The sequence below is a fragment of the Kogia breviceps genome, chromosome 3 (genome assembly GCF_026419965.1).
Source record: "Kogia breviceps isolate mKogBre1 chromosome 3, mKogBre1 haplotype 1, whole genome shotgun sequence".
NCBI lineage: Eukaryota > Metazoa > Chordata > Mammalia > Artiodactyla > Physeteridae > Kogia > Kogia breviceps.
The window spans coordinates 106,737,298-106,881,476 of NC_081312.1; the positions used below are offsets into that span (position 1 = coordinate 106,737,298).

Sequence of the window (144,179 nt, forward strand, 5' to 3'; positions counted from 1 at the left end):
CCTGGGATGGCCAAGCTGCCTGTGGGCAGTAGCAGCCACAGCCCTGTTGGTTAGTGAGGCTTCCAAGCTCACCCTGGGACAACACTTAGATGTTAACCCCTCATCAGGTACAATCTGTGCTGGAAGTCAAGGGACATCATTGGTTGACTGGAGGAAGGTTAACAAGATATCAGGCCCTCCTAATGGGTACCCCTGACATTCCCTTAAAGGTATGCCAAACCCTGAACCCGGCAACTCTGTTTCCAGTGGTCGAGAGTGGAGACTCAGTGCATCCGTGTATTGAGACCATAGAACAAACTTACTCCAGCAGGTCTTATCTTCTAGATGAGCCTCTTGACAGCCCTGAGGTCGAATGGTTTACTGATGGGAGAAGCTTGGTAGAAATGGGAACCCAAAAGGCGGGGTATGCCATAGTCAGTCTAGATGAAGTTATAGAAGCCAAGGCCCTGCCACCCCAGATGTCAGCCCAGAAGGATGAACTAATTGCATAAATGAGAGCTTTGCAATTAGGGAAGGATAAGAAATTAAATATTTTTACTGACTCTAAATATGGGTTCCACGTGCTACAGGCTCATGCTGCCATTTGCAAAGAAAGAGGCATGTTAACCACTAGAAATTCGCCCATAAAACAAAGATTTGATTCTGGCTCTTTTAGAAGCAGTGCAGCTTTCAACCCAGGTAGCAGTAATATACTGTAGAAGCCATCAGAGGGATAGATCTTTTGTGAGTGAGCCAAGGGAACAGCAAAGCTGATCAAATTGCAAAACAGGTAGCATGATTGCAGGAACATGAACAAGTTATGGCTCTAGTGATTGGCCCCCCTGAACTCTCTAGCCTTCCCCAGTATTCCCCACAGGAACAAGAAAATGCAAAAAATGGGGTATGAGAAGGGAAGCACAGGTTGTATAAAAAGGAGGATGCAGTTCTAATCCTACTGGCCCGACAGTGGAAACTCACTAAGAGTTTACATGATGCCACCCACTATGGGAGGATATGCTATGGGACTTGATGCAAAGGCTTTTTCAGGGAAGGGGCTTAAAAGAACAGTAAAAACAAGTAACACTTGCCTGTGATTTGTGTGGCTGTAATAACCCACAGACCCATCCAATCCCTCCTTCATTACTCAGGGCAATTCAACGCCAAGGGACATATCCCAGGGGAAGACTGGCAGTTAGATTTCACCCAAATGCCCCCATGATCAGGATATAAATATCTTATGGTGTTTGTCAATACTTTCATAGGATGAGTTGAAGCCTTCCACACCTGATCTAAAAAGGCTATGGAAGTCTGTAAGTCCCTTTTTAAAGAAATAATTATTCAGTGTGGACTTCCAAAGTCCCTCCAAAGAGATAACGGGCGCTTTATAGCCAAAATCACACAGCAGCTCACAACAGCCCTAGGGATAGACTACAAGCTACACACCTCTTGACACCCCCAGTCTTCAGGGAACGGGGAGAAAATGAACCATACTTTAGAGAAAACCTTAGCAAAGCTCTGACAAAAAACTCATGAACCCTGGACCAACTTGCACTCCTCAGGGTCTGTGTAGCCCCCAGGAATGGTCTGAGACTTAGCCCATTTGAAATGATATGGGAGGCCTTTTCTTACTACTACATTGTACTGGATGGAGGTGAACCAGGCCCTGAGATATATTATTAATCTAGGACAAGTTCAGAAGGCAATCAGGACTATGCCCACAAAGCACTGCCAGCTCCCACTAAAAATACAGAGGAAGGAGCAGTCCCTTCACAAATAAACCCCAGGGACCAAGTTCTTAAAACCTGGAAAGTTGGATCCCCGAAGACCAACTATTGCCAAAATGGAAGGTCCCCTATAAAGTAATTTTAACCACCCCCACTGCTGTCAAACTCAAGGGATATCTAGTTGGGTACATTTGTCCACACTAAAGCTTTTACCTCCAGAAGCCCTGCAGGTCACAACAGAAGAACAATACACCTGTGAGCCAGTGGAAGATCTGAGATATCTATTCAAAAGACTGACACCATCAACAAATAAGTAAAATGATGTAGTGGGTTGGCTCCTATTTGAAGCCTTAATGGGACTTGGGACCTCTCTTGTTTCCTTGGCTGATGTGGTTCTTGACAACTGTCTGGCTGTTGATTACCTTCCGGCAGAACAAGGTAGAGTTTGTGTGACAAGTAATACTTCCTGCTTCACTTGGATCAATGCAACAGGACATGTAAAATTAACGTTAAGGAAACATACACCCAGGCAGAGTGGCTTCATAATTTTGGCAGGGGCGATGTCACTCCCCTTGTCTGGTCAACAGTTAAGGAAGCCCAAAGTTAACATTGTTCCTTCCCTTTCCAGGCCCTTTAGTGGCTACTGTTCTTCTCATTTGTAGCCCTTGTTTGTTTACATGTTTTTAAAAACATTTATTTATTTTTTGGCTGTGTTGGGTCTTTGCTGCTGCACGCGGGCTTTCTCTAGTTGCGGTGAGCAGTGACTACTCTTCGTTGCAGTAGGCATGCTTCTCATTGTGGTGGCTTCTCTTATTGCAGAGCATGGGCTCTAGGCCCCTGGGCTTCAGTAGTTGTGGTGTGTGGGCTCAGTAGTTGTGGCTCGCAGGCTCTAGAATGCAGGCTCAGTAGTTGTGGCGCATGGGCTTAGTTGCTCCGCGGCATGTGGGGTCTTCCTGGACCAGGGCTTGAACCCATGTCCCCTGCATTGGCAGGCGGATTCTTAACCACTGCACCATCAAAGAAGTCCCTGCCCTTGTTGTTTAACCTTTTGGTTAAGTTTGTGTCTTTAGGCTCCAACAGTTTGAAGTAAGGCTTATGATGACTCAAGGAATTCAGCCCATTCCAGCAGAAAGTGGCCCAGGTCCCTATAGGTCCTTGGAACAGTCATAGAGGGACTTCTACACCTCTAGGGTAGGCTAGGGTCTGCAACCCCTGTCCAGCAGGAAGAAGTTTCAGAAGAAGAGAGCTTCAGCCCCTTATCCCTTAAGAATAGGGCATCTAGTCTCTCAGGGGGGAATGAGACAGGCTGCGACCTGGGACCCTTTGCTGCAGTGCTGCAATGCTTGCACCTGGATACACCTCTCCTCAAGCAACAAAATACAAGGAAACTATATGGGACTAAAAATTACTGCATGCATCTGCAGTTAAGGCAAATTCTAGACAAAAGATACAAAGAGACCAAAAAACCCAATTGCCACTTTTGAAGAGCCTGGAGCAAAAACAGGGGGTCAGGACAACAGCAGGGTACTGGGCATGCCCCCTGCACACACCACCATCAAGGGGTGGGCACACCACCTGAGCCACCCCTCTGGCAGGACCGCTGGTCACACCCCTACCTTCACTTCATATAAGGAGCCAGCTCACACTCCCTCAGGGAGGGAGCAAGCAAGGAAATCTGTTGTTTGTTCTCTCTCCTCCCTGCTGTAGCAGGGGCCCCAGTAAAGCCTTGCCTGAATTTCTTGTCTGGCCTCTGATCAGTTTCTGTTGATTAAGGAGCCCAAGAACCCTGGTCAGTAACACCTCCAGCTGTATAACATTGGCAACGAGACCCAGGTGCCACTTCTATATGGTGGGCAGGTCCAGCCAACACCTTTCTCCACAGGGGTTGCCTAGAATACATGGATAAACTAAATTTCTGCCCAAAATAATATTACAGAAGTACTGACACCCAAGAGGTGATAGACCCTTGGGATAAACCTCTGCCAAACACAGGCTGCAACTAGAAATATACCATATAACTGAGCACAACCTTATGAGGCCTTCTGGGTGTGGACGGCCCCCACCTGCCTCTTGTTTGTAGAAAAGCTTTAGTCTTCCAGGCCTCCCTTGAGTCATAAAAACCTGTCTCAAGATTTAATGACTGGAAGCATGTGAACATGTTGTAACAAAAGATAGCAGTTGGATTGGGAGAACTGGTAACAATTTAAACAATAGATCACCGACATAGCAGAGTCACAGAAACTTTAGTTCCTCCCCGAAGGACATGGATAACAGTGTCTGATGCACAGTCCTTAGTTGTTTTGCAGATACTAAAACCTGCACCAGAAGGAAGAAGCTAACTTCATCGTGACCATGAGCATGTAGCCCCCAGACCAGTTGGAGCCTGAGGATTGATGATGTTAACCCCTGTGACACCACACTTTTACCTCACCATCAGACAGTCAGAGAATTGTGCATGAGCTGATCACAGACCCTGCAGCTCTCTCCCTCACTCTATCTTTAAAAACCCTCCCCTGAAACTCATCAGGGAGTTTGGGTCTTTTAAGCATGAGCCACCCACACTCCTTCCTTGGCTCCTGCAATAAACCCTGCACTTTCCTTTACCACAACCTGATGTCAGTAGGTTGGCATTGCTGTGCACTGGTGAGTTGACCCAAGTTTGGTTTGGTAACAACCAGAATGCCCAGACATAGAAAGTTCAGCTAAGTGGCCTGTCACTCAGATTGCCCTAAGGTGAGCCCCTACCTGAGCTGCATATGGCACCCAGAGTTTAGCCAATCAGCAGTGTTCACTCTGAATATTCTGACACCCAGAAAATTTAGGAAAGGAGAGATGCAGCTACTACCAGCAGACAGAGCATCAAGGCTAAAGCTCACCAACAAGTGGAAGTTTTGTCCCAAGCCATTTTTTCAGTGGTCTGGAACCCATCATAATCCAAGAGCACATCCTCCTATAGAGCTGCCCATATATCAGCCATAATGGTCTAGACATGCTGTCTGTAATGCCAATTGTTTGATAAGTTTTAAGATTATTTTAATGCTGGGACACAACACAATGACTCTAGGATAGATAAAAGAAAGAACTTTTTAATAACTTGCAGTCCCAAACAAGAGAAGGCTTCCAGGCAGGGTTAAATGAGAGGTTGCACCTGGGACAGGGTAACAGCAAGCTGAAGCTCTAGGGGGCAGCTTGTACATGGCAAGTGGGCTGTCCTTAGCTAGGTGTTGTGGGCTCCCTGTGGTTTGGCTAATTTAAATAAGTTATCAGACATAAAGGCATAAGAGTGTCCCTAGTTGTCTGATACCTGACCCTGGGGCAATTTTAGTTGCTGCATAGTGCTTTGAGTGTGAGATACCAGGGGAAGTAATTGATGTGTGGACATAATAAGCTGTTCAGGAAGGGGAACTACCAGCCTCCAGCCAGGACCTCAAATTTTAGTCCACAGCATTTTAAAAAATGATATGAGAGCAACATTCTGTTGTAGCCAACTTGAAGACAGAGGAGGAACTTTCACTCAAAATTTTGTTTGGATGTCCAGACTGATAATGACACACACATTCAAAGAGGGTACAAACATGTTTATTACTCACATAATGGAGGCTTTCTGGGGAGGGCAGAGCAGCTCCCAGGCAGGTCCAACACAGCTTGAAGAAAAAGGGAAGGAGACTGGTTTGGGGTTTGTATGATGGTTAGGGGTGGGGCTGAGATGAGGATTTCCATGCATGGATTGAACTTTCCACTTGCTCCAAAGTAAGGAGTACCTAGGCTTTCTTACCATCTTGCCTAGTTGTGGGGCAGAAATAGAAGAAGAAGTTGGATTAAAAGCTGTCAAAAGCCAAATACCAAAAAAATAGTGTTTTATAGACACATAGCTTGAACCACAGAATTTGGCTAGAGTATGCTGGAGTATAAACATCTACTTTTAGTCCAAAATTAAATAATATCTCTCTTTTAAGGTATTTCAGACCTATAGCAACTACAGCTAAGTATCATAGCCTTCTACCAATTTTTCACTTGTTTCCCTCACCCCCCCAAAAAAATAGTTGAGAGATTGTGAAGACATACGGATTGTACAATGGGAAGCAGGGCTTTCAGGAGGATAAGTTTTTAAAGGCTTAATGCACTTTTGAAATTGCATTTGTCACTACACTTAGGCAAACTTAATGTTGTCCAGAATAAATATTATATTTTTACAGCTGTGATTATTACTGGTTTGTCCTTGTCAAGAGTTTAGGTTGTAAAAAATTAATAAAGACATCTGCATTAAATAGAGCCAGGAGACCAGCAGGGGGCGCTCTCACACCCTCCAACAGTAGCAGAGCCCTACAGGAGGAAGAAAGATCCTCTTCCTGGCGAGGATCCAGCCAATAAGAAGCCATGGCCTCTTTGTTTACAACAGTTCCTCCCAACATCCTTCTCCCCTCGTAAAGGAGTTCTACTTCCCTTGCTATGCAGGAGCTTGCAGGTGGCTCCCCAAGGTTGCAGACCTCAAATTGCAATTCTCTGCTGATCCTGAATAATCCCATCTTTGCTGGAGAAATATCTGCAGTCTCTTCGTCTTAGGTCAACACACTTCACAGTATTGCTGCCTTGAATCCATTTTGTTTGGCAAACTGACCTGCAGGGACCTTAGCTGACATTAGCCCCTCATGCAAGCACATGCCCTAGACAGCAGCCCACAGAGTCACAAGTGAATAAATTCCTAATATGACTCCCCCAACAGCCCTTCTGATCAACAACCCCTGTGGCCTCCCAGGGCCTTCCCTTTACGTTCCCCTTAGATAAGACCCCAAAGAAACTCACCAGACCCCACTCTTCTGGCTTGAATTGACCAATCCAGCCTTGGCCCAGGAACCCCAAAGCACTGCACCCATGACCCTAATAAAGGCATGTGCTCCAGGTCCTGTCTCTCTCTCTCTGCATTCACCTTGATGTCCCCAGTGGGCCCTCCAGGTGTACTGTGTCCTTCCTCCAGAGCCTGAGTAATTACTTCACTATTTCAATTTCTCTTGTGGTCTGTTGTTGAACTGCAACTCACCAGCTGTCTGGCACCCTGCCCCACTTAACAAATGTTATTTTAACAAAGTCATAACAACAGGCATCATGAGCAGGAAGATGGAGTTGCCCCTTAGCTCTCGTGGGTAATTCTCCCTGGGGGAGGCCCACCACTTGCTGGCATTTGTGCTGCAGTGTACCACCTACAAAGATGCTTCCTATCCTATAGTGCTAACTCTGAAGGGGTCAACCAGAGTTTTCACAAACCTCGGAGCAATGCTCATCAGAGCTGATTTGAGTTTCTGTGGACATGTCTTCTACCCATCAGTGCCCCACAGATGGTGAATTCCCCCAGAGGGTGTTAGATTTCAGGTATAACTGTTAGGAAAACTGGCTAAGATTTTCATTAGTTAAAGGCTGGGACATACAAGTGACAACCCCTGCCCAAGCATGCACTACCAGATAAAGGAGGAGACTCCCTTAGAAAAAGGAGACTCCCCTTCCTCTGTATTTTCAGGACTCCAGTCCTAACGAGTACAATTGGGGCACCCTGGCTCAGGAAAGCATGGAGCCTCAGGAAGGCAGGTACACCCAAGGCCTCTGGTCCTTCTGTTGCTACAAACATTGCTGCTCTTGCACCTCCTCCCCCAACCCTGTGCAATATTGTGGGCCATGGCAACACATGGTGGCAAAAGATATAATGGTCCTACATAAACAGCCTGAACACCTTAGTGCCTTCCCTGCCTAAAACAACCCAGGAAGTTAGCAAGCTCCTCACTAACTATAAAATGCCCATAGAAGCAGGCTGGATATAGCTCAGTGCCCTGGTGAACTAGTATGCCAAAGCATTGTTTCCACGCTCTCAGAGTGTAGGGTCCAGTCTCAGTGATCCTGCCACCATCATACATGAGGGCATGAGGGCCAACCCTATCCCTGTGAGGCGATTGTGACACCCTGGAGAGGAAAGCAGATACCTATGAATCCAGCTTCTGAGGACATCCATCTTTCCCATAATAACCCATAAGGTCAAATCAGTGGGGGATTTGAAATTGAAAATTGAAATTTCATGCATCTTGGGATTCAAAATATTTTTAAAGATTTTGTACATCAGGAGGAATAAAAAAGGACCAACTGACTGTTGAGAGTATTTAATATTTCTGTGACCTATTACTTACCATCACAGAAATGAGACAACTAGCTGGTATTACCAAAGACCTGAAAATGCATAACCTTTTAAAAGAACCCTAGGATCTAGCAGCCAAAACCTGCAGAGAAAAGCTTGGCTCCTGCCCAACCTGAGATGGAGAAGTAAAGACCACGTGCTCCGAAGCAAGGACACTCTGCCTTGGTCAGTATCCAGATTGCTCACCTTAAATAAAGCCCTGCAACCTCAAAAGCAAATATTCTCCATTAATGTGGTTATTGATCTTTATGTGTGTAACGTGGATGATAGGATTGCAAATAGACTCCACAGGTCTAACCCGGCCCCAGCAGGAAAAGAAATCAGCCATATCCAGTACTGTACTGCAGAATGGCTGAGTGCCAGGTGCTGGTCCTATTACAAAAGTTTTGATTGACGTGTCAATAGGCATGATTTCTGATCTAGAGCTTACCTCCCTCTACTTTAAATGGTGCCAATGGAAGTGACACTTAAGCCAGTCACTCCCTTTTTATACCATGCCTGAAATTATATCCCAAGCAGAATGGCCCTCCCAATGCAGCCAAATCAGATGCATCTGGCTGGCAGACTTGTGCTTTAATGATCTTACTGTAGGTCTAATGGGATGATCCCTGAGTGTAAAGCTGCCTACAATTAGCCTATCAATGTGCCCAGATCTACATGCATTGTGGCTGGAGTCCTCACAAAGCTTGGACATGGACATCATGTGGTCCTTTCAAGGTGCATCCTAATGATCTGATGAAGATCATGGAGATCTGCCTAACTAGCAGTAGATCCCATATTGTAATTCCATCCTGAGCCAGGCACTATCACATATACTCAGATTTACCAGCCTATCCTATCCTTCCCTGCTCTGACCTCTCCCACCACCGAACAGATCAACTACTCAAATGACATCACTTCAGACTGATGCGGCCCAGGGTAGGCCACCCCAATAGATGCCTCAATGCCATATTGATTATTTTGAATTAAAGTTACTTAAGAAACAGTCAATGTAAGAAGGACACTCTGACCCTCCTTTAATGTCACCCTGAAATCAGGAGATACACGTCTCACGTGAAAGGTGCTCTCCTTGCATATGGAGGTGAAAGGACAGACAGCCTTAGAGCCACAGATGAGGAATTCAGGACAAGAGGCCTATATAAACAAACCTTGTTACTTCTTTAATTTACTACTCCAAGCCCAAACTTTGTTTAGATATCTTACTAATTGAGCACCCTAAACCTAAGTTTCTTTGTCCTGTCAGTTCCTAACAAATTTATTGTTTTTTGTCTAAAAAGTATAAAAGCTGCCTGCTTTGGCCACTTCTTAGGTTTCCATTTCTATGGGACCTCCATGTGCATGAATTTAAATTTGTTTCTTTTTCTCCTGTTAATCTGTCTTGTGTCAATTTGATTAGTCCAGCCACAAGAACTCAAGCGGGAAATTTTCCCCCTCCCCAGTGGTTGGTGAGTCAGCCAGGGGGCTGGCTGGACCTGCTTCCCACTCTGAGGCTGCTGCAGCTGAGAGATCCTGGGACATGTGACAAAGGCCAGCAGAAGGTAAGATTTCTTACATGTCAGCCTCCTGATCTCTGACCCTAAGGTCTTTTGCAAAGGGAAGTGGTGAGAGTACCTTTTTTCTCTCTCTCTCACTCAGTTTAGATTGGCAGGAGAAAATACTTGTGGAACTAAGTTCCTTGGACTTAGCAACACTTGGAGATTCTTCTCTCAGTGACAGATGGTCACTGTTGCATGTGTGTGTGTGTGTCTGTCTGTCTGTCTGTTTGCCTGTCTATTTGCCTGTCTATTGTGTTGTTTGTCATAAGGAGGAAGAAATAGGGCAGAATGCAGGCAGAGTCCCTATCAGCCTGCTCTCTGAGCCAGCCTCACAGGCTGGTGAGTTAACCATTCTCACCAGACCAGTGTTTCTTCAGTCAAACTCAGCTGTGGGTCCTCTATGTAAAATGGGATGAGGTTTTTGTCTTCCATATTTTTCTGTGTCCCTAGAGCTTGGCCTTGTGTCCAGTGAGAATATTCTCTGTGGTCTCTGATGTCTGGAAGATACATCTGGTGGCCAGTTGAATAGACCGGGATTCTGAGACACAAAGTCACAAGCAGCACTCTCTGTCTGGCTGTGCCAGCTCCCAGGGGAGTTTGTCCTAAGGGGTCCCAGTCCACAAGGGGCCTTTTTCATATCAACCTCTGTTTCTTGTTAATGCTGGAAAAATTCCATTCCAGTAGCATCTGCCCAGTGCATTGATTAGCATATTTACCGCAGGAGGTGCCCCACATTTTTTGTGGGACACTGGAGACACCATTTTCACTACACCATCCTTATTGCCAGTAGCAAGGGCTTTTACCTTCTTAGACTACATCTGGGAGTTAAATTTCCTGATCTTGTGAGGGCTATATACTCTCTTGTGAGATGCCTCTTACATCTTTGGTTAAACCAAAAAATGCTTATTGCTGGCTTCCCTGGTGGCACAGTGGTTGAGAATCTGCCTGCCGATACAGGGGACACGGGTTCGTGCCCTGGTCTGGGAAGATCCCACATGCCGCGGAGCGGCTGGGCCCGTGAGCCATGGCCGCTGACCCTGCGCGTCCCGAGCCTGTGCTTCACAACGGGAGAGGCCACAACAGTGAGAGGCCCGCATATCACACACACACACAAAAAAATGCTTATTGCTTTGAGTCACCTTTTTAAATTAATATAAGATCCTACTTATCAATGGCCGGACAATTGATACTTAAAATTGGCTGTATTTAAAAGGGAAAAAAAATTGAGAGCTCTCATCATAAGAGCTGTCATACTGGTACCTATGGGAGGATCAAATTGAAAAGAAAACAATTATAATGACTAGCCTTAAGGCACTCCTTATGAAGATGAAAGAATATAAATTAGTCTTAAAGCAAAATCCAACATAAATTCTCCTTTATAAAAATTGTTCTTTCTTCTCAGCAATTACCCAGGTCCTCTTACAAATAATCAGGAAATAAATCAGTTGAAGTACAATATTTAAGGGCTTAAAGGAACAATTCTCTTTGTCTTACAAATTCCTACAAAACCACAAGTACAACTCTAGAAACAAGTCAAGGCCCACCTATCTTTACCATCCTAAGACCTCACCTATTCTTCTCAAAATTTCTTGTAGATAGTATAAAAGATCAGGATATTGGAGCAAAGTTGCCCTGTGCTTCAAAACTATTTTACTAATAATTATCCTAAGACTTAGACAAATATACTCCAAAACTCCCAGGAGAAAACTTACATTTTTATTTATTGTCCTTTAAGATATAAATCTTATCATGTCTCAAAGAGGACTCAGGTGACAGACTAGGAGGATATGGAACTCACCTCCCCCCACAAACACATCAACATTCATCTATGTATGGAATAACTCTCACAGAAAACCAACGGGAAACTGGGAGAAGGTCTCTTATACAAACAAAGGTGCAAGAAAGATCCCCACGTGACCAGGTAGGATGGGGAAAAAAAGCATCAGGATGGGTCTGGTGCCCCTGGGAGGGATCTGTGAAGGAAGGAAGGTCCACAGGTACAGGTCTTCACCCTGAGGAGCCCACTTGCCTGCTGGGAGATCCACTGGGACAGATAGAGGGGCTGGAGGGGCCTGGACTCTGCTGTCAAGGAGAGCACATGTGCAGGCTTGCTAGCAATCAGGGCAGAAGGAGACCTATGCTGATGGCTGCCACCTCACCACACTTCCCAGCCCCAAACCCACACCCAGTGGGGCTGCTAGTATGAGCAGCAGCTAGGAGCTGAATCTTGAACAGATAGGCCCTGGAGAAGACTTGGTCTAGCTCCACAGAGCCAGCCCAGAGGGCCTTGGGTGTGGTCTTGGCTGAAACTTAGAGCCCACTGTCGGTATGTGCATGGTGGGAGTGGGTCCAGCAGGGGTGGACTTTGTTGGCGTGCACACCAGGTGGCACCACAGAAATGCATGCCTTGGGAAGACAGCCCCTGGAGAGGAGTATGCAGTGGTTCATTTCCCAGTGGGAGCTCTCCCATTCCACCCAACCCACACCACAGCTTGAAGCTAGACCTAGGATGGACAGGTCCTGGGAAAGTCCTACAACATAGGCAGCCCTGGCCCCAGGCTGTAGCAGCACAGCCACCTCAATTTCTGCAGCCACAGTACCACAGCCCCAAGCACCAGCCTAGCACCAGGTCTGGGACAAACACAACAGAGAAAGGGACATGATCTTGGCCTTTTTCTAGGCAGAACCATGGATGCCTGCACAGGTGGCACACAGGTCCTCTTGACCACTTGGTCCTCACTTGCTTCAGCAATCACCTCCTTGGGGACAGAGCACACACTTAAGGGCAATAGAGCCTTATCGAACCTGACCCTCAGGGCATCTACTCTAACAACTGGGGAACAGAACCTCCCCTCAACAGGGCTGTGACAGCCATGGAGCAAAGAGGAGGCCCTGCTCAATATCCAGTGCAGGCTCCGGGAAGCACAACACTAACCCCATATCAAGGAGATAATGGACAGAACACTGAGAAAAGATGTGGCTGGCATCCATACTAAAAACAGCTCTCACACCAAAAATACTGGATGCACAGGGATGCTCCCACATAAAAACACCTCTTCAAGACCACAGTAGATAACTGTTTCTCCTAAATTCATAGAGACAGAAAAAGTTAAGTAAAATGAAAAAGGAAAGGAAGTGTTCCCAATTAAAAGAGCAAGAGAAATCCCCTGAAAGAACAAATAATGAAATACACCTCACCAGTCTACTAGACACTAAGTTGAAAAAGGAAGTAATAAAAATGCTAAAGGAATGAAAAAAGATTATCAATAGAAATACAGAGCCTTGTAACAAGGAACTAGAAACTATGAAATGGAACCAATCAAAATTAGACAACTTAATTGCCAAGATACAAAACCTGCAACCTAGGATACTCTACCCAGCAAGATTGTCATTTAAAATAGAAAAACAGATAAAGAATTTCTCAGACAAGCACAAACAAAGAGTATAGAAATATTAAACCTAAACTAAAGGAAATACTGAAAGGTCTTCTCTAAACAGAAAAATAGCAAGAACCTATAGGAAAGGAAATTTCACAATAGAAAAGACAAATATATAAAAGGATTGAAGAACACTTAAAAAGCCAGTGCAGGGCTTCACTGGTGGTGCAATGGTTGAGAGTCTGCCTCCCGATGCAGGGGACACAGGTTCGTGCCCTGGTCCGGGAAGATCCCACATGCCGTGGGGCGGCTGGGCCCATGAGCCATGGCCGCTAAGCCTGCATGTCCGGAGCCTGTGCACTGCAATGGCAGAGGCCACAATAGTGGGAGGCCTGCGTACCACACACATACACACACAAAAAGCCAGTGCATAAGTTAAAAAAGATCAAAGAAATTTTGTAAAAGTGATTATAACTGCAATTAACAGTGAAAGGATAAACATGAAGATGTAAAACAGGATATAAAAATTGAAAAAAATGTGTGGGAGGGGACTAAAAAAATCTTTTACAATGTGTTTGAACTTATATGGCTATCAGTCTAAAGGAAGTATATATAGTTCTGGGTTAACATACTTGAAAACAAGGGTAACCACAAATCAAAAATATACAATAGCTTCACAAAAAACAGAAACAAAAAAGGAACTCAGTTATAATACAACAGAAAACCATCAAATGACAAGAGGAAAAAATGAACAAAGAAGTACAAAATCAACTGGAAAACAAGGTTTGAAATGGCAATAAGTATCTACCTATCAACTACTTTAAATGTCAATGAACTAAACGCTGTTATAAGACACAGAGTGGCAGATTAGATAAAAACCAATGCACTGCCTACAAGAACTCACTTCAGGGTGAAAGGCACAAACAAATAGACAGTGAGGAGATGGAAAAAGATATTTCATGCAAATTAAACGACAAGAAAGCAGGGGAAGCAATACTCACATCAGACAAAATAGACTTTAAAACAAAGTGCATAAAGAAAGACAATGAAGGACATTATATAATAAGTGAGGGATGAATAAAGGGGATATTACACTTGTTAACATACATGCACCCAATATATAAAAGAGATACTAACAGACATAAAAAGAGAAACTGACAGGAATACAACAATAGTAGATTTTAACAACCCACTGATATTGGACAGATCTTCCACACAGAAAATCAATACGACAACAGAGATCCTAAATGACACAACTGACAGTTGGACTTAATTGATATCTATAGGACACTACTTCAGAAAAACAAACAAAAAAACAGAATACACATTCTTTTCAAGTACACATGCAACATTCTCTAGGACTGACCACATACTAGGTCACAAAAGAAGCCTCAACAAATTTAAGAGGATAGACATTATTTCAAGTGTCTTTTTTGGCCACAATGGTATGAAAGTAGAAATTAAGCACAAAAGGAAAACTTGGAGAAAATGTGAACACATGGAGATGAAAAAACATGCTACTAAAAATAAGTGGATCAATGATGAAATCAAAGAGGAAACTGGAAAATACCTCGAGACAAATGACAATGAAAACACAACCTTGCAAAATCTATGCAATGCAGTTCTAAGAGGGAAGTTCATTGTGATACAGGCCTTCCTCAAGAAACAAGAAAAATCTCAAATAAACAACCTAAACTACTATCTTAAAGAATTAGAAAAAGAACAAATAAAATCCAAAGTCAGCAGAAGGAAATAATAAAGATTACAGAGGAAATAAATAGAGATTTAAAAAACAATAGAAAAGATCAATGAAACCAAGAGCTGGTTTTTTTAAAAGATAAACAAAGTTGACAGACCTCTAGCCAGGCTCACCAAGAAGAAAAGAGAGAGGACCCAAATAAACAAAATAAGAAAGAAAGAAGAGAAGTAACAACTGATACCACAGAAATGCAAAAAAATTGTAAGAGAATACTAAGAACAGTTATATGCCAACAAATTGGGCAACTTAGAAGAAATGGACAAGTTTCTAGAAACTTACAGCCTGCCACAGTTGAGTCAAGAGAAAACAGATAATTTGAATAGACATCACTAGAAGTGAAATAAAATCTGTAATTAAAAACAACAACAGAGGGTTGTTGACAGAAAACAGAGGGCAGATGACAGAAAGCAAGAAGAACTACAATACTGCAGCCTGCAGAATGAAAACCACAGTCACAGAAAGAGAGACAAAATGAAAAGGCAGAGGACTATGTCCCAGATGAAAGAACAATATAAAACCCCAGAAAAACAATTAAATGAAGTGGAGATAGGCAATCTTCCAGAAAAAGAATTCAGAATAATGATAGTGAAGATAATCCAGGACCTCGGAAAAAGAATGGAGGCATAGAGACCTTCAAGATGGCGAAGGAGTAAGATGTGGAGATCACCGTCCTCCCCACATATACATCAAACATACATCTACATGTGGAACAACTCCTACAGAACACCTACTGAATGCTGACAGAAGACCTCAGACTTCCCAAAAGGCAGGAAACTCCCCATGTACCTGGGTAGGGCAAAAGAAAAAAGAGACAAAGGAATAGGGATAGGGCTTGCACCTCTGGGAGGGACCTGTGAAGGATGAAAAGTTTTCACACACTAGTGAGTCCCTTCACTGGTGGGGATGGGGGTGGGGGGGAAACTTTGGAGCCATGGAGGAGAGCACAGCAACAGGGGTGCAGAGGGCAAAGCGGGGAGATTCCTGCACAGAGGATAGGTGCTGACCAGCACTCACCAACCTGAGAGGGTTGTCTGCTCACTCATCGGGGCAGGTGGAGGCTGGGAGATGAGGCTTGGGCTTCAGAGGTGAGACCACAGGGAGAGGACTGGGGTTGGCTGTATGAAGACAGCCTGAAGGGGGCTAGTGCACCACAGCTAGCCAGGAGGGAGTCCAGAAAAAAGACTGGACCTGCTGGAGAGGCAAGAGACCATTGTTTTGGGGTGCATGAGGAGAGGTGATTCCCACTCCATGTGCCCACAGAAGGCAAAGCACCAACTAAGTGAGCTCCAGAGATGGGCATGAGCCAAGGATATCAGCTCAGACCCCAGAGACAGGCATGAACTGCTACTGCTGCTGCTGCTGACACCAAGAATCCTGTGTGCAAGCACAGGTCACTACCAACACCCACCCACTCCCCCATGCAGCATGCCACTGCCAGGGTCCCATGATCCAGGGACAACTTCCCAGGGAGAACACACAGCATGCCTCAGGCTGTTGTAATGTCATGCTGGCCTCTGCCACAAGAGGCTTGCCCTACATGCCAATTATGATTACTATACCCCTCCCTCTCCCTGGCCTGAGTGAGAAAGAGAGACCTAATCAGCTGTTGCTTTAACCCCCTCCTGTCTGGGTGGGGAACAGAGGCCTGAGGGTGGCCTACATGCAGAGGCAGGGCCAAAACCAAAGCTGAACCCCAGGAGCTATGCGAACAAAGAAGACAAAGGGAAATTTCTCAGTGCAGCCTCAAGAGCAGCAGATAAAATCCCCAAAATCAACTTAATAAACAGAGCATCTGTGTAACAGAATAGAAAACGAATGTTCCCAAAATTGAGGTGGTGGACTTTAGGGTCAACTGTAGACTTGGGGTTTGCTTTCTGGTTGATTTGGTTTTGGTTTTATGTTTATCTTAGTTTAGTTTTTAGTGCTTGTTATCATTGGTGGATTTGTTTATTGCTTTGGTTGCTCTCTATCTTCTTTTAAATTTATTTTTATTTATTAAATTTTATTATTTCTAATTTTTTTCCTTTTTTTCTCTTTTTGTGAGTGTGTATGTGTATGTTTCTTTTGTGATTTTGTCAGTTTAAGTTTGCTTTTACCATCTGTCCTATGGTTTGGTCTGTTGTATGTGTTGTTGTTTGTTTGTTTGTTTTTTCTCTTTTTATGAGTGTGTGTGTGTGTATGTTCCTTTGTGTCATTTTTTTCTGTTTAGTTTTGCTTTTACCATTTGGGTCTGGTGTTCTATTGATTCATTGTTCTATTTTTTTTTTCTTCCTTTTCTTCCAAGCCAAGTGGCTGGCAGTGTCTTGGTGATCCAGCCATGTGAGGGGCCTCAGCCTCCAAGGTGGGAGAGCTAAGTACAGGACATTGGACCATGAGAGACCTCCCAGCCCCATGAAATATCAATCAGCAAGAGCTCTCTCAGATATCTCTGTCTCAACATGAAGACCCAGCTCCACCCAACAGCCAGCAAGCTCCAGTGCTGGCAGCCTCATGCCAAACAACTAGCAAGATATGAACACAACCCTGTCCAGTACCATGAGGTTGCCTAAAGTCATACAACGTTGACAGACACCCCAAAACACACCACTGGTCACGGCCTTGCTCACTAGAAGGACAAGATCCAGACCCACCCACCAGAACACAGGCACCAGTCCCCTCCGCCAGGAAGCCTACACAAGCCACTGAACCAATCTCAGCCACTGGAGGCAGACACCAAAATTAACGGGAACTACGAACCTGCAGCCTGTGAAAAAGAGAATGCAAACACAGTAAGTTAAACAAAATGAGAAGACAGAGAAATATGCAGCAGATGAAGAAGCAAGGTTAAAACCCACCAGACCAAACAAATGAAGAGGAAATAGGCAGTCAGTGTGAAAAAGAATTCAGAGTAATGATACTAAAGATGATCCAAAATCTTGGAAATAGAATGGTGAAAATACAAGAAATGTTTAACAAGGACATAGAAGAACTAAAGACCAAACAAACAATGGTGAACAACACAATAAATGAAATTAAAAATACTCTTAAAGGAATCAATAGCCTAATAACTGAGGCAGAAGAACAGATAAGTGACCTGGAAGATAAAAGAGTGGAAATAACTGCCATAGAGCAGAATAAAGAAAAAAGAATGAAAAGAATTGAGGACAGTCTCAGCGACCACTGTGACATTAAATGCACTAACATTAGAATTATAGTGGTTCCACAGGAAGAGAAAAAGAAAGGGTCTGAGAAAATATTTAAAGAGATTAATAATGAAAACAACCCTAATATGGGAAAGGAAATGGTCAATCAAGTCCAGGAAGCGCAGCGAGTCCCATACAGGATAAATCTGAGGAGAAACACGCCAAGACACATATTAATCAAACTATCAAAAGTTAAATACAAAGAAAAAATATTCAAAGCAGCGAGGGAAAAGCAACAAATAATATACAAGGGAATTCCCATAAGTTTAACAGCTGATCTTTCAGCATAAGCTCTGCAAGCCAGAAGGCAGTGGCAGGACATATTTAAAGTGATGAAAGGGAAAAACCTACAACCAAGATTACTCTTCTCTGCATGGATCTCATTCAGATTCAATGGAGAAATTAAAACCTTTACAGACAAGCAAAAGCTAAGAGAATTCAGCACCACCAAACTAGCTTTACAACAAATGATAAAGGAACTTCTCTGGGGAGGAAACACAAGAGAAGGAAAAGACCTACAATAAGAAACCCAAACACTTATGAAAATGGTAACAGGAACAAACATATCAATAATTACTTTACATGTAAATGGATTAAATGCTCCAACCAAAAGACACAGACTGGTTGAATGGATACAAAAACCAGACTCGTATATATGCCCTCTACAAGAGATCCACTACAGACCTAGAGACACATACATACTGAAAGTGAGGGATGGAAAAAGATATTCCATGCAAATGGAAATCAGTAGAAAGCTGGAGTAGCAATTCTCATATCAGACAAAATAGACTTTAAAATAAAGACTATTACAAGACACAAAGAAGGACACTACATAATTATCAAGGGATCAATCCAAGAAGAAGATATAACAACTGTAAATATTTATGCACCCAACATAGGAGCACCTCAGCACATAAGGCAAATGCTAACAGCCATAAGAGGGGAAATTGGCAGTAACACAATCATATTAGGGGACTTTAACAACCCACTTTCACCAACGGACAGATCAACCAAAATGAAAATAAATACGGAAACACAAGCTTTAAATTACACATTAGATCAGATGGGCTTAACTGATATTTATAGGATATTCCATCCAAAAACAACAGAACACATTTTCTTCTCAAGTGCTCATGGAACATTCTCCAAGATACATCATATCTTGGGTCACAAATAAAGACTTGGTAAATTTAAGAATATTGAAATCATTTCAATTATCTTTTCTGACCACAATACTATGAAAAAAAGATATCAATTACAGGAAAGAAACTGTAAAAAATATAAAAAACATGGAGGCTAAACACTATGATAGCAAATAACCAAGACATCACGGAAGAAATCAAAGAGGAAATCAAAAAATACCTAGAAACAAATAACAGTTAAAACACGACAACCCAAAACCTATGGGATGCAGCAAAAGCAGTCTTAAGAGTGAAGTTTATAGCAATACAATCCTACGTCAAGAAACAAGAAAAATCTCATATAAACAAACAAAACTTACCCCTAAAGCAATTAGAGAGAGAAGGACAAAAAAACCCCAAAGTTAGCAGAAGGAAAGAAATCATAAAGGTCAGATCAGAAATAAATAAAAAAGAAATGAAGTAAACAAAAGCAAAAATCAATACAAGTAAAAGCTGGTTCTTTGAGAAGATAGACAAAATTGATGAACCATTAGCCAGACTCACCAAGAAAAAAAGGGTGAAGACTCAAATCAACAGAATTAGAAATGAAAAAGGAGAACTTACAATGGACACCACAGAAATACAAAGGATCATAAGAGACTACTACAAGCAACTATATGCTAATAAAATGGACAAACTGGAAGAAATGGACAAATTCTTAGAAAAATACAACCTTCCAAACTGAACCAGGAAGAAATAGAAAATATGAACAGACCAATCACAAGCACTAAAATTGAAACTGTGTATAAAAATCTTCCAACAGGGCTTCTCTGGTGGCGCAGTGGTTGGGAGTCCACCTGCCAATGCAGGAGACACGGGTTCGTGCCCTGGTCTGGGAGGATCACACATGCCATGGAGCGGCTGGGCCCGTGAGCCATGGCTGCTGAGCCTGCACGTCTGGAGCCTGTGCTCCTCAACGGGAGAGGCCACAACAGTGAGAGGCCCGCGTACCGCAAAAATAAATAAATAAATAAATAAAACTTCCAACAAAGAAAAGCCCAGGACCAGATGGCTTCACAGTTGAATTCTATGAAACATTTAGAGAAGAGCTAATACCCATCCTTATCAAACTCTTCCAAAGTATAGCGGAGGAAGGACCACTCCCAAACTCATTCTGCGAGGCAACCATCACCCTGATATCAAAATCAGACAAGGATATCACAAAGAAAACTACAGGCCAACATCACTGATGAACATAGATGCAAAAATACTCAATAAAATACTAGCAAACAGAATCCAACAGCACATTAAAAGGATCACACACAATCATCAAGTAGGGTTTATCCTAGGAATGCAAGGATTCTTCAATATATGCAAATCAATCTGTGTGATAATCCATATTTTTTTTTCTTTTTCTTTTTTTTTTTTTTTATCTGGTACGCGGGCCTCTCACTGTTGTGGCCTCTCCCATTGCAGAGCAAGCTCCGGATGCGCAGGCTCAGCGGCCATGGCTCACGGACCCAACCGCTCCGCGGCATGTGGGATCTTCCCGGACCAGGGCACGAACCTGTGTCCCCTGCATCGGCAGGCGGATTCTCAACCACTGCGCCACCAGGGAAGCCCGATAATCCATATTAACAAATTGAAGGATAAAACCATATGATAATCTCAATAGATGCAGAAAGAGGTTTTGACAACATTCAACACTCATTTATGAGAAAAACTCTCCAGAAAGTAGGCATGGGGGAAACTACCTCAACATAATAAAGGCCAATTATGACAAACCCACAGGCAACACCGTTCTCAATGTTGACAAACTGAAACCATCAGTTTGCAATCAGGAACAAGACAAGGTTGCCCACTCTTCAACGCTATTATTCAACATAGATTTGGAAGTCCTAGCCATGGCAATCAGGGGAGAAAAAGAAATAAAAGAAATCCAAATAAGAAAAGAAGTAAAACTGTCACTTTGCAGATGACATAATACTATACATAGAGAATCCTAAAGATGCTACCAGAAAACTACTAGTTAATGAATGAATTTGGTAAAGTAGCAGTATACAAAATGTATGCACAGAAATCTCTTGCATTCCTATACACTAATGACAAAATATCTAAAAGAGAAATTAAGGAAACTCTCCCATTTACCATTGCAACAAAAAGAATAAAATACCTAGGAATAAACCTACCTAAGGAGACAAAGACCTCTATGCAGAAAACTATAAGACATGGATGAAAGAAATCAAAGACTATACAAACATATGGAAAGATATACCATGTTCTTGGATTGGAGGAATCAACATTGTGAAAATGACTATACTACCCAAAGCAATGTACAGATTCAATGCAATCCTTATCAAACTACCAATGGCATTTTCACACAACTAGAACAAAAACTTTCAAAATTTGAATGGAAACACAAAAGACCCTGAATAGCCAACACAATACTGAGTAAGAAAAACGGACCTGGAGGAATCAGGCTCTCTGACTTCAGACTATACTGCAAATCTACAGTAATCAAGACAAATATGGTACTGGCACAACAACAGAAATATAGATCAATGGAACAGGATAGGAAGCCCAGAGATAAACCCATGCACATATGGTCACCTTATCTTTGATAAAGGAGGCAAGAATATACAATGGAGAAAAGACAGCCTCTTCAATAACTGGTGCTGGGAAGACTCTACAGATACATGTAAAAGAATGAAATTAGAACACTTGTTAACACCATAAACAAAAATAAACTCAAAATGGATTAAAGACCTAAACGTAAGGCCAGACAGTATAAAACTCTTAGAGGAAAACATGCAAAACACTCTGACATAAATCACAAGATCCTTTTTGACCCACCTCTTAGAGAAATGGGAATAAAAACAAAAATAAACAAATGGAACCTAATGAAACTTAAAACCTTTTGCACAGCAAATGAAACCACAAACAAGATGAAAAGACAACCCTCAGAATGAGATAAAATATTTGCAATTGAAGCAACTGACAAAGGACTAATATCCAAAATACATTAGCAGCTCATGCAGCTCAATATCAAAAAAAACAAACAACCCAGTCCAAAAATGGGTAGAAAATCTAAATAGACATTTCTCCAAAGAAGATACACAGATTGACAACAAACACATGAAAGGATGTTTAACATCACTAATCATTAGATAAATGCAAATCAAAACCACAATGAGGTATCACCTCACACCAGTCAGAATGGCCATCATGAAAAAGTCTACAAACAAAAAATGCTGGAGAGGGTGTGGAGAAAAGGGAACTCTCTTGCACTGTTGGTGGGAATGTAAATTGATACAGCCACTATGGAGAACAGTATGACGGTTCCTTAAAAAAGTAAAAATAGAACTACCATACGGCCCAGAAATCCCACTACTGGGCATATACCCTGTGAAAACCATAATTCAAAAAGACACATGTACCCCAATGTTCATTGCAGCACTATTTACAATAGCCAGGATATGGAAGCAACCAAAGTTTCCATTGAGATGAATGGATAAGGAATATGTGGCACATATGCAATGGAATATTACTGAGGCATAAAATGAAACGAAATTGAGTTGTTTGTAGTGAGGTGGATGGACCTAGAGTCTGTCATACAGAGTGAAGTAAATCAGAAAGAGAAAAACAAATACCATATATAGCACACATATATGGACTCTAAAAAAAGCAAGTTTCTGAAGAAGCTAGGGGCAGGACAGTAATAAAGATGCAGATGTAGAAAGTGGTCTTGAGGACACAGGGAGGGAGAAGGGTAAGCTGGGATGAAGTGAGAGAGTATAATTGACATATATGCACTAGCAAATGTAAAATAGCTAGTGGGAAGCAGCTGCACAGCACAGGTAGATCAGCTCAGTGCTTTGTGAACACCTAGAGGGGTGGGATAGCAGGTGTGGAATGGAGGCACAAGAGAGAGGGCATCTGGGGATATATTTATACATATAGCTGATTGACTTTGTGATACAGCAGAAACTAACACAACATTGTAAAACAATTATACTCCAATAAAGATATTTTTTTAAATGGTGGCAAGGATCAAGAAGATGTAAGAAATGTTTAACAAAGAAGTATAAGAATTAAAGAAGAAACAAACGGAGATGAACAATACAATAACTGAAATGAAAAATACACTAGAAGGAATCAATATCAGAATAACTGAGGCAGAAGAACGGATAAGTGACCAGGAAGACAGAATGGTGGAAATCACTGCCACAGAACAGAGTAAAGAAAAAAAATGAAAAAAAAATAAAGACAGCCTAAGAGACCTCTGGTGCAACATTAAATGCACCAACACTCGCATTATAGGGGTCCCAAAAGGAGGAGAGAGAGAGAAAGGAACAGAGAAAATATTTGAAGAGACTATGGTCAAAAACTTTCCAAATATGGGAAAGGAAATAGCCATCCACGTCCAGGAAGCACAGAGAGTCCCAGGCAGGATAAACCCAAGGAAGAACATGCCAATACACATAGTAACCAAATTGAAAAAAATTAAAGACAAAGAAAAATTATTAAAAGCAACAAGGGAAAAATGAGAAATACCATACAAGGGAACTCCCATAAAATGAACAGCTGATTTCTCAGCAGAAAATCTGCAAGACAGAAGTGAGTGGTACCATATATTTAAAGTGGTGAAATGGAAGAATCTACAACAATAAATTCTCGACCAGCAAGGATCTCATTCAGATGCAACAGAGAAGATGAAAGTTTTACAGACAAGCAAAAGCTAAGAGAATTCAGCACCACCAAACCAGCTCTACAACAATTGCTAAAGGAACTTCTTTAAGTGTGAAACACAAGAGAAGAAAAGGACCTACAAAATCACACCCAAAACAATTAAGAAAATGGTAATAGTAACATACGTATTGATAATTACATTAAATGGCAATGGATTATATGCTCCAACCAAAAGACACAGACTGGCTGAATGGATACAAAAAAAAAGATCTGTATATATGCTATCTACAAGAGACCCACTTCAGACCTAGAGACACATACAGACTGAAAGTGAGGGGATGGAAAAAGATATTCCATGCAAATGGAAATCAAAAGAAAGCTGGAGTAGCAATACTCATATCAGGTAAAATAGACTTTAAAATAAAGGATGTTACAAGAGACAAGGAAGGACACTGCATAATGATCAAGGGATCAGTCTAAGAAGAAGATTCAACAACTATAGATATATATGCATCCAATGTAGGAGCATCTCAATACATAAGGCAAATGCTAACAGCTATAAAAGGGGAAATTGACAGTAACACAACAATAATGGGGGACTTTAAAACCTCACTGACACCAATGCACAGATCATACAGGCAGAAAATTATTAAGAAAACACAAGCTTTCAATGATACAATAGACCAGATAGATTTAATTGATATTTATAGAACATTCCATCCAAAAACAGCAGATTACACTTTCTTCTCAAGTGCACATGGAATATTCTCCAGGATAGATCACATCTGGGTCACAAATCAAGCCTCAGTAAATTTAAGAAACTGAAATTGTATCAAGCATCTTTTCTGACCACAACACTATGAGATTGGAATAAATTACAGGAAGAAAACATCAAACACATGGAGGCTAAATAACACGCTACTAAATAACCAAGAGATCCATGAAGAAATCAACTAGGAAATCAAAAAACACCTAGCGACAAATGACTATGAAAGCACAACGACCCAAAACCCATGGGATGCAGGAAAAGCAGTTCTAAGAGGGAAGTTTATAGAAATAAAATCCTACCTCAAGAAACAAGAAAAATTTCAAATAAACAAACTAACCTTACACCAAAAGGAATCAGAGAAAGAAGAACCAAAAAAAAAATAAAAACAAAAACCCAAAGTTAGGAAAAAAATTATAAAGATCAGAGCAGAAGTAAATAAAATAGATATTAAGAAAACAATAGCAAAGATCAATAAAAGTAAAAGCTAGTTCTTTGAGAAGATAAACAAAATTGATAAACCTTTAGCCAGCTTCATCCAGAAAAAGAGGGAGAGGAATCAAATCAATAAAATTAGAAGTGAAAAAGGAGAAATTATAATGGATACCACAGAAATACAAAGCATCATAAGAGACTACTACAAGCAACTATATGCTAATAAGATGGACAAACTGGAAGAAATGCACAAATTCTTAGAAAGGCATAACCTCCCAAGATGGAACCAGGAGGAAATAGAAAATATGAACAGACCAATCACAAGTAGTGAAATTGAAATTGTGATTAAAAATTTCCAACAAACAAAAGTCCAGGACCAGATGGCTTCACAGGTGAATTCCATCAAATATTTAGAGATGAGCTAACAAGTTAACACCCATCCTTCTCAAACTCTTCCAAAAAACTGCAGAGGAAAGAACACTCCCAAACTCATTTTACAAGGCCACCATCACCCTGATACCAAAATGAGACAAAGATACTACAAACAAAGGAAATTACAGACCAATATCACTGATAAATATGGATGCAAAAAGCCTCAACAATATACTAGCAAACAAAATTCAACAGTACATTAAAAGGATCATACACCATGATCAAGTGGGATTTATCCCAGCTATGCAAGGCTTCTTCATTAAATGCAAATCAATCAATGTGATACACCATGTTAACAAACTGAAGAATAAAAACCATATGATATTCTCAGTAGATCCAGAAAAAGCTTTTGGCAAAATTCAAGACCAATTTATTATGTAAACTCTCCAGATAGTGGGCATTGAGGGAACCTACCCCAACATAATAAAGGCCATGTACGAGAAACACACATCAAACATCATTCTCAGTGGTCAGAACTGAAAGCAGTTCCTCTAAGATCAGGAAGAAGACAAGGATGTCTGTTCTTGCCACTATTTTTCAACATAGTTTTGGAAGTCCTAGCCATGGCAGTTAGAGAAGACAAACAAATAAAAGGAATACAAATTAGAAAAGAAGAAGTAAAACTGTCACTGTTTGCAGATGACATGATACTATACATAGAGAATCCTAAAGATGCCACCAGAAAACTACTAGAGCTAATCAATGAATTTGGTAAAGTAGCAGGATACAAAATAAATGCACAGAAATCTCTTGCATTCCTATACACTAACAACGAAAAATCTGAAAGAAAAATTAAGGAAACGCTCTGATTTACCATTGCAACAAAAAGAATAAAATACCTAGGAATAAACCTACCTAAGGAGGCAAAAGACCTGTATATAGAAAATTATAAGACACCGATGAAAGAAATCAAAGATGACACAAACAGGGAGAGATATACCTTGTTTTTGGACTGGAAGAGTCAATATTATGAAAATGACGATACTACCCAAAGCAATTTACAGATTCATTGCAATCCCTATCAAATTACCAATGGCATTTTTCACAGAATTAGAACAAAAAAATTTACAATTTGTATGGAAATAGATAAGACCCCAAATACCCAAAGCAATCTTGAGAAATTAAAATTGAGCTGGAGGAATCAGGCTACCTGACTTCATACTATACTACACAGCTAGAGTAATCAAGACAATATGGTACTGGCAAAAAACCCAGAAATATAGATCAGTGGGACAGGATAGAAAGCCCAGAGATAAACCCACATACGTATGTTCAACTAATCTATGACAAAGGAGACAAGGCTATACAATGGAGAAAAGACAGCCTCTTCAATAAGTGGGGCTGGTAAAACTGGACAGCTACATTTAAATGAATGAAATTAGAGCACTCCCTAACACCATACAGAAAAATAAACTCAAAATGGATTAAAGACCGGACAGTATAAAACTCTTAGAAGAAAACATAGGCAAAACACTCTTTTACATAAATCACAGCAAGATCCTTTTTGACTCACCTCCTAGAGTAATGGAAATAAAAACAAAAATAAACAAATGGGACTTAATGAAACTTAAAAGCTTTCTCACAACAAAGGAAGGAAACTATAAACAGGACAAAAAGATGACACTCAGAATGGGAGAAAATATTTGGAAACAAAGTAATTGACAAAGAATTAATCTCCAAAATATATAAACAGTTCATACAGCTCAATATCAAAAACAAAAACAGCCCAATCCAAAAATGGGTGGAAGGCCTAACTAGACATTTCTCCAAATAAGTCATACAGATGGCTAAGAGGCAGATGAAAAGATGCTCAAAATCACTAATCATTAGCGAAATGCTAATCAAAACTACCATGACTTATCACCTCACACCAGTTAGAATGGGCATCATTAGAAAATCTACAAACAATAAATTCTGGAGAGGGTGTGGAGAAAAGGGAACCAGCTTGCACTGTTGGTGGGAATATAAATTGTACAGCCACTATGGAGAACAGTATGGGTCCTGAAAAAACTAAAAACAGAACTACCATATGACCCAGCAATCCCACTACTGGGCATATACCCAGAGAAAACAATAATTCAAAAAGACACATGCAGAGAGGAAGAAAGAATAAACTTTTTCTTTAGAAAAAAAAAAAAGACACATGCCCACCAATGTTCTTTGCAGCACTATTTACAATAGCCAGGTCATGGAAGCAACCTAAATGCCCATCGACAGACAAATGGATAAAGAAGATGTGGTACATATATACAATGGAATATTACTCAGCCATAAAAAGGAACGAAATTGGGTCATTTGTAGAGACATGGATGGACCTAGAGACTGTCACACAGATTGAAGTAAGTCAGAAAGAGAAAAACAAATATTGTATATTAACGCATATATGTGGAGTCTAGAAAAATGGTACAGATGAACCAGTTTGCAAGGCAGAAATAGAGACACAGATGTAGAGAACAAACGTATGGACACCAAGGGGGGAAAGTGGTGGAGGTGTGTGTGATGAATGGGGAGATTGGAATAGACATATATACGCTAATATGTATAAAGTGGATAACTAATAAGATCCTGCTGTATAGCACAAGGAGCTCCACTTCTCTGTACAGTAGAAACTAACACATCATTGTAAAGCAACTATACCCCAATAAAAAATTAAAAAAAAACTTTATTAAAGTCATTACAGAAGATCTGCCTTATCTCTATGTTTCTGATGACCTGAGTGCTGGCTCATATTTGAGGCTAAATTAAACCTCTGGTAATTCTGAGGGAAATGGATAAAGGACAATGAATCTGGAATAAATTTTTATTTGTATCTTCCAGGCACCAAAGGACAATACCAACCTTTAGTCACAGTAATTTTGGGGGCTGGGATTTTTTTCTTCCAAGAAAATAAACCAGCAAAATCAGCAAGAATAATCAGTCCAATGATTATAAATTCTCAGAGGATTCTATCATTGTTTTCAATGAGCAGGTAAAGAAACAGATTTCCTCATTTGAGACCTTTGCAGGAAGGCAGATTTTCCCACACATAATCCCTCAATGAGAGTACCCTTGAGTGTCTCATATATAAGAAAGTGCTTCTTTACAGCCCAAACCTGCTTAGATGTAAAGCTGATATTCCAATTCCCAGTAGTTATTCTTTTCACAAAGGGTGATTTAGCATGTCTCTCTGTTCTCTGATTGACTTTTTTTTCTTTTTTTTTCCCCTTTTTTGGTACACGGGCCTCTCACTGCTGTGGCCTCTCCCATTGCGGAGCACAGGCTCCGGACGCACAGGCTCCATGGCCATGGCTCACGGGCCCAGCCACTCCGCGGCATTTGGGATCTTCCCGGACCTGGGCACGACCCCGTGTCCCCTGCATCGGCAGGCGGACTCCCAACCACTGCGCCACCAGGGAATCCCTCTGATTGACTTTTGATTGATGCTTTTGATTGATGCTGTCCTTGCATCAATGTTAAAAATAAATGTTTATTGAACTCTGACTATGTATAGACTATACCAGGTAAACTGGAATGAAACACAGATACCAACTATACTATAGTTCATTATCTATTAAGTGTTATGCATTACTCATGTCTAAAGAAATACTATAAAGTCATATATCAAAAGATGCATATTGAAAATAAATGTATCTAACAGCTTATGCAAACACCGCAGGAAAAAACAACAACAACAATCTCCCTGCGAACAAAAGTCCAGAACCCTATGGCTTGACTGGGGATTTCTACAAAACATACAAAAAGAGCTTATATCTATCCTTCTCAAACTACTCCAAAATATTGAAGAGAAGGGAGTATTCCCAAAGTCACTCTATGAAGCCACCATCACCCTGATACCAAAACCAGACAAAGATACTACCAAAAATAAGAAAATTACAGGATAAGATCTTTAATGAGTATAGATGCAATGTAACTATATTTGAAGATAGGATCTGTAAGGAGGTAATTAAGGTTTAATGAAGTCATAGGGTGGGTCCTGATCCAATAGGATTACTGTCCTTTAAGAGAAGACACCAGACAGCTCACTGTCTCTCTCTTTGCCATGTGAAGACAGCACCAAAACAGCTGTCTGCAAGCCAGCATGAGGGTTTCACCAGAAACCAAAGCAATCAGCATCTTGATCTTGCATTTCCCAGCTTCCAGAACTGTGAGACAATGTCTGCTGTTTAAGCAAAATCTGCAGTATTTTACTACAGCAGCCCAAGCAGAATAATACAGTAGAAAAATAATAGCTCATCTCTACCTAGTATGTGAGGATATATTAATAATACTACAGTAGTTCAACCCTGCATATGAGAATCTCATGTTCATGTTCAAAACCAGAAATCAAGATTCTTGTTGTTATTTTTTGGGATAATGTTAGTTTTCTCCTAAAATCTTTATTGTTTTATATTTCAGTTTCATATATATATTTCTCTTGAGATAACATTGTATGCATATTATGAGATAGGGATCAAGTTTCTTTTTTTAAAGTTATTTATTCAATTGACTCAATACCATTTATGGAAAAAAACTGTCTTTAATACTCTGAAGTTCCACACTTGTTAAGAATTAAACGTCCTTGTGTGGGGGTCTATTTCTGAACTCTGTTTTATTCAGTTTTCTCTCTATGATTGTACCAGTATCCACTGTTTTAATTACTGTTAGCCTTGAAATGCATTTTGATGTCTGGTAAAAGTAATTCTTTTTTTTCCTCCTTCAAGGTTGCCTAATTATATTTGGTTATTAGCATTTGTATATGCATTTACTCTGACCCTTTCAAGTTATACACACAGACTCATTTTGATTGAGCTTCTAATTAATCCATAGATCAAATTTCCATATATTAACTTCCTTAAAATACTACATCTTCTACTCCTTTATCACAGAATAATTCTCAATTTATTTAGGACTTCCTAAATTTCTCTCAATGATATTTTATAGATTTCTATGTACATATCTTTAGATTTATTCCTAAAATATTAAAAATGTCCCCATGCATCTTTAGTTCTGTGAGTTCTTGAATTTCATTTCTAACTGTTCATTATAGAAATGTAAATAGACAACTGGTTTTTATATACTGATTTCTTCTCAATGGCTTTGCTAAATTTATTACTTCAGATAGTTCAATTGTAGATTCTTCTGGATTTTCAACTGTCCTGTTAATAACTCATTTCCAATTATAATACATTGTATTTCTTTACTTGCCTTATTACAGTAGCTAAGACCTTAAGTAAAAATTTAAATATAAATGTTGGTTGATGGCATTGTGGCCTCATTCTTGGTGTCAGAGGGAAATCTTTGTACATTTCAACATTTATATAAATCAATATGACTTTTATCTAGAGTTCTTAAAGAGGATCTCTTTAATCAGTCAGGGAAATTCTTTCCTATTCCTAGTGTCCCAAGAGCTTTATCATAAATGCATATTGTTTAAACATAAAAATCTGGGTTTTTGAGAGTTTATTATTTTATTTTTCTCCTTTAATATTTTAATGTTGTTATTTACACTGATTGATTCTGTTTTCATCATTCCTAGAAACATCTTTATTTCAAGTGCTCTTAAACACTTCTTTGCATGCATTACAGATGGATATAACTTCCACTCACTGGTATGGCGCTGTTCTCAACGCAGCTCACAAGTGGCATCATAGAAATGTCTTAACTATAAGTATTCTCAAACACTTCTCTGAATGAATTTCAGAATGGTTGAAACTTCCATTCACTGATATAACACTGTTCTCAATGCAGCTTGCAAGCAGCATCTTAGAAACATCTTTATTACAAGTGTTCTTAAAAACTTCTCTATATGCTTAACAGAATGGGTATAAATTTATTTCACTCATAAAACACTTTTAAATGCAGCTTGCAATTAGTTTTCTGAGAAACACCCATGTGTGTGTGTGTGTGTGTGTGTTGTGTGTATAAATCAGCTCTTTTGTTCTATTTATTTTTATTGATATATGCATCACTTAAACCATTATATTAGCTACAGGTGTACAATCAAATGATTTGATATTTGTATATGTTGTGAAATGATCACCACTATGAGTCTAGTTACAAAATCCATCACCACACAGTTACAATGTTTTTGCTTGTGATGAGAACTTTTAAGATCTCTCTAAGTGACTCTCAATACACAATACAGTATTATTAGCTATAGTCACCACGCTGTACATTACATCCCCAGGACTTATTTATTTTAGAACTGGAAGTTTGTACCTTTTGGCCACTTTCACCCATTTCACCCAGCCCCATCCCTGCCTCTGGCAACCACTTATTTGTTTTCTACATGCATAAGTTTGTTATTTTTCAATTGATTTTCAAATATTGACATGACCTTACATCATGAGAACTAACCCTTTTTTGTTTTGTTATCTATTACCCTTTTATAGATCATTGGACTTCATTTTTCAATTTTCCTGAAATTTGCATCAACATTTATGAGCACCATGTGTCTGTCATGATCCTTCTTACATACTTAATAGAATTTATTGTGAATCTATCTGGTCCTGGAGTTTTCTTTTTAAGAAGGTTTTTAATTATAATTTATTTCTTTTAAAAGCTAGAAGGCTATTTATATTTCCCATTTACTTCCATTTTATTTATGATAATTTGTATTTTCTAGGAAGTTAAACATTTCAACTACATTTTTATACTGAATGGCCTAATGCTGTTCATGGTACATTCTTATGATCTCCTTAAAATGTATATGAACAATGGGGATATCACTGTTTTTCATTCTTGATATTGGTTAGTTGAGAAATCTCCATTTTATTTTTTCAGTGAAACATATTAGAGGTTTATCTGAATTATTAATCCTATTAAAGAACGAGCCTCTGGCTATTCTACTTGTTATATGTTTGCTTTCTTTTATTAATTTCTGTTCTTGCTTTTGTTATTTCCTTCCACATATATTCTTCTGGTTAAATTTGTTGTCCATTTTGTAATGTAATGTACATTTGTAATTACCCAAATTTAGTGATTGTATCAGAAATATGACTTTCTCACTTTCTAATATATTCATTTCAAGCTATAACATTTTCTGCAAGCATTGCTTTCCACCCAGCACACAAACTTTTATATAAGCAATCTCATTATTAATCAAATCATATTTTCTGATTGCTTTTGTGATTTTTTTCATTGACCTGTGGGTGATTTAGAAATATACTTATTAATATCCCGACCTATAAATTATTTTTCTAATTTTTTTTTTTTTTTTTTTTTTTTTTTTTTTTTTTTGCGGTATGCGGGCCTCTCACTGCTGTGGCCTCTCCCGCTGCGGAGCACAGGCTCTGGACGCGCAGGCTCAGCGGCCACGGCTCACGGGCTTAGCCGCTCCGCGGCATGTGGGATCCTCCCAAACCAGGGCACGAACCCGTGCCCCCTGCATCGGCAGGCGGACCCCCAACCACTGCGCCACCAGGGAAGCCCTATTTTTCTAATTTTTAAAAATTGATTTCTGGCTCAATTTCAGTCTGGGGTCGGAGAATATACTCTGAATTATTTCAATACTTTGAAATTATTAGACATCTTTTAGGCCCAATATGTACATTGTAATAAGTGTCTGGTGTGCAATTTTCACCGAATAGATTTGGTGAATGTAGTGTTTTGATACACATCAATTAGATCAGCAGTATTAATAGCATATCACAATCTATCACCTTGCTGGGTTTTTTCCCCCCTTCGCTTATTCAATCAATTACATCCATGCCCTCTAGCGACCAGAAATATTAATGCACCTTATAACTTGTGGTATGAATATATTAAGGCTATACATTGTGCCTCTGTGCATGGCTGTAGGTGCATCCTAAGTGTTTTCATAAGTCATATTTTCGTTGTCAGTTGAAATATTTTTCACTTTCTTTTTGATTTCTTCTATAACTCATAGGTGATTTAGGTTATTTAATGCCCCTTGAACTCCCACCATATTAGCTATTTTCTAAGTCTTTCAAGCATTTACTTTTCATTTTTATCCAGTTTCTATCATGGTTCTGCATGGAACTATCAGCCTTATAAAAACTATTTAATCTGGGTTATGGCTAGAAATTAAAAGTTAAGTATGTTTTAGATATGTAAAATAAATGAATATGAATAAATTCTGTTAACCACACTACAGTATACACATAGCTGAATTCTTGGCACTTATAGAAAAGCTTTCAGAATATTTCTTGAAATTTTCTGTTTGATTACAATATAGATAGCTCAGTGTAATTTTCATAATCAGAGAAGTTTTTGTGATACTATATATTTGAATGGCTTTAAGATAATTTATACCTTTTAATATCCATATTAAAATATGGAATTAGAAAGACATCTTTGAGTAACTTTCTTTTTATCAAGTTGTTCACTCATGGTGACTAGATTCTTCAAAACAGCCTATCCTCTCCTAGAATGAGCCTAGAGGACTCCTGTCTCATGCAGACACCCATGTAATTACAGGTGATGTGGGAACAAAAAGTGCTGCACAAAGGTACCTAAAACTGAACTTATCTTTGTGATAATATATTTAATTGTGCCTGGTTTTAAAGCCCAACTTGTTTACAGCTTTCTTGAAGTATAATTGATATACAAAAAATGCACATAATTAATGTATGGAATTTGGCGAGTTTGGACTTCTGGAGTTGGAGAAAACTGCCTCTGTAAATTTCAAAATAAAAATCAGTTTGTCCATCAGTTTAAGAAAATAAGTACTTATTCCCTACCTCTTATGTGCCAGGAACTTGCAGGGATCCTATAGACATATTACTGCTGTATCCAGACAGCAGAAAATGGAGATTGACACGGTCACTCTAGTCACAGTGATTCTAAAATACAAAAGAATTTTATCTCAAAGATTGTCCTTGTAACAGGCACTGTTCCAATAATTTTATGATAATTATTTCATTTATTGCAACAAACCTGTGAGCTGATCGCTCTTATTATTGGTGGTGGCTCTTGTTGTTTGCCAGATGAGATAAAAAAGTGATTAATTTGCCCAAGATGAATTCCTCAGAGAGCAGTCATCCCAGATTTGAACCCCTGATGCCTTATTCTAGACAATTGCTTTTAATTCCCCCCCACACCCCACAGTAATGCCTAAATGTCAGACCTGAAGTAGGTGTGTGTGCTGGAGGAAACTGCTTGGAGACAAATGTGTATCCTTTAAATATGGACACATGAGCCACGGGGGGCTGGGCCCAGCAGGCCTGAGATGTTTAGAATAAAAGACTGTGGGGGTTTCTGGTTTTTTTCCACCCATGGCCATAGTCCACCTCAGAACTAGTCTCCTGCCTGTCAGGCTTATGTTACACTGCCTGGACTGTGTCTCAGCTCTGTCTGCCACCTCCCCCTTGTCATCTGTTCCCTGGTGAAAAGGTGCTCAGCCCAGCCTGCTCAGGTGGAACACTACTTCCCTTTGTTCCACTTGGACACCCCAATGCTGACCATCCAGGAGATTTCCTGCTGCCCTGCACATCCCTGTGTACACAAATTGGTCTCAGCCGGGTCCCAGACCTGGAGGCCCTCAGTAGTTTTTTGGGAAAAGAGGGCTCAGCTGAGCCAAATAACTGGAGACAGGATCAGATGTGTATTCTCAGAGACTATGTGAAAGCAACATCAGTGTTCACATTTAAAAAAAAATCAGGATAAGATTTTGAAGTATGATGGTCAGAGAAAATTCTCTTAGGATAGAGATTTGACTGGGATGGAAATATTTGATTATTTCTCTCAAGACGCATTGCCTAATATTTCTAGTTATTCAATCTCAGATGATATTTAAAATCATGGGGTACAATTTTAGTTTCTAATAGTTAACATGGAATATGTCATTGTAAAACAAGATGTGGTTCACTGTGAGATGGCAGGACACAAACATGATTGGGAGCGACACACGTGGGGATCTGAAAGCAAATCTGTCCCACGCCAGCTGCATAGCTGGGTAGTTTAGAAAATATTATTTTTCTCCATTTCTTCATGTTTGAGGAGAAGGATGGTCAGATACTATCTGGAATTTTGCTGTCCAACAGTAGCTACTACTCAGCCACATTTCAAGTGCTCAAGAGCCATGTGAGTTAATGACTACTGTGCAGGACAACACATAAAAAATCATCATGTAACACCCTATCTGGTGGTGCTGGTCCATAAAAAGTCAATCAAATTAATTTAGAGATGGTGCTGAGAACATACTACCATTAAACAAATAATAGATTTATAGTCAGGATTTTTATGTTTGTGAATTTGTGGAGAGCCTGGTACATAAGCCCAATATCTGTTTCAAGCCTTTTTCTGTAAAAATTTGGGGGGCTGTCAAAGGAATATTCATTAACCAATGAATTTAGAGGAGAAAAAAGAATGCAAGTGAGCCAAACTTTGAAAGAGCTGGCATCCTAAATACAAAACTCAATATTGAGGAGGAAAATATAAAATCACCAAGATTTCCTAGATTCGCAGTGGAAAACAGCAACATTCTCACATGATTTATCAAATGAGGAAAAGTTTACCTTCTGAAAATACTGAGCCTTCTACTGCATGATTAGAATAAACCTCAATTTCTTTAGGTTTTCAGAAATAAAATGATTTTAATTTTTTATAACTTTATTTTAATTCCCAGGATAGTTAACTTTTAATGTTATAAATGTTATGAATTATAAATGTCTATGTATCATTGATTGTATACATGTATATATAAATATAAATATAAATACAAATGTTTTTGTGTATTGCACTACCATTCATTGTCCTTGCTAAATGTGTTTAAGTCTAATAGTTTATCAGTAAATTATTCTTACTTTTCTGCTGTCTTCCATTAATAATTCCTTTGCGATTCTAACATCTTTTATTTCTTTGTTTGCCTTATTGTACTGGCTAGGACTTGCAATAACACATATAGACCTTTTTGCCTTTCTATTTATTTCAGATGGAAAACCTTAAAAGCTTTCATTTATGGAATTATTTTTAATTACAGATTTAATTTATCTAACAGATCAATACTTATGTTCTTTATTTCTGGTCCTGTCATTTTTATTAATAAATATGTTTCTAGAAATATGACCATTTCACACAAATTTTCAAATTTAATTGCCTAACCGTGTATCTGATATCCTCACATGATTTTTAATATCTTTTATTAATGTAGTGATACCACTTTTAAAATTTCTGATCTTGGTTATTTGAGCCTTCTTCATTTTTTCTTGATAAATTTCACGAGAAATTTATCAGGTTCAATAACCCTTTCAAAGGATTTTGATTAATTCCCCCTACTTCATGTTTGTTTTTCTTTAATTTCTTATGTCTATTATTTACTTCAATGTAATTTCTCTGCTATATTCATACTTTTTTACATTTTAAAATATAAATTTGGACCATAAAATTCCCTCTAAGAAACTTAAGCAAACAAAATCCAATAATGTATAAAATGATAATAAATCATACCAGAAAGCTTTATTCTTGGAAAAAAAACGGTAAGTTAAACATTTGAAAAATCTGTCAGTGCAAATAACCGCAATAACACAATAAAGAGAAAATAACGTGATCAGCTCTTAAGAAATGCAGAAAACTACATGATAAAATTTAGTATACATCCATAAGTACTCTTTATATTTAGGAAAAATTTTTTTACTAATCTATTAAAATATATCTGCAAAATGACAGCTCAGGCGTGGAAATTAAAAAGCACCACTCATGGGCAGAAGGGTAGAGAATATACTATGAAAGGCTGGCCCAGCACAATACCATACAAAACTGGGTGAAAGAAAGAATGGGAAACAAAGAGCCACTGTGAGTTAACCAGCAAGAGAAAATAAAAGCCAAAGGGGACACAAAGGGGACAGTGGCTTATTAGGCCAGCATCAGGATCAATGAAGTCTGCAGCTTCTGCACAGTGGGAGGGGAGCGCTGCTATCCATAATAACCTAAGACAGCTGAAAGGCGCTAAAGTGGCCTCCGATCAGAACCCGGCTCATGTCTCACTGGCGAAAAGCCTTTCCAACCTAAGCCCGTAAGAATTTCCAGAAAACAAAGAGCAGAAGAAATCGGGTCTTGTCAACACAACTAAATAAATAAGGCTTGCAGCAGTGACAGTCCAGAAACCCGGAAATAAAAATAATTTTAAAAATAAGACCCACAGACATAAAACGGAGCGAACAGACAAAGCATTTATAAAATTCATGTGTGAGATGGTTCAGAAATAAGATGAACTTTACACGGGCGCAATAAAAAACACGAGGATTATGATGCTTTCAATAGACATGTATGAAAAAGCTACGAAATCAATGCGCGTGAAAGAACACTGAAACAGATTGCATTAAAAACCTCAAAGGGCTGTGATTCCTTCGCTCAGAAGAGCCGCGGAGAGCGAAGAGCCGAGCGCGGCAGACCAGGAGAAGCGCCGGAGCGGAGGGCGGGCAGCGATGTCGGCAGCGAACACAGGAGGAAGCCGGTCACCATTCCCGCCGGACCAACCGTGCACCGACCCGGTAGAGGACTGACGTTGCTCCCACAGGAAGTGTCCGCCGCGCCTGCCCAGAGAAGGAAGTAGGAACACAGGCACAGGAAGCAGGGAGCGGGGGAGAGGGAAAAAAGATGCACATCTTCTAGGGAGGAGCCCAGGAGCTGGCTCACGGCCTCCGGGCCTCAAGCCCGAAAGGAAGAGATACCAGGGAAGTTCCGGCACCATTTCAGGGAGAAGAAGCTGCCATGGAAGAGCCTGCAGCTCCCTCAGAACCCCACGAGGCAGCTGGGGCCCCTGGGGGTGCCGAGGCAGCGGGGGAGGGCGTCTCCCGGCCCAGCGTCCCGGTGCGCCCAATCTCTCGGTGGTCTTCGGCTCCAGGCCCGGCCCCCTTCCGCCCGTCACGTCTGAGGCCCGCCCAGGCCTCATGGGGAGGGGCTAGGCCCAGATGGCTGCAAGGACGGAGCTGCGGCAGCTGGACAAAGCAAGTCGTCTGCAGGTATTATCTGCATGGGCTGTGCAAGGAGGGGGAGAACTGCCGATACTCCCACGACCTCTCAGGCCGGCAGGTGGCCAGTGAAGGCCACGGTTTGTTGCCCCAGGCCTCTGCAGACAGCGGCCCCAGCACGGCTGCGCACTTGGAGCCCCTGCCTCAGGAAGTGGCGGAAGCCCCCCCTGCTGCGTCCTCACGCTCCTTGCCTCTGATTGGCTCGGCTGCTGAAAGGGGTTTCTTTGAAGCTAAGACAGACAATGCAGGCCTTGAAGCTGCCGGAGGAGCAGGTGCAGAAGGATGGGAGGGTGCCGTTGAGTTTGTTCCCGGGCAACCCTACCGGGGCCGCATGGCCCCTTCTGTCTCCGAGGCTCCTCTGCAGAGCTCGGTGACTGAGAGGGAGCAGATTGCCTTGGGCATGGGGAAGCAGCTTTGCCGCGATGCTATCATGGGGCAGTGCTTTCGTGGGCAGAATTGTATCTATCTCCACGGAGATATATGTGATATGTGTGGGCTGCAGGTCTTGCACCCTGTGGACGGTGCCCAGAGGGCAGACCATGTAAAAGCCTGCATTGAAGCACACGAGAAGAATATGGAGCTCTCGTTTGCTGTGCAGCGCAGTGCGGACAAAGTGTGTGGCATCTGCATGGAGGTTGTCTATGAGAAAGCCAACCTGAATGATTGCCGCTTTGGCATTCTCTCCAGCTGCAACCACACCTACTGTCTTAAGTGTATCCGCAGGTGGAGGAGTGCCAGACAGTTTGGGAGCAGGGTCGTCAAGTCCTGCCCGCAGTGCAGGGTCATCTCCACCTTTGTCATTCCCAGTGAATTCTGGGTGGAGGAGGAGGAAGAGAAGCAGAAACTTATTCAGCAGTACTTGGAGGCAATGAGCCACAAGACCTGCAGGTATTTTGCTCGAGGCAGGGTCTGCCCATTTGGAGAGAACTGTTTTTACAGACATGCGTTCCCTGAGGGCCAGGGAGAGGAGCCTCAGAGGCAGGGTGCTGAGGCGTCCAGTACTTGCCGTGGTCAACGTTTGGAGCCTCTGCAGGTGGGAGAGGGCAGCATGCCCTTTAAAAGCAGTAAAAAAGAGCTTGTCATGCTTTGGCTGGCCAATCTGTTGTGTAAGTGTTTTCTTTCACTGGGAGCTAGTGAGCTCCCCTTCACAGAGGCCCGATGGGACTTGCGTCATTGTGAGCTGGAAGAATATTTCAATTTGAATCTGTGGCGTTATGCTGTGGCATGTTGTCTGGTGTGCTGAAGCTCTGTCATTTGCTCTTGCCTGTGTTTTGTTTATAGACACATCTGTCACTTACAGGGGCTGCGGAAACCATTTGTATAGAGCATCCATCACTGTTTTCTTGCCCATTCCCATTTCTTGCTCCCCAGGATTATGGTGTTTCACTGTGTTAAAAAGTAACAAAACATCCTTAAAGTTACTGTTTGGAGAAATTAATATGACTGTCAGTTTATGGTTTATTTTGTCATCTCTGTTTTCAACAGGATTGACTCAGTTCTAGTCTAGTGTTTACAGAATTTCCACACTCATTTTGAAGCCCCTCAAGAATAAATGTGACAGGGTGAAAGGAGAAGTCTTAACTGAACAAGGAGCTTTTTGCTACTTCAGTCTTAAGAAATGGACCCTCGTGGGGCTTTGTGGTGCAGCTTCAGCATCTCTGTTGTTTACACGTCTGTTCCTTCCCCTGTTCCCCTTCAAGTGCACTCTTTAACTTGTGGTTACCTTGTGGTTTTGTGTTTTACTTGACCAGAACCAGGTGCATATGTTTACATGTTTTTATCCTGTTTAGCTTGATGTGAAATTATTTATATTTGAAAGTATATATTTATGAATTCTATATATACATACATATGCATATTAATGTGTATGAAAGTTATGTATTTGAAAATATATTTAAAAGGTGTATACCATAATATAATGTTTATTTAATAAAATAAATACAGAGCTGGAAGCTGAAGGTCAAAGGCTGATAGGATTTGGTGTTGTGTGAGTGTGAGGTACATGAATAATCTTTCTGTCCCTTTCATGGCTTCAGTGATTAGCATCTAATGAAAACAGTTATTTGAGTGGCTCTATCCGAATGTGGTAGACATTTACAAAATACGACATTGGTAATTCCTGTGATGGCATTAATAGCTCATTGCTGTTATCAGTACAGAAATGTGAATTCCCATGCAGTTCAGCCACCATCTTATTGATCTTTATAACAGCACAGTTCTGGACTCAGATACACAGTTCTTTGAGTTCAGTATTTTTTGTCATCTCTAGATATTCCAAAGAAAGGGCTTTTGACAAAAGTTTTCAACATAAAAATGACAAGATTTTAAAAGATAAAGAACAATAAACATTTTGAAATCAGTCAGAATGCAAGAATGGAAAGATAATAAATGAAATATAGAAAGTGACAAAAGCTAAATACAATAGTAATTTGGAAAATTTATAACACAAATACACTGTAATTATATTAAATGGAATTGGTTTAAAAATTAAAACTCAAAGATTAGCAGACTTGATTAAAATTAAAATGAAACTATATGCTGTTTAAAATACACACCTACAATAGAAGAATACAGAAACATTATAAGTAAAGGATGAAAAATTAATCAGAGGTGCTGTGACTTTTGAGCACAGATAGAGTTCACTTTAAGGATAAATACATGGCTGGAGATAAATAAAGACGATATGTAAACATGAAATTATAATTTACCAGGAAGGTAAAACTATTCCAGTTTTATGTTTGGTACCATAAGATTAGATATACAAATAAATAATTGATAAGAAAACTACAGAATCTTGGTAGACAATTTGAATACCTCTTCTCAGTAACTGAACAAGCAAAGAAAGAAAGAATGTGAGTTGAATAGCACAATTTTAATAGTTTACCTAATTGACCTGTATAAAATGCTGTATCAACTGTAGAAAGCTCTCCTCCTGGCTAAGATAGCTGAAAGTATCCTGGGGGCCTAAGTCACAGGAGATACAGACTTCCCTGACTGTGCAACAAAGACAGGGTGCATTTACAGAGTTTATACTCTTCAAAGCACTGATTTAATTCTCAGGACCACCTTATGAAGTACTTGCTATAAGTTTTAGCACTGTCATGATGAGATAAATAAGATAGAGGGGTTAAATGACTTGCCCATATAGCCTTGACCTGTAGGCATGAATTAGTGGAACAGCAAATGGACCTCAGGTAGTATATTTCCAGAGCACAGGCACCATGCTGCCCCTTGCCCCACATGCATATCTGAGAGCAGGTGGACCAACTGAATATAGCTACTGGAAACACATGTGCAATATTTACATATGGAGGTTCAGCCAGGTGGGACAGAGATGGGCATAAATGAGCTACAGAATGTGGGAGCCCTGGCGCTTTATCTGTGGGCTGCCAGACTCAGTATTTCTTAGTCCACTGCTCAGAATGTGCCTCAGCTGCTTATATTTGTACACTGCCTCTCCCTTCTTACATGATTCTTTATTCTGTGGGTAACTATCAGCCTGTTTCACTGGGGTCCTTCCCCTCTAGATTCTTGTTATCCAAATAATTCATCAGTCAAGAGGCCCTGGATGCCTGGCTATTGCTGGCATGTAGGGTGAGTGATTCCAAATGAAATCCGAACATACTTCTATCCCCAGGCTGCCCTAGTCATGCAGGGGAAAGGGGGCTTAGATAACCAAACCACCAAAGAATAGGACCAGATGGGGCACTCTCAAAGACCACAGTGACACCAGAGGCTCAAAACATGAGCTCTGAGTGGTGGCAATGCTGTGAAGGAGGGCATTTTATTTATTTATTTTTATTTATTTTATTTTTTGGGCGGTGCGCGGGCCTCTCACTGTTGTGGCCTCTCCCTTTGTGGAGCACAGGCTCCGGACGCGCAGGCTCAACCGCCATGGCTCACGGGCCCAGCCGCTCCGCGGCATGTGACGTCTTCCCGGACCGGGGCATGAACCCGCGTCCCCTGCATCGCCAGGTGGACCCTCAACCACTGCACCACCAGGGAAGCCCAAGGAGGGCATTTTTTTGTGTGTGTGTGGTACGCGGGCCTCTCACTGTTGTGGCCTCTCCCTTTGCGGAGCACAGGCTCTGGACGCGCAGGCTCAGCGGCCATGGCTCACGGGCCCAGCCGCTCCGCGGCACGTGGGATCTTCCCGGACCGGGGCACGAGCCCGTGTCCCCTGCATCGGCAGGCGGACTCTCAACCACTGCGCCACCAGGGAAGCCCAAGGAGGGCATTTTAAACCAAGCACAGAAAGCTTTGAAAAGTTTGTCCTAATATGCACTACCTAATGTGAACTATCACATTTCGATTCAAATAGTATCTTGAACCAAACAATCATAATAAAGATCAGGAGGTAGCATGTGACAAGGGTGTATAGAAGATAAAATGGTTTGGGAGACAGACAAAGGATGACTAGAATCCCGACTCTGCTTCTTACCAGCCCTGCAGTCAGGAGCAAGTTATTTAAGTTTCCTATACCTCAGTTTGTTTATATGAGAAATGGGTATAACACCACCTATTTTGCAGGGTTGTTGTGAGGACCAAATGTAACCTGGACAAAGCTTGAAACATAGGTGGTATTTTTAAAACAGCATGTATAAAAGTGGTATTTATGTGTGTTTGTAAACCTGAAAAAAACTTGCACAAGAATTAAAACTCCACCAAGTTTTTCTCTTTGGGAAACTTTGGAACTTGTGTTAAGGTAACATTATTATTTTATGATTATTTTCTTAGGAAGTAGGAACATTACCTTTATGTTCTTAATTTCAAAAAGACCAAGTAATTTTTTTAGCAAAACTCAGTTAAAACTAAAAATGTGCTATTCAATTCCTGAAAATATAGCAAACAAGAAAAAAAAATCATATTATTTGTGACAGATGCCTACATGAGAAAAATAAGAAGTAAGATGATATTTTTTAAAAATGGGATTCCCTTTTCCCTCATCGGCTCATTCAGAAAGAGATCGAATAACAGGGATGTCAGCACATCCAAAGCTGCGTGAAGTGTCCGAAGGGCCTGCCCATAAGGACAGCTGAGCCACCCCTGCTGCAGTCAGGAACAAAGGAGCCCTTGCCATACAGAGTTTTGCTCTGTGAGTGATTCAGAATGTATGCTGCCCCTCCTCCAGGAGACTCATGGATTCAGCCCCTGGGGCTCGTGCCATATAGAAGAGTGTCATTCTAACCAGACAAAGAATGCCTGGGTGAAGCAAATCTTATTTTCTTATTCTTCATGTATCTAAATTCAGTGGATGTAAAGACTTACAAATATGCTAAAATTTTACCTAGTACTCCTTCACTAAATCCATTTACTGAATATCAGTGACTTAAAGGGAAAGATTTGCAGTTCATAATTGATGCCTATATGGTGTTCCATTTTTCACTTTTGTGAACATCACGGGGGTGTGGTTTCTGTTTCCACAGCACATGCTAAACTACAACCTAAGTGTGGAATGAAGTTTGGGTGGGGATGGAAAAAGGGATGTTTGGAAAATAACCCAACACTAGTGCAAATAAATAAATTAATACATGTCAGAATTTTGCCATTAAAATATAGCATATCACATTTTCCAGTGTTGATCACTAACAAAAAATAATTGCCTATGTGTTAGATCACAGTGAAACTGTCAAATTGAGAAATTAGTAGTACAGGCAACATTCTCTGATGTCAATACAAGAAAATAAACCACTACCACATGAAAATTCTTTTAAATATCTCTCTCAAAAATAATTTGATGAAAGAGTGAATTCAAAATTTTCTAGAAGGATAGAATAAGGTAATGAAAGTTTATATATACCATAATCTATAGGATAGTGCTGAATCTGTGCTCAGAGTAAAACTAATCTTCAGTACTAATATACAGTATCTAGAAAGACAAATTACATAATTAAATAGATATCCAAATCTGTAAATTTTAAAGAAACTACAACATTCAGACACACACACACACACACACACACACACACACACACACACGTAAGCAGACAGAATTAAGAAAGATGAAAGCAAAAATTAGTGGATCATAAAATGCAGATGTAAAAGCTGCTTTTTAAAAAAAAATCTATATACAGATAAACCACTAATGTAATCACAAATAAAGGTAGAAGTGCAATTCAAAAAAATAGGAAACAATGAGTAGGAAGTAATCAGAGAAAAGAAGACACCAAAGAAATGGGAGATAAACCCTTGTTACATTGAGGCAAGTGCACTTGGAAATGTGATAGGAATTTAAAATTTTCAACGTAATTTTCCAAACAATCTAAAAGACAAAGTAAATCAAACCAATTGCTAATGAAAAATTAAAGAAAGTTATCAGGAATGTACTTATGCCACTGGCTGCCCAAAAAAGAGAAGAGCAGAAGACATTTGTCCCAGAAATTTACTAAAAGCTTTAAATAGATTGCAATGCTATATAAACCATTCCAGAGAAGGGGACACTTATGAAAGGTATTAATGACACCTAACATTGGTATCAGAATGTTTCCAATACAGTATAATATAAAGATAACTAGAGCCCAATCTCATTTGTGAATATTGATGCCAAAAAATCGCAAATGAAAAATTAACAAAAAAATAGCACAGTAGAAGAGTACATCAGGAAAGAGTAGGTTATATTCCAGGTAACAGGATGGTAGAACATGAGAAAATATTTTTGTCTTAATACACCGAAAGAAATAATGATTTGAGCATCTTCGTATATCTGAAAAAACACTAAATTCATGATGAATATAATTTTATGTACCATACAGATGTATGAGGTATGTTAACTATATATGTATATGTGTACATGTATGTAGTATACATCTATAATTTTTTAAATGCACAGTCACAAAAGCACATAACTAAAGAAAGCAAAGGAGATGAAAACAATAATAGAGAAATATTAAATATTAAGACTGATATGATTTTTTTTTAAATATAAAATAGTTAAATCATTATCCAACTTAAGAAAATGAGGAAAAAAGAGAAACAAAGTGCCCATACACAGTAGCACACACATTCACCTAATAGGGGTTCACCAGAAAGAGAGATTCTATTAAAGAAACATAAGAAAGAACAATACTCAATCAGATGCCAATTACTTGCAAAACTTGAAAGAAATTGATAATTTTCTAGGCACATGTAATTAATTAAACAGTAGCTTCACAAAATATAACCTACCATTTAACATGAATAAATTATTTCACAGGATGCAGTTTTCCCTAAAAACAGGGATTTTCATAAAACCTTTAAAGAACAAATAATTTCAGTGCTATTTTCACAATTTGAAAATTATTACCAAATGGAAAATGGAAAGTAGGACAACTTATGTGGTTTTGTTTTGTTATTTTTTTCAGCTTTACTGAGATATAATTGACATAAAATTGTGTAAGTTTAAGTTGTAAAATGTATGATTTGATATATGTATATATTGCAAAATGATTGCCACGATAAGTTTAGTTAACATCCATCACCTCACAAAGTTACAATTTTGTGTGTGTGTGTGTGGTGAGAACTTTTAAAATCAACTGTTTTAGTCACTTTAAAATATACAATACAGTAGTATTAACTATAGTCACCATGCTGTACATTACATTCCTGGAACCTATTTATCTTATAAGTGGATATTTGTACCCTTTGACCACCGTCATCCATTTCCCCCACCTTCCACTCCCTTATCCTGGCAGCCACCAATCTCCTCCCTGTTTCTATGAGTTTTTTGTTGTTTTTTTTTTTTTTTTTTAGATTCCACCTATGAATGAGATCATATAGCATTTGTCTTTCTCTATCTAATTTATTTCACATAGCATAATGCCTCAGGGATCATCCATGTTGTTGCAAATGGCAGGATTTCCTTCCTGTTTATGGCTGTGTGATATTCCATTGTATGATGCATAATTTATACCGAATTATTGTTTCATGGTACTGTGTAGTACACATACACATTTACACACAAATGATTAAGTGATTTATTGAAATATGGTTTATTTATGAATATCATTTAATAATATGAAATATGATTTATCGTGAAAAAGATGCAAAACTTAAAATTAGTAAAAACCAGAATAAAAAAGTATTTCAGCATTTTTATTCTCTTAATAATGCAAAGGAATATAATCATAAAATTATCTCCTGTGATCAGGCAAAAACAAGTAGACCCCACCCCTGCACTGCCAGTTAGTGTTATTTTGATAACCAATGCAATTGCATGCAAAATAAAACAAATGAGGCATACAAAACTTTCAAAGGAGGATGTAAATTTATCTCTCTGAGATAATATTTTATGTTGAAAATCCAAAACTATCTGGAAAACTTCAAAAAAAATTCAGTAAGATGCTAACAAAAATTAATATGTTTCACATATAGAAAATTTAATGGACACATTTTTTATGGAAACAGTACTTTAAAGTGTATAGAAATAAGTAACAATAAATCTGAAAAAGCTACAAAAGAAACACTTTAACAAGATAAGCAATTATTTTTAAAGAATACTTGAAGTGAAAATGTATACCATGGACTTTGATAGGAAAAATCAACATATTAATGTGTCAGTTCTTTAAGTTAATTTATGTACTTGACAAAATCCTAATAAATTACTCCTTTGGACTGAATGTTTGTGCCCCCCCATTCATATGTTGAACCCCTAATCCCCAATGTGGTGGTATTTGGAGGTAATTTGGTCAATTACCATGAGGTAATTTGGTCATCCCTCGAGAATGGGATTAGTGCCTAATAAGAAGAGACATAAGAGAGATGGTTACACTCTCACCACAACATGAAGATACAGCTAGAACGTGGCCGTCTGCAAACCAGGAAAAGAGCCTCACCAAGAACCCAACCATGCTGGTACCTCGACTTCAACCTCCAGAAATGTAAGAAATAAAGGCTTGTTGTTTAAGCCACCCAGTCCATGGTATTCTGCTATAGTAGCCTCTACTGAGAAAGACAGAAATGGGGGGAGGTAGTGAGAGGTGGGTGCTTCTATAACAAATACCTAAAAATGTGGAAGTGGTTTTGGAACTGGTAATAGATAGAGGTTGGAAGAGTCTTGAGGTGCCTGCTAGAAAAATTGATATTGCTGTGGAGGCTTTTAAAAGTAACTGGTGAAGGCTTATAAAGGAAGGCAAAGATACACAGGGAGTACACACAACAAATCATGTACAGAATATTCGTAGAGATAAAGATGGTAATAGCCATTCTGATTAGATCTCAGGCAGAAATAAGGAATATGTTACTGGACAACAGAAAATGTAGCCCTTGTTATAAAGTGGCAAATAAGACTTGTGAGCAGTGAAATGGACATTTAGCCAAAGATATTTGTTACCAAAGTGTTGAAGCAGTAGCTTGGTTTCCCCTGACTGTTTATAGTAAAACATGAGCAGAGAGAAATGAAGACAGCATTGATAGGGAAAAGGAAAACAATATACAGATTTTGGAAATTCTCAGCCTGTTCATATTACAAAAAACAAGGAAGCACCTTCAGAAGAGCAAACTTGGGGTGTGGCAAACCAACCAGTTGATGAGATTAGTGTGGGTGTGAACTGCCGACCTAACGTGCCGCCCCAGCAGGAACAATGCCAGTTTGAACCTAAGCGGGCAGAGATGAGACAGAATGAAGGCTGTCAGACCTCCTGGATTTGACAGGCAGGACCATAAGAGCTGTTTGGCTCTGAACATGCTCTGTTCTTCAAGACAGGGGAAGATGACTCCAAAGCCTATTCAGAAATCAGGGCCACCTCCTCAATTTCAACAGTCTCAAACAGACTAAGACAAGTAAAAATAGATCATAGATAGCTTAAATAAATAGGCACATACATGCATACATACGTAGGTAAGTCTGTGAAAGTTCATATGAAGGAAAAAAAAAAACAGTACAACTTGAATATTTTAGAACTGAAATATAAGTAACCATTGAACCCCACCAGATCCTAAAACATAGTATCATATGCCAGCAAGTTGGCACTTCAATTGTGAGATCAAAGGTGTATATAAAAAAGGTCCAGAAATGGACACAGACACATATAGGAATTTATGAAAAAATATTAAAAACAAAAATAATTTGAATTATTAAATAAAAATTGTTGGGTAAGCTCTGGAGTCACCTTGTAAACTAATGCATCGGCTCCAAATATCGTACTTTACATACACTGTAAATTCTACTTACATCAAAGTTTCAAATGTAAATATGAAACCAAAAATGTACAGAAATGACATAGGATTTTTTTTTCTTTTAAAATCCTAGAGTCAATAGTGCCTTTGTATGACATGACTGACAGAAGTCTTAAAGGAAATTTTGACAATAACTGTAGCAACTGTGCAGAGCTTACTATGTTCCAGTTTCTTTTCTAAGATACATTATCTCATTTAATCCAGCCATCCTAAGATAAGTCATAGTGTTATCCCCTTGTAGGGAGGTTAAGAGATATGCCCATGGTGAAGTGATTCCAAGGCCCATCCTCTCACCACTGCACTGCCTCACAAATGTGACCACCTTGAAATTAGCCTAACAAATTTCACATGAGCTAGACCAGAAGAAAGTATTAACCTACCAAAAAAAGGAAATCATAAAACAGGGCAGATGCTTATTTCCATACATTATAAAGTGATCCAATAAAGCAAAAGACAAACAATATAATGAAGAAGTTAATAAATGTATGATGAGACCTTGCACAGAAAAGAAACTGCACATAGATTTAAAAATAGGAAAAGTTGTCAAACATCACCAATAATAATGTTTATTAGAACTTCATGGAGTTTCAGTTTTCTCCTTTCAATTTATCAAATACCCAAACATTTGAAAGCACACTCTGGTAACAGTTGGGGAAATAGTTACCTTCATATATTGATTACTTGTAGGAGTGTAATTGGTATACTTTCCATAGAGGAAAACTTGATACTATCAAATCATAAATTTACATATGCATACTTCTTGACCAGTCATTCTATTTATTTAAATGTGACTTACATGTATATTCTACATGTATGAAATAATTCAAATACCAGGATGTTAATTGCAGCCTTTGTTATAACAGTATAAGATTGGAACTGCCTAAAAAATCCAACAGTAGGCAACTGGTTAAAAACTAGGAGACAAACAGTGGAATATTATGAAGTCACATTTAAAAAGTGAACAAACAAAAAAGCAGAAGGAAATTTGCATGGGCTGACCTGTAAATATATAGTGGTAAGCAGGAATTAAATGTGCAGAAGTTTACGAAATTGTATCACTTGTATGTAAAGGCAGCAATAATTATATATAGTGTCTTTGCTTATATATATATATATATATATATATATATATATATAGTTATATTTGGTGTCTTTGCTTACATGTACGTAAAAGTCTCCTGAGAAATCATTTGTTTGTGAAAGAATATGTTTTTTTTAAAAAAAGAATGTATATATAGATATACATACATATATATACATGTGTGTAAAATATATATAATAAGTAAATATGAACACAGGAGAAAATGTATACATATTTAGGTATGTATGTAAAATAAAATAAATGAAGACCTGAAAATTGAATGTCAGTAGTTAGTACATTTGGTTCCTTTATGAGTGTGGGTTGTGTGGAGAAAAGATGCAAAGATATGATTGATTAGACTCCACGAGAAAAATTGTTTAAACGGTTTCAGCCAAATACAGCACACTCTCATTGTAAGGACCCAGCAATGACTATTGTCACTAGTCACTATGGCAACAGAGCTGACTCTCAGGGATCCCACAGATGTAGACACACATTCACTAGTAAGGCTTGGTACTGTCTACTATTGCCATGTGATAATTCAGTCCGTGACTCATGCACAGGTCTTTATATTCAATATTCTGTATTCTCCTGATTCTCTCTCAATAAGATGTTTTTTTTTTAATTATTGAAATAGCTAAAAGGTGGAAAAAGGAGAATACAAATAATAAATTTATAAAAAGGTAAGAAAGGAGAAAATTGGCATAGAACAAGCAAGAAAAATAGAAAGTAAGCTGTAATATTGGAAATTAAACACAAGTAATGCAAAGGAAAGATTTCCTAGATTTAAATCAAAGTTAATTTTAAGTCAAAGGTGTTAGTAGAAAAGGTGAGAAAAGTTCAATGCTTCGGGAAGTTAAAAGCAAATTAAATTTGTATTCATGTGATTACATAGCTTCAGAAAATACAAAGACAAAAGAACCAATAGGGGAAATACAGGAATCCACAAGCTTAGTAGATATTTTTAACACATCTTAATCGGTCACTTATTTAAAAAGAAATAAGGATAAACTAGATTTAAATAACAATGAACACTATGGACTTAATTGTCACATTTAGGATCCTACAGTCATAAAATTTAAAAATTCATTTCTCGTGGTATGGGTAGCAGATAAAAAAGGAAGATGCCTGGCCAGAAGCCTTGACCCAGAAGCCTTTGCATGACCTGTCTTTCTTATGAAAGTATATACCACGAATAAGTTGGGGGTTTTTTTGCTGTACGCGGGCCTCTCACTGTTGTGGTCTCTCCCTTTGCGGAGCACAGGCTCCGGACGCGCAGGCTCAGCGGCCATGGCTCACGGGCCCAGCCGCTCCGCGGCATATGGGATCTTCCTGGACCGGGGCACGAACCCGCGTCCCCTGCATTGACAGGCGGACTGTCAACCACTGCACCACCAGGGAAGCCCACCACGAATAAGTTTTTACCATGTAGTAGGCAAAGTGAAAACGGAGTCTATAAGCATGATCTAATTTTCATAACACCCAGCGTACTAGTACTCTTCCTGATATCTACGGAATATAATGCTAATGACGGGGAAGTTAAGTAATTTGCCCACCTCAGGACCACATCCAGAAAGTTGTGGAGCCAGGATTTGAACCTGGCTTGTCTGATTCCAAAACACTTGAGTTAACTGGCCCCTCCCATTCTGCCTACCCTTTGATCTGGAGTGAGTGTACCAGTGTGGAGATGGGGGTGTCTCCTACAAAAATGCTGCTTGGGGAAAAGCACACACGTTCACTGTAGATGGGCAAGCCACAAAGGTAAGAACAAGTATCACCGAACTGCTGGGAATAAAAGACACTCCAGATCTTATCTTTCCATCTCATCTGCCTTTGAACAAGGGGTTAGTTGTTCTGCTGCCAGGACTCTGCCCAGTTCCTCAGATTTTGTGTTCTTTGCTATGCTTCTTTGCTTCCTGGTGCAATGGTTCAGACTCCGTAATTGTGGCTTTACTTATTTCTTCCAACATCAACCCTTACAAAAAGATACCACCCAAATGATTAACAGGGGGTGGTAGTCTGGGTCCTCTGAGAAGCAGGCACCAAAACTGAATTAAGTGTGCACGGATGTTATTTGGGGAAGTTCCCATGAGAGAAGTTCGGGAGAGGTCCAGGAAGGCAGGGAGATACTTCAGACCAAGTCTGACTGAAGGTGACAGAGAGAGAGGAGGAAGGTAAGATAGAAGCATTCTGGCCTGCTGTGTAGTCTCAGCAAGGCCATCCAGGAGCCCTCAAGCCACAGCTGGCCATCACTGGAGTCCCCTATCTCTCAGAAATAGACCTTGTCACATTCAGTCACTAGCTGGGAGCAGCCCATGAGAAGCATGGCTTTGACATAAACACAATCATGGATTTCAGACCACAGCAGTTGGGGCCCTTGGTCAATTAAACTCCTCGTAGTTGGAAGATTTCCAATATCTGTTGAAGGAGCCAGAAGGTCTTAACTGTCCCACCTGTGCTGCAATACCTGGCGGTGGGCATACAATGAGATCTTGTCATGACCCTTCCTTTGGGACACTCATTCGTTTTTGTTGTTGTTATATTGACATTTTTAAAAATTGAAGTGTAGTTGATTTACAATGTTGTGTCAGTTTCAGTTATACAGCAAAGTGATTCAGTTATATATGTTTTTCATATTCTTTTCAATTATAAGTTATAAGATATTGAGTGTGGTTCCCTGTGCTGTACAGTAGGTCCTAGTTTTTTATTTTATATATAATAGTGTGTATATGTTAATCCCAAACTCCTAATTTATCTCCCCGCTGCCCCCACTATCCCCTTTGGTAACCATAAGTTTGTTTTCTATGTCTGTGAGAGACGCTTATTCTTAATAGTTTCTTTTTTATGGCTTCGGTCAGCCAAAGAACCAAACAACGAGAGAATCTGGCCAGATATCATGTTCTCTGAGACTCTGTAATAATGAAAGCAGATACTATAAAAAATAAAGGCAGGGCTTCCCTGGTGGCGCAGTGGTTGAGAATCCGCCTGCCGATGCAGGCGATACGGGTTCGTGCCCCGGTCCGGGAGGATCCCGCGTGCCGCGGAGCGGCTGGGCCCGTGAGCCATGGCCGCTGGGCCTGCGCGTCCGGAGCCTGTGCCCCGCAACGGGAGAGGCCGCGGCGGTGAGAGGCCCGCATACCACAAAAAAATAAATAAATAAATAAAGGCACAGTAGCAGGCTAGGGCAATTGGGGCAGACCTAACGAAGAGGCCTTGAGGCTGGTCCTGGGCAGTTTGCAAATTTTCTTCTAAGCTACATTCCTCATCACTGGAATTGTCATATTTTCTTTTACTAACTCTCTGTCCAGATAGATAGATAGATATTTTTACATATATATTTTATATAATGGTACCATTTATCCAGACTGTTATACAAGAGGCAGAAGAAACATTAGACTATGCTTAGAGAAAGGGAAGTTATTTGGGGACAGGATACGTGGAGGATTGGAAGCTAACACCATCTATGTGTCTTAGTAACCTGGGCAAATTACTGATGTGTCCTACAGCTCAGTTTACTCATCTGAGAGAAAATGGGAATAACAGCACCTCATTTTCGGTGTTGTTTATATGAAATCTGTATGAAGGGAATCAAATGGAATCTAGATACAGTATAAATGAGGAATTCATGAGTGTCTGTAGACCAAAGATGAGCATGATGTTTGCACTCAAGGATCTGGACTCCACCAATGTTTTTTCTTTTTTTCTTTTTCTTTTTTTTTTTTTTTTTTTTTGCTACGCGGGCCTCTCACTGTTGTGGCCTCTCCCGTTGCGGAGCACAGGCTCCGGACGCACAGGCTCAGCGGCCATGGCTCACGGGCCCAGCCGCTCTGTGGCATGTGGGATCTTCCCGGACCGGGGCACGAACCTGTGTCCCCTGCATCGGCAGGCGGACTCTCAACCACTGCGCCACCAGGGAAGCCCTCCACCAGTGTTTTTGAGGCAAGATCTATGGAGTTTATTATTCCCACATGCATAATGATTTAGACAGGAGGCATATTAATCCAGTGCCCCCCCCGAAATTTTAATGATAGGGGATTATTATGTAATGTATTTAAACTAAGAGCATAAATGTTAAAACTGTGATATTGAAAGTCTTATAAAAATTACTTTTCATTTTCTAAAAAACAGAAAAAAACCTAAGTATAGTTTTGGGGGCACATAACTATTTAAGAAAATAGCAAAATTAAGAGATGACAAAGTAATATTTTTGACAAAAACATCCAGATAGTTAAGGGAACATACCGTATGAATTTATTTATAAAAAGTTAAAGAAAAGGAAAACCTAATTTTTTGTGATGGAAATCAGAACCTTGGTGATCTATGGAGATAGAGATTATCTTGAAGGGGCCATAAGGGAACATGCTTAACTGATGGAAATGTTCTGTATCTCGTGTGGGCGTTGGTTGCACACGTCCAGTCACATGCTGGAGTTGGACTAATGGCTAAAAAGAGCCAAGTGCACATCCCCTCCCAACTTCATACTCAGCAATATGACATTGGTGGCTCAAAGCTGGACGTGGTGAGAGTATTTACACCATAGACATTGACAAACAGCACATTAGTGATTGTTCAGAGAGCTAGCTCACCACCACATCACTGCACAGAATTATATATTTGCCAAAAGTAATTACATTTATATGGTCTTAAAAGTCTGGACACTTCAATTTTCATGAATTTTAACTTAATAAAAATAATAATGGAAAGTTGTCTTCCACTTAAAGTACAGTCTTTTAGGACCTATTAGACACTGGGGCCCAAGTCACTGTCATTGCAGACAGTGCCTCTGAATTCACCAAAGGGGAGCCCACGAAAGGTCATGCCAGTAAAACAAAGGTGTACAGACCCATTTGGATGTAACCAATGAGACACTTACCTCAAATTGCTTCCTCTCCTGATGGACCCTGGGCTTATTCTTTCCCCATAACAGGCATGGATGCGTTAACATGGTCCCATGCCACATGGAACAAGTTCTTAGCCTTCCTAGTAAACACCAGTGACTCTTCCTCCTCAATCAAGGTGGCAAACGCCCCCAGTACCGACTTAAATAAGGCACTGAAGGTCTACACCCTGTCATTATCAATGTGCTTGAGACTGGGGACATTAAGCCACAATCTTCCCTTTCAATAGCCCCTTTTGGCTAAAACCTAAGCCAACCACTAATGTATGGCACCTGGACATTGACTATCGAAACTTCAATACTCCAGTTCCCCTGATTAAGACTCCAGTTCCTGATACTGCAGAATTGATTGAGGACGTAACACTGGTGCAAGGAGTGACCTTGACCGAGCTAACATGTTCTGTTCTGTTCCCATCACAGGGAAATTCCAGGCCTACTTTACTTTCACTTTTGACAGGGTTCGATACACATTTACACAGCTCCTGGCGGGATATTTAAACAGCTCTGCAATTGCACATAACCTCTGCTGCCAGGATTTTAATACCTTACAATTGGGAAAGTGTCATTTTTGGCATCATGTTGATGCTGAGGGTCCCTATGAGGAAGTTGGAAGGGCAAAGGTGCACAGCCTCACACACCACCTACACCAATACACCTGGGCAATCGTCCCTCACAAGATCCAAGGCCCAGCCTCATCTGTCAAGATGTGATTTCACTGGTCACTGTCCTACTGGGGCTTCTACATATGCTGTTACAATCACTGATATGGGGCTGCTCTTGGTGACCCCCACCTGGCATTCTTCTTCTTCAAAAAATGTAATCTCCTTCCTTACCAAATTTATTCTTGTTCCTTTTGGATCACCAGACATTAACTCTGACCTAGGTACCCACTTTACCTCTTGGGAGACCCAATAGTGAGCTCTCCAACATAGCAGTTTTGGAAAGTCCATCTAGGCTACTTCCCCCAGGCAGCTGGCCTCACTGAGCATCTAAAGGGCCTCCTTAAAGAGACACTCCTTAAATTACTTCCAGGCATGTGGTCCTTGAAATGGGTTGAATTCTTGTCACGGGCCCTCATATTACTTAACGCTCACCCCTGGGCCTTTATATCCAACATATCAATTATTATCCATTCCTCCCCCCGTCAAATGCCACTTTTGCTCTTCTCTGGCAAGCCTCAAGCTTTTGCCCTCCAAGACAACAATATCCTTTTCATTTTTTCCTCTGACTCCACTTCCCTCTTTCAATAATTTTGCAGTCATCTCACCATCTGCTTCACTCGGTTGACCTGATCAAGGGCAGATCATCCAATTGACCCCCTCCTCACTGAATGCCATCCTGTCTCAAAACCCACCAAGTTGGTGCAAAATTGTTTCTTTGGAAACCCTGACAATGGTGAGGACCCTTCGAAAAGAGCCTCTACGTACTGGCTGCTCTTCCCAAATATAGAAGATACAAAGGCTGGCTAATTTAAACTTAATTCCCTAGTAATTTAAGGGAGTGGAAATCATTGCTACAGGACCAACCAGGGGCACAAATTTGGGTGTCTGAAAGAGGGAAAGAAACTCTGCTTGGTAGGTGCAAGCCATATTTGGAGATGAAAGCTACAAGTCACGGCCGTACTTCACACCTGAGGAAGTAACCCATGACTTTCTCACAAAGAGCAATTACACTGAGCTGTTAATTAATACATAAATAGTTCAGCCAGAAGCAACCTGACAATTGCTCATGAAATGCCAGTGCTCTGTATGACTATGGCTATACTTATTGCTTTGTATTGCCTGGGTGACACAGCTACTGGTGGGCCCCTCAGGGCTAACCATCACACAGATACAATGCTGGACCAGTCCTGCTCCAGCCTGCAATTGCACCACAGGGTGGAAAAGTGGAGAGTGTTGGAGAGTCCTCTTGGAAGGGCTGAGGCCAGCAGGTCACCAGGTCTCCTGGCAAAGAGATTGAATTCCTTTACAGACAATGAATCCTCTGGAAGTGATGTGTAAATGATGTTCTTCTCCCTATTTCTGTACATCAATTATTGTTACAAGCTAACCGGACCTATGTTGATCATACGTAAAACCCATCTGGTTACAGGATGTAATAACGGAATGTTGGAGAGCCCCATTGGAAGGGCTCAGGCCAGCATGTCACCAAGTCTGGGCAGTGAAGGGATTGAGTCCTTTGCAGAGATTGGCCTTCTGGAAATGATGTCTAAATGACATTTGCCCTTCCTCCTGATTTCTGTACATCAAATACTGCTTCAAGCTAGCTGGACTTTTAAGTTCCCATACATAAAACCCACCTGGGTTTGGGAACTGTGGTCCCATGATTTGCCAACTGCCCTCACAGGCCAGTCCAAGGAATGCCTAAATAGCATCCATAAGATCCTCCTTAGCAGGGATATAAATGTGTCCAAAATCTTTACGTACTGTGGATGAGCTCATCAGGGAATAAAAGGGTAGCCACCCATTCCTGTTCTAATTGTGCCCTTGATGTCCCCAGGGAATCTCTTAAGAATGTGTTGCACTCGCAGCAAGCCCAGATATGTTAGCTCAGTCCTCAGGGAAGCCTCCAAGGTATATCAGGCTACACTACTCCCAGCCCATGACCGTGACCCCAAATGCATAGCCCATGGGAGGGTCACCCACACCCTCACCGGCCACCACTCCAGAGTACCTCACCCAGCCCGAGTTCACCATTGGAGGAGCCTATACCTCCTCCAGCAGAGATGACTCCACAGGGACACAGCACCATGCCACAGACCTCACTCCTTGCCCAGTTTATAGTGAACTCAGTGAATCCCCACACTGGGGACTGAGACTTTCTGGGAACAAGGGACTAAATGTACTGCCCTGATGGAATTGTGGGATTCAGTGAAATAGTATTTTGCTGAATTTTCCCATTGTTTGCCTGCTGACCCTACTCTGTACCAAGAGTCCTGTCAGACTATGAGTATTTCCCCTGCTGACCACAGGGCAGCACTGTATCCTATTTCCCCACCGAGTCAGGCCAAATTGTGCATTCTGAACCAGATAGCTCCCCAGCCTGCAAACACTGCCCATTTGGACTTGATCAACTTGACCTTCTGTGTCTGTATGTTGTGTGCTGACTTGGGAATTCCCAACCCCTGCTGGCCACCGAGAGCCCCCACCATGGTTACCCCTGACGCTATTAGGATATCTTCCACCACATTTCCCCCATGCTTTCCCCAGGCCACATGTCAGGTGCTTCACAAATACCACCCACATTTTTACCCCATGAACTAAGAAGGCTACCCACTCAGTGGGAATCAGAAATTACAAGTCTGTCACCTGGCCCCCAGTTGCCTGCACTCCACCTTAAGTGCTTTACTCTGCTGATCTTTCCACTTCAGCCAACTCTAACTAACAACATTTTTGCCCCGGCTTCCCTTTCATAAGATGACTCTCCCCCCCACATTTCCCACCCCAACTGCTCCTCACAGAGCCATGTGGGAGCAGTCGTGCAGGCCACTTTGGTGGTTCTGTGCCTAGGCACAAGCAGCTCTTGGACCACAGATGTTTAACCACTCCACCAGGGCTCACGTAGCCTGGATAACCAATGAATGGTGTGATTTCCCAAGTTTCAGACTGGACGCTTCAATGAACTCTTTACACTGGGAACTCCTGCCTTCAGATTGCATTGTGGGCCCACTTTGCAAGCTCTCACCTCGTGCACCATTCTCTCCCCCAGCCCTCTGATCCTCCTCCCTGAGCCACACACTACAATGCACCATTGTCTCCTTGACCTGCCACTGGAAGTTTATTGCTCGGTCACAAACCTCTGTGTATCCTACTCTGGCTGACTACCACCAACCCAAAAGAGCCATTTTCATTCCCTTAGTCCTGGACATTGCAGTCCTACTAGGGTTGATCAGATTGACATTGATGCAAGGGCCCCTGCCACCACAATCAGGTCATTGAGATCAATCAGCAATTATCAGCCATCTTATCCTAATATGTACAATGACCTGATGAAACCCCGTGCCTTGTGCAAGGGTTTTAGACAAGTCCAAATGGTCTTAGACAATCCCCTGGCCAAGGAAGGAGGGGCTGGTGCCCTCCCCAGGACCACTTACTGCCTATACCTCAACGACTTGGGACAGGTTCAAATCTTCTTATACCAGATGATCCCAGCTATAAAAATATTCCACAGTATTACTCAAAGCTTTGAACAGATTCCCAGGGCCCTACAATCACTGATATATTTTGATGGCTGCACCCTTCAAGTTTGGGACAATGGCTATGAACTAGATTTCAGACCATCACCTGTGTAATTATTTTGAGATTTGTTACTATAACCCTAATTAGATGTGTACTCTCTTAGTTATAATGTGCCCTGCCCTCAACTGTTAACATGCCTGCTACCTGGGCTGGTAATGTCCTCACCATTGACGCTGATGCCTGGGCATCACCGGGTGGATTGTGGTGTATCTGCCTGACAATTAAATTTTGGGATTGTAATATAAGTGCCTGACATTAAGATTTTGATTGTCAAGGCATCCATTTCAAAGACATTCATCTTGAATAAATTTATTGCCAGCTACACAACCAGATAAAGAGCCAGTCCACCCCACTCATGAAGTTCCCCTTTTTGGAAAGCTCTGGTTGACCTACATAACTGCTTGATGACCCTGTTTTTCCCTTCCCATGCTTCAATTCCTGCTCTTATGTTTTGCATGCACCAATAGTGAACCCACAAAACCCTAGGTACCCCACCCTTGACCACAATAAATGCAGAGCCCCAGGCTGCACTCTGTCTCTCTGTGGCCTTGCTGGGTGACCACAACTGTGCTGTGTAACCTCCAGGATCTGTGAGTAATATATCTTGTTTTTTTCCAAGTCCCCTGATAGTTGTTGCTGAGATACACCTTGCAATCATAAGAACCACAGGCGCTGGTCCAGCCACATTGGCTCAGGAAGGGGAGATGCCTGTGAGGGCTGCTATAAGCAGGATGGGCCCAGGTGAACACCCCAGTCATTCCTAGATGATAGCATCACTATAGAATGAGACCAACACAAAACAGGGTGTAAGGTAATCTAGGTGCAAAACAAGCCCATAAAAATGAAGAATAAGGATAATCCTCATAATGGGTGTCTCCTAGTGAAATGAAGCCTTTGCAAGAGACAGACTAAGGATTAAATATAAATATATGTTTAATGTAGAGACAGAACAAATAAGAGAACTGAAAGGGATCCCATAGCTCAATAAATAACTTTCAGGAAATTTATACAGGATTATTTATAACTAAATAATCAACAAGCTGGTTAGAAGAAAGGGTTCATGGACTTCAGGGGTCCCAGAACACAGTAGAAAATTAATAAATTTTTATTGAATAAAGAGTTCAGTGAATGAGTTGCTTGGTGCTTCACTTTGAAGAGAATCAAGGAGAATAAAGTATTTTTGTGTGGAGTCTAACCCTTTTTTTCCTGAAAATTTTGTTCAGTGATTTAAAAGAATCTACAAAGTCTGACCCAGAAATGGCAGGTAATCCCTAATTTTAACAGGTGTGGAAGAATCCAGGAGGCTGCATGATTTGAAAAATCTAGGCTAAAACTATTAAGATCAACATAGTAAGCTAACTATTATCATATTAATTTTTTTTTTTTTTTTTTTTTTTTTTTTTTTTTGTGGTATGCGGGCCTCTCACTGCTGTGGCCTCTCCCGTTGCGGAGCACAGGCTCCGGACGCGCAGGCCTAGCGGCCATGGCTCACGGGCTTAGTTGCTCCGCGGCATGTGGGATCTTCCCGGACCAGGGCACGAACCCGTGACCCCTGCATCGGCAGGCGGATTCTCAACCACTGCGCCACCAGGGAAGCCCCATATTAATTTTATTTATGACAATGCTGCAAATAAGAGATTTTAAGTGAAATTACTAATGCTATGATGTCACTGAGGAGTGTCAAGACAAGGTTCTGTTATATGACCTCTTTACATTTATTTATTTATGCATGCGTGCATGCACACGCACACACACACACACAGATTTACTTCCCCTTGCCCTCCATCTACTTCCAGATATTTTCTTCTACCATTACTTCCATTTAGAATTCATTTCTAGAACCTCACTCCTTCTACTTATTCATTTTTTCTTATTCTTAAACCATTGTTATCAGAGTTCCCCTTCCTATTACCTTATTACTGCTAAACCCAATGAATGATTTTCTATCACCATCTAAATCTGTGAGCAGTGCCTGATTCTCTCCTCTCTTGGCTCACTTAACATCACATTTTCCTAGTGCCTCTGTCAATCTTTTGGATCATTATTTTTCTTATTTTTCTGTTGTGGACACTTCTTCCATTGCTTGCATATTCCATATCTGCTTTCTGAACTTCCCATCCCTGACTCTCTACTCATTTTGTATAATCAGTCACCATCTCATTTCCTTCCAGGGTTTAAACCACTGTCTCTATGCTGACTCCCATATTTTTATCTCCAATCACATATGGAACTAAACCCACAATCAAATATATGAACGCCTTCTAGATCACCCCAAATGCTTTCCAGAATAAAGCAATAAATAAGCAAACAAATGAATGCATCTGCCTATGTGACATTATTTCCTAGATATGTGATACAAATATCAGAAACTGAATACCCACATCAATAGCTACCTTTCTGTGTTCCTTTTCCCAAATGAGCACACCTGTATACATCCAGTCACTCAAGCCAGTAAACTTAGAGCTGTATTTAACTCGATAACTTTCCATATCTCTCTTGTCTTTGAGTGCAAGGTAGTTGGCAAGGGATGGCTCCTCTTAATCTCCAAATCTATTGCTTCTCTCCATCTCACTGCCACTATTTTACCTTAGCGAGGTTTTACTCTTTACTGGATTATTGGACTAGCTTCCATCTGGCTCCCCTGTCTCCTTAATTATTCCTACTCAATCCATTCTCTTCACCCTAGTCTGGATGATTTTTCTAAACTTAGAGGAAAGACCCTCTGTTCTTCCCCTTAGTGTATGTCACAAATTTGACTCTGGCGATAGAGGGGCTGAGGGTAGCCTTACAATTTTCCAGTTGGGAAATTAACCAGTTGATACTTCTTACTGTCTAGAAGGGCATAGTTGGGTGCAACCTAGTACCATGTGACAGCCTCAGAGAAGGATATGTCCTCCCAATTAGGGACGCAGGCATTTTCCCACCTTCCTTCTTCAAACCAAATAGCTGCTAATTCACAAAGAATGTTCAAACTTTTCTTTCCTGCAGAGTTCTGCCAATACCTTAAGCTGATCTGGAATTTTCAGTCTGGGACAGAGACTTTTGAATCTAGTTGTGCCTTGACTCATCAATCTCCTGGGCAATGTCTTATGTCCCGGAACTGAAAAGAGGTCTCATGTGAAGAAGTTTCTATCATATCTTAACTCCTGTTTTCTCTGTGTTCTTTGCCATAGTCATCTCCCTTGAAACTCTGCCCCATCCAGGGGTCTGCCCTCTCCTCCTCTGCCACTTCCTCTCCTTGTCACATAATGGTATCCTGGCCACCAAGATCCTTTTCACACCACTTCAGATGCCCACTGCCTCTTAGTCACTTTTGCTTCAGCTCAGTTTATATTGAGTCAGTAGTTGGTTGGAGAGGAGAATGGTTAAGTTTTTTTTTCTTTTTTTTTTTTTTTTTTTCCCACTGCCTAATGGCTCCGTAGGGGAAGGGGAAGATGTACTCTCATTCCAGGGGTGTTAGAGAAAAGGGTCTCTTTTCTGAGGCAGAGCTGGTTTTCTCCATGAGAATCCGAGTCTACACAAAAGCATCAAAGCCAACCCGGCTTAGTGTTATGATCTTATTATGTGAAAGGTGCATTCACACCTTCTGAGCCCTTGGTTACTTGTAAAGCTTCCCTACAATGTTGACAGTGATTCATGACTTGCCCAAATCAGTTATCTTTAAGCCCCAGGATTTTCAGCCAGATAAAAGGAACTCTAGGAGGTGGGGGAACCAGAGAGTATGGTAAGACAGATGTCCTTTCATCTCTCTCAAAAAGTAAATCTGATTACACCATTCTCCTGATTAAGTGCCTTCAGAGGTCTCCTATTACTATTAAAGGCCAAACCTATTATTATAATGTACAATATCTTTTATTGTATTCCTTCTTCTTATGTTTCCAGATTCAACATTCTCCATTCCCAGTTCCTTCACATACACACACATACACTTGAAGTTTTAGCAACAGTGATCTGCTGTCGGTTCTTTGAAGGCAGAATACCTTCTCCAGAATACATCATCTTCTCCCTCCCCTCTGTCTCTCAAATGCACCATGATCCCTTTCCCAGGCTTTCATTCATGCTTTCTCTCTGTCTGGAACATCTGATCCCTGAGTGTTTTACCATTTACTCAGCCTTCAAGTTTCAGTTTTTGTGACACTTCTGCTGATGGCCTTCCCTAATCTCCTTAAATTTGGTAAACATTCCTGACTTGTGATGCATAATCCACTGTACTTTTGCTATCATTGAACTTATAGTCCTCCACTAGTCTGGGAGCTCCAGAAAACATGGTTTGTGTCTCTTTTGTTCAATTTATACCCTAAACTATACATGTCTTAGGTGGTCTCTCTACTCAGAAACCATCCCCCCATCTAATAATTGCTACCAATACAAAAAGGTGGGCACAGCACATAAGTCTAGGCTATACAGTTTGTTCCCCCAGAGCTCAGTTGTGATACACGTCTTAGGTTTTTCTTTCCAAGAACAAACAACCATCCTCTAACCCAGGGATTTCTTCTAAATAATGAAATTGAGTTCGTTGTTAGACACAGTGGCTCCCATATGGTCAACCCTAAAGATTCTAGGCAGACAACATTCAACACAGCCAATTCTTTCTAAACATAAACAAGGTACAAGGAGCTCAAATATGTGCCATAGGCATTTGACTCTCAGCTGCAATGTGTACATACACAGAGAACATACAGGCTTCACTGCCTGACTCTCATTCAGTTTAACAATGATGGCTATAGGAAATTTATTCAACTCATATTTACTGAAAATTTACTGTAAGTCAGGCACTGTGAGAAGAGCTGAGAAATCGATAGTGAGAAAAGCAGACACAACTCTTGCCATCGTAGAGCTTGCAGCCTGGTAAGGAAGACAAGCAATTATCATAGATCACCAACAACGATGGGGTATCCTACAGAGTAAGGGTCCTTTTCTAAATCAGAGGGTAACTTCTATGTGGATCTTTCTGAGCTGATCATGATTAGGTGTTTAGGCTTTCTTATTGCTCTGCATTCCCCAGTATGTCCAAACAACCTACGCTCTCTCCTAGAATTACAAATTTCTAGAATCTTTGGACACAAACAACAAAGTAGCTAGAAGCATTATCTCAGACTATATACTCAATGGCTAAAGGGCTGACCTCTCCCTAGAGAGGGTCCCAGGAGAAACGGGAAAGATAGAGCATTGAGTTGGGACCCATGCTATAAAACAGGGGTCCCCAACCCCCGGGCCATGGACTGGTACTGATCTGTGGCCTGTTAGGAACCAGGTCACACAGCAGGAGGTGAGCCGCAGGCAAGTGAGCGAAGCTTCATCTGTATTTACAGCTGCTCCTCCCCATCGCTCGCATTACTGCCTGAGCTCCACCTCCTGTCAGATCAGCGGCGGCATTAGATTCTCATAGGAGCATGAACCCAACTGTGAACTGTGCATGCGAGGGATCAAGGTTGTGCGCTTCTTATGAGAATCTAATGTCTGATGATTGCAGGTGGAGCTGAGGCAGTGATGCTAGCGCTGGGGAGCAGCTGCAAATACAGATTATCATTAGCAGAGAGGTTTGACTGCACAGAGACCATAATAAATCAATTGCTTGCAGACTCATATCAAAACCCTATCAGTGAGTGGCAAGTGAAAACAAGCTCAGGGCTCCCACTGATTCTGCATTATCATGAGTTGTATAATTATTTCATTATATATTACAATGTAATAATAATAGAAATAAAGTGCAATGTAATTCACTTGTATCATCCAGAAACCATTCCCTCCCTGCCCCACCCAGGTCTGTGGAAAAATTGTCTTCCATGAAACCAGTCCCTGGTGCCAAAAAGGTTGAGAACCGCTGGTATAAAAGGATCCCTGTTCCAAATGAACATTCCTTTTTACTGAACCATCAACTTCAACCCTCACCTCACCGCTCAAGATCGCATATTACCCATTTCTATCTATCTTCCATCCACATACTTTTCTATCCTTTAAGTCCTCTTTGAACTATCAAGAACTGAAAAATTAGACATGCAGTTGCATATGTCTTTTTACATTCTTATCAGTCTTTGAGTTTCATTCTTTGGAGTCAGAGTTTTGGTTGCTCCTTCAAGGTCCACATCAGGACTTCAGTATCATTCAGAAATCCTGAACTTTGAACTGACTTCAATACATAGATGAATTTTGGGTTGTCTCCCTTAGGAAAGGAGTTTGCTCAACATGTAAGGAAACAGTGAAGTGAATATTCGATGAACAAAATTGCCACCTTGGAAGAGAAAATGCTGTATCTTCATCCAATCTTATTTTCCCCGGGACTCACAGCTGGCCTACATTCCAGTCCACAGTCATAGTTAGTTGACACCATGTGGTTGAATTCCAACTGATGGGATGTAGGCAGAAATAAAGCACTCCATATCTGGTCCATAAAACCCTCTGACAGATTCCTCCACACTCTCTTACTTCCTCTGACAGGTGAATGGCATAGATTCTAATAACCAGGTGCCAAGCAGAGTCGTAAGTGAGCAGGTGCCTCAGTCCCTGAATAATTACATGGAGCAGAGCTTCTCAATCTCCACTCTCTTTAACCCATACTGACATTTGTATAATCAAGAATAAAGTGATATCATATAACATGACAAGACATGACATCTCACCTAACATACCATAATGTAACATGACACGATATAATATAACCAAACGTCTGAGATTTGGGGGTTTCTTTGTCGTTGCGGCTTAGTGTTAATTTATCTGAGTAACCCAGAAGTAATCAGAGAGGGGATACATCTCTGAGGACCTGGTATTTGATCTGAAACCACCCCATGGTTTTAGAGAAAAGCAATCCATTTAAATACCTGGGAACCAATCATTCTAGGTAGAGGGAACAACACACAAAAACCAAAGTCTGGGAGGCTGTGTTTAAGAAACAGAAAGAAACTAGTCCATCTGGTTTCTAGTGGATGAAGAAGAGAGGGGTAGGGGATGAGGTTGATGGGGTAGGTGGAGACCAGATCATGTAGGACTCTGTGGATGATTGTGAAGAGCCTACAGTCCACGACAGTTGTGATGGAACATCACTGGAAGATTTTAATCAGGGAAAAGACATGACCCTATTATGATACATATGTTTCTAAAAGATAATTTGGGCTACTCTGGAAAATGGCTCAAGGGGGGAAGCAGAGACACTACATAGGAGAAATGTTCCAGGCAAGATATGTTAGGGGCTTAACATAAGGCAAATGTAGTAGAAAGGGGAGGGTGGATATATTGCATGGAGACATTTAATGAACCGAGTCCATGGAAATCATATAGATTATACATTTATGTAATAATTATATGTAAAATATATGGAGCTATTAATACATTAACAAAACATATGGCTACTGACTTCTTCTAAATGTTCAGGAAGCTTACAGATAGTCTGTAGCAAGCCCTTATTTTAGAATTTTTAGACTTCTTAGTAGAGCTTTAGTGAAGCTAAAGTTCTCCAGAGAAACAAAATACAAAAAGCTGCTGGTTTACCCAGTGGCCACCAGATGGCCCTAATGGGATCTATTTCGCAGACCATGGATCACAGACAGAAGGAACTCTGTACTTGGACAGACCCAGATCTCACAGAACACTCTGCAGTATAAAACACGTTTGCTGTTGTTTACTGAGAATGGAAAATAATCCTCAAAGACATTCTAAAAATAAACTTGTTCACAGCCTAAGAGTCTGTCTTATAGGATGCTACAAAACTGGAATTAAATGAGATCTTCCTGAGGTGGGAAAGTATTCACTTGATGAAGAATAGTCATGTACATGTGTTAAAAACATGTAACCTCACTCTGGGGAGTCAGCTAGAAGGTTGTCTAGACCTCATTGTCCTCTTCTAGGATAGCTCCTGGACACTACTATTTAGAAACTCTATAGATAGTAAAGGGGACAATGAAGAAAAAAAGTGTAAAACTAAGGCTTGCTGCTGACTATCTACAAGTATGTTGAAATTTTTTTGTGAGATGTTCTTTTGCCAATTTATTCATTGGGCTATGCATTTTCTCTTTACTGTCTTTTGAGAGTTCTTTGTATGTTCTGGATACAATTTATTAGATATGCGATGTACAAATATATTCTCCAAGGCTGGGACTTGTCTTTTCTTTCCTTCAACAGTGACTTTGGCAGAGAAAAAGATTTTATCTTTAATAAAGTCCAATTCATCAATTTTTAATATTGTGGATTATACTTTTTTGTTGTATCTAAGAACCCATCAACAAATCCAAAGGCATGCAAGCTTTCTTCTCTGTTTTATTCTAGAAGTTATATTATTTTACATTTTATATTTAGTTCTATGATACATTTTCAGTTAACTTTTCGTGTAAGATGTGGGATAAGCATCAAAATTTACTTTTTGCATATGGACTTACAATATTTCCACCATCATTTTTTGAAAAGAATATTCTTTCTTCATTGACTTGCCTTTGCATCTTTTTTTTTTTTTTTTCAGTACGCGGGCCTCTCACCGTTGTGGCCTCTCCCGTTGCGGAGCACAGGCTCCGGACACGCAGGCTCAGCGGCCATGGCTCACGGGCCTAGCCGCTCCGCGGCATGTGGGATCCTCCCGGACCGGGCACGACCCCGTGTCCCCTGCATCGGCAGGTGGACTCCCAACCACTGCACCACCAGGGAAGCTCCCGCCTTTGCATCTTTGTCAAAAAGTAGTTGACAATATTTGTGACAGTCTATTATGGGTTTTCTCTTTTGTTTCACTGATCTGTGTGTCTATACTGTCACCACTGCCATGCTGTCCTGATCTTAGAGGCAAAGCATTGAGTCTCTAACCATTAAGTATGATGTTAGCAGCACATTTTTCATATAAACATTTTATTAAGTTAAGGAAGATCACTTCTATTTCTAGTTTTTCAGGAGTATGTATAATGAATGGGTGCTGAATTTCAGGGCCCTTTGTACTGATCTTCAGAGAGATTCTGCAACTTGCAACTCTTGCACTAATCCACTGCTCTTGTTGGAGGTTTGCTAGTGAGGAGGTGGAGCATGGGGCAGGGGGTGTTCTTTAAGCTTCTGATTAAGTCTCAGTCTTTCGGGGGTACAGTGTGCTTCTGTCGTGGGGATCTTTACAGATGTCTCTGTCCCTCCCTAGAGTTTTTCCCATCTCCTACCATCTTTCTTGACTGTGATGCCCCCAGCCTATTTCCCTGGAGCTCTCTCACCTGTTGGCTTCAGTTTTCTTATTCCTTAGATGACACAGGAAGACTGGAGAGAGGCTGGACTGGGTAGATGTCCTTCCCCCAGATGGGATGAGGTTTCAGCACTGCTCTCTGTGAAGGTTTTCCTCCAGCCTCTGGCTTCCAGAGCTTCTGCCCCAGAATTTCACATCTTGCAACTCACTGGAGTTTCCTTCTCTCTACATTTTGGGGTGCTTGTATTGCTTTGCAGCCTCAGTTGTCTGATGTGTCTAAGAAAACTCATTGATTGTCTGTTTGTCGAGATTTTTCTTCATTTAAGTACAGAAAGAGCTTTGCATGTCAGAGCTGAAACAAAAAGTTGATTTTTTATTACCTTGATGGGGATGCATTAAAAACAATTAAAACTTGTAGGAATTGGTAGGAAGCCTTTCGTGTGCTTTCACAAGACTTTGATTTCAAACAGTGCATTTCGTCTCATTGTCTCCTGAAACAATCAGGAATTAGTGACTTTATTATGTGATTCTCTCCCTCAGTGCAACCTGCTTCCCTTTCATTCCTGCAGACTCTGGGTTCCCTTTAAAATGTATTTCTTTCCTGAACCCTCCAGAAGTCAGGAATCATAACCAAAGTGTAGACTTTAACATGGCTGTGGGGCCCCAGAGGTGTTAACCCAGGGTTCAGACTGACCAGTGATGATGGACTGGAACTCTGACTAGCTTTATATCTTTCTAGGCATCAGCACACAGCATGCCCCTAGGGCATCTAAGTCTCTGGTGGCTCCTGGTTGCCAAAAGCATAGGAATTCTTTTTGATCAGTACCATGCTCCCTACATGATTCCCTGGACAAGGAAGTCACTAGCACTGTCTGCCTCTCCATGAATACCATATAAACTCTTTGGGGAATTCTACAACACAAACCTGGATTCATTTTGGTACCTAAGCCATATAGATGAAACTCAGACTGCCTTAAAAGGAGATGGCTCATCTATTTTTCTAGAATTATTTGAACACAGCTAGCACTTTCCTCAAACTGAGGTAGCTTTCTCTGAAACTACTATTAATTTTTGAATAATGCCTCCTCTCAAAGACTTCAAGAAAAACTTCTCTTAGGTATATCCATTTTGAGGGGTCATTTTTTAGGGGTTTTATTATTTTAAAAAAATTCTCAGGCATACCCGTAGTTGTCTCTCTCTCTCTCTCTCTCTCTCTCTCTCTCTCTCTCTCTCTCTCTCTCTCTCTCTCTCTCTCTCTCCCTTTTTTTGGCTGCACAGCATGTGGGATCTTAGTTCCACCACCAGGGATCAAACCCGGGCCCTAAGCAGTGAGAGTGCAAGTCCTAACCACTGGACCACCAGGGAATTCCTTTAGGTATATCATTTTTACAATGTGCCCTAACGACTAAGAAGTAGGCATCACATTAGAGACAAGTGAGGTTACACCCATCTTATCGAAGTCATGGAAGAAGTGACAAATGTGATCCTAAGGCCAGCTGGCCCCAGTAGCCCTGGCCAGCTGCATAAACCTGATTCATTTATCCTCAGCCCACTCATTTCCACAGATGGACTTCTTAAGGGATCCTGTGTGCAATCCGTATACAAGCATATTGTGTACCAACCCCTAATCAGCTAATGGGAGAGCAAGGCAAATCAATGTTCCCAAGTTACCTGGTTCATTTATGGGTGTCCATCTCCAAAAAAAAAGGGCAAGCATTCACACCAACCTTGACCACTCAGGCTGCTCCAGACACACTTAAATTTATTCTGTACTCAGTCCATGAATGCCTCCTCCTGATGACCTTGGCACTAGGCAATTCCTCTGCTTAGAATGCTATTGTCCCAGACTTTTATGTGGTCTGGCTCCATTCTGTCTTTAAAATATCAACCTAAATATGAATTTCTCAGAGTCCTTTTCTCATCGCACTATCTAGAGCCCCTTTATCTCCGTATACTTCGTCTTGTTTTAGTTTCAACACAGTATTGTCACTACTGACATTTCCCCATTTGTTTGTGACTCACCTCTCTTCGCTGTAATGTAAGTGCCATGATAATGGGGACTTTGTGTCTTCACTCTTTTGTTGCTTTGTCCAGAACCATGTGCACCCTAATAGTAGATGTTCCCGTTATCTAAGGGTAAGTGGTCAATCCATGAAGCAGAAACAAAAGAAACTTAAATGGCAGCTCATCTGAATATATGCTTCCTTTAACCACTCTTGCCTTTGGCTATCTCTGTAAACTTACTGGTTAATATAGAAATAAATTAACTGAAATTGTTGATATTCTTCTTGCTGAACACTTCTGCCTAAACATCCAGCTGGGTAACAGGATGATGGCATGAAGTTGCAAATGTATGCTATCAGCCTAGTCATTGCAGAGAAACCTCAAAAATGTACTGTAGCAAGTGTAATGATAGTACCTAAGTCCCAGACTATAGAACTCACTGCCTTTACCACCACTATATTTGAGTATATTTTGAGTATATTTTCAATTCTTATTTTTTTAATATCTTTAATGGAGTATAATTACTTTACAATGGTGTGTTAGTTTCTGCTTTATAACAAAGTGAATCAAATATATATATATATATATATATATATATATATATATATATATATATATATATATATATATATATATATATACACATATAGCCCCATATCTCCTCCCTCTTGCATCTCCCTTCCACCCTCCCTATCCCACCCTCTATGTGGTCACAAAGCACGGAGCTGATCTCCCTGTGCTATGTGGCTGCTTCCCACTAGGTATCTATTTTACATTTGGTAGTGTATATATGTCCAAGCCACTCTATCACTTTGTCCCAGCTTACCCTTCCCTCTCCCCATGTCCTTAAGTCCATTCTCTCTGTCTTCATCTTTACTCCTGTCCGGCCCTTAGGTTCTTCAGAACATTTTTTTTTAGATTCCATATATATGTGTTAGCATACAGTATTTGTTTTTCTCTTTCTGACTTCCTTCAGTCTGTATGACAGACTCTAGGTCCATCCGCCTCACTACAAATAACTCAATTTTGTTTCTTTTTATGGCTCAGCAATATTCCATTGTATATATGGGCCACATCATTTTTATCCATTCATCTTTTGATGGACACTTAGGTTGCTTCCATGTCCTGTCTATTGTAAATAGAGCTGCAATGAACATTGTGGTACATGACTCTCTTTGAATTATGGTTTGGTCAGGATATATGCCCAATAGTGGGATTGCTGGGTCGTAGGGTAGTTCTATTTTTAGTTTTTTAAGGAACCTCCATACTGTTCTCCATAGTGGCTGTATCAATTTATATTCCCACCAACAGCAAGAGGGTTCCCTTTTCTCCACACCTTCTCCAGCATTTATTGTTTGTAGATTTTTGATAATGGCCATTCTGACTGGTATGAGGTGATACCTCATTGTGGTTTTGATTTGCATTTCTCTAATGATTAGTGATGTTGAGCATCCTTTCATGTATTTGTTGGCAATCTGTATATCTTTGGAGAAATATCTGTTTAGGTCTTCTGCCCATTTTTTTATTGGGTTGTTTGCTTTATTTGATATTGAGCTGCTTGTAAATTTTGGAGATTAATCCTTTGTCAGTTGCTTCATTTGCAAATATTTTCTCCCATTCTGAGGATTGTCTTTTCATCTTGTTTATAGTTTCCTTTGCTATGCAAAAGCTTTGATGTTTCATTAGGTACCAGTTGTTTATTTTTGTTTTTATTTCAATTTCTCTAGGAGGTTGGTCAAAAAGGATCTTGCTGTGAATTATGTCATAGAGTGTTCTGCCTATGTTTTCCTCTAAGAGTTTGATAGTGTCTGGCTTTACATTTAGGTCTTTAATCCATTTTGAGTTTATTTTTGTGTATGGTGTTAGGGAGTGTTCTAATTTCATTCTTTTACATGTAGCTGTCCAGTTTTCCCAGCACCACTTATTGAAGAGGCTGTCTTTTCTCCACTGTATATTCTTGCCTCATTTATCAAAAGTAAGGTGACCATATGTGCTTGGGTTTATCTCTGGGCTTTCTATCCTGTTCCATTGATCTCTATTTCTGTTTTTGTACCAGTACTACACTGTCTTGATTACTGTAGCTTTGTAGTAGTAGTATAGTCTGAAGTCAGGGAGCCTGATTCCTCCAGCTCTGTTTCTCTTTCTCAAGATTGCTTTGGCTATTCAGGGTTTTTCATGTTTCCATAAAAATTGTGACACTTTTTGTTCTGGTTCTGTTTCAATTCTTATTTTATCCTTAATAATTTCAACTCTTCTGGGTAAATATGCTAATATCTTCTTTTTAATTGTAGAAATTCATAAGAGGGTGAAAATGAGGCACACACTGGGTAAAACAGACCTAGAGCTCAGAGACGAGGGCCAAACGCCCTGCTTGGCAATGGAAGGCAGAAATGGGGAAACCTGTGACATACTTGGAATTTCGGGCATCAGTCATATGCTGGAGTCCAGGCTGCACTTTGCCCTTGACTCTGAGGTAGGGGCTGTTGCTGACCCTGGGTTCTCCCAAAGGAGAAACAATGACACCCATTCTTGGATCATCTTAAGTTATAGGCTGGTATCTTCTCTTTGGAAGCTCCACTGGATGTTATACTTATGTGCAGCAGAATTCCCTCCATCCTGAAGCAAGACTGTATTAGAAACTAATTTCTTGTAAAATTCATGGTTTCATTACAGAATTCTGTTTAAAGAAGATTTAACACCAATTTTATACAATCTCTTCCAAAAAGCCAAAGAGGAAAGAATGTTTTATGAAATTGGTAATGCCCTGGTACCAAAATCGGACAAACACAGTACCCCCTCCCCCATACCCCCCAAAAAAAGAAAGGAAAAGAAGGGAAAACTACAGACCAACATCCCTCGTGAACATGGATGTAAAAATCCTAACAAAATATTGGTAAATAAAATTCAGCAAAAGTGGGGTTTATTCCAAGAATGCAAGGCTGCCTTAATATTCAAAAATAAATTAATGTTATCCATCCTGTTAATAGGTTAAATAGCAAAAATCACATGATCAAAGAAATCAACGCAGAAAAAACATTTAATAAAATGTTTAACACCCATTTATTATAAAATCCCTAAGAAAAATAAGAATAGAAGGGAACTTCCTCAACTTGATAAAACACATCAGGTAACCTACAGGTGACATTATACTTAAATGGTGAAAGACTTTTTTCCCCCAACATCAAAACAAGGCACGGGTATCTGCTTTCACCACTCCAGTCCAATATATTATGTGAAGCCCAGCACAAGACAGTAAAAGGAAACAAAAGGTATACAGATAGAAAGGAAGAAATAAATTTGTCCCTATTTGCAGATGACTACATAGGAAATCCTAAGGAATCAAACTCTCAGAACTAACATGGGAGTTCAGCAAGCTGCAGGCTACAAGGCCAACATACAAATATCTACACACTAGCATTGAACACATGGAAACTGAAATGTAAATGTAATATAATTTGTAATAACTAGTGAAGAATGAGATGCTTAGGTATAAATCTAACAAACATATCCAGGACTTGTACACTGAAAAATACAAAATGCTGATGAAAGACATCAAAGAAGATCCAAATAAATGGAGAGATATACTGTGTTTATGGATTGGAAGACTCAACATAGTAAAAAATGTCAACTCTCCCCAACTTCATATATAAGTTTAACTAAATTTCTTTCAAAAATCCCAGCAAAATTTTTATAGACAATCTTATTTTAAAATTGACAATCTTATTTTTAAAATTGATATTGAAAGTTGAAGAATCTAGAACAGCTAAAAATAATTTTGAAAGAGAAGAATAATGTGGGAAGAATCACTGTACTTGATTTCAAGTCTTATATAGCCACAGTAATCAAGGTGATGTAGTTATCACTGGAGGGATAGACTCACAAATCAATGAGACAGAACTAGCCCACACAAGTAGAGTTAAACTATTTTTTGACAAATGTGCAAAAGCAATTAGATGTTGAAAGCATAGTCTTTTCAATAAATGTTACTGGAACAAGTGGACATCCATAGGCCACAAAAAAATGGAAAAAGAATATGGAAAGAAAAAGGATCTCAGCCTAAATGTCATAGTTTATACACAATAAACTCAAAATGGATCATAGATTTAAATATAAGATATAAAACTATTAAACTTATAGAAGAAAACAGAAGAAAATCTTTAGGACCTACAGTCTGATAAAAAGTACTTAGATATGAAATCATGATACATAGAAGAAAAAAAATCAGTAAATTGAACTTCATCAAAATTTAAAACTTTTGCTGTGTGAAAGGCCCTGTTACAAGGATGAAAAGCAAAACTATGGACTGGGAAAGAAACACTTGCAAATTGCATATATAATAAATGACTCAGACCTAGATTACATAAAGAACACCCCAAATCTAATATTATAAAACAAACAAAAATTTATTTAGAAAAGGGAAAAAGGAGATGAACAGACATTTCACCAAAGAGGATATATAAGTGACAAAAAAGCTCATGAAAAGATGTTCAACTCTTCTAGCCAGGAGTGAAATACAAATTAAGACCACAGTGTGGTATTAGGACACACCTCCTAGGACAGCTACATTTTTTTAACTGACTACACCAACTGTTGGTGAGGATATGAAATAACTGGATCTCTCATACACTGCTGGTGGGAATGTAAAATGTTACAACCACTCTGGAAAGTAGTTTGGTAGTTTCTTTAAAAAAATAACCATTCATTTACCATACCACCCAGTGATTACACCCAGGGGCATTTATTCCAGATAAATGAAAATTTATGTCCATACAAAATTTATGTCCATCCCATGCACAAGGATGTTCATAGCAGCTTTGTAGGAGATCAAAGCTGGAAACAACCAAAATGTCCTTCACAGGTAAATGCTTTTGCAACACTGAAAACGAATGAACTATGTATTGATACACACAACAACTTGGATGGATAGCAAGGGCTTTATAGTGAGTGGAAAAAATGCCACTCAAAGGTAGATTCCATTTATATTACATTCTCAAACTGACAAAATTACAGAGACTAAGAACAGGGCAAAGATTGCCAGGGGTTAGGGATGTTGGGGAAGTGATGCACATGACTATAAAGAGCAGCATGAGAGAAATCTTTGTAGTGGTGGAACAGTTCTGTATGTTGATTGAGGTGATGTTTACAGAGTCCACAGTTTTTTATGATAAAATATCATTGAACTATACATATACATAGTACCAATGTCAATGTCTTTGATATTGTACTACCGCTATATAAGATGTAAACATTGGGGGAAATTAGATGAAAGATGCAGAAGACTGTCCTGTACAATCTTTGCATCTTCCTATGAATCAATAATTATTTCAAAACAAAATGTTTTTAAGTATGTCTTGTAGAAGCCAAGAAAACCAGCACTCTAATCCCACAGCTTTGTGGCCCCACTGGCTCTGTTTCAGGGAAGAGTCTGAGTCACTAGACAGCACACCCCAGGAAGGCTACTAGATAGGAAATGCTTCTGTGGTTATTGCTGGTTGATTGGACCACCTCAATCCCTCTATTAACCCTCTTAGAACCTCAAGCTGAAGTTACTCCGAACAAGTGAGGGCAAAGAAAGCCAGTCTTGCTGGGAAATGGATTGGCAGTTCACAGAGTGAAGTCATTTGTACTGAGAAGGCATCTCTCTGAGTCACCAGGAGGATTCCTGCAGTGCCACCAAGCAAAATAGGAGAAAACTGAGAATGAAGGAGACTCCCCATATAGGCTTCATCTCTTAAAACAAAAAGGAGTCAGAGTAACTTGAAGTAACTTTCACTGGGCTCAGACCAGTGGGCTAGTAGTGCTATAAATCTCTCCATGGGATTCAAAATAGGACCCTTCAAACAATTTGGAAAAATGACATTGCTTGAACTATAGCTTGTGCTCTAAAGATGGATTGCTAGGCTTCCTTTCCCAGAGATTCTCTCCAGAGAAGCCAGATCTACTATTCTGCATGTCTTTCTTGTACCCACAGGACTTTCTGGGTTGGAAACAAAAGAAAACAGGAAGTTTGTGATCTGAATGTCAGCGGCTTCTTCCTTTTTTAAAAAAATATTTTATATTGGCATATAGTTGATTAACAATGTTGTTAGTTACAGGTGTACAGCAAAGTGATTCAGTTATACATATACATGTATATATTCTTTTTCAAACTCTTTTCCCATTTAGGTTGTTACAGAGTATTGAGCAGAGTTGCCTGTGCTATACAGTAGGGCTTCTCTCTCTCTCTCTCTCTCTCTCTCTCTCTCTCTCCTCCCCCCAACACACACACACACATTCTCTTTAACACCCATCCTTGTTGACGCTCCTGGGTGTTCCCTACAGAATCCTAGGAGTTCCCCTAACTTCCCAGTAGAGGGACCCCTGGTCTAATTTGTAAATCCCAATTTAGGCTAACCCACATCTAACCTGATGCTCCTTGACCCTCAGGATGAGGAAAGTGAGCTGCATCTAACTCTGAGATAAACTGAGAGCCATCAGGTATTTAAAACAGGGTGAAACATTATGCTCTGGGCAGCCGACATAGCAGTTTGTGTGAGAAGCAAACTACTGAAGGTAGGCACCATGTCAAAGGCAGCTGCCAAGTCCAAGCAAGAAACAGTGGTTGCAGGGATGGAGAGAGGGTGAACACTCACCGTGCCATGTGGCAAACCTGGCAGGCCTGGATGACTGATCAAATGCGGGGCAGTGCCCACATGTTAGGCTCTGGTTAGATGCCTATGTCCCTTCCAGTATCATGACAGTGGGTGAGAAGATGCCGCACATTGTGGGTGTTTCTGTAACTCTAGATGCCCAGCAGAAGCCACAGGGACCCTGGAGAGAGGACTCTGTCCATCACAGCCACAGTGATTAATTCTTGTCTGCTTACAATGTTGCTTTATGTACTGCTTTGACAGGCAACCGGCCCTTGTCTCTATGGCTCTTGGGAGGAATGACTTATAGTAATACGGTATTATTCTAAAATTCAGATTATCTTTTCTAGGTAAGCATCCTAAGATATTACCTTGCTTATAACTTAACATCCTGTACAACAGTGCACTGGATTCCATCACTTTGGAAAACATTTTAAATTTCTCTTCTTGGGGAGTCTACAGCTTAATCTGAAATGGCTGAGATCATTCCACGGCTTTGATGGGAACCTGCTAGCACCCACTTTCAAATTTTTCAGGCACAGATTTCATGTCTCTGCTCTGCTGCACACAGTTTTGTGCTGGAGAGAACTGCACGTGGTTTTCTGAGGAAGCCTTTGGTCTTTTCAACAGAAAGCTCACTGGACTACCTTGATGCTAGTATGTTTGTATGGGGGTGGTGGGCAGCTGTGCATATCATAATGTCTCCTCCACTTTCCTAAGCAGTTTTCCTTGTGAAAAAGCTTCTGCCCCCACTGCAGATTCAATATATTCCTATATGAAGAATTTGTAGGTAAGATAGTGTTAATATTTTTAAATCTCTTGGAGATGCAGTTGACTGAATTTGTTTCAGGGTAATTTGTAGTAATTTATAGTTTCATCAGCCATATAAACTGGGTGCCAGTTTCAGGATAACTTTATTTGCATTGGATATTCCATGGGCTTTTATTTCATTCTATGCTAATTTAATAAATGAAAGCTGGAATACTGGTCTAATATTTATAATAGGTAATATTGTCCTCATGTATTAGTGAGGTGAAATAGTTTACAATGTCATTTTCCATTTGTATTTCTTTTGTTTTTGTCACCTGTTATCTTTTGCCCATTTAGTTTATAGAGGCTTTAGGTTTTCTTCGTTTTACAATAAAAATCTTCATACTAAATTTATCTACATTTTAGAACTTTGAAATAATGGGTCTTGAATTTTCTCTCCTTGCTTCTTACCCTGTAGTTTCCCATTTTCCTGGATTTTTGTTTTCTGCCTTCTGATTTCATGTCAGCTGTTCTTTCTTAAACCTTTCAGTTGAATATTTGGCCAAGTTTGTTTGTAGTTACAATTGTATTATTATTGTAACTTATCTTTAATTACATTTTAACTCTATTCAGTTCTTAAGCCCTTGGAATTGCTTAAATTAGGTATTTGCTTTATATCCGATGATGGGATAAATGAGATTAAGGATTGTCAATGGGAAGTAAGCCTTTCTGCCCTGAAGTAAGGCTACACCTTAAGCATGGCACCAGAGTCATATGATGCTACTTTCCAAATTTTGCTCCACAAAAAGCCACTTGCTCAAGTCCCCAAGAGTAAATGATTTGGAGAAAACTATAAAAAAATAATAAATAAACTAAAAACAAATAAGAAATACTAGACCTATGTGTCACTTTTCTGGCCTAGCAAAGCCTCTTTGGGGGATAGTTCTCAGTTGGGACAGTGCTGTTGCCTTCAATGGGCATTTGCTGTTGTCATCAAAATAACTAAAGACTGATTGGGGCAGTAGCCCAATACTCTCTGAAACCACGGAGCTTACAAGAAACTTTTTCAGAATTTCTGGAAAACCTGCCCACTTGGACAACTTGCCAAAGATCCCCTGTAGCCAGGCAGGTCCCAGGGTGGGGGCAGTCAGGGAATGGACTCTCCATGAGTTCATCTCCTCCTCTAGAAACTCAGCTTCCTAAATGCAACTGGATTGGACACGGAGAGGAGGTTTCACCTTGCCCTATTGACATAAGAGAAAAGAAGGAACGTTTGGGCCCAAATGCAAGTAGAATTAATGGGCAAGGGTTATGAGGCAAGTACTAGCCGAAACCCAGGTATTTAGGGTGTGAGTTTCTTCACTGCAGCAGGGGCTGCACTGAGCTACTGCAGGGGCGACAGAACTGTGGCAGGCCACTAGGTGGCAGAGGAATACCACTTTTGCCATTTACCTCCTCTGGAAATTCATCTTCACCAAGAGAAGAGGGGTTTAAGGGTGGGGTTCTGGATCCTTCTAGGACAGTAGAGATGGCAGCAGCGCGGATGGTCCCCATCCACGTGAAGACAGTGGTACCTTCAAGAAAGTCCTTTTGCACACACCAGCCTGGTCAGGTGTGCATGAATATCTTTCTCCGAAAATCTCCCGTCCACGTCCACTCCCTCCCACACCAGGCCCTGCACCCAAGGGCTGACTAAGGCTATTTAGCACATCAGACGTTGCCAGCTGACTTCCCCTGTATGTTACAACTGATGGCCCCTCCCAGGAGCTTCAGCTAGACCTCTGTGTTGTCCCCCTCCTTCCCCCCGACCGCCTGCAATCTGCAGGATCCCCAGTTCAGTGAAGCCTGGTATTACCTTTTCCCTGTTGTAAACCTGGATGTTTTGTAGGGAGTGTGTTTCAATGCCCGTGTCAATGTGTTGATGAAACCCACGTTTCCTGAGCTGCTGGACACCCACCACCCACCACATGACTGACCAATGCCCCTTTGGCCAATTCATCCCCGTGATTAACGAACTTGGTACTTGTGGTCCTGCAGGCAGATGGTCCTCACTTCGCACATAACCTTGAGAATATTTTCTGCTCCAAATTACAACATTATTGTCTTGGCACAGACATGTCCCATTTAATTATTCTACTTGAGCCTTAGACACTCACCTACAAAATGGGAATAATGCCTTACTTTGAAGGATTATTGTGAGGAATCAAGAGGATTAAAAACCTCCTCTTGATTCAGCCTTGCTAACTTAAGTTTTACTTTTGCTTTAATCTTACGGTTCACCACCCATTGCAATCACTGCCTAATTATAATGCAAGTAGCACTGTCTTTGAAAAGCAGTTTTGTCACCGTGGTTTCTACTATCACTGGTAGTTGTCTTGATGTTCAGCTGTATTTGGAGAGTACGGTAAAACTTGGCTCCCACTATCTAGAATAAAAATTAGAATAAAGACAAACACTTCCATGTTATGCTGAAATTATATTTATATATAGATATAGATATAGATATTTACTTTTCTGAAGACAGCTTTTACTGATGAGTCATTTTAACGTTCAAAGAACAGCCTATTTTGATGCTACATAATCTGTACCAGAATGAGATGGATAGCTTCTCAAATTCATTTCACAAAGCCAGCACAACTCTGATAGCAAAACGTAACAATTATAACACAAAACAGAGAATCACAGATCTCACTTAAAAATACAGATGCCAAAATACCAAATAGAACAGTAGCCAGTTGAAATCAACACCACATGAAAATGTACAAAGCTTTGGCAGATATGAAAGCAAACTGAAATTCAAACTTACACACAGAGAACTGGAACATAAACACCAGAAACAAAACGTCCCCCCCACCCCACCCTGTCAGTGGCCTCAGGCCGGGGACCCAAAGGAACAATGAGATATCGGCTAAACCACATTAGCGGGGAGGGGGGCTGCTGGTGGGGTCATCGGCTTTATCATCAGGGCCAGGCTCATCCTCATCCAAATCTTCAGACTCACACTCTGCCAGCGCTTCATAGTACTGGTATGGCCAGCACCGTGGATCTTTCTTATAGAGCTTGGCCAAAAACTTCAGGACAAGCATCTTGCTGGTTTCGAGGAATGCTCGGGGGCCCCAGAGGAACTCATATTCTGCTGGCTCGGTAAAAGGGATTCGCCTGTACTCTAGGTACTTCTCCCTTACAAACACTTCGGTGATGAGCTTCCTTGTATTTCCGAAGAGACCATGTGTCTCCCGGACATCCAGCCCTAACTTGTACAGAAAAGTAAAGATCAGGTCCTCCCTGACACAATTGCCTTTCATAAAGATGAGGCTCAGAACCACCATCAGGAGTCCTAACTTGGGCCTGTCCAAATAGGATGACGCTGCTTCACCCTTCCGACCCTTGTTGATGAGAATATAAGAGTGGTTTTGGGGATCAATTTCCTTCAATTGATAACCAAAGACACACTCCAGCTTGTGGCTGGCACGGCTGATGATTTCTAAGCACTCATCTTTATGTTCACGGATGATGAATTTCACCATCTCTGAGCGCTTGATGGGCACCTTGGCTTGGTCCTTGACCAAGAGGAACTGCACCAGTGCATTTGCTCTCTCATCCAAGGGAGACAGTGGCTGAGTCTCCATCTTGGGGTCATCTTGGGTTGCACCAAATCCCTGAGCAAGATTAGGGAGCTCAGAGATGATCAAGGACGGAGGGCTAACTGGGCTTTCCCAGAGACCCAGGGCCCTTGAGGTGCTCGGGCCCTCCCAGGCACTCAGGGCCCAAGAAGTGCTGGGTCCTTCCCAGCCACTCAGGATCCGGGAGGTACTCGGGCCCTCCCAGCCACTCAGGCCATGGGAGGTGCTCAGGCCCTCCCAGTCACACAGGACCTGGATAGGGGTTTGAACCTCCCAGTCATTGAAGTCCACACTTTCCCAGGGCCTGGGGGCCTGCCAGGTGCGCATGCTCAGCATCTGGCCCCTGCCATCCTCCTCTTCAGTATTCAGATGCTTCTTCTTCCGGGTAGCCTTGCCCGAACGACGCGGAGGCTCAGCGGAGGTCTTCGAGGCCTCTTGAGTGGTGGCCATTGCCTTGGGGGCAGCTGCCGTCGCCATCAGGATGCTGGGCCCTGCCTTGGACACCTTCGAAGCATTCACATTGGGCTGTGGAACCCATGGGACTGCAGGCAAGGCCTCAATGCAGGCAAATGGATCCTGCAGAGCAAGTGGCAGTGACTTTGGGGTCTCTGAGGTGGCAGACGGGCCCTTGAAGGCATTAGAAGAGGCAGGCTGGAACTGGGAGGTAGATGGAAAGACCCTTGGGGTGGCAGTAAAGGTCTCGGATGCGGCAGGCAAGTTTTTCCAGGGAGTTGGCAGATGTGCTCCGGCAGTTGGCATTGCCCTGGGAGCACAAAAAGTGCCACCGAAGATCATCCTGTCCTTTGAAGGAGCCTTGCGTTCCTTTGAAGAGGTCCTACGTTCTTTTGAAGAGGTCCTTCGGTCTATAGAGGAGGCCCTGGATTCTCCTGATGGAGTCATCAGTGATTTAGCAGAGCCCATGGGAAAATTTGCCCCCACTAAGGGGGCTCCGGGCTGGCCCTGCAAGGCTGTGGGGGGGCCCTGCCAGGAGGGCTGGAGTTGCATGGCTGGCAGCTCTGCCTGCGAGCCCGAGGGCTGGGCCTGCTGGGTGGGTAGCTGGATTTGCAGGGCCTTTTGGGAGGCGGGGGCCCCGTGAAAGGGCTGCTCCAGTTGAACCAGTGGTGGGCCCTGCCTCTGGGCCTCCTGGCTGGGCAGGGCCTGCCAGAAATGCCCGGGGGCTTTTGGAGCCTGCCAGGCCAGGCTGGCCTGGGCTTGCTGAACTTCCTGGAACTCCATTGAGGTTGGCATCTCGTGTGGCACCGGAGCTTGGCCTTTTGGGGCCTGCCAGATGATGGGTGGGCAGTGCACAGCCTGCGGGGCTGACAGCGCGGCCGGCAGAGGGGCTGGCATCACAGCCGGGGGTGCCTGCGGAACAGCGGGAGGTGCGGTGGGCATCTGCGGTGCTGGAGGGGCCGTCGGCACCTGTGGGGCCGCCCGAATTGGTGGAGCCGCCCTCAACTGTGGGGTGGGCAGCCGAGCCTGCGGGGCCTGCCGCAGAGGTGGTGGGGGCGGCAGGGCCTGCCAGAGAGGCGGCGGGGTGGCCAGGACCTGCGGGGCAGGTCGGATGGGTGGCGGTGCCTGACGGATCAATGGAGGTGCCTGGCGGATTGGGGGTGGGGCCTGGCGCACCGGCGGGGGGCCCGGGCGGATGGGCGGTGGGCCCGGTCGGATGGGTGGTGGCCCCGGGCGCACAGGTAGAGGTGCCTGCCAGGCAATCGTTGGAGCAGGCCAGGTGACCTGTGTGGTCTGCCAGCCCAGGGGCGTGGCTGGCCAGCTTTGCGGTGGGGCCTGCCAGCCCGGCGAGGTGGCCTGCCAGCCCGGGGGTGTGGCCAGCTGTGCTGGCGGGGCCTGTGGACCCTGGGGAACCTGCGGAGGAGCCCTTATAACCTGTGACTGGATCTGCAGGATCAGAGGCTGAGCCTGTGGGGCCCAGGAAGCCATAGGCTGCGCAGGTGGGGCCGGCGCAGGCGGCTGCACCATCGGGGATCCTGTAGCTGGAGTCTGGGTGATCGGAGCTCTTGAGCCTGCAGGATGGATCATCAGGACTCCAGGACCTGGAGGCTTGGCGATCGGGGTTCCTGGAGGCGGAGGCTGGGCCATCAAGGGTGCCGGGGGTGGAGGCTGGGCTATCGGGGCTCCTGGAGCAGGAGGCTGGACCATCAGGACTCCCGGAGTCAGAGGCTGGGGAATCAGGACTCCTGGAGCTGGAGGCTGAGCCATAGGGGTTCCCGGAGGGGGAGGATGGGCCATCGGTGTCCCCGGAGGGGGAGGGTGAGCCATCGGTGTCCCCGGAGGGGGAGGATGCGCCATGGGGGTCCCCGGAGGGGGAGGATGCGCCATCGGGGTCCCCGGAGGGGGAGGATGCACCATCGGGGTCCCAGGAGGGGGAGGATGTGCCATCGGGGTCCCCGGAGGGGGAGGATGCGCCATTGGTGTCCCCGGAGGGGGAGGATGCGCCATTGGGGCTCCGGGAGCCGAAGGATGCATCATCAGGACTCCCGGAGTTGGAGGCTGGGCCATCGGGGCTCCCGGAGGGGGAGGATGGATCATCAGGACTCCCGGAGTTGGAGGCTTGCCCATCGGGCCTCCCAGAGGGGGAGCCTGGACCATCGGGCCCCCTAGGGCCGGAGGTTGGGCCATGGGAGCCACTGGGGCAGGCGGCTGGCCCTGCGGGGCCTCCCAAGCAGGCTGAGGTGCCTGCCAAGCGGCCAATGAAGCCTGCAAATCAATCGGAGGTGGATCCCAAGGGACTGGCGGAGCCCGAGAGGAGGCGGGCGGAGCCCGCATCAGAACCGTAGGGCGGCTATAGACCGGAGGCTTAGGGGCCTCCGCCGGGGGACTCGAATCACCCAAATTCTTACTTAGCTGCGACATGTCCTTTTGCTCTGACAGCTGGTGAGCCTTTTCCTCCGACAGCTGCTGGGCCTTTTCCTCCAGAGAGAAGAGAATGCCTACGTGGCTGCTGAGAGGATTCCTCCCTGCTGACTGGTGAATAGGAAGTGAGTGCCCTTAGCTCTGCAGCTTTCCGCAGTAAGGAGGAGGGGGGAAGGGGGCTCAATCCCGCCCCTTCTCCGCCCCCGACCACCACAAGTGGATAGTGCATAGGGGCGTCTACCAGAAATCCTGGCTGACACAAGATCCCTCCTCACTCTGTCCAGTCCCCAAATGCAGCCTCGTCAGACTCCCCATGGATGAGTTTTCACAGGGGAGTGACAGGAACAGATTTATGTTTTAGAAATCACTCTACTGCATTATAGAGTTGGGAACAGACCACTGGGAACATGGAAGGTATCCATGAAGGGGGAGATGGTGTGGTCTGAGCTCAGATACAGCAAAACCGGAGCCGAAAGAAGGGAAATACACACACACACACACACACACACACACATACACACACACACACACACATATATATACATATATATATACATATATATATCGAGAGTGATAGTAGGCAGCTATTATAATTTAATGTAAGGTGAAAGAGACGGAGAAGTCTCCTGGGAAAGTGGGAAATTGCTGGTGTAGATGATTCTCTTAGGGACACAGTGGAGGCTGGTAGGAAGAGAGATTGTTGGGTGTTGGATGGGACACGGGCATTCACAGTGCTGTGGACCTGCCAAGGAGAGATACCCTGCAGACAGTCCTGTATAATGGCTTGGGATTCAGAAGATAAGTGAGCTGGGAGTCCAGATACTCTTCATGGAAATAGAGCTGTTGCAGGGATTGTGGATGCAGAAGAAGAGTCTTTAGGGTGAAACTTCTATGATAGGTCTTTCTTGGAGGATACAGGCATTTTCAGACCCAGGCAGAGAAAAAAGATGGCAAAGAATAGAGAAGAAAAGAGATCCTGGACATTGAGATGTTCCAGACATCCATGAGAGGAAGCATTTTTAGTATGGGGGATAATTCCCGTGGAATAACTGGGATGAAAGAAAGAGGTAGGTTTCCTGTTGTTTGTTTTTCAGTTGCAGAGCAAGAAAGAAATGGTAACAATGACAACCAAAAAAATGCACTAGAAAGTAATAAAATGGGCAAATGAATAGATCCATGGTTCATATACAGGAAAAACAGATGAAGAGTAACACACAGAATTGGGGGAAAATCTACTCAGCCAAATCAGTTTAAAAATTAGACAAACAATGTATTAACAGATAAAGCAGAAGACATCAAATGTATTGAGTAACACTATACTACTTCACGATGAAAGGAAATGACAGTCTCAGCTCTAGTTGGGTAGTTTTCTGGAAATATACAAAATACTAAATATCAAAGATGTTTAGTTTAGAAGAGGCTATTTGCAGCCTAGGGCAAGAGTCTGGAGTGACAAAAAACCATGAAAGATGCCACAAGGGGGCAGACGAGAATGATGAAGGCTACACCCCACTCCTCCTGCAGTACCCTCAAATTTGATAATTTGTGAATCCCAATGAAGGCATATACACACTCCCAAGTTTCCTATTGCCTTAAATAATTAAATAATAATTTGGGAGTGAGGTTTCGGTAGTTTTTCTGGCAATTGAAGGGATGAGAAATGAGTTGTTATCCACCAGGAACATCTTTTCAGAGGCCAGCAGCTCTTCTCTGGTGGCTGATGATGTGTCATGCCTATATAACCCCAGAAAGATGCTTCTACAGAATGGATATTCCATGTCTCATGGTTTCAGATCCCTCCTGTGTGTTAATAATCTTCAGTCCATATAAGAGTTCTCAGTTTGATGGGATTTAGAACTAATGACTTTATGGGCGCCAACTCTGGACCCGTAACCCTCATGTTCCCCTATACAAACCCTGTCACATAAGAGTTGCTGGCTGTGGATGGCTTTGGAAAATCAGTTTATTTTTCAGCCTATGACATTTCTACCCTCAATAAAGCACACTTTTTCCTCCTCTAATTCCAATATATAAATTCATCAGAGATCAAGTTCTCACACTAACCATTTGTTTTTCAGGATTATGGCCGATTTAACTGTTGGTCCACCATGCTGTGGGTCATCCCACACAGTAAATGGTTACCAGCAGGGCCCAATTGTTCTCACGGAGGTTGGAGCTTAATGAATAGCACTGCCACACAACGTCAACTCCCACCAAATCCATTATGTCAAAGGAGGCCCAGTTTATGCCCACGGAAGATACAGAAGCCAAAAGCAAATTATCAGGAATTATGAAGGGGTGGGAATGTAGGTGTCATTATAAATGGAAGGTAGTCAAGGTAGCACCTTTGCAACTCTTTGGTTAACATTATTGAACTATCTGAGAAAAATTGAGGTATGAGTATCCAGTGGTTCTGTTGGGTACAGTAATGGTGGGTGAATTGGGTTTATTCTTCCCTGGAAAATACATCTGCCTGTTTTGGACAATCAGTGCTCTCAGACCCAGGCCACTTGATGACCTAGCTACCCACAGATTTCCTATTCGCAATGTCAGTAACACCTGAGGAATCGAGTGACATATAGCCCCTTTGTGAAGGTTGACTCTTTTAATATTGATAAAAGCAAAACGCAATAATGTCCTGAGTCTAGTGGGCTTGAACTACAAGTTTTAAATAGGTCTCCAAAAACCCCTCTTCTCCTTGTGGAATGTTCTAGCTTCCTGAGGTTCCCACCACCCTTCTGTGCATATGCTCTCCCATCTCCATACCTCTGACCCAAGTGTTGTCAAATTCCCTGTCCTTCCTTCTCCATGAAACAGCTTAAAAATCCGAGGTGCATAGAAAATAAAAGACACACACACATATATATATGTATATACAAAACATCCATGGAATGTAGGTGTCTGTCTCTCTTCTAACTAGAAAGGACTTTTCAGTATTTGCATAAGTATATAACAAAAGTAATGGAAAAGATTGCGGGAAGGAGAAATGAGGCGAGACAAACGGGTAAGAAAATCACTGAGCCAGATGTATGTAGAATTTGTACATTTCTTTATTGTCTGCATGATGGCAAGAATAGAGACTGGAGCCTTGTTTTGCTCACTCTTCTATCCCCAGATCATTCTGAGTGTTCAGTAAGGAGCTAGTGAATGAAAGTGTAAGATTAGCACTAGAAGCGCCCATCTTTCACTCCCCGATAGCTGTTAGACTTGGTGTAAATATTGATAAGTGAGTAAAATAGTTATGATTTTCCAAAGTCTAAAATTATTTACTTATGAAATGCCTTTTATTAAGGATTTAGTATGTGCCTGACATGGTGCTATGTACAGAGAAAAATCTGACATTGGATCTTATAGACACAGAGGGATATGAATATGCTATTTTTAGTGCAATAAAGTATTGTTGTTTGCATTGTTTAAAATTCATATTGGTCATAGTTGATGCAAATAACTGAGTACTTACTTCTGTTTGGAAGTAAGTGGGGATAGGGGTGTGACGCTGGCAGCAGCAATGAAAAGAAAAACAACAAATCCAAAGGTGTGGGAGATTCATGAGTGAACAAGTAGAGCACTAAAAGAAAAAAGAAAAGCAAAAACAGGATATGTCAGAAGTACAAGGCATTTGAAAGAGGAATTGAGAGAGATTCATTAAAATAGTGTAACTACTATTTATTGAATGGTTATTATTTGACCACATACCATCCTAAACGCTTTCAAACACTATATATTCCTCACAAAATCCACAAGTGTTTGGCCCCATTTTACACATCAAGAAATTGAGGCTCAGGATGGTAATTAACTTGTCACAAATCTGGCAGTCTATAGCAGATTCTGGAATTGAAGCCAAATCTATTTGTTGCCAAAGGGAGCTTTCTTGGCCATTACACCAGGGCTGCCAAAACATTTTTTAAAATTTAAGACATAATTAACATACAGTTAAATGCATAGATATACCGCATTCTGTTAAATGAACTTTGTCACCAAGTAACCATCTGTCAAAACAAGATGAAGAGCATTTTCTTTACCAAATAAATGTCCATGTGCCCTTTTCCAGTCAATTCTTTCACCTCCAAAGGCAACTGCTATTTTTAATATTATTTTCTATTATCAGTTATTATAAGATATTGAATATAGTTCCCTGTGCTAAACAGTAAATCCTTGTTGCTTATCTATTTTATATAGAGTAGTTTGTATCTGTTAAGCCCATACTCCTGATTTATCCCTTCCCCACCACCCTCTCCCCTTTGGTAACTGTAAGTTTGTTTTTTATGTCTGTGAGTCTGTTTCTGTTTTGTATATAGATTCATTTGTATTAGTTTTTTAGATTCCACATATGAGTGATATCATATGATATTTATCTTTGTCTGATTTACTTCACTTCATATGATAATCTCTAGGTCCATCCATGTTGCTGCAAATTTGATTCTTTTTTATGGCTGAGTAATATTCCATTGTGTGTATCTGTATTGTGTGTATCTGTACACATCTCCCCACAACTTCTTTATCCGTTCATCTGTCGATGGGCACAAGGGTTGTTTCCATGTCCTGGCTATTGTAAATAGTGCTGCTGTGAACATTGGGGTGGATGTATCTTTTCGAATTAGAGTTTTCTACAGATATATGCCCAGGAGTGGGATTGCTGGATCAAATGGAAACTCTATTTTTAGTTTTTTAAGAAACCTCCATACTGTTTTCCATAGTGCCTGCACCAACCCAACAGCAGTGTAGGAGGGTTCCCTTTTCTCCACACCCTCTCCAGCATTTATTTGTAGACTTTTTGATGATGGTTATTATGACAGGTATGAAGTAATATCTCACTGCAGTTTTCTTTTGCATTTCTCTAATAGAGAGGTTGAGCATATTTTCATGTGCAAAGGGAGCTGCTTTCTGATTTCTTTCACCATATATAAGTTTTACCTGTTCTTGAATTTCATATAAATCTGATCAGTATAGTGTATACTCTTTTTGTGTCTGGATTCAACTTTTTATTTATTTTTTTTAGATTTAAACATATTGCATGTATCAGAAGTTTGCTACTTTCTGATGCCAACTCCACCTCCAACTATATATACTGCACAGTTTGTTTATCTATTACCTGTTGACATTGAGACATTTACAACTGGGGGCTAGTATAAAACAAAGACTGCTTTGAAAATTATTGTAAAATTCTTCTTTTGAAAGTACATGTTCATGTATCTTGTGTAAATGTCAGACTGGTGACTGGTTCATAAAGTAGATACGTGTGTATTTATAAGGAACTGCAACAGTTCTCCACCATTGGGTTAGAATGTTTGACGTACACTCTTCCAGAAATTATGAGAATTCCAGGTGCTTGACAGCCTTACAGATTTTGTATTGTCAGTTGTTTATATTTTGGTCATCCTAGCAGATGTGAAATCGTGATTGTACCATTTTGTACTCCTCTTAGCAATGTATGAAAGTTCCATTTGCTCCACATCCTTGCCAAAATTGATGTAATTGGCCATTTTGATTTTAAGCTTTCTAGTGGGTGAGAAATTGTTGTATCGTATTTTTGTTTGTCTGTATGTTTGTTTATTAATAGATAATTTTTGAGCAGTTGTAGGCTTCCAAACAATTGAGGACAAAATTGAGAATTCTCATATAATCTTTGCCTGTCCCACACACATACACTACTTCTCCCAATATCAACATCCTGCACCAGAGGGTACATGTGTTATAATCCATGAACCTGCAGACACATCATTATCATACAAAGTCTGTAGTTTATATTTAGGTTCCCTCTTGGAGTTATACATTCTGTGGGTTTTGACAAATGTATAATGACATGTATCCACCTTTATACAGAATAATTTCACTACCCTAAAAATCCTCTGGGCTCTGCTATTCACCCTACCTACCCCCTAACCCCCAGCAACCCCCCAGGCGAACCCTACCTCCCCCCAAAACCCCCTTTTAAGATCTCCATAGTTTTGCCTTTTCCAAAATGTCATATACTTGGAATCATACAATTTGTAAACTTTTCAGATTGGATTTTTTCACCTAATAATATGCAAATAAGATTTCTCCAAGCTATCATGGCTTGATAGCTTACTTCATTTTTAGCTCTGAATAATATTCCATTGTCTGGATGTACCACAGTTTATCCATTTGCCTATGAAAGGACACCTCTGTTGCTTCCAAATTTTGGCAAATATGAATAGACCTGCCATAAACATACGTGGGTAGGTGATTCATTTCTTTTCATCTTGGCATAACATTCTACTATGTGGAGGTGCCATAGTTTATTAGCACTCACCTATTATAGGACATTTGGTGGTTTCAAAGTTTGGACACTTATGAATAAAGCTGTTATAAACATTTGCGTGATTGCCGACATACGTTTTCAACTCATATGCATGAATACCAGGGAGCAAAATTGCTGGATTGTATGATAAGAGTATATTTAATTTTGTAAGAAACTGCGAAAACTGACTTCCAAAGTGGCTGTATTTTGACACCATTTGTATATCTGCTTTGTGCATTTAATTCTCTTTCCCATTTATTAATTGGGTTGTCTTTTTTTTTAATTTAAGAATTTTATTTATTTTTTATACATCAGGTTCTTAGTAGTTATCCATTTTATACATATTGGTGTATATATGTCAATCCCAATCTCCCAATTAATCACATTACCACCCCCCCACCACTTTCCCCCCTTGGTGTCCATACGTTTGTTCTCTACATCTCTGTCTCAATTTCTGCCCTGCAAACTGGTTCATTTGTACCATTTTTCTAGGTTCCACATATATGTGTTAATATACAATATTTGTTTTTTCTCATTCTGACTTACTTCATTCTGTATGACAGTCTCTAGATCCATCCACATCTATACAAATGACCCAATTTCGTTCCTTTTTATGGCTGAGTAATATTCCATTGTATACATGTACCACTTCTTTATCCATTTGTCTGTCGATGGGAATTTAGGTTGCTTCCATGACCTGGCGATGGTAAATAGTGGTGCAGTGAAGATCGGGGTGGGGGGGCATGTGGCTTTTTGAATTATGGATTTCTCTGGGTATATGCCCAGTATTGGGATTGCTGGATCACATGGTAATTCTATTTTTAGTTTTTTAAGGAACCTCCATAGTGTTCTCCATAGTGGCTGTATAAACTTACATTCCCACCAACAGTGCAAGAGGGTCCCCTTTTCTCCACACCCTCTCCAGCATTTGTTGTTTTTAGATTTTCTGATGATGCCCATTCTAACAGTTGTGAGGTGATACCTCATAGTAGTTTTGATTTGCATTTCTCTAATAATTAGTGATGTTGAGCTGCTTATCATGTGCTTCTTGGCCATCTGTATGTCTTCTTTGGAGAAATGTCTATTTAGGTCTTCTGCCCATTTTTGGATTCGGTTGTTTGTTTATTTAATATTGAGTGGCAGGAGTTGTTTATATATTTTGGAGATTAATCCTTTGTCCGTTGATTTCTTTGCAAATATGTTCTTCCATTCTGAGGGTTGTCTTTACATCTTGTTTGTAGTTTCCTTTGCTGTGCAAAAGCTTTTAAGTTTCATTAGATCCAATTTGTTTATTTTTGTTTTTATTTCCATTGCTCTAGGAGGTGGATCAAAAAAGATCTTGCTGTGATTTATGTCAAAGAGTGTTCTGCCTGTGTTCTCCTGTAAGAGTTTTATAGTGTCCAGTCTTACATTTAGGTCTTTAACCCATTTTTAGTTTATTTTTGTGTATGGCGTTAAGAAGTGTTCTAATTTCATTCTTTTACATGTAGCTGTCCAGTTTTCCCAACACCAGTCATTAAAGAGACTCTCTTTGCTCCATTGTATATCCTTGCCTCCTTTGTCAAAGACTAGTTGACCCTAGGTGCATGGGTTTATCTCTGGGCTTTCAATCCTGTTCCATTGATCTATACTTCTGTTTTGTGCCAGTACCATATTGTGTTGATTGCTGTAGCTTTGTAGTATAGTCTGAAGTCAGGGAGTCTTATTCCTCCAGCTCCAATTTTTTCCCTCAAAACTGATTTGGTTATTCAGGGTCTTTTGTGTCTCCATACAAGTTTTAAGATTTTTTTGTTCTAGTTCTGTAAAAAATGCCATTGGTAATTTGATAGGGATTGCATTGAATTTGTAGATTGCTTTGGGCATTAGAGCCATTTTCACAAGATTGATCCTTCTAATCCAAGAACATGGTATATCTCTCCATCTGTTGGTATCAACTTTAATTTCTTTCATCATTGTCTTATAGTTTTCCACATAGAGTTCTTTGGTCTCCCTGCATAGGTTTATTCCTAGGTATTTTATCCTTTTTGTTGCAATGGTAAATGGGAGTGTTTCCTTAATTTCTCTTTCAGACTTTTCATCATTAGTGTATAAGAATGCAAGAGATTTCTCTGCATTAATTTTGTATCCTGCAACTTTATCAGATTCATTGCTTAGCGCTAGTAGTTTTCTGGTGGTAGCATCTTTAGGATTCTCTATGTATAGTATTATGTCATCTGCAAACAGTGACAGTTTTATTTCTTCTTTTCCAATTTGTATTCCTTTTATTTATTTTTTCTTCTCTGATTGCTGTGGCTAGGACTTCCAAAACTATGTTGAATTAGAGAGGTGAGAGTGGACATCCTTGTCTTCTTCCTGTTCTTAGTGGAAATGGTTTCAGTTTTTCACGATTGAGGATGATGTTGGCTGTGGGTTTGTCATATATGGCCTTTATTATGTTGAGGAAAGTTCCCTCTATGCCTACTTTTTGCAGCATTTTTATAATAAATAGGTGGTGAATTTTGTCAAAAGATTTCTCTGCATCTATTGAGATGATCATATGGTTTTTCTCCTTCAGTTTGTTGATATGGTGTATCATGTTGATTGATTTGCATATATCAAAGAATCCTTACATTCCTGGAATAAACCCCACTTGATCATGGTGTATCATCCTTTTAATGTGCTGTTGGATTCTGTTTGCTAGTATTTTGTTGAGGATTTTTGCATCTATGTTCATCAGTGATATTGGCCTGTAGTTTTCTTTCTTTGTGACATCTGTGTCTGGTTTTGGTATCAGGGTGATTGTGGCCTCATAGAATGAGTTGGGAGTGTTCCTCCCTCTGCTATCTTTTGGAAGAGTTTGAGAAGGATAGATGTTAGCTCTTCTGTAAATGTTTGATAGAATTCGCCTGTGAAGCCATCTAGTCCTGGGCTTCTGTTTGTTGGAAGATTTTTAATCACAGTTTCAATTTCAGTGCTTGTGATTGGTCTGTTCATATTTTCTATTTCTTCCTGGTTCAGTCTCAGCAGCTTGTGCATTCCTAAGAATTTGTCCATTTCTTCCAGGTTGTCCATTTTACTGGCATAGAGTTGCTTGTAGTAATCTCTCATAATCTTTTGTATTTCTGCGGTGTCAGTTGTTACCTCTCCTTTTTCATTTTAATTCTATTGATTTGAATCTTCTCTCTTTTTTTCTTGATGAGTCTGGCTAATGGTTTATCAATTTTCTTTATCTTCTCAAAGAATCAGCTTTTAGTTTTATTGCTCTTTGCTATCATTTCCTTCATTTCTTTTTTATTTATTTCTGATCTGATCTTAATGATTTCTTTCCTTCTGCTAAATTTGGGTTTTTTGTTCTTCTTTCTCTAATTGCTTTAGGTGCAAGGTTAGGTTGTTTATTCGAGGTGTTTCCTGTTTCTTAAGCTAGGATTTTATTGCTATAAACTTCCCTCTTAGAACTGCTTTTGCTGCATCCCATAGGTTTTGGGTCGTCGTGTCTCCATTGTCATTTGTGTCTAGTTATTTTTTTGATTTGCTCTTTGATTTCTTCAGTGATCACTTCGTTATTAAGTAGTGTATTGTTTAGCCTCTATATGTTTGTATTTTTCACAGATCTTTTTCTGTAATTGATATCTAGTCTCATAGCATTGTGGTCAGAAAAGATACTTGATACTATTTCAATTTTTTAAAATTTACCAAGGCTAGATTTGTGACCCAAGATATGATCTGTCCTGAAGAATTTTCCATGAGCACTTGAGAAAAATGTGTATTCTGTTGTTTTTGGATGGAATGTCCTATAAATATCAATTAAGGCCATCTTGTTTAGTGTATCATTTAAAATTTGTGTTTCCTTATTTATTTTCATTTGGATGATCTGTCCATTGGTGAAAGTGGGGTGTTAAAGTCCCCTACTATGATTGTGTTACTGTCGATTTCCCCTTTTATGGATGTTAGTATTTGCCTTATGTTTTGAGGTGCTCCTATGTTGGATGCATAAATATTTACAATTGTAATATATTCTTCATGGATCAATCCCCTAATCATTATGTAGTGTCCTTCTTTGTCTCTTGTAATAGTCTTTATTTTAAAGTCTATTTTGTCTGACATGAGAACTGCTACTCCAGCTTTCTTCTGATTTCCATTTGCATGGAATATCTTTTTCCATCCCCTTACTTTCAGTCTGTATGTGTCCCTAGGTCTGAAGTGGGTCTCTTGTAGACAGCATATATATGGGTCTTGTTTTTGTGTCTGTTCAGCCAATCTGTGTCTTTTGGTGGGAACATTTAATCCATTTACATTTAAGGTAATTATCAATATGTATGTTCCTATTACCATTTACTTAATTGTTTCGGGTTTGTTCTTGTATGTCTTTTCCTTTGCTTGTGTTTCTTGCCTAGAGAAGTTCCTTTAGCATTTGTTGTAAAGCTGGTTTCATGGTGCTGAACTCTCTCAGCTTTTGCTTGTCTGTAAAGGTTTTAATTTCTCCATCAAATCTGAATGAGATCCTTGCTGGGTAGAGTAATCTTGGTTGTAGGTTTTTGTCCTTCATTACTTTAAATATGTCCTGCTACTCCCTTCTGGCTTGCAGAGTTTCTGCTGAAAGATCAGCTGTTAACCTTATGGGGATTCCCTTGAGTGTTATTTCTTGTTTTTCCCTTGCTGCTTTTAATATGTTTTCTCTGTTTTTAATTTTTGATAGTTTTATTAATATGTGTCTTGGCATGTTTCTCCTTGATTTATCCTGTATGGGACTCTCTGTACTTCCTGGACTTGATTAACTATTTCCTTTCCCATATTAGGGAAGTTTTCAACTATAATCTCTTCAAATATTTTCTCAGTCCCTTTCTTTTTCTCTTCTTCTTCTGGGACCCCTATAATTCGAATGTTGGGGCGTTTAATGTGTGTTGTCCTAGAGGTCTCTGAGACTGTCCTCAGTTCTTTTCATTCTTTTTTCTTTATTCTCCTCTGCAGTAGTTATTTTCACTATTTTATCTTCCAAGTCACTTATCCATTCTTCTGCCTCAGGTATTCTGCTATTGATCCCTTCTACATTATTTTTAATTTCATTTATTGTGTTGTTCATCATTGCTTTCTTCCTGTTTAATTCTTCGAGGTCATTATTAAATGTTTCTTGCATTTTGTCTATTCTATTTCCAAGATTTTGGGTCATCTGTACTATCATTCTTCTGAATTCTTTTTCAGTTAGACTGCCTGTTTCCTCTTCATTTGTTAGGTCTGGTGGGTTTTACCTTGCTCCTTCATCTACTGTGTGTTTTTCTGTCTTTTCATTTTGCTTATCTTACTGTGTTTGAGGTCTCCTTTTCTCAGGCTGCAGGTTCATAGTTCCCGTTGTTTTTGGTGTCTGTCCCCAGTGGCTAAGGTTGTTTCAGTGGGTTGAGTAGGTTTCCTGGTTGAGGGGACTAGTGCCTGTGTTCTGGTGGATGAGACTGGATCTTGGCTTTCTCGTGGGCAGGTCCACATCTGGTGGTGTGTTTTGGAGTGTCTGTAGTCTTATTATGATTTTAGGCAGCCTCTCTGGTAATGGATGGGGCTATCTTCCTATGTTGCTGGTTGTTTGGCATAGAGTGTCCAGCACCATAGCTTGCTGGTCATTGAGTGAAGCTGGGTCTTGGTGTTGAGATGGATATCTCTTGGAGATTTTTGCCATTTGATATTATGTGGAGCTGGGAGGTCTCTTGTGGACCAGTGTCCTGAAGTTTGTTCTCCCACCTCAGAGAAACAGCCCTGACGCCTGGCTGGAGCACCAAAAGCCTTTAATCCACATGGCTCAGAATAAAAGGGAGAAAAAATAAGAGAAAGAAAGAAAAAAAGAAAGAAAGGAAGGAAGAAAGAAAGAAATGATAAAATAAAGTAGGATAAAATAAAATAAAGTTATTAAAATAAATAATAATTATTAAGAAGAAAAATTTTAAAAAGCAAACAAAACTAAACAAAACAAAAAAAACAGGATGGTCAGAACCCTAGGACAAATGGTGTATGCAAAGCTATACAGACAAAATCTCACACAGAAGCATACACATACACACTCACAAAAAGAGAAAAAGGGGAAAAAATAATATATCTTGCTCTCAAAGTCCACCTCCTCAATTTGGGATGATACGTTGTCTATTCAGGTATTCCACAGATGCAGGGTACATCAAGTTGATTGTGGAGCTTTAATTCGCTGCTTTTGAAGCTGGTGGGAGAGATTTCCCTTTCTCTTTGTTTGCACAGCTCCATGGGTTCAGTTTTGGATTTGGCCCCACCTATGCATGTAGGTCGCCTGAGGGCATCTGCTCTTTGCTCATACAGGATGGGGTTAAAGGTACAGCTGATTTGGGGGCTCCGGCTCACTCAGGCCAGGGGAAGGGAGGGGTATGGATGTGGGGCGTGCCTGCAGCAGCAGAGGCAGGTGGGAAGTTGCAGCAGCCTGAGGCGCGCCGTGCATTCTTCCGGGGAAGTTGTCCCTGGATCCTGGGGCCCTGGCAGTGGTGGGCTGCACAGACTCCCATGAGGAGAGGTGTGGAGAGTGACCTGTGCTCGCACACAGGCTTCTTGGTGGTGCCAGCAGCATCCTTAGTGTCTCATGCCCGTCTCTGGTGTCCACACCATGGTGCTCACCTGTTTCTGGAGCTACTTTAAGTGGCACACTTAATCCCCTGTCCTCGCACACCAGGAAACAAAGAGGCAAGAAAAAGTCTCGTGTCTCTTCGGCAGCTCCACACCCGTCTCTGGAGCCCCCCTTTTTTTTTAACATCTTTATTGGAGTATATGGAGCTCTTTTAAGTGGCACGCTTAATCTCCTCTCCTTGTACACCAGGAAGCAAAGAGGGAAGAAAAAGTCTCTTTCCTCTTCGGCAGCTCCAGACTTCTCCCGTACTCCCTCCCGGCTAGCCATGGTACACTGCCCCCTTCAGGCTGTGTTTGCCCCACCAGACCTCTCCCTGTGATCTGACCGAAGCCCGAGCCCCAGCTCCCAGCCCCCACCCCACCAGCGGGTGAGCAGACTAGCCTCTCAGGCTGGTGAGTGCCAGTCGGCACCAGTCCTCTGTGCGGGAATCTCTCCACTTTGCCCTCCGCACCCATTACTGCACTGTCCTCCGAGGCTCTGAAGCTTCCCCCTCTGCCACCCACAGTCTCCACCCGCGAAGGGGCTTCTAGTGTGTGGAAACCTTTCCTCCTTCACAGCTCTCTCCCACTGGTGCAGGTCCCATCCCTATTCTTTTATCTCTATTTATTCCTTTATCTTTTGCCCTACCCAGGTACGTGGGGAGTTTCTTGCCTTTTGGAAGGTCTGAGGACTTCTGCCAGCATTCAGTGGGTGTTCTATAGGAGCAGTTCCACTTGTGGATGTATTTCTGATGTATCTGTTGGGAGGAAGGTGATCTCTGTGTCTAACTCTTCCGCCATCTTCTCTGTTTCCCTCCCTCTGTTTCTTGATGAGTCCTGCTAATGGTTTATCAATTTTGTTTTATCTTCTCAAAGAAACAGCTTTTAGCTTTGTTGATCTTTGCTATTGTTTTCTTTGTTTCTATTTCACGTATTTCTACTCTAATCTTTATGATTTCTTTCCTTCTACTAACTTTGGGTTTTGTTTCCTCTTCTTTTTCTAGTTCCTTGAGGTGTAAGGTTAAGTTGTTTACTTGAGATTTTTCTTGTTTCTTGTTGTAGGCTTGTATTGCTATAAACTTCCCTCTTTGAACTGCCTTTGTTGCATCCCATAGGTTTTGGACCGTCATGTTTTAATTGTAATTTGTCTCCAGATATTATTTTATTTCCTCCTTGATTTCTTCATTGATCTCTTGGTTATTTAGTAATGTAGTATTTAGTCTCTTTGTGTTTCTGTTTTTTTATGTTTTCTTCCCTATAAATGATTTCTAATCTCATGGTGTTGTGGTCAGAAAAGATGCTTGATATTATTTCAATTTTATTAAACTTGCTGAGGCTTGATTTGTGACCCAAGATGTGATCTATTCTGGAGAAAGTTCCATGTGCATGGTCCATGATCCATTTGAGAAGAAAGTGTAATTTGCTGTTTTTGGATGAAATGTCCTATAAATATCAATTAAATCTATCTGGTCTACTGTGTCATTTAAACTTGTGTTTCCCTATTAATTTTCTGTTTGGATGATCTGTCCATTGGTGTAAGTGAGGTGTTAAAGTCCCCCACTATCTCAGTGTTACTGTCAATTTCGTCTTTTATAGGTGTTAACAGTTGCCTTATGTATTGAGGTTCTCCTCTGTTGGGTGCATATATATTTATAATTGTTATATCTTCTTCTTGAATTGATCCCTTGATCATTATGTAGTGTCCTTCTTTGTCTCTTGTAACATTCTTTATTTTAAAGTCTATTTTATCTGCTATGAGTATTGTTACTCTAGCTTTCTTTTGATTTCCATTTGCATGGAATATCTTTTTCCATCCCATCACTTTCAGTCTGTATGTGTCCCTATGTGTGAAGTCGGTCTCTTGTCAACAACATATATATGGGTCTTGTTTTTGTATTCATTCAGCAAGCCTGTGTCTTTTGGTTGGAGATTTTAATCCATTCATGTTTAAGGTTATTATCGATATGTATGTTCCTATTACCATTTTCTTAATTGTTTGGGTTTGCTTTTGTAGGTCCTTTTCTTCTCTTGTGTTTCCCATTTAGAGAAGTTCCTTTCCATTTGTTGTAGAGCTGGTTTGGTGGTGCTAAATTCTCTTAGCTTTTGCTTGTCTGTAAAACTTTTGATTTCCCCGTTGAATCTGAATGAGATCCTTGCTGGGTAGAGTAATCTTGGTTGTAGGTTCTTTTGTTTCATCACTTTAAGTATATCATGCTACTCCCTTCTGGCTTGGAGACTTTCTGCTGAGGAGTCAGCTGTTAACCTTATGGAATTTCCCTTGTATGTTATTTATTGCTTTTCTCTTGTTGCTTTCAATAATTTTTCTTTGTCTTTAATTTTTGTCAATTTGATTACTATGTGTCTCAGCATGTTTCTCCTTGGTTTTGTCCTACCTGGGATTCTCTGTGCTTCCTGGACTTGGGTGGCTATCCTTTCCTGTGTTAGGGAAGTTTTCGACTATAATCTCTTCACATATTTTCTCAGATGCTTTCTCTCTCTCTTTTTCTTCTGGGACCCCTATAATGAGAATGTTGTTGCATTTAATGTTGTCCCAGGTGTCTCTTAGGCTGTCTTTATTTCTTTTCATTGTTTTTCTTTATTGTGCTCTGCAGCAGTGAATTCCACCATTCTGTTTTCCAGGTCATTTATTCGTTCTTCTGCCTCAGTTATTCTGCTGTTGATTCCTTCTAGTGTATTTTTCATTTCATTTATTTTATTGTTCATCTCTGTTTGTTTGTTCTTTAATTCTTCTAGGTCTTTGTTAAACACTTCTTGCATCTTCTCGATCTTTGCCTCCATTTTTTTTCTGAGGTACTGGATCATCTTCAGTATCATTATTCTGAATTCTTTTCCTGGAGGGTTTCATATCTCCACTTCATTTAGTTGTTTTCCTGGGGTTTTATCTTGTTCCTTCATCTGGTACATAGCCCTTTGCCTTTTCGTCTTTTCTATCTTTCTGTGAATGTGGTTTTTGTTCCACAGGCTGCAGGATTGCAGCTTCTGCTGTCTGCCCTCTGGTGGATGAGGCTATCTAAGAGGCTTGTGCAATTTCCTGACAGGAAGGACTAGTGGTGAGTAGACCTGGGTGTTGCTTTGTTGAGCAGAGCTCAGTAAAACTTTAATCCACTTTTCTGCTGATGGGTGGGGCTCGGTTCCCTCCCTGTTGGTTGTTTGGCCTGAGGCGACCAAACACTGGAGCTTTCCTGGCTCTTTGGTGGGGCTAATGGCAGACTCTGGGAGGGTTCACACCAAGGAATACTTCCCAGAACTTCTGCTGCCAGTGTCCTTGTCCTCATGGTGGGCCACAGCCACCTCCTATCTCTGCAGGAGACCCTCCAACACTAGCAGGTATGTGAGGTTCAGTCTCCTATGGGGTCACTGCTTATCCCCATGGGTCCTGATGCACACACTATTTTGTGTGTGCCCTCCAAGAGTGGAGTGTCTGTTTCCCCCAGTCCTATCGAAGTCCTGCAATCAAGTCCCACTAGCTTTCAAAGTCTGATTCTCTAGGAATTCCCCCTCCAGTGGCCAGACCCTCAGGTTGGGTAGCCTGATGTAGGGCTCAGAACATTCACTCCAGTGAGTGGGCTTCTGTGGTATAAGTGTTCTCCAGTTTGTGAGTCACCCCCCAGCAGTTATGGGATTTGATTTTATTGTGATTGTACCCCTCCTACTGTCTCCTTGTGGCTTCTCCTTTGTCTTTGGATTTGGGGTATCTTTTTTAGTGAGTTCCAGTGTCTTCCTCTTGATGATTGTTCAGCAGTCATTTGCAATTCCATGCTCTCGCAAGAGTGTACTCTGCCACCTTGAGCCAATCTCCAACTGGGTTGTCTTTTCATTGTTGATTTCAATAGAATTCACATTTTCTGTTTTCTCATTTACAAGTTTGGGTAATTTTTGTTTTTAAGGATTTTTCCATTTCATCTAAGTTGTCAACTTAGAGTTATCAATCTACCTTTATTAACAGTTAACAATCTGCTATTTGTTAAATGGTTTTAAGTTAATGATTTATTTTTATTAAATGGAGATTAACAAAATATTCCTTTATTATCCTTTCATGTCTGTATAATATGTAGTATTCTCTCTCTCTTATTCCTGACATGAGCAATTTGTTCTCTCTCTCTCTTTTGTTTTCTTTCTTCTTTTATTAATATTTCTAGGGGTTACCCATTTTTATACTCTTTTCAAAATATAAATGATTGACTTGTGTAATCATCTCCATTGTTGGTCTGTTTTCTATTTCATTTATTTCAGGTCTTATTTCTAGTCTATTCATTCTTCTACTTTAATTTTGATTTATTCTTTTTCTATATTGTTAATATGCAAATTTAGGTAATTTATTTTAAATATTTCCTCTTTTGTAGTATAGGTAATTAAATCTACAAATTTGTCTTTCAGCCTTACTGTAGAAACAATGTTTTTATTATAATTTTTATTATCATTCATTTCAAAATATTTTATACTTTTCTTTGAATTTTTTGTTTGATTTATGGGTTATTTGGAAATATGATGTTTAATTTCCAAACATTTGGATATCTTATACATATTTTCATAATATTAATTATTAATTTAATCCCACTGTTATCTGTAATCAAAGAATACGGCCAATATTATTTCAGTTATTTTCAATGTATTAAGAGTTGCATGTAGTTTCCAACATAGGGTATATTTTGAAAAATATTCTATGTACACTTGCCAAGAAAGTGTGTTCTGCCATTCTTTGTTATATGTAATTGTCACTTAGGTCAATTAGATTATGTTGTTCACATCTTCTGTATTCTTACTGTTTTTTTTTAATCTATTCTATCAATTAATCCAGAAAGTGTTAGAAAGTTAGTATCTCTAAATTTGGTTGTGGATTTGTCTATTTCTCCCCTTAGTTAAGGAATTTAATCTAATATAAGAACTTTTATTGGAACACACATTATGTGTGTGATTATGTATTTTTGATAAACTGGCACTTTTATCCTTATGAAATGTCCCCCTTAACTCTATAAATACTCCTTCTCTTGAAGTCTACTCTGTCTGATATTAACAGAGTCACATTAGCTTTTTATGCTTAGTAAATTGGAAACCCTATTTATATGCATCTTTTAAACTTTTAACCCAGTTCATCATATTTAAGGTGTGTTTTGATAAATAAGATATACTAAGTATATTAGTCAGGGTTCTCCAGAGAAACAGTCTTAACCACTGGACCACAAGGGAGGTCCCTATATTTAATTTAATTTATAGATTTATTATAAATAATTGTCTCATGTGATTATGGAGTCTGGCAAGTCCCAAGATCTGCAGGGTCAGTCATCAGGCTGGAGACCCAGAAGAGCAAATGGTTTAATTCCAGTATGAGTCTGAAGGGCTGAGAACCAGCAGAGCTAACAGTGTAATTCCAATCTGAAGGCCAGCAGGCTTGAAACCCAGTCAGAGCTGTTGTTTCAGTTCAAGTCCAAAGGAAGGCAAAAAAACAGTGTCCCGGGCTTCCCTGGTGGCGCAGTGGTTGAGAATCCGCCTGCCGATGCAGGAGACACGGGTTCGTGCCCTGGTCCGGGAAGATCCCACATGCCGCGGAGCAACTAAGCCCGTGAGCCATGGCCGCTAGGCCTGCGCGTCCGGAGCCTGTGCTCCGCAACGGGAGAGGCCACAACAGTGAGAGGCCCGCATACCGCAAAAAAAAAAAAAAAAAAAAACAGTGTCCCAGTTCAAAGACCATTAGGCAGAAATAATTCACTTTTACTTGGGGGGAGGATCAGCTTTTTTGCTCTATTCAGTTATTCAACTGATCAGGTGAGGCCCATCTACTTTATGGAGGATAATATGCTTTACTCAGTCTACTGATTTAAATGCTAATCTTGGGCTTCCCTGGTGGCGCAGTGGTTGAGAATCCGCCTGCCGATGCAGGGGTCACGGGTTCGTGCCCTGGTCCGGGAAGATCCCACATGCCGCGGAGCAACTAAGCCCGTGAGCCATGGCCGCTAGGCCTGCGCGTCCGGAGCCTGTGCTCCGCAACGGGAGAGGCCACAGCAGTGAGAGGCCCGCATACCACAAAAAAAAAAAAAAAAAAAAAAAAAAAAAAAAAAAAAAAAAAAAAAAATAAATGCTAATCTTATCTAAAACAGCTTCACAGAAACACCCAGAATAATGTTTAACCAAGTCTGGCTACCATGTGCCCCAGTCAAGTTCACACATAAAATTAACAATCACACTTAAATGGTGATTTATTTATCATTTCTGCTAATTTCTTCCTTTTTCATGAAGTAGTCAATTAACATTTAATGTAATTAATGATAAAGTAGGATATAAGTTGACTGTATTGATATTTGTTTTCTATGTATGCCACCTATTTTTTTGTTTCTGTTAGGATTAATCAAATATTTTAGTATTAAATTTTATCTTTTATACCTTTTATACCTCCTTCATTTTCTTATGGCTGGTCTACAGATTACACTATGCATCTTTAATTTAGCACCATTTATGTCAAATATCTTACCTACTTCATGAATAATATAAGAGCTTTTCAACAATGTAATTCCATTTAGACTCCTCACACCGTCTGTGTTATTGTTGCCATTTATTTTACCTCTATATATGCTACAAACCCTACAACATGTGACTATTTATTTTGCTTTTAATGGCCAGTTGTCTTTTTAAAATAATATATGATGTATACAGAAAACAGGTTGTTGGTTGCCAGAGGTCGGGGTGAAGGATGGGCAAAATGGATGAAGGTGGTCAAAAAATACATATGTTCTATATTTTATATATATTACAATTCTTACTATGCATAAAACCATATTAATTGAATCCTGTGCATATTGGAAAAGTGTACTCACTTTGCACAGGCATCTGGTAACTGAAGTTCTGTGCAAACTGGGAACATTGTTCTGATACACACAAGTTTCAGTCAAGGCAGTACTGTGCAAATTGAGGACTGCCTATACTATATATCTGTGTGTATAATTTTTAATATATGAATATTTGTGTGTATTATATTATTATATTTTATATTAAATGCTATGTATTAAACTATTATAAACATTATTGTACATATAATGTATATTACAATAGTTTTCAAAGTCCTTTTATGTTGCACATTATGTGTGTGTGTGTGTGTGTATATATATATATACATTCTAGTTCCCTTTATTCCTTCCTGCATATCAAGATTTTTTTCTAGTATTAATTCCCTTCAGCCTGAGAAAGTTTCCTTATTATTACTTATAGTAAATATTTGCAAGAAACAGATTTTCTCATCTGTTGTCTATCTGAAAATGACTTTATTTTACCTTCATTACCTTTATTTATTTATTTATTTTTGTCCACCTCTTACCCAACCTCTGGCAACACCAGTCTGTTTTCTGTATTTATGAGCTTGGTTTCTTTTAGATTCCACATATAAGAGAGAGCATACAATATTTGTCTTTCTCTGTCCAACATACCTCATTTAACGTAATGCCCTCAAGGTCCATCCATGTTGCGACAAATGGCAGGATTTTCTTTTTTTTTGCCCCGGCTGAATAATATTCCATTATTCACACACACACGCACACACACACACACACACACACGTGCGCATACCTTGTTTTCTCTATACATTCATCTCTCCATGAATACTTAGTTTGTTTCATGTCTTGTCTACTGTAAACGATGCTGCAATGAACATGGAGGCACATATATATTTTCCAGAAAGTGATTGTCTTTGAATATCTACCCAGAAATGGAATTTCTGGATCATACAGTAATTCTATTTTTTATTTTTAAAGGAAACTTCATACTGTTTTCCATAGTGGCTGAATCAATTTACATTCTTACTAATAGTTCATAAAAAGTTCCTTTTTCCTCCACATTTTTGCCAACACTTCCTATCTCTTGTATTTTTAATGAAGGCCATTCTAACAGGTGTGAGGTGATATCTCATTGTGGTTTTGATTTGCATTTCCTTGATGATTAGTGATGTTGAGCACCTTTTCATGTACCTGTTGGCCATTTGTATGTCTTCTTTGGAAAAATGTCCATTTAGTTCCTCTGACCATTTGTTTTTAACATCTTTACTGGAATATAATTGCTTTACAATGGTGTGTTAGTTTCTGCTTTATAACAAAGTGAAGCAGTTATACATATACATATGTTCCCATATCTCTTCCCTCTTGTGTCTCCCTCCCTCTCACCGTCCCTATCCCACCCCTCTAGGTGGTCACAAACCACCTAGCTGATCTCCCTGTGCTATGCGGTTGCTTCCCACTAGCTATCTATTTTACGTTTGGTAGTGTATATATGTCCATGCTACTCTCTCACTTTGTCACAGCTTACCCTTCCCCCTCCCCTTATCCTCAAGTCCATGCTCTAGTAGATCTGTGTCTTTATTCCTGTCTTACCCCTAGGTACATCATGACCTTTTTTTTTTCTTAGATTCCATATATATGTGTTAGCATACGGTATTTGTTTTTCTCTTTCTGACTTACTTCACTCTGTATGACAGACTCTAGGTCTGTGGCACATATATACAATGGAATATTACTCAGCCATAAAAAGAAACAAAACTGAGTTATTTGTAGTGACCATTTTTTAATTGGATTTTTTGTTTTGCTATTGAGTTGTATGAATTCTCTATATATTCTGGATGCTAACCCATTATTAGATATACAATTTGCAAATATTTTCTCCCATTCCACAGGTATCCTTTTTATTTTGTTGAAGGTTTCCTTAGCTGTGCAGAAGCTTTTTAGTTTCATGTGGTTCCACTTGTTTATTTTCGCTTTTTCTGCCTTTGCTTTTGGTGTCAAATCCACCCCACACCAAAACAAAAATTGCCAAGATCAATGTCAAGGGGCTTTATTTCTCTGTTTACTTCTAGTATTTTTATGGTTTCAGGTCTTACATTCAAGCCTTTAATATTTTTTAGTTGATTTTTGTGTATGGTGTAAAATAGTTTAATTGTTTGTTTTGCATGAGCTGTCCAGTTTTCCCGACACCATTTATTGAAAAGACTATCCTTTCTTTATTATGTATTCTTCACTCTCAACTTCATTCTTGAAAAATTTTTTTGCTAGATAGACAATTATAGACAGACAATTCTCTTTTTCCTTTCAACACTTTAAAGATGTTATTCCTCTGTCTTTTGGCAATAAGGCATTCTTATCATTGTTTTCCTGCAAGTAATATTCTTGCTGACTAAGCACTTTTAAGATTTTTCTCTCTATCTTTAGTTTTCCGCAGTTTCATGATAATAGGCAGAAGTGTGGATTTCTTTTGTTTATCCTGATTCGGGTTTCACTGAGCTTACTGTATATGTAGGTTAATACATTTCACCATTTTTAGAAAATTCTCAGCCATTATGTCTTTTTTTTTCTTTTTGCTTTCTTCTACTCCTCACTTTATTTATTTATTACATCTTTATTAGAGTATAATTGCTTTACAATGTTGTGTTAGTTTCTGCTGTATGACAAAGTTAATCATCTATATGTATACATATATCCCCATATTCCCTCCCCCTTGAGCCTCCCTCCCACCTTCCCTATCCCACCCCTCTAGGTGGTCAGAAAGCACTGAGCTGATCTCCCAGTGTTATGTAGCTGCTTCCCACTAGCTATCTATTTTACATTTGGTATTGTATATATGTCAATGCCATTATGTTTTTAAATAATTCTCTGTCTTATGCTCTCTCCTGTCATTCTGGGATTCCAATTACACATAGGTTAAATTTAGTTTTACATTAGTCTGTGTTTTTTTTTTTTTTTTTTTTTTTTGCGGTACGCGGGCCTCTCACTCTTGTGGCCTCTCCTGTTGTGGAGCACAGGCTCTGGACGTGCAAGCTCAGCGGCCGTGGCTCACGGGCCCAGCCACTCCACAGCATGTGGGATCTTCCTGGACTGGGGCACGAACCTGTGTCCCCTGCATCAGCAGGCAGACTCTCAACCACTGCGTCACCAGGGAAGCCCTAGTCTGTGGTTCTTGAATGCTCTTTCTCTCTCTCTACTTCAGTTTGGATACTTGTCATTAGTCTACCTTCATGTCCACTGACCCTTTCTTCTGCTGCTGTATTCAGTCAGATATTAAGCCCATTGAATGAATTACTTCCTTTGGTATTGTATTTTTCTCTTATAACATTTCCACTTTTTAAAATAGTTTATCTTTTTGCTGAAATCTCTCATTTGTTAATCTCTTGTTTGTTCATGTATGTTATCTACCTTTTTTATTATATACTTTAACATGTTTTTTTCATAGTTATTTAAAGTCTTTCCTTACCAATTCAAACATGTAGATTATCTGAGTCTCTTCTCTTGTGTTTGTTTCCCTTCTTGTCCATGGGTTACAGTTCTCTGTTTTTTCTCATGTTTCTTAATTTTTTATTGTATGTGAAACAACGTTGTGTAAGAAAATTAAAGACTGAAGTAAATATGCTTTCTCCCAGAGAAAGCATAATCATTCTTCTGTCAGACCACTAGTATGTGGGATTTAAATACTTAAATATGCCACTGAAAAGAATATAGGATTTTTTTGGCAACTATACTTAGATTCAGTTCCCTGATAATGGCTTCATATATTTTGAGGGTTAGATTAAGACTTTCCTTTTAGCAGAGATTCAAATCTAAGACCAGTGAGACTTCAAATATCTGTGTATTACACCCAGTTGCTTGTTGTAAGAATATAGGAGATAAATCTCTCTTTCATTTTCTGACCAAACCCCTGCCGTCTCCCTCTCCCCCTGGCCACACCTAAGTCTCCCTCTTCTTCTGACTCTCTTACAAGTTTTTGTTTCACTAAGGAGTTTTCTTTACACTCTAGCTCTAATCCTGCATCTTCAAGCCTCAGGAGGTCCTTCTAATCCTTAATTCCCTGCCTCAGTCTTTATTAGGCCACTGTAGTGTACTCAATGAAGATTTTGTGTGCACCTTGGGAGTAAGAGCTGTCAGTTCTCTTTCTCCACTCGTAGTCTCCTGCAGGCTACTGCCTTGCACTCATGAAAGATCTGTGCACCTTGGAGGGTCTTAGTTCTCCTGTTCCACTTCAGCATTCTCTTCCTGGTCACTATCTTGCACTCAGGGAAGGGTTCACGCATCTGTCTCATCTCCCCTGCCCTGCTCTCAGCCATTAGTGTGATACTCACATGCAGCCAGCCAGAACCTTGAAGGAGATTTGGCAGGTGGATGTAGAGTGCTTTTAGACTCCTCAGAATTTGAATCTGTCACATCAGACATATGTAGTCAATAATAATTTGTTAATAGTTTGGTTTCTCTTCTCAGCCATCCTTGAGGAGTTGTTCCTACTTCTGCATTACCTGCAGAGATGAAAGCACCAAAGGACCCCTTGACATTTCTGGAATTTAATTCATTCAGGTGTCTCTGTGTCTTCAGTGTGCTGATGTGAATTTAATTCATTCAGGTGTCTCTGTGTCTTCAGTGTGCTGATGTGTTTCATAATTTATCCACGTTGCTCTCATGACTAGGGTGGAACTTTTTGTTTCCAACCCAGAAGTGGAAGTGTTTTTCAAAACTTTTAGCCAAAGAATATCTATAAAGCATTTAATATTCATCTTTGTATGATGGAACTGAAGATACTATTATTACGGCACTGCTTGAACCTGAAATTTATTTGAAATTTCATGATTTATATTAAAAATTTCACCCAAATTGTACATTCATCTTCATATTATGACAGGATCAAAGAATAAAAGTGCCAATGACTTGACAAAAAGTCATTAAAGTTCCATGTTTGTTTCCATCTAAAATGGCACTTTGAATAACTTTACCATGATTTGCAATTAGCCCTGGAATTAATATTTGTGCCCTAAGTTGTGACGCACTTAGCACAGCACAGAATGGGAAGTTTGTGATAAATAACACTGCCATTACTGCCAACACAAGGATGTACTAAGGATATTCGGGGCATGAGTCTGTGAAGCAGAGAGGGAGAGCTTGAAAATACACCATGGTAAGCTGAAGGAGAATTGTTATCTCATAGGAGATGTGATGTGGTGGTAGGAAAGTCATATTTATAATTACTAAAAAATATAGAGAGGCTGGATCTAGGCATCCATCTTGAACAGGACAAGGGCCAAGTATTGAAGGAGATCTAGATTTCCTCACCACTAGGAGGACAGAGTGGGCTTGAGGATAGTGAAGCTAGGTGGTAGGGTCTCCTTATTGGGAAAGGGAGGGGGAGTTGCCTATGGACAGGCAGGTACATCTCCTGACAGCAGGAGATTCAGTATCAGGTGAGCATGTAGAGAAAGGAGATATTGGATTCACTGGAGCTTGAGTATGTCATACAGAAGAGATAGAGAATTAAATTGAGTTCCAAGGAAGAGAATTTTACAGGAGGTACCTGCCATTCAATCCTTTTGTTCTTCTTTCCCACATCTAACCTTGGTTCTCTGCTTTTCCTACTTCTCAGGCACCCATAAAATACATGATTTCCATGGCCTTTTCTTTCACAGTCCACTGTCCATTTCATTACCAAGTATAATCTTTGATTTAGGCTTAGCTCTGTGTTGAAAAATCCTTTGTGGATTCTGGTCCCCATGTCCTTTGATCCTGTCAAGAGCTTCACCTGAAAATTGAAGTTCTACTCATGGAGTTCCTAGAGAAGCATCCATCTAATGGGAAGGGAGAAATGGAATCAGTCACAAGGTGGCAGAAGAGTTCAGCCCCACCCTTTATGAAGCACCTTGAGAAACCTCTATTTCTTCTTGAACTGGTGGGAGGTTTGAAGTTCTATCTGACCTGCTGGGACTTCTGAGAATGGGACCTCAGGAATGACCCCAGCTCCACTGAGCCCCTCAAGGCCAGGCTCAGAGGAAGGCCCAGTGGAGGTGCCCATGAGGACACATCTTCCACACATGTCTGAGGGAACTTCCCATTGAAAGTTGGAAAAGGACAGAGCATTTCACTTCCACATCGTCTTCTGTTTGGATTAGGAAATACTACCTACTTTCTGCTTATGTGGATGGAAAAATATTTTAAAACCAGTTATTTAATGGTAAACTCATGGTATTAAAAACTGCTGGTTTTGAGAAGAATTTATAATAAATAATCTTCCTATTAAAAACAAAACAAAACAAACTAGCAATAAAAGGAAATGAAAATGTAAAGTGGTGGCTGTGTAAAGAGATTTTCTGAATGAGCCATGCAATCTGGGCAGTGGGACAGGATCCTGGCCAGATCTCTTCCACATTCCATCTCCCTTTCACAATTCCATCCACATGGGCCTCCCTGGAGACCTTGGATCCAGTCCCAGCACCCAGGCCTTTGCAAGTGCCATGCCCTCTGCCCAGAATGTTCTACTGCTTCTCCAAGAAGTTCTTGTGGCTCACTCCCTCATTTCCCTGCCAACTCCCTGCTGTTTTAATCCTTTATTCTACTTTAGGACTTATCACCTGAAATTTTCTTTTTTTCTTTTTTTCGCGGTACGCGGGCCTCTCACTGTTGTGCCTTCTCCCGTTGCGGAGCACAGGCTCCGGACGCACAGGCTCAATGGCCATGGCTCACGGGCCCAGCCACTCCGCGGCATGTGGGATCCTCCCGGACCGGGGCACGAACCCGTGTCCCCTGCATCGGCAGGCGGACTCTCAACCACTGCACCACCAGGGAAGCCCTGAAATTTTCTTATACTTTTTTCATTTGTATTGTCTGTCCCCCCATTAGACTAGGTGGTCCATGTAGACAGGGATGTTGTTAGTTTCTTTTCTGTAGCCCATGTTCCCAGACCAAGGATTGACACATCTTACATGTTCAGCTAATATTTTAATTATTGATGAATCAAATATGAATAAGTTAAAGGAGGCATATCAAAAAGAGAATACATCAAAATGTTGAGAGTAGGTATTTTCATCTATTGTGATTATGTTCTTTTTATCTTTCAGAATTTCAGAATATATTACACATTTTTCTATATTCTCTACAGATTCTAGGACCAGACCACCTTGGGTGAAAGTCCCACTGTGGTCATTAACTAGCTCTGTAGTAAAGGGTATATGAATTAATATCTATGCGTCTCCATTTCCTCATCTGTAAAATGGTGGTAAAGAAATACATACTCTCAGCTTGTTCTAAGAATTGTATATTAGGTGCTTTGCAAATATTAGTCATTATGTTAACATCACCATTACTATGTTATCGTATCATGTGAACTTTGATAATTGTACAGCCTTTATAGAAATGTCATACTTTATCCTTTTACCCTTCTAATCTGATTTTTGTAAAAATGTTGAATTTTCATGTTCTCACATTACAAGACACATTGGATAGTGAAAATGATGAATGCCACACTTTTCTTAAGCAGTTCTAAAAACTGTTCTGTCTCTGTACTACTATTAGCATTCATTTATTTTAACTTTTCATTTTTAAATAATTTTAAGCTCATATAGAAGTTGCAAAAATAGTATGGAAAATTCCATCTTCTCCCAATGATATCAACTTATGCAACCAAGGTAGAATGATCAAAACTAGGAAATTAACATTGGTACAATACTATTAAATAAACTACAAACCTTATTTGGGTTTCATCAGTTTGGGAATACATTCATTTTTTGAGAATGTGTATGTATAGTTCTGTGAAATTTTATTACAGATATGGATTTGTGTAGCCATCAAAATAATCAGGATACAGAACACTTTTATCACCACAAATAAATTCTCTCATGTTAGCCCTTTATAGTCACACTTTTCCACTAACCCTGGTGACCACTTATCTGTTATTCATCACTACAATTTTGTCATTTTTAAAATGTTATAAAATTGGAGTCATACAGTATGTAACCTTTTGAGATTGTCTTTTTGCACTTAGTATAACACCCTTAGGGTCCATCCAAGTTGGTGTGTGTAACAATATTCAGTTCCTTTTTATTGTTGAGTAGTATTTATTTGTATACATATACCATGATTTATGTTTTCACTGTTGAAGGACATGTGGATTGTTTCCAGTTGTGCACTACTGCAAAATCAAGCTGGTATAAGCATTCGTGTACCAGTTTTTTATGCATCTATGCAGTCATTTCTGTAGAGTAATTACCCTGGAGTGGGAAAATCAGGTCTTATGGTGAGTGTGTGTTTAATTTCATAAGAAACTGCCAAAACATTTTGCAGAATGGCTGTATAAATTTACATTTCCACCAGCCATGTGAGAAATTGATGTTTTGCACAGCCTTCCTTCGATACTGAGAGTATATTTTCCTTCAGTCATTCTAATTTGTGTGCAGTGGTATCTCATTGTGGCTTTAATTTACATTTCCCTAATGGTTAATTGTATTGACCATCTCCTTTTTTTTTTTTTTTTTTTTTTTGTGATACGCGGGCCTCTCACTATTGTGTTCTCTCCCATTGCAGAGCACAGGCTCCGGACGTGCAGGCTCAGAGGCCATGGCTCACGGGCCTAGCTGCTCCGTGGCATGTGGGATCTTCCCGGACTGGGGCACGAACCTGTGTCCCCTGCATTGGCAGGCGGACTCTCCACCACTGCGCCACCAGGGAAGCCCTGACCATCTCCTTGTGTGCTAATTTGCCATCCAGATATCCCTTTTGGTTAAGTGTATGTTTCTATCTCTGACAATTTTCTAATCAGATTGTTTGTTTCATAACGTTGAGTTTAGAGAATTCTCTATATTTCCTGATATGAATCCTTTTTTGATTATGTGGTTCACAAATAATTTTCCCCAGTCTGTGGCTTTTTGTTTTCATTCTTTTAACAGTTTCTTTCAAAGAGCAGTAGTTTTTGATCTTTATGAGCTCCAGTTTATCAGTCCTTTCTTTTGTGGATCATGCTTTCAGTGTCCTCCTCTATAACAAGGGTCATGAAGATTTCCTGCCTATGTTTTCTTCTAAAAGATTTAGAGATTTACATTTTACATTTAGATCTTTAATTCGTTTTTTTGAGTTAATCTTTGTATAAGTTGTGAGGTTTATGTTAAGGTTCATGGGGTTTTGTTGTTTGTTTTTTCATGTGGTACCTAAGTGCTCCAGAGTTATTTGTTGAAACGTCAATGAATCCTTCTTCCACTGAATTGCTTTTGCACCTTGTGAGAAATCAGTTGGCTGTACTGGTGGTGAGTCTATTTCTGAGTTCTCTATTCTGTTCCAGTGATCCATGTGTCTATCCCTCTGCCAAATACCACACTGATAGCAGAGTTGTACACTAAGTCTTGAAATTAGGTAGAACAATTCCTCCAATTTTATTCACCTTTCACAAAATTGCTTTAGCTATTCTAGTCCCTTTACTTATCAATGTAAATTTTGTTATTATTATTTTCTTTTGGCACCTGGACAGGGACTTGAACCCTGGGCCTGCAGATTAAAACTCTGTTGCTCTACCAGTTGAGCTACAAAGGCACTCTCAATATGAATTTTAGAATCAGTTTGTCTATATCTTAGGTGACCAGACTTTTAGAGAGTCAACCTAGAACTTGTCATACTAGACAAAATAAATTATAATAACATAATATGTAATAAATATTTATACACAAGCAATATTACTTTAATATAACATATAAAAATCAGGGTTTATATGTATATTAAAATTGTATATTATTTTGGAATTGTAATTATTTGCTTCATTTACTTTTATATTACCTAACTGACATTTTTTAAACAAAATAAAGAATAGGACTACTTAATAGTGGAAGTTAGTAGTAACTAATTGTTGAACTAATAAGTAATACCTGTGAGAAAATATAACAAGATTTTATGTTTCTGCCCTCTGATACAGCAATTTATTTTAACTCTTGATTGTATATTTGAATATTTTAGGCTATAGTTTAGTTTTTCTTAAGATGCATACATATAAGAAATTTAGGGGAATATAAATTCAAAAGGGTATAGGATATTAATACATTTAACTTTAAAATAACAATGACATAATTCTTTCTGTCCCATGATACATGGGTTATTTTTTCTCCTTCGGTTTCCCTTTCCAATAACATTTCTCTACAAAGCCTGTAGCGTTTGTGATAAGTCGTGTTTTTCATGCAGTGATAAGAGGAGCACAAACATATGGTTTCCTTTGACTTGCAGCTCTGCCCTCAGCCAGTCCACCTACACTGATTCCTTGCGTAAGTCCAATGTGATGACATGAAACTAAATGTTTTCTCAGCAAACACTTCTTAGCCTAGGGTACTTAGGATTTTACTTATCAGAAACAGTAGATTTTTAGATTTTTAGATTTTAGACTTAGATTTTTAGACTTATTTTTAGACTCCAGCTTTCCAAAATGTCCACTTTCAAAACAAATGTTTGAAACACAATGTACTTTGAATCTACAGGCTTATTTTGATAGACTAGCTGTGTGTCACCCATTTTAAAAACCTTATTTACTTTTTATTTTTATTGGAGTATAATTGCCTTACAATGTTGTGTTAGTTTCTGCTGTACAACGAAGTGAATCCGCTATATGTATACATATATCTCCTCCGTCTTGGACCTCCCTCCAACACACCCCCTCATCCCAACTATCTAGGTCATCACAGAGCACTGAACTGAGCACCCTGTGCTATACAGCAGGTTCCCACTAACTATCTATTTTACACATGGTAGTGTGTGTATGTCAATCCTAATCTCCCATTTTCTCCTACTCTACCCTTCCCCCACCATGTCTACTCTTCCATTCTCTACATCTGCGTCTCTATTCCTGCCCTGCAAATAGGTTCATCTGTACCATTTTTCTAGATTCCACATGTATGTGTTAATATATGATATTTGTTTTTTCCTTTCTAACTTACTTCAGTCTTTATGACAGTCTTTATGACAGACTCTAGGTCCACCCACATCACTACAAATGACCAGTTTTGTTCCTTTTTATGGCTAATATTCCACTGTATGTAGGTACCACATATTCTTTATCCATTCATCTGTCGATGGACACTTAGGTTGCTTCCATGTCCTAGCTATTGTGAATAGTGCTGCAGTGAACATTGGGGTACATGTGTCCTTTTGAATTATGGTTTTCTCAGGGTGTATGCCCAGTAGTGGGATTGCTGGGTCATATGGTAATTCGATTTTTAGATTATTAAGGAACCTCCATACTGTTCTCCATAGTGGCTGTAACAATTTACATTCCCACCAACAGTGCAAGAGGGTTCCCTTTTCTGCATACCCTCTCCAGCATTTATTGTTTGATGATGGCAATTCTGACCAGTGTGATACTTCATTGTAGTTTTATGGGTTTTTAAAAAGTATTTTATTTAATTATAGTTGATTTACAATGCCGTGTTAATCTCTGCTGCAGAGAAAATTAACTTAGCCATGCATACACGCACATTCTTTTTCATACTCTTCTCCATTATGGTTTATCACAGGTTATTGAATATAGTTCCCTATTCTATACAGTAGGAGCCCATTGTTTATCCATCCTATACAAAACAGTTTGCATCTTCCAATCTCGAACTCCCAATCCATCCCTCCTACTCCTCTTCCCCGCTGACAACCACAAGAGTATTCTCTACATCTGTGAGTCTGTTTCTGCCCCACAGGTAAATTCATTTGTGTCGTATTTTAGATTCCACATATAAGCAATATGCTATGGGGTTTGTCTTTCTCTTTCTGACTTACTTCACTTAATCTGATAATCTCTAGGTTCATCCATGTTGCTACAAATGGCATTATTTCATTCTTTATTTATGGTGTGTAGTATCCCATTGTATGTATATATATACCACATCTTCTTTATCCAATTATCTGCTGATGGACTTTTATATTGTTTCCATGTCTTGGCTATTGTGAATAGTGCTGCTCTGAACACAGGGTTGCATGTATCTTTTTGAATTGTAGTTTTGTCCAGATATATGTTCAGGAGTGAGATTGCTGAATCATATGGTAACTCTATTTTTAGTTTTTGTATTTGTATCGTGGCTACACCAAATTACATTCCTGGGTGGACCCTTTAAAAAGGGAAATGCGGATACTCATCAGCACTGCCTTGACCTCTGAAGCTACCCTTTAAGGGGGACTGCAGGGACGGTCAACCCCAGTCCACAGATGAGGAAACTGAAGCTCAGCAAAAATCAGGAACCCTTAAGAGGCCGCCAGCCAGAGGGAAGCTGGGCCTTCCTGGCCAGCCAGTGCTCTGCTGTGATGTCTCTGGTGATCTCACACCAGAGTACCTTTCATCTTCAACATTTTTTACAATTTTTTTTTTATTGGAGTATAGTTGCTTTACAATGTTTTGTTAGTTTCTACTGTACAGTAAAGTGAATCAGCTTTACATATATATATATATCTTTTTAAAATTTCCTTCGCATTTAGTTCACCACAGAGCATTGAGTAGAGTTCCCTGAACTATACAGTAGGTTCTCATTAGTTATTTGTTTAATACATAGTATCAATAGTGTATATATGTCAATCCCAATCTCCCAATTCAACCCACCCCCTCTTTCCTCCACTTGGTGTCCATATGTTTGTTCTCTATGTCTGTGTCTCTATTTCTGCTTTGCAAATAGGATCATCTATAACATTTTTCTAGATTCCACATATGTGCATTAATATATGATAGTTTTTTTTCTCTTTCTGACTTCACTTTGTATGACAGTCTCTAGGTCCATCCATGTCTCTACAAATGATCCAATTTCATTCCTTTTTGTGGTGGAGTAATATTCCACTGTATATATATACCACATCTTCTTAATCCATTCCTCTGTTGATGGACATTTAGGTTGCTTCCATGTCCTGGCTATTGTAAATAGTGCTACAATGAACATGGGGTACATGTATCTTTTGGAGTTATGGTTTTCTCTGGATATATGCCCAGTAGTGGGATTGCTGGGTCAAATGGTAGTTCTAATTTTAGTTTTTTAAGGAACCTCCATACTGTTCTCCATAGTGGCTGTATCAATTTACATTCCCACCAACAGTGCAAGAGGGTTCCCTTTTCTCCACACCTTCTCCAGCATTTACTCTCTGTAGATATTTTAATGATGGCCATTCTGACCAGTGTGGAGTGATACCTCATTGTAGTTTTGATTTTCATTTCTCTAATCATTACTGATGTTGAGCATCCTTTCATGTATTTTTTGGCCATCTGTATGTATTATTTGGAGAAAGGTTTATTTAGGTTTCCCCCCCATTTTTTGATTTGGTTGTTATTGTTGTTTTTTTAAATATTGAGCTGCATGAGCTGTTTGTATATTTTGGAGATTAATCCTTTGTCAGCTGCTTCATTTGCAAATATTTTCTCCCATTCTGAGAGTTGTCTTTTCATCTTGTTTATGGTTTCCTTTGCCATGCAAAAGCTTTTAAGTCTAATTAGGTCCAGTTTGTTTATTTTTGTTTTTATTTTCATTACTCTAGGACATGAGTCAAAAAAGATCTTGCTGTGATTTATGTCAAAGAGTGTTCTATGTTTTCCTCTAAAAGTTTTAGAGTGTCTGGCCTTACATTTAGGTCTTTAATCCATTTTAAGTTTATTTTTGTGTATGGTGTTAGGGAGTGTTCTAATTTCACTCTTTTACACATCGCTGTAGAGTTTTCCCAGCACCAGTTATTGAAGAGACTGTCTGTTCTCCATTGCATATTCTTGTTTCCTTTGTCATACATTAGGTGACCATAGGTGCATGGGTTTATCTCTGGGTTTTCTATCCTGTTCCATTGATTTACATTTCTGTTTTTGTTCTAGTACCATGCTGTCTTGATTACTGTAGCTTTGTAGTATAGTCAGAAGTTGGAGAGCCTGATTACTCCAGCTCCATTTTTCTTTCTCAAGATTTCTTTCATTATTTGGGGTCTTTTGTGTTTCCATACAAATTGTAATTTATTTTGTTCTAATTCTGTAAAAAATGCCATTGGTAGTTTGACAGAGATTTCATTGAATGTGTAGATTTCTTTGGGTAGTGTAGTCATTTCCACAATATTTGTTCTTCCAATCCAAGAACATGGTATATCTCTCCATCTGTTTGTGTCGTCTTTGATTTTTTTCATCAGTGTCTTACAGTTTTCTGAGTACAGGTCTTTTACCTCCTTAAGTAGGTTTATTCTTAGACATTTTATTCTTTTGTTGCAATGGTGAATAGGATTGTTTCCTTAATTTCTCTTTCTGATCTTTCATTGTTAGTGTATAGGAATGCAAATGATTTCTGTGCATTAATTTTGTTTCCTGCAATTTTACTGGATTCACTGATTAGCTCTAATCATTTTCTGGTGGCATCTTTAGGATTCTCTATGCATAGTATCATGTCATCTGCAAACAGTGACAGTTTTACTTCTTCTTTTCCAATTTGTATTCCTTTTATTTGTTTTTCTTCTCTTATCGCCATGGCTAGGACTTCCAAAACTATGTTGAATAATAGTGGCAAGGGTGGATATCCTTGTCTTCTTTCTGATCTTAGAGGAAATGCTTTCTGTTTTTGAACACTGAGAATGATATTTGCTGTGGCTTTGTCATACATGGCCTTTATTATGTTGAGATAGGTTCCTCAATGCCAACTTTCCGGAGAGTTTTTATTATAAATGGGTGTTGAATTTTGTAAAAGCTTTTTCTGAATCTATTGATAATATCATATGGTTTTTATTCTTCAGTTTATTAATATGGTGTATCACATGGATTCATTTGCATATAGCAAAGAATCCTTGCATCCCTGAGGTAAATCTCACTTGATCATGGTATATGACCCTTCTAATGTGTTGTTGGATTCTGTTTGCTAATATTTTGTTGAGGATTTTTGCATCTATGTCATCAGTGATATTGGTCTGTAATTTCCTTTTTTTGTGATATGTTTGTTTGGTTTTGGTATCAGGGTGATGGTGGCTTTGTAGAACGAGTTTGGGAGTGTTCCTTCCCCTGCAATTTTTTGGAAGAGTTTGAAAAGAATAGGTGTTAGCTTTTCTCTAAATGTTTGATAGAATTCAACTGGGAAGCCATCTGGTCCTAGACTTTGTTGGAAGATTTTCAATAACAGTTTCAATTTCATTACCTGTGATTGGTGTGCTTATATTTTCTTTCTTCCTTGTTCAGTTTTGCAAATTTGTACCTTTTAAAGAATTTGTCCATTTCTTCCAGCTTGTCCATTTTATTGGCATATAGTTGCTTTTTGTAGTTTCTTATGATCCTTTGTATTTCTGTGGTGTCAATTGTAATTTCTCCTTTTGTATTTTAATTTTATTGATTTGAGTCCTCTCCCTTTTTTGCTTGATGAGTCGGCTAAAAGTTTATCAGTTTTATCTTCTCAAAGATCCAACTTTAATTTTATTGATCTTTGCTATTGTTTTCTTAGTTTCTATTTTATTTATTTCTGCTCTGTTCTTTATGATTTCTTTTCTTCTACTAACTTTGGGTTTTCTTGTTCTTCTTTCTCTAGTTGTTTTAAGTGTAAGTTTAGGTTTTTATTTGAGACTTTTCTTGTTTCTTGAAGTAAGATTGAATTGCTATAAACTTTCCTCTTAGAACTGCTTTTCTGCATCCCATAGGTTTTGGGTCATCATGTTTTCATTGTCATCTGTTAATATGTATTTTTTATTTCCTCAGTGATCTCTTGGTTATTTAGTAGTGAATTGTTTACCCTCCATGTGTTTGTGTTTTTCACAGTTTTTTTTTCCTGTAATTGATTTCTAATCTCATAGCATTGTTGTTGGAAAAGATATTTGATATGACTTCAACTTTCTTAAATTTACCAAGGCTTAATTTGTGACCCAAGATATGATTTATCCTGGAGAATGTTCCGTGTACACTTGAGAAGAAAGTATATTCTGCCACTTTCAGATTGAATGTCCTATAAAAATCAATTAAGTCTACCTTGTCTATCATGTCATTTAAAGCCAGTGTCTCCTTATTTATTTTCTGTCTAGATGATCTGTCATCCAGTGGATGGTGGAAGTGGGGTGTTAAAGTACCCAGCATTATTGTGTTACTGTTGATTTCCCCTTTTATAACTGTTAGCATTTGCCTATGTATTGAGGTGCTCCTATGTTGGTTGCATAAATGTTTATAATTATTATATCTTCTTCTTGGATTGATCCCTTGATCAGTATGTAGTGTCCTTCCTTGTCTCTTGTAACAGTCTTTATTTTAAAGTCTATTTTATCTGATATGAGTATTGCTCCTTCATCTTTCTTTTGATTTCCATTTGCATGGAATATCTTTTTCCATTCCTTCATGTTCAGTCAGTATGTGTCCCTAAGTTTGACATGGGTCTCTTGTAGGTAGCATATGTTTGGGTCTTGAAAATGTTACGACCAAAAGACACAGACTGGCTGAATGGTCGCCCATATTTTTGCTTCTAATAATTCATCATATAGGTTTATAACATCTGAAATATCTATGATTTATAAACACTCTGAAGGGCATTGGATGTTATCATAAGTTAATACTTTTTCTCAGGGAAATTGGCTTCAAAGCACAGAGGTAATTTTAACATGTGAAATAAAATTTTTATTCCAAATAAGTTACAATTTTTAAAATTTTTTTGAAAATGAGAAAGTCCTGTTTAACTTGGCTGTCCTTTTCTGATAATTCTTTTTTAGTTCTGAAACAGTCTTTTCCCCATGCTGCCCCCCCAAATTTTGTTTTGTTTTGTTTTCTTTTTTTGCTCTGTTAGTTTTTGTTGCAACCATACATAGCATCAGGCAACTCAGGTGCAGTCAGTTTGTCTTTTACTAGAAATTTTTATGGCCTAGAAACAGTCTGCAGAATAAAAAGCATATACATTTCTGTTTTATTGTTCTCTTATCTTCATTCTCATCCTCAATGTATTTCCAAATTAGACAGAGCATTCTTCCTCCCACACACATTGAAAATATAATTTAAATACAAGCCAACATTTTGATAGTCCTTTTTATGAGTGTAAACAATGACAGCCATCTTATAGGCATGTGTCCACGGAGGCTGTCTCCTTCCGTTTCTATAAAGCTACCACTATCATTAGTGTTTCTCCACGTTTTCAGAAAACTGAATAGAGACCAAAAACTTTATGAAAGCCTCAAAACCACAGATAAGCATATGAAGCCCCATTTTAACACTGCTACGTAAAAGATGTATGGGACATTTAGCAAGTAAGATCTTTTCATTTCATTTTCTTTGGCAAGGAGTTCATAGATTGAATGAAATTTGCCAAATTTACATTTGTAGCATCTGCCAAATATGCTGATATATGAGCAAAGTCTAGTTTGGATTTGGATGAGATATCAATAATTTTCTGTTTTATGTTTTCTGTGGTTCAGTTAAAATTTTCTTAGAAACCAAAAAGATAATTTCAAGCTCCATTTTTCAAATAAAAATGCTTAAGGGCTGGGGGTGCATTTTCTGTTGTTGTTGCTTTGATTTAACACATAACTTAATATGCTGTAGAAAGCTTGATGGTGGTTAGACCTGATGTAATCAGCTCTATGAGGTAAGTTGCTGTTACATTCCTAATCAGAATATCCCTTTTTGTTTCCCAAAGGACATTTTAGTTGCAGCTCACAAACTTTAGTTAGTTTCAGAGGACAACAGACATGATTGAAAGGAAATGAAATGATGAAGTATGTTTGTGTGGTATGCCCCACCAATTCAGTGGCTGCTATTTTCAGCTGAGCATTGGAGTCTTTTTAGGAGACAAAAAAAGAGAGAAGCTTTTGATCTTTTTAAGGGTATTCGTTTGTTTGCCCCAACTTGTGAGATTCAGTCTCCATACAAAGGGAAGGCAATGTGAAGACACAGGGAAAAGACAGCCATCAACAAGCCTGGAACAGATTCTTCTTTCCCCATCCTCAGAAGGAACCAACTCTGCTGACATCTCGATCTCAGATTTCTAGCCTCCAGAACTGTGAGAAAATAGATTTCTGATATTTAAACCACTCAGTCTATAGTACTTTGTTACAGCAGCCCCAGAAAATTAATGTAGATCATATCACCTTCTCTACTATATCCAACCCCACATTATTTTCTGTATATCATGCAATCTGCTGTTTTGTTCATTTACTTTTCTAACCCCTTGGTATATGCCCTTCATATGTCATTAAAATAACACAGTGATTTAACCTTCTTTTCAGTGAAGGCTGGGACATGCTAGCTCGGGTATTACAATTGTTCTCATTTTTGCTATCTGAATTCCTGGAAAACATGGTCACAATATTCGTAAAGGTAAAAACGGTACTGCGCTAAATGGATATGAAGCAGAACCATTAATCCACAGGCAAAGTAAAATATGAACTAACACTCATGAGTCCAGCATTCCTAAGAAGCATAGATCACAACATTTCAAGTGTTGCAATAATAGATGATCCATTACTATGGACTGTAAATCATAGTTGCCAATATAACTGATCAGGGAAAAAAACAAAAAATAATTAGTGACAGGAATGATGAAAAGCAGATAATACATGCTGTATCTATTTGACACTAAAATGCATCCAGCCTCTATTTTGTGGCTGCCAAATGACTCTACAGATTTTCTCCAATTTTTTTCCACTCATATCCCAAACCTGGGATACATCACATTCCACATAGGGACTTCTTAGGAAGTGGAACTATCAGTGCTCAAACCAGGGCAATCCTAGGCAAACTGCTGGGATTTTGATAGGAATTGTGTTTAACCTATAGATGAATTGGATCTAATTACTATGTAATGTCTTCTGATCTTATAAACATGATGCTTCTCCCCATTTACTGATATTTAGGTCTGATTTTTTTATCATTTTTTTATACTTTTCAACATACATAGCCTATACATGTTTTGTTAGGTTTATACCTACCTTTGATATAAATGCACTGGATTTTACATTTCAGTTTCTAATTGTTAATTACTAGTATTCAGAAATCTAATTGGTTGTGTGTGTTGACCTTTTATCTTGTGACTTTACTAAACTCACTTATTAGTTCTGGAAGTTTTTTGTTTTTATTTTTTGTATTTTTTTTCCTAGGTAGTCAATCATGTAACCTGGAAATAGAGGCAGCTTTATTTCTTCATTGTCATTATGTAAACATGTATTTCCTTTCCTCGTCCTATTGAACTGCTGAGGAAGTTAACTCCCAATGTGAAAAGGAGTGGTAAGAGAGCCTACTCGTCCCAATCTTCAAGGGAAGCATTCAGTCTTCCACCATTAAACGTTATGTAACGTTAACTGTAGCCTGTTTTTTGTTTGTTTGTTTGTTTGTTTATGGTCCTTATCAGGTTGATGATTTCTCTTCTATACCTAGTTTGCTAAGAATTTTTATCATGAATGGGAGTTGAATTTTGTCAAATACTTTTTCTGCATGAGTTGATATGAAAATGTGATTTTTATTCTAAAGACTATGAATATGGTGCATTAAGATGATTGATTTTTTAATAATGAAGCAACTTTGCATTCCTAGAATAAATAAACTTCGTAGTAGAATATTATTCTTCTTTCATATTGATACATTAAATTTGCTAATATCTACCAGAGGCAGCCATGACAGCCACTCCTGGAAAACCTCAGTCTTCTGCATCCTCTAGGACACTTCCAGGACTATATTTCTCTCTTTTCACTTACTTTCTGTCTTAAATTTTTACTTCCCTTGCCACTCCTTTGAGAAAATAGAGCACCACAAACTTCCTGTCACATACACAAAAGTGCATACATCTAATCAGTCATTTTACCCTTCTGTCTTGTCCCTATAGAGAATGTATAACTGACTTTGTTTAAGGCTCGATCTCACCACACCCTCAACACTGGTTTCTTTCCAATGGCAGTGGAATATATTCGAGTTGTTGACCCTGACATGCTCAATTCTTTGTTTAAATCAATTTTTAAAAACTGAAGTATAGTTGATTTACAATGTGTTAATTTCTGCTATACAGCAAAGTGATTCATTTATATATATGTGTATATATATTTATATATATATATACACACATTCTTTTAAAAATATTCTTTTTCATTATGGTTTATCATAGGATGTTGAATATAGTTCTCTGTTATATACAGTAGGACCTTGTTGTTCATCCATTCTATATATAAAAACTTACATCTGCTAACCCCCACCTTTCACTCCATCCCTTCGCCAAACCCTCCCCCTTGGCAATCACAAGTCTGTTTCTACATGTCCATGCTTCTGTTTCTGTTTCATAGATAGGTTCCTTTGTGTCATATTTTACATTCCACATATAAGTGATATCATATGAAATTTGTCTTTCTCTTTCTGCTTACTTCACTTAGTATGATAACCTCTAGTTGCATTCATGTTGCTGCAAATGGCTTTATTTAATTTATTATATATATATAGTTTTAATTTATCTTATATATAAGATGTGATATATATATTTAATTTATTTAATTTATTATATATAGATTTAATTTATCTTATATATAAGATGTGATATATATATATATATATATATATATATATATATATATATATATATATATATATCACGTCTTCTTTATCCATTTAGGTTGTTTCCATGTCTTGGGTATTGTAAATAGTGCTGCTATGAACATAGGGGTGCATGTATACTTTTGAATTATAGTTTTGTCTGGATATATGCCCAGGAGTGGGATTGCTGGATCATATGGTAGTTCTATTTTTAGTTTTCTGAGGAAGTTCCATACTGTTTTCCACAGTGGCTGCGCCAACTTACATTCCCACCAACAGTGTATGAGAGTTCCCTTTTCTCCACATCCCCTCCACTGACATGCTCAATTCTTAGGTCACTGAAGTTTGTCTTCTGTTAAAACTTATTCCATTGAAATTACTCTTAATTAGAGGAAAATGATCTATTTATTAGTAACTTCAGTGCACATTATTTTAGTACTTCACAGCTCAACTAAATTTAACACTACTTTCATCTTCTCCTTCCCTTGGCATGTATAAAACCATAGATTTTAGGTTTTACTTTATTCCTAATTTCTGTCCACTGTCTGTTTATATTCTTTGAGAGCTCTGCCTCTGCTTGTCCATTCAATATTTGTTCTCTGCAATGCTCCATCCTGCATCTCTTCCCCTTCATTTTCCAAGTTTCCCAAACTCCTTTGCCTTTAGGAAGTAGAACAGTAAAGATGCTTGAGGATATCTAGTGCTCATGTCTGAGTGACCTGAGTTGTGGATGCCCTGCCTTAACTGCTGGGGCATAGCACATGTTACCTTTCCAAGCCCATGCATTCTCCCTAAGCAATATCATTCACTCCCATTCATGGGTTCATGTAATCTTAATCTACATCTTAATTTTTTTCTCTTAGGAATTTCTCCCCAGTCAAATGGACGTCTCTGCTTAGATGTCTCACATTCACATCAAACTCAACATGTCTAAAGCTGAACTCAGCATCTTTCTACATAAACCTGCTTTTTCTTTGCTCCCAAATACCCAAGAGTAGGTATTACTCAAACAGAAACTTGGCCATACTCTTTGACTCTTCCCTGTCCTTATTCCTAGCATCTAATCAATCACCAGTTCCTGTCAACTTTATCTCCAAATATTGATCATTTTTTCCCATTAATCTTCATTACTCATTCCCTAGTTAAGGTCACCTTTATCTCTCACCTGAGCTAATGCATACCACACTATATGTCTCTGAACTTAATCCTCATTATCTTATCTTTAATCATCATTGGTCCTACTAATGTAACATCCCCCCCACACACACACACTCAAATGCTTATGGTATCTCAGCAGCATTTGACACCACTGGCCAATTCCTCCAGCTCAGAATGCTTTTATTTTAATTTTTATAATCCAATATTCTTTTGGTTTATTTTTCTGTCTCTCAGTTAATTACTCTTTGGAGTCACTTCACCAGATCTTCCTTCAATACTAGACATGGAAACGTTTCGGTTTCCCAGAATACAATCATGGACACACACTTCTCTTTACCCTTTACACTTTCTCTCTGGATAAATACATTGCTTCAATGAAGGGCAATGATTCATTCTCTTAAGTGAGGCATCTTTATTAATTGTCTACTGCATATTTTTCTTAAGATATTTCCTAGAGTCCGACTATGTAAACTCTTTATGACTTTTGCCCAAAACCAGTTCTTTCCCCCCTCTTCCTTAACTCATTAAATCACACTCCCATTCACTCTTGAAAAAATATCTGCAACACCATGTCCAAAAATGAACCACACTCCATCTTCTTGTACATCAAACTCATCTCCTAATGGAGATCCTTTTTGACCCTCACTCCTCTCAAGTCATTCTGAATATAGTAGCGTAGTATTTTATTTATTTTTTTGGGGGGGATACAAATACGATTTATTATAAATTTGATTCAAGTTTTCTAAGCAAGGTGCTATTTCTTTTTGTCTTTTTTTGAATTTTATTTTATTTATTTCTTATGCAGCCAGTTCGAATTAGTTATCAATTTTATACATATTAGTGTATATATGTCAATCTCAATCTCCTAATTCATCCCACCACCACCACCACCCCCGTCGCTTTACCCCATTGGAGTCCATACGTCTGTTCTCTACATCTGTGTCTCTATTTCTGCCCTGGAAACTGGTTCATCTGTACCAGTTTTCTAGGTTCCACGTATGTGTGTAAATATATGATATTTGTTTTTCTTTTTCTGGCTTACTTCACTCTGTATGACAGTCTCTAGATTCATCCACGTCTCTACAAATGACCCAATTTCATTCCATCTTATGGCCGAGTAATATTCCATTGTATATATGTACCACTTCTGCTTTATCCATTCACATGTTGATGGGCATTTAGGTGGCTTCCATGACCTGGCTATTGTAAATAGTGCTGCAATGAAGATCAGGGTGCATATGTCTTTTTGAATTATGGTTTTCTCTGGGTATATGCCCAGTAGTGGGATTGCTGGGTCATATGTTAATTCGATTTTTAGTATTTTAAGGAACCTCCATACTGTTCTCCATAGTGGCTGTATCAATGTACATTCCCGCCAACAGTGCAAGAGAGTCCCCTTTTCTCCACACCCTCTCCAGCATTTGTTGTTTGTAGATTTTCTGATGATGCCCATTCTAACTGGTGTGAACTGATACCTCATTGTAGTTTTGATTTGTATTTTCTCTAATAATTAGTGATGTTGAGCAGTTTTTCATGTGCCTCTTGGCCATCTGTATGTCTTCTTTGGAGAAATGTCTATTTAAGTCCTCTGCCCATTTTTGGATTGGGTTATTTGTTTTCTTAATATTGAGCTGCATGAGCTGTTTATATATTTTGGGATTAATCCTTTGTCTGTTGAATTGTTTGCAAATATTTTCTCTTATTCTGAGGATTGTCTTTTTGTCTTGTTTTTGGTATCCTTTGCTGTGCAAAAGTTTTTAAGTTTCATTAGGTCCCATTTGTTTATTTTTGCTTTTATTTCCATTTCTCTAGGAGGTGGGTCATAAAGGACCTTGCTGTTATTTATGTCATAGAGTGTTCTATGTTTTCTTCTAAGAGTTAGATAGTGTCTGGTCTTACATTTAGGTCTTTAATCCATTTAGAGTTTATTTTTGTGAAAGGTGTTAGGGAGTGTTCTAATTTCATACTTTTAGATGTACCTGTTCAGTTTTCCCAGCACCACTTATTGAAGAGGCTGTCTTTTCTCCACTGGATATTCATGCCTCCTTTATCAAGGATAAGTTGACCTTATGTGCATGGGTTTATCTCTGGGCTTTCTATCCTGTTTCATTGATCTATATTTCTATTTTTTGTGCCAGTACCATATTGTCTTGATTACTGTAGCTTTGTAGTATAATCTGAAGTCAGGGAGTCTGATTCCTCCAGCTCCGTTTTTTTCCCTCAAGATTGCTTTGACTATTCGGAGTCTTTTGTGTCTCCATACAAATTTTAAGATATTTTGTTCTAGTTCTGTAAAAAATGCCATTGGTAATTTGATAGGTATGGCATTGAATCTGTAGATTGCTTTGGGTAGTATAGTCTTTTTCACAATATTGATTCTTCCAATCCAAGAATATAGTATATCTCTCCATGTGTTTTTATCATGTTTAATTTCTTTCATCAGTGTCTTATAGTTTTCTGCATACAGGTCTTTTGTCTCCCTAGGTAGGTTTATTCCTAGGTATTTTATTCTTTTTGTCGCAATGGTAAATGGGAGTGTCTCCTTAATTTCTCTTTCAGATTTTTCATCAGTGTATAGGAATGCAAGAGATTTCTGTGTATTAATTTTGTATCCTACAACTTTACCAAATTCATTGATTATCTCTAGTAGTTTTCTGGTAGCATCTTTAGGATTTTCTCTATATAGTATCATGTCATCTGCAAACAGTGACAGTTTTACTTCTTCCTTTCCAATTTTTATTCCGTTTATTTCTTTTTCCTTTCTTATTCCCATGGTTAGGACTTCCAAAACTATGTTGAATAATAGTGGTGTGAGTGGATATCCTTGTCTTCTTCCTGATGTTAGAGGAAATGTTTTCAGTTTCTCACCATTGAGAATGGTGTTTGCTGTGGGTTTGTCGTATATGACCTTTATTATGTTTATATAGGTTCCCTCTCTGCTCACCTTCTCAAGAGATTTTATCATAAAGTGTGTTGAATTTTGTCAAAAGCTTTTTCTGCATCTATTGATATGATCATATGGATTTTATTCTTCAATTTTTTAATATGGTGTATCACCTTGTTTGATTTGCATATATTAAAGAATCCTTGCATCCCTGGGATAAATCCCACATGATCATGGTGTATGATCCTTTTAATGTGCTGTTGGATTCTGTTTGCTAGTATTTTGTTGAGGATTTTTGCAACTATATTCATCAGTGATATGGGTCTATAATTTTCTTTCTTTGTAGTATCTTTGTCTGGTTTTGCTATCAGGGTGATGGTGGCCTCATAGAAGGAGTTTGGGAGTATTCCTTCCTCTGCAACTTTTTGGAAGAAGTTGAAAAGAATATGTGTTAGCTTTTCTCTAAATGTTTGAGAGAATTCACCTGTGAAGCCTTCTGGTCCTGGAGTTTTGTTTGTTGGAAGATTTTTTTTTTTTTTTTTTTTTTTGGAAGATTTTTAATAACAGTTTCAATTTCATTAGTTGTGATTGGTCTGTTCGTATTTCCTATTCTTCCTGGTTCAGTCTTGGAAGGTTATACCTTTCTAAGAATTTGTCCATTTCTTCCAGGTTGCCCATTTTATTGGCATAAAATTACTTGTAGTAGTCTCTTAGGATGCTTTGTATTTCTGCACTGTCTGTTGTAACTTCTACTTTTTCATTTCCAATTTTATTGATTTGAGTCCTCTCCCTCTTTTTCTTGATGGGTCTGGCTAATGGTTTATCAATTTTGTTTTATCTTCTCAAAGAACCAGCTTTTAGTTTTGTTGATCTTTGCTATTGTTTTCTTTATTTCTATTTCATTTATTTCTCCTCTGATCTTTATGATTTCTTTTCTTCTGCTAACTTTGGGCTTTGTTTGTTCTTCTTTTTCTAGTTCCTTTGGGTGTAAGGTTGGATTGTTTATTTGAGATTTTTCTTTTCTCTTGAGGTAGATTGTATTGCTATAAACTTCCCTCTTTGAACTACTTTTGCTGCATATCATAGGTTTTGGATTGTCGTGTTTTCATTGTTATTTGTCTCTGGGTGATTTTTCATTTCCTCTTTGATTTCTTCAGTGATCTCTTGGTTATTTAGTAACGTAGTGTTTAGCTTCCATGTGTTTGTGTTTTTTACGTTTCTTTCTTGGTAATTCATGTCTAATTTCATAGCATTGTGGTCAGAAAAGATGCTTGATATTATTCCAATTTCCTTAAATTTACTGAGGCTTGATTTGTGACCCAAGTTGTGATCTATTCTGGAGACTGTTCCATGCACACTTGAGGAAAAATTGTAATCTGCTGTTTTTGGATGGAATGCCCTAAAAATATCAATTAAATATATCTGGTCTATTGTGTCATTTAAAGTTTGTGTTTCCTTATTAATGTTCTGTTTGGATGATCTGTCCATTGGTGTAAGTGATGTGTTAAAGTTCCCCACTATTATTGTGTTACTGTCGATTTCCTCTTTCAGAGCTGTTAGCAAGTTCCTTATGTATTGAGGTGCTCCTATGTTGGGTGCATATATATTTATAATTGTTATATCTTCTTCTTGGATTGATCCCTTGATCATTATGTTGTGTCCTTCCTTGTCTCTTATAACATTCTTTATTTTAAAGTCTATTTTATCTGATATGAGTAATGCTACTCCAGCTTTCTTTTGATTTCCATTTGCATGGAATATCTTTTTCCATCCCCTCACTGAAGTGGGTTTCTCATAGACAGCATATATATGAGTCTTGTGTTTGTATTCATTCAGCAAGCCTGTGTCTCTTGGTTGGAGCATTTAATAATTTCACATTTAAGGTAATTATCTATATGTATGTTACTATTACCATTTTCTTAATTGTTTTTGGTTTATTTTTGTAGGTCCTTTTCTTCCTTTGTGTTTCCCACTTAGAGAAGTTCCTTTAGCATTTGGTGTAGAGCTGATTTGGTGGTGCTGAATTCTCTTAGCTTTTGCTTGTCTGTAAAACTTTTGAGCTTTCCATCAAATATGAATGAGATCCTTGCCGGGTAGAGTAATCTTGTTTGTATAATAGAGTATTATTTTTAAAACATAATTTAAATCAGTCCCAAACTGTTTAGTGATTTCTATTTACTCTTTAATACAATTTGCCTGTAAATTCTGGCCTGTTGCCCCACACTCTCCTAATGATCTGCCCTTTTTTACCCTCTAGAATGCATTACCATTATTAGCATGATTTCTTTTCTTTACTTTTTTTTTTTTTTTTTGCGTTATGCGGGCCTCTCACTGCTGTGCCCTCTCCTGTTGCGGAGCACAGGCTCCGGACACGCAGGCTCAGTGGCCATGGCTCACAGGCCCAGCAGCTCCGTGGCATGTGGGATCCTCCTGTACTGGGACACAAACCCGTGTCCCCTGCATTGGCAGGCGGACTTTCAACCACTGCCCCACCAGGGAAGCCCAGCATGATTTCTTAATCAAATGACAACACTGACTTAAAAATAAACTGACTTTAAAAAATTAAATATGCCATACCTTCTTTATCCATTAATATATAAATAAATGAAACCTACATATATACACAACTGAATATTATTCATTCATGATAAGGAAAGGAAGCCTGTCATTTGCAACAACATGGATGTAACCTGATGGCATTAGGTTAAGTGAAATAAGTCAGGTAGAGAAAGACCAATATTGTTTGATATGTCTTATATGTAGAATCTAATGAAGAGCCAAACTCATAGAGACAGAATAGTGTGGTTGTTACCAGGGGCTGGGGTAGAAGTAAGGGTGATGGGTAGATGTTGGTCAAAGTGTACAGACTTCCAATTATAAGATGAATAAGTTCTGTGGGTCTAATGCATAGCATGTTCTCACCACAAAGAATATGATAATTATGTGATATGCTTGAGTGGTTAGCTAACATTTTGGTGGTGATCATTTTGCAATCTATAAATGTATCAAATCAACACATCGTACACCTTAAACTTACACAATGCTGGTCAATTATATCTCAGTAAATCTGCTAAAAAAAGAAATACAGAGATAAGTAGGTGGCTATTGATAATTGTTCAGTGGTTTGTAGGTGTAAAGCTCAACATCTCTGTGATTTGCCTCTTTTCATTCTTGTCATCACAGGATGTGCAATAGCTCCTGATATTCCTTCTATGTTCTTAGAAGGAGTAAAATGTTGTGGGAAGAAAAAGCTTAGGTATTTCTTCTCTGTCTTAACTGGAACATCTCTGACAGGCTGAGATATCACATACTCAGCTTGTGCTGTCTCCATTAGAGACAAACCAGAATAGTGTTGGGGGTTGCTTGTTGCCCAGCTCATTTGTAATACTGTGTCTTGTAGTAAAGGAAACCAGAAAATCCACTTAATTAACTCTGGGACATCATATATGCTTGTTCTCTCTGCTGTTTGCTAGATGTCTCCTAATCCTTCCAGTATCCACTGAAATGTCACCTTTTCAGAAAACTCTTTCCTGAGCTGACTCTTTTCCTTTATCTCAGTTAATCTCCTCCACCATTCTTTATCATTCTAACCAAGTCATTTATCTAATTATCTTATCCAAATGTGTGATTTGTATTTAATGGTTCATTTGTTTGTTTACCTTTTTATTGTGCTGTATCTGCACTGTGAGTCTCAGTAAACTCCTTGAGCCCAGGGGCCCTTTATGTCTAATTCACTAATGTGTACACAGAACCCAGCACAAGGTAGCCTTATAGTTGAAGTTCAACAAAAAAATATTATATATACATGTAATATTATATATACTATTATAGTAGTATATATAATATATATATTAATAAATATTATAAATATATATAGGTTGCTAATAACGGGACACATGAAACCCTTTAGACATTGAAAAATGCATAATATATTTAAGGGCTCCAAACCCCTTGGTAGGTGAAACAAAGAATAATGGGATAAATTAAGAGATAAAGAGGGATGTTTTAGACCCCTGATTAGCAATCAGAAGAAAAGAAAAAGGAATATACGTACTCAGAAGAAGGCCTGCTTTTAGAACAGTTACTTCTAAGGCTGTTGGGCTGTCATAGGATTAAAATTACTCACATATTCAGGGCACTGAATGCATCTTCAGCACGGTATTTTTCTTCTCTTTATCCGATGTTCTAGCCTCTAGCCCATTCTGAAATTTATTTCCCATATTCTTTTTAGTATAATTTCAGAAACTTTATAGTCTCACATGCTTGTGTATTTGTTCACACAACTGTTTCTCCACACAGATCTACCTTTCCCAAACCACTTTCACATTGCTAATTCTTTCTCATCCTATAGACGTATATTTTTATGTCACTCCTCTTGGAAAGTCCAAGTTGGATGCACTGGTTTGAGCTCTTTAGCCTCCATACTTCTCCTGGAGTGGCATTCACTGCACTGAAGTGTAATTCTTATTATTCATCTCCTTATTTCAATGCACTGAAAGCTCTGTGAGCACAAAACAATGTCTAGTCTGTTCGCTATTGCATCCCTGACTCCTAACACTGCAAATGCAACATATTAGGTGCTCAATACACACTACAAATTAGTGCATAAAATAAGAAAGCATGTACAGTCGACTTGAACCATACAGTTTTGAACTGAGTGGGTCCACTTACAGGCAGATTTTTTAATCAATAGATGCTTACTACAGGATCTGTGGTTGGTTGACTGCATGAATGGGGAACCAGGGATATGGAGAGTGACAGTAAACTTATTCTCAAATGGACTGTGGCTGGGTCAGCAGCCCTAATGCCCTAACATACCCACCCCTAGTTGTTGAGGGGTCGACAGTAGTTATTCATACAGTTCTAGCAGAGCATCAGATGCCAATTTCTAATCACCCTTGCTAGTACAGGGTGTTGGCTTTTATTACATCTTTGATCAATTAGCATACAAAAAGTATCTTGATTTAACAATGTGTGGTTGGATTCTTTTTTTCTTTCATTTTTTCACTTGTTATTTGTGTCATGTTTGGAGCACTAACCTGTTTGTGTCCTTGGCTCATTTACCTAGTAATAAATTATTTATTTGCCCTTTCTCCTTAAAAACAAACAAGCAAAACTTTATACCTGTAAGAATAGAATGTCTATCATCAAAAAGATAAGAAATATTAAACATTGGGGGGATGTGGAGAAAAGGGAACCCTCCTACAGCTGTTGGTGGGAATGCAAATTGATGCAGTTACTATGAAAACAGCATGGAAGTTCCTCCAAAAATTCAAAATGGAACTGCCATGTGATCCAGCAATTTCACTTCTGGGCATTTATCTGAAAGGAAATAAATTGCTATCTCAAAAAGCTATCTACAACATCATGTTCATTGCAGCATAATTTTACAACAGTCAAGACATGGAAGCAACCTAAATGTCCATGGCAGATGAATGGATTAAAAAAATGTGCGTGATATTCCACATAAAATGGAATATTATTCAGCCATAAAAAGGAAATTCTGCCATTTGTGACAACACGAATAAAATTTGAGGGCATTATGCTAAGTGAAATAAATCAGACATAGAAAGATGGATACTAAATGATCTCACTTGTAAGTGGAATCTAAAACAAACAAACAAAAAACAGAACTCATAGATACTGAGAACAGATTGGTGGTTGCCGGAGGCAGGGGCTGGGTGGTGGGTGAAATGGGCAAAGGTCGTCAAAAGGTGCAAATTTCCAGTTAAGATGAATAAGTCCTGGAGATGTAAAGTGTATATGATGACTATAGTTAACAATATTGTATTGCATATTTGAAAGTTGCAAAGAGAGTAGATCTTAAAAGTTCTCATCATAGGAAAAAATATTGTAACAATGTGAGGTGATGAATCTTCACTAAACTTACTGTGGTAATCCATATATCAAATCATTGCATTACACAGCTAAAACCAATACAATGGTATAAGGCAATTATATCTCAGTAAAAATAAAATAAAACCTGATACATATTTGCCCATTTTCTTGGTGTATTCACAAAACTAACTTGAAAAAAATTGTTTATACTAGTTTTCTGTATTTTTAAATTTTATTAATTTCAACTTGTCCATGTTTCCTCTACTTTAGAGTGGTTGGTCTTTATTTGCTATGCTTCCTTTTGTTTTTGTTATGTGGAAGAGTAGGTTTTTATAATATTTTGAATTTCTTAACTCATATAACAAATACTTTTCAAGCATGTACATATGCCACTCCCTAAATTAGGCATCAAGGAAATGGTGAAAATGACAGATACAGTTTTTGCCTTTAAGTATCTTACATCCCAGGAAGAGAAATACAAACTTATTTATAAACAGCATGAGTGAAGGTAATACTAGGAGAACACGGCTGTGCTTTCAAGGCCAGACAGCGTTCCCACTGGAAGTGATGCTCATGAGCTGGTCAGGTAAAACTCAAGTGGAGGGGGCCGTAGATGACTTTTCAAGTAGAGGAAATACTTCTGCATAAGAAGTTCATTTAAAACACATCTTCCTTTTTTCATAATGATACTACGAAAGTCATTTATTTTCCTCTCAGAATACATTATATGAGGTGGCATTATACTTTATATACTTTATATTCAGTTTATAAAGGTCTTTTTGCCCTCCATGACTTTAATTAAATGAAGTTAATTAAGTGAAATATGCATGTGGGTATTTGTAAAGAAGTGAGGTTCTGGTTGGCAAGACAGACAGAGAAAATGTCGGATGTTGTGGGGATTTAAGTACTCTTTCCCAGCCGCAGCCATCTGGGCTTCACTACACTGTCATCTCAGCTGGAACATCGAGGGTCTGCAGACCCCTTCCTGAATGACCTTTCTCGGCACCTTGTAGATGAACCTTTTGGAAAATATTTGACCAACACCCCCCCCAACCTTTCAATTGAGCCCAGCATGACAATCCAAGAGCGTTATTGGATGTTCCTTCCATGTGCCCCAAGCTGCTGTCCCTGCAGGACCAGGTGCCATGAATTAGCCCTGTTCCACATCTGGTAAGCCTTTCCCTCTGGGTCTGGCTGCCTCCAAGCCTGCATGGGAGGTGAGCAGCCCTGCCCGCATGACTTGTTGGGGTCAGCTTCTCATTTCTCATGATCCTGTCCTTCTTTCAAGATTTGGTCCTCTATAGCACAGGTGATGTGCCTGTGTCAGGGAGCTTGCGGAAGCTCTGGAGTGGTTCTCCCAGTCTCTCCTGGCAGAGAGGAAAGTAAATACAAACACTGAGAGGTGAGGGGACTGCCTGCCCAGTGACTTCTGGGTTTGATTAAAAAAGCGTTCAGGAGTTACAGTTGCTGCAAGCGGAATTAGGGCATTAGAGAAAGTGTCCAGTACCCAGCCTTGGCAGGGGAGACAGCTGTGGCCCTGTTCCAGAAATGAGACATCCTGGACATAATTTTACATTTAAAGGGACAGACTTGTTTTGATTCTGCAGGAAGTTCTGGGGTGAGAGGGAGGTAATTTTTTAAGTTCTAAAATGTCTGAGTTCACTGTGGCTCAGGGTAAGAAGTGGCACTGAAGCCAGGGCACAGCTGCCTGAGTTATTGCAGAAATGCCCCCTACCTGCCACAGGAGACTTCACAGGACGTCTACTAAAATGCATGGATTTCATCTAAGGACGTGTGAGGCTTCTTCAGCACTTTAGCACCTGCACCTGCCTGTTAAGTACTGTCATTTAGGTGATGAGAATCCTAGTTCCCAATTCAGATTGTAATTCCCTCACCCAAATATAACTCCCAGGTTACTTCTTTTCGAGGTGATGTGACCTATGTGTTCCCCTCATTTTCCAGCTTCCCCAGAAAAGGATCTGGCTTTAACCAAATGGTCTTTTCCAATGTCCTGAAGTTTGAAGGATTTTCAGTCTTATTAAAAGCCCATTTCTCTCTCTCCCCCTTGCAGGACTGAGAGTTTTATAATGAGATTTACCCCCAGGCACTGCCCCTCACCCCCTCCCTCTCCCCATCCCACTCTCCGAGGGATTGCTTAGCGCCCCACTGAAATTCCAGAGTTGCTGGGTTGCAGACACCCCGATAGGTGACCTTCCCACCCCAACCCCACCTCCCTCTCCCAGGTGTCCCATGTGTGTTCCTCCAGCACCACTGGTTAGAGACCGCTCCATCATCCCAGTCCTTCAGGGAAGACCATGTTTCAAATCTTGGTTTCACTGCCAAGCAGGAACATCACTTGCTTAGGTCCATTAATCTCTCCGAAATGAAGTTTCTTGATTTGTACAGTCAGAATTTGACTGCTTCCTCTAGAAGATTAATGTGAGGATTCATTAGAAAAATAAAACCCCTAGCCTTGTGTGAATGGGTTGGGGGGGTAGGGAGCTAAAAGTACAGATTCTAACAAGGAAGTTTTTTAAAGGCATAAACTAAAAGGCAGGAAGTAGGGGGGCAGCTGGAGGCAGGCAGGCAAAAGTATAGGCTCTGGACTCATTCAATCTGAGTCCAAACCCTAGCCTCTCCTCACACTAAGACTTTACGATCTAGGGAAAGTTAATTACCTTTGTTCCTGTATTTCCTCCACGGTGCAGATGTAATAAGTGCCTGCCTCACAAGGCTGTTGTGAGGATTAAATAAAAAGAGAAAATACACATAAAGGATTTAGTACAATGCCTCACTCTTTTAGTGCCCACAAAAACAGCTATTAGTTTTCATAAAATGTAGAAATGCAAGAGAGGAAATTACTCTAAATATTAACATTTATTATTTCTAAGTGAGGTGTTAGGACCCGTTTTTGGTTTTTATACTTTTCTCTATTTGTCAAAGTTCTGAAATGAACTTGTGAGTTCCATTTTGAAAATAAAACTATACACTTCACACATTTATGAGTCGTGATGAATAGTGATGTCCCCGCCCTATTAGATGAAATAGTGGTATCTGTACATTTTGTAATTCCCATTCTCAACCCATAATATTTTGTTAAAAAGATAAAGTACACTTTTCCATGAATGATTGTATCACAAGAATCTTTAATGTTTACTTTAAAGTTTACTCATGGTGGGGTTGTATCTGTGTTTAGTAAAGTGTGCCCACGTTGCGCCTGTTTCAGTCCACATCACCACACTCCACACGGATATTTCCTGTGCCCAGGGAGATCACAAAGACAAGGGTCGTGACTTTTCTCTTGGTTAGGCCAGCTTTTCTGGGGAGTTCTTCCAAACTCTCCAGGACCAGTCTACCCAATACACATCCTCCGTTCCATGTAAAAGAATAAGATGGAAAATGTCTCAATGTATTTCATAAGTTTAGCACGTCTCTGGTACAAAAAATTCAAGAAAGGTAGCACAAAAGCAAAAGCACCAACTGAGCTTACTTATAAACAAACATGCATGAATCCTACACTCTAATATTACTGAAATTAATACATCATTGCATTAAAAGGTATAAAAGCACTGTACTGAAAACTTAAACGTTACACGTGAAATACTGCACTGTAAATCCTGAATACTCTAATGTCCCACCCCCACCCCTCCACCACCCTGGTGAGGGGCAGAAACCATCCATCTGCCTCCAGACCTTTCTAGTCCTCGGAGACACTGTTGCGGGGGCAGTGGGCAGTGGGGTTGGCCTCCCGCAGGGCTCTGGCCTCTTCCAGTGCTTCCCTGTAGCGGGAAGGCCAGGCCTGGGGGTCTTTCTTAAAGACCCTGGCCAGGAACTCCATGATCTGCATCTTGGTGATTTCACGGCTGGCACGGGAGCCCCAGAAGAACTCGTACTCAGGGGGCTCGACGTGGGGGACGCGTTGGTACTTCAGGTAGTTCTGCTGGACGAACTCCTCGGTGATGAGCTTTCTCACGTCTCCGAAGGTGGAGTGCTTCTTCCAAGGCCTCAGCCCTAGGATGCGCAGCACGTTCCAGACAGCACTCTCTCGGGCGCCGCGACCCTTCACGTAGATGAGGCTCAGGATCATCAGCAGGAGGCCTGTCATCGGCATGCGGTTACTCAGAGCGACCCTGTCCAGCTCCTCGGGCTCCAGAGCTTTGACCAGCGAGAACTCCATGGTGTACAGGCTGGTCAGCCTCAGGTGCAGCCCGAACACCCGGGCGAGGATGAGGCTGGTGCGCCGGAGGATGCTTCTGCACCACTTCTTGTAACTGCCGATGACATCTTTCACCATGTCTGGGAACCAGATGATCATCCTCTTCTGGTCCTTGACCAGCACGTACCACATGAGCTCGTGCGCCTTCTGCACCAGCTGGGCCGGGGCCGGCGGCGCCGGGCCGGGCTGCGCTGCGCTCGGGGCCTGGTGGGCGCGGCCTTCCTCCGCGGCCTGCTGCAGGGCCTTCGGGTCTCCCTCTTCGCATGGGGCCTGGGGCGCCGGCGAGGCCAGAGGGGCGTCGGGCGGGCCTACGGGAGGGCTCTCCGGCCCTGGGAAGATCGCGGCCTGGGACGCGGGCAGAGAGGGTCCTCCGGGAACCCCGGGGCTGCTGTGCACCTCGGAGTTGGAGGCCTCGGCTGCAAAGTTGGGGTCGCACACATCCTTACTTTGTTCGGACATGTCTGCTCCGTCTGGCAAGGGCACGGCCGCTGAGTCCAGGAGCTCTTCGAGTCCGCGCTCCCTCCTCGGATTCCTAGAGAGGAAGTGCGCGTTGCTGCGCGCGGCGCCTTCCGCAGCGGCCGGGCAGGGCGGGGCGGCGGCGGGATGGGCCAGTGCGCCTGCGCGTCCGCGGGTGGCAGGCGGACAGGCGGGCGGGGCGCCTGGAGGGAGGGAGTTGGGGGTGGGGGGCAGTGAGGCCCCGAGGAGGGTAGAGGCTCCGCTAGAATATGGCATCAAGGATCACCAGCCCCACCCCAAGCGTCCTGTTGGGGCTAAGGTCTTGGGGAGGAGGGGGAGTAGATGGATGAGCACTGGACAAGGAGCAAGTTTAAGGGGAAAGATGGTAACTTAAGCTTAGGAGATGTTCAATTGGGTATATCCAGAATCAAGTTAAGAGATGAGTCCCAGGGCTTCCCTGGTGGCGCGGTGGTTGAGAATCCGCCTGCTGATGCAGGGAACACGGGTTCGTGACCCGGTCCGGGAAGATCCCACATGCCACGGAGCGGCTGGGCCCGTGAGCCATGGCTGTTGAGCCTGCGCGTCTGGAGCCTATGCTCCGGGAGAGGCCACAACAGTGAGAGGCCCGCGTACCGGAAAAAAAAAAAAAAAAGAGAGAGAGAGAGAGAGAGAGAGAGAGTCCCAGAGCAAGACCTAGGCTGATGTGTCAAACTGGCTTTCGGACAAGTGTGAGAATGTAAACTGAGAGAACAGTCAGGATTGCCCCTCAAAATGTGTAAACTCTGAAAAAGATGTGGGAGATTGGAATTCTGAGGAATAATAATAAAAATTGATTGATTCCCTACCAAATCCAAGGGTTATAAATGAGAAATGCAGAAGGTAGTCAATCTGTGTGCAGTGGAAACTTTCTTGAAGGTAATATACTAATGACGTTCTTAGTGTTTTAATGGTCATTGATTTTGGTTTTCCACTTCCCCTGAGTAAGTTTTCATGTAATTTTAATTTGTTTCATTAGGATCCCATTACACAGATTGCTGTATTTATTAGCACAGACTTGTTTGATGGCTTTCCCCCTGTTTGTCCAGGATCGTCCTTCCCCTTATGACTGCTGCAACCTCCACATTTGTTCCTATGGAAACTTCACCTTCTCACAGGACCCCACCCCCACCTTTCACAGAAAGGTGGTGACTAGTCCCATTTTGGCAACCACACCCAAATCCCTCCCAAGACTTTTTTTTTTTTTTAACATCTTTATTTGAGTATAACTGTTTTACAATAGTGTGTTAGTTTCTCTTTTACAACAAAGTGAATCAGTTATACATATACATATGTTCCCATAACTCTTCCCTCTTTTGTCACCCTCCCTCCCACCCTCCCTATCCCACCCCTCTAGGTGGTCACTAAGTACAGAGGTGAACTCCCTGTGCTATGCTGTAGCTTCCCACTAGCTATCTAATTTACATTTGGTAGTGTGTATATGTCCCTGCCACTCTCTCACATCGTCACAGCTTACCCTTCCCCCTCCCCATATCCTCAAGTCCATGCTCTAGTAGGTCTGTGATTTATTCCCATCCTACCACTAATCTCTTCATGACATTTTTTTTTTTTTTAGATTCCATATATATGTGTTAGCATACGGTATTTGTTTTTGTCCTTCTGACTTACTGCACTCTGTATGACAGATTCCAGGTCTATCCACCTCATTACAAATAACTCAGTTTCATTTCTTTTTATGGCTGAGTAATATTCCATTGTATATATGTGCCACATCTTCCTTATCCATTCATCTGTTGATGGACACTTAGGTTGCTTCCATGTCCTGGCTATCGTAAATAGAGCTGCAATAAACATTTTGGTACATGATTCTTTTTGAATTATGGTTTTCTCAGGGTATATGCCCAGTAGTGGGATTGCTGGGTCATATGGTAGTTCTATTTGTAGTTTTTTAAGGAACCTCCATACTGTTCTCCATAGTGGCTGTATCATTTTACATTCCCACCAGCAGTGCAAGAGTGTTCCCTTTTCTCCACACCCTCTCCAGCATTTATTGTTTCTAGAGTTTTTGATGATGGCCAATCTGGCCGGTGTGAGATGATATCTCATTGTAGTTTTGATTTGCATTTCTCTAATGATTAATGATGTTAAGCATTCTTTCATGTGTTTGTTGGCTATCTGTATATCTTCTTTGGAGAAATGTCTATTTAGTTCTTCTGCCCATTTTTGGATTGGGCTGTTTGTTTTTTTGTTATTGAGCTGCATGAGTTGCTTATAAATTTTGGAGATTAATCCTTTGTCAGTTGCTTCATTTGCAAATATTTTCTCCCATTCTGAGGGTTGTCTTTTGGTCTTGTTTATGGTATCCTTTGCTGTGCAAAAGCTTTTAAGTTTCATTAGATCCCAAGACTTTTCTTTAAAAATTAACATAGTTCCCCTAGATCGTATATGTCAGACTTTCTCAGATGACCAACGACATGAGATGTAACATATTGGTGATTTTTTTTCAATTTTAGAAAACAAATCTGCAGTGGGCAAAAACAAAGCTGACACTCCCAGAGAAGCATCCTTGAAGAAAGGAATATGTGCAGGAACCTCTGGATCCAAGCTTCCTGAGGATGACCAGCAACCCTGGTCTGAGCCAATGTGGTCTTTCAACCCTTTCTGGGTTTCCTCCAGCCGACAGCTTCTTAAATATGGCCTCTTGAGTCTGGTTATTGTCAGTTGAAACCCAAAGCATATTTACAATATTGTCTTACATTTCTAGAATCCTCTCTTTATTTGCTTATATCCCCTTTCTCATTTTTCACTTTATTTTTTCTCAGGTAGATTGACTTCAAATGGTTTTCCATGCTGTTTTTCTATCTTTGGATTTTCATGCTGTATCACCTTTAGCAGGACCATTCCCACACCAGTCCAATAGCACCCCTTAACCTCGTACTTCATGAGGATAATTCCTACAGATCATTCAGATATGTCTCAGCGGGATTTTTTTCCTGTTCAACATTTTCTTCTTTAATTTATAGAGTTCTGTTTTTTTAAAAATATCTTACAGGGTGGTGTCAGTTATATTACGGTTTTTAAAAATTATGTAAGAATGGCTCAAACTGATTGATTGTCCCCATTCTTCTTAAAATCATTCTCATTTCTTGAATTTTATCTCCACTAATTATCTTCTTTTTTATTTCATTTGGATATTTATTCTTTTTCTAACTGTTTGGGTTAATGATTGTGTTCGTTTAAGGTATTTTTAATAATGAAAATGTTTGAGCCTATAATTTAAATCTCAGCTCAACTTTAGCCATGGACCATAATTTTGCCATTGTGAGATTATGAAAATTACATCCTCCTATTCCACCTTCCTAGATTTAATGGATTAATGATCACAAGCTTGAGCACAACAATTAACACTTATATAGAAAAAGTAGGAAAGCAATTATACAAACAACAATTTTAAAATTATAGGAGCTCCTGCTGCTGTGGGATAACAGAGCTCTGGCCAGAGAATTGCTTGTGTTTCAGCTGCTGCCTGAGCTGGACTTGTCCTCATTTTGGTGAAGTTTTCCACGGTCAACAGTAAACTCCTACCTCTGCCACAGCTCACCCCACACCTTTCTTCTATTGGGAGGGTTATTTAATACTATCCCGGAGCCTGTGGACTGGAACCACTATGAGGGATTATACTCAGAGGGTTTAAAGCTTTAGAACTGATGCCAAATTTGAAACCAAGTACAGAGTAAACCCCTAGTGCTGCTCACCGTTGGAGCCCAACTGTACACCTGCTAATGTGATATCATTTTCTTCCAGGAAAAGTTCGGCTGAAGAGGGTGCATTTCCCAACAAAAAGAAAATCCATGGAGGGGGGTGGAAAAAAGTAAAGCTTGGGATATCCCTTAAGTAGAGAAAGTGCACCTGCAGATGTGTCATGGGAGAGGTCAGTAGCTTGATGGCTTGATAGTAACACCTAATAAGGTGCCTCTCCATAACCCAGAGATGCAGACCTTCAGAGAGATAAGATAAAAAGGCAGATGACAACTGTGGGTGGAAGAAGTCAGTACTCATGAGGCATCCAAAACTTCTTTAATGCAAGGGTCAAGATTTGGGTCTGGAGCTCCAGTGATGCCTTAACAAATACTGTCTAATTTAGGCTCAATGGTTATCTTCAGGGTTGGCGCTATTCGACGTGGGCAATGAGTCCTCTCAGGGCCAGCAGCTTAGAAGCAAAGGCGTGAAGGTTACAAAATATCTCTCCCCATAAAACTCATGAAGGACCACTCTTTAAATCAAGATTCTGTAAATAGAAGTTCCATGGATGCAAAACCTATATGAAGAACTTTTAACATAAAATATTCTAGTGTGGACAGTTTTGCTGGTGGGTTGCTTCAAACTCTGTAATGTGGAAAAGATTACACAACTGTGGAATAGGCTGTTCTTGGCAGACTCGGGAATAGGAGGAGAGGCCTGTCCTGGCACTGGTTTCCATAGCGAACAGAGGGAGGGGGATCACCCCAGAGCCTCCCGTGGACAGTGTACATTCTCACAGTGCAGAGGCCCAGAGGCCCCGAATGAAATGTGAATCCTTCTGGCTCTTTCCTGTCCACATAGGCAGCAACCCCACCTTGGAGCCCCCAGAGGGGCCCCAAATGCCTTGCAGGCCAAGGAATTGAGACAGAGAACTTACATTAATGCGTTCAGCAAATATTGAGCAATGTCTATCATGTGCCTGAAAGATTTGCATTTTAGAAAAGTAGCTCAGTCAGGGGAGAAACCAATCACATTGGGTCTGTTTGACAGGCTGGCCCCTTTTAATTAGAAAAGAATAAGAAGTGAGGACAGGCCGTGCTGCTGTCCACAGTTGGGAGGGTGAGGGAGAGGACACAACCCTGGCCCTTCACCCCTTCAGTCTCCCTAGAGGACACGGTTCATGCCTGTCCAACTGAGGCCTAAAGACATTCCTGCAACCGGAGACCTTCTAGTCCTGTCCAGACGCACAGTGCAGCCTGCCAGCCCTCAAGGACTAACAGGGTCAGGAGTGTCTTTTAGAAAAGTCATATGGGATCAGAGTTAAGTCTGGAGTTGGGGGCAGGTAGAGAAGCAGAGGCAGAGAGACCAATTAGGAGAGTTTTCACAAGAATCCACTTAAAAATGGATGATTGCTTGCATTTCATCTTCATTATGCAACTATTTATGAAACACTACATCTCAGTTATTGTGCCTGAGGAAATAAATGAGAAGGAGAGATGTGGTCTCTGCAATCCATAGTAAGGAGAAATGGTGGAGAAAAGGGGCCATAAGCAAATAAACAAGTTAGTGATTAAATAATCATTATGCATTATGTTGCCATGCATATCTCATGAGCCACAATGTTGTCGCAGAGAATAGAACAGAGGCAATGGATGCTCAGTAGGGATGTAAATAATAAGGAAAGGTGAAGGGAGACAGTGAATACCAGGGACCACTGAGATCCTGTCTCAGGGTGGCAGGGAATGAGCCGTATTGTGGATCCAGGATATGGAGGCACCACTTCCTGAGACTATTCAGAGAGATGTACCTGGGAAGAGGGAGGGGTCATGCCCAGCAGGTATCTGGGTATGTATGTCTCAGGAAAGACACCTGGACTGACAGTAGAAGTTTGGGAGATAAACATGGTAAATAGCACCACCTTGAGAGACTGTCTAGAGCAAGGTTCTTCAAAAGGAACAGTCCTGGCATGAGAGTGGGATGATTTTTCATTGTGTGAGACCATAATGCACACCACACAAGTACCAACACCTGAACACCTCTGTTCCTATCAACACGCATGTAAATGCTTTCTGGACATGGGAAAAGCAAAAAAGAAGTGTAGGAAAAGAAAAAGATAGATGGCTTCCCCCCACACAACCAAAAGCCCTTTTATGGGCAGTCTGGTCTCTAGTTGAGAACCACTGAAAATTACAAGCAGGAGTGAGGAAAGACAGAGCTGACCAAAAAGCCCAGGTCATCTAAGCCTCTTTCCAGACTATCATATGACTTTTCTCACTGGACCTATTCTACGACCTGTTAAAATAGATTACTTCATCCTCAACATCTTTGTGAAGATAAAT

At 40.0% G+C, this 144,179-nt stretch overlaps 3 protein-coding genes across 4 annotated transcripts; 1 reads left to right on the forward strand and 2 right to left on the reverse strand.

The window, feature by feature from the left end:
• The first annotated feature begins 37,744 nt into the window (after window positions 1–37,744).
• MKRN3 (makorin ring finger protein 3) lies at window positions 37,745–112,361 on the forward strand. 2 transcript variants are annotated; one of them, XM_067029460.1, is made up of 3 exons: window positions 37,745–39,121; window positions 111,646–111,847; window positions 112,271–112,361. In XM_067029460.1, the coding sequence occupies exons 1-2, from the start codon at window positions 37,829–37,831 to the stop codon at window positions 111,814–111,816; spliced, it is 1,464 nt and encodes a 487-aa protein (XP_066885561.1). In that variant the 5' UTR covers window positions 37,745–37,828; the 3' UTR covers window positions 111,817–111,847; window positions 112,271–112,361. The 2 variants fall into 2 exon arrangements, with proteins under 2 accessions (XP_066885561.1, XP_058912015.1); XM_059056032.2 differs by lacking the exons at window positions 111,646–111,847; window positions 112,271–112,361 and having other exon boundaries at window positions 37,745–39,428.
• MAGEL2 (MAGE family member L2) lies at window positions 79,448–83,624 on the reverse strand. The gene has a single exon (XM_059056029.2). It carries the CDS (start codon window positions 83,476–83,478, stop codon window positions 79,900–79,902), a length of 3,579 nt encoding a protein of 1,192 aa, XP_058912012.1. The 5' UTR covers window positions 83,479–83,624; the 3' UTR covers window positions 79,448–79,899.
• A 24,195-nt stretch (window positions 112,362–136,556) lies between the features above and the next one.
• On the reverse strand, window positions 136,557–138,245 carry NDN (necdin, MAGE family member). Its single transcript, XM_059056034.2, has one exon. The coding sequence runs from the start codon at window positions 138,103–138,105 to the stop codon at window positions 137,128–137,130; it is 978 nt and encodes a 325-aa protein (XP_058912017.1). The 5' UTR covers window positions 138,106–138,245; the 3' UTR covers window positions 136,557–137,127.
• Window positions 138,246–144,179: the final 5,934 nt, after the last annotated feature.

Coding starts and splice junctions, on each gene's coding strand:
- MKRN3 (XM_059056032.2), top strand. CDS start 37,829: ATGGAAGAGCCTGCAGCTCCCTCAGAACCCCACGAGGCAGCTGGGGCC.
- MAGEL2 (XM_059056029.2), bottom strand. CDS start 83,478: ATGTCGCAGCTAAGTAAGAATTTGGGTGATTCGAGTCCCCCGGCGGAG.
- NDN (XM_059056034.2), bottom strand. CDS start 138,105: ATGTCCGAACAAAGTAAGGATGTGTGCGACCCCAACTTTGCAGCCGAG.